This window comes from Lissotriton vulgaris, chromosome 7, assembly GCF_964263255.1.
Source record: "Lissotriton vulgaris chromosome 7, aLisVul1.2, whole genome shotgun sequence".
NCBI classification, from domain to species: Eukaryota; Metazoa; Chordata; class Amphibia; order Caudata; family Salamandridae; genus Lissotriton; species Lissotriton vulgaris.
Window position 1 is genome coordinate 1,669,772,224 of NC_141695.1, and position 144,179 is coordinate 1,669,916,402.

Genomic DNA, 144,179 nt, shown 5'->3' on the forward strand with positions numbered 1-144,179 from the left:
TACCTGCTATTGTCTTCCATTAAGGGTTAATTTACTATTTGCGCTCCAAGTGGAGGGGGTCATCAGAAAGGTTATTAGTCCTTATAGTGATGCTAACACACATCACATACACACACACACACTCCACACATAGCCATGTGTGATGAGGCTGGTGTAATAGGCCGGTGTTGCGTGCCTGCAGACACACAGCAAGGAACACTCTGGAGGAGAACCTCCAAAGGCTGGCAGCCGCCCTTACCACCAACAAGTTCCTCCAAGGCCTGCCCACACTTAGAGAAAAATCTCACACCTGTGGGCCACAGGGAGTTCTACAGGTTGCACCGTGCCAGTAGGACACCATGTTGCCAGTCTTCCCTTTAACAAATTATCGAGTGTGTTGATCGGTTTGGGTCAAGTGACACAGTCTCACTCTCCAGGTCCCAGAATACAATATGCTGGTGAATGCAAGTCCAGAACTGGCAACTTGGCACACTCCTGGGATGGATAGATAGATAGATAGATAGATAGATAGATAGATAGATAGATAGATAGATAGATAGATAGATAGATAGATAGATAGATAGATAGATAGATAGATAGATAGATAGATCTGCCTTCCCATAGCTGCGTCTACCTGTTTTTAGCTTTCAGCAGCACCCTCATGACAGCAGCAGCTGGGATTGTGCTACAAAATCAATACTGTTTCATAATATTTGTGAAGATATAAATTATCTAAAAATATTCCATGATGGGGTCCAGGGAGTAAATAGGCCAACTGGAAGATGCATTTTTGTAAATATTCTTACATTGGATTTAGAAAAGTGAATACACCTCCAAGCATCTGAAAAGCCTCTGCTGCCCTAAGACAGCAACATGAAAACAGCCCTATTTTTCAGTCAACAGCACTAAACATGCTGGGACTTTTAGTTTCAATGTTCAGCAAATTCAGGCACCCTGGTACTCTTGCCTGAAAAGCTCACGATTTCCTGATAGCACGCCCTCAATGTTGGGGGGCAGGTGAGAGCTGTGGCTAACCTATGAGCCTAGAAATTAACCCCATGCCCTCGCTTTAAGACATTTCACTATTGCACAGTCTTGATATCTTCCATGGCTCAAAGTCTGGTAAGATAAATCAGTGGGTTTATGAAAGGCGCAGAAATCTTCATGTATTCTGCAGGTCACGTGTCTGAATAACTGCACAACTCCGCTTTACTTCCGCTCCAGATTGATGAAACATGTACTATTGAATTTGTTAAAGATAGCACTTGTTTTTTTCGGATGTAGGAAGTGAGATCCTTGGTGTGCCCTAATATAACCTTTAATAAATCTGGAGCCGAATCTACGTGTTGTTGGACTCCTCCATATCGGGCGCTTTGTGAATTGATGTTGCAGCGGCCACGCCTGGGTCGCGGAGGGGTCCCGCTGCAGTGGCAGACCAGCTGAGACACCATTAGGTGTAGCGGTAATGGAACAGGAGCGGTATTAAAGGTAGCGAGATGCCAGGACAGAGAAGAGACTGTATGCCCTCCCCCACATGGGTAAATGATGATTTTTAAACTGCATGCGGCTTGCAACCCACTAGGTAGGATACAAACACCACAAGATCCACAATGCCAAGGGAGCGGCAATGCCTAAGAAAGGCGGAAACTTGACTCAATTGGGAGGTGTTTAAAATCAGCTAGCCGCAGAATGTTCACCTAAAGTCCTTGATGAAATGCATGGCATGAAACGCGTCAGACTATGGACAATGCATGAGGCAACAGCATTTTTTCTGTAATTGGCAACCTTTAATAAATCTGGAGCCGAATCTACCTGTTGCTGGACTCCTCCATATCGGGCACTTTTATGAATTTATATATATATTACCTACTGGCTGTTGCCAGTAGGTAGTTATAGTTAGAACCAAGTTTCCATTGGAAAAGCGTTTTTTGATTTCCCAACAACTTTGGAGCCGATTGACGAATCTTCTAGTGGCCCGGTCCGGTCAGCTTCGGTCTTGAAAGTTTTGGGGTGATTCACCAAGCGGGGGCAGAGAATATATACACATATATATATATACACACACAAGCATTTATGGCAGACAACTAGGAACCCGTAGTCACCTAGAGGCTTTACGCATCCTCAGGACAGACACAAGGCCATTAATAGTATGTGCCATGGCCAAATTCCTGGGGAGGTTTTGGTTCATTAGGACGCAGAAGCTAAAATGAATTGAGCATATCATCTGATTAAGTATTAATTTTTATAAAGTGTTTAGGTTGTACTTGTTGTCTTAGGACCGTGGTATTTTATGACTTATGTGCATACTACAGAGAACTGAGCTACTTTGCACTTCTAACAATTATGCACTAGCACTTTTTGTATTCTTTATGTGTTTTTAGCTTGTATGGTTTTAATACCTCGGAAGCCAGTTTTTTTAATTGAATTATTTTCCTTAATGGCTCGGGTTTTATATGCTTGTTGTATGAATAATATCTTCTATTTTGGCTTACATTTTTATCATGTAAAACTTTGTTTGATTTACCATACTTTTGTACGCCTATGCACTTTGATGGTCTCAACGACCGAATAAAGTTAATGATGATGATATTAATTATTCATCCGAAATCCAGTCCAACGGACAAAGGAATGTGGCACACCAATCCAGTACACAGTTGTGTAAAAAAACACAATGCGTTTCGGCTGGAATGGCCTTTGTTAGTTAACGTATGATGCTTAACTCAACTTAGAAATACGTTTGATTATCAGAATTTTAGATGTTTTTATCTAAAACCATTGTTTGTCACCCATAATATTAGGTCACACAAAGTAGCTATGACATTTTTGGTGATATTAGGTGAACCCCTGACATGTTACAGGGTTGCCCAGTGCATTTTGAAAGCAATTAATGTGAGCAAAATTATCAGAATATAGTAAAAAAGAACTGATTTGTTTTTATCAAACCTGTAGTTGATCTTTCCATACGCTATAATAATGCTTAGCCTATTTTTGATGCCATTAATGTCTCTTGATATAATAAATGAAATGAAATGATTTTTTAAATAACTGTGATTACATCTGCCTTTTTAACATGTTTTTTAATTTCACATGATTGTACTTTTATGGCTACCATTTTTGATAGTCGAATAAACATTTAAACCTGACAGCATAAGTCAATACATAGTGTTCTGTATAGAAAAATTGTCACCAAACTAGCTAAGAGCCTACTCTACCCTAATAGAAACCATGAAGAGTTCCTATTTTGGAAAAGAGCAAATTGAACTTCCTGTAAACAGACATCCTGGTAACTCAGCTGAGTTCCCTACAGTCGCAGTAGCAACTATAAAAGTATTAGTAAAAAAGGAATGATTGTTGCAGTGGCACTGATGAGGAAAGGGTTTGGGTAAGAAAGAGAATAAGTCACCTGTAGTAATAGCTGCCGGCAACAAGGTAAAGTCTCCTCCAAGTACTTCTTGAGTCTGAAAAAGGGAATGTCTGCGAGAATCTGGGTAAGTCTGTGTCTCTGGCTAGCTTAGAACACTCATTAATAAATAGTCACAGAATAATGTATCAAAGCTACAAGGTATTGGAAGGGAAAGAAGTAGGTGGTAGGTTGATGAAAGGATGGAAGTGAGAGGTTGGAGGGGCAGGGAGAACAAAAAACCTACCCCTAGCCACAGTAAAGCAAGATCCGATGTCAGCAGTGAATGTTTACATCATTCAATGAGAGCACTGTGAGACCAAAATGCTCCCGAGTGGGATAAACATGAGAAAAGGGAGGAAAACCATAAACCTGAAGAAAGGAAGTGAAACAGACAACAAAGCCTTTCAAGCATGAGCAAGGAGCTGGCACACAGCCCAATCTTAGTAAATATAAAGTATCAGAGAAAACAAATCTTGCCAACAGACAGATAAACTCTATACAGCCGAGACCTAAAAAGTAGCATGAATAACTTTGCAGACCATTCACCAGGTCAACCCTTCACCCCAAGATTCCTTAATAAGCTGCAATGCTTTGATGTTGTACTGCTTAATACAATTTGAGATAATTATACAATGTAATACATTTAAAAGAATGAAATCATTAATACTGAATTAGAGTTTGTTAAATGCAAAGTTGTTTAAGGCTCAGTATGAATGCATGCATAGAGACAGATTACCTAATAGTGAAAGGATTTAGAGGGGTGGCTCTATATTGTGCGATTTATTCAGATTGCGGTTCATAATGATTTATTCAGAATGGGAAGATACAGCACTGGGGTGGCAGAGTGGGCTAAAGAGCGGTGATGGATTAAACCCAGATCTCTTGACTGGGTGTGAGTGTCTGATTGATTCATAAGCTCCGTCCATCACCAACCCCTTTTGTACCGCAAGATACAGCACAGTGTCTGTACCTCTACAAGGCTGGCACAATTGAAAAGCGCAACAGATGCCTTTCTGAATGAAAGCACAATTCAATGCCTTTTCTCACATCCTATAATCCCCAAAATTCACAGACATAGCACATGGTTGAGAAATGTCAGGGTATTCCTGAAAATGGATATAATGAGCTCATGTTATTATCAAGTCCTTCGTACTTCCTATTAGGAGATGGGTATGAATCTGGAGATCAATATACTCGATTGTTGAGGTAGCTTTCCCCTCCTCCCTTTCAGGTATTCCAACAACTCTAACATTAAACTTTTTTTGAATGATTTTCTTGGTTCTTGAGCTTTTCATAGAAACAAATTTATTTTGTAAAGTAGAGTTTTTTTAGCAAGCACATGCAAGGGGACAAGCTAGTGCGGGTTTGAGTGTTGCAAGGACCAACGTCTGTAGAGTATTGTATTACACAGCTTCTAGAATTCTGTATCACACTAACAGCACAGTTCATCTTGTATTTTCATAAAGGCTCACTACTGCTATGTCTACACCTAGATGGATGCTGCGGGTGGCTGGAATAAGATAAGGACAAAGGAGAACTAAAAGTAGAACAGACTCTGGAAAATACAACTTTGATATTCCTTACATCAAAACCAAGAAAACCACACATTTGCAAAGCCAATACATCTGACTTGCTCTGTCTAGAGGTATCCAGGTAGAGCTGCCTCACCAAGTGTAGTTAGAAGATTGAACCCAAAAATATTGTAGCCAAAATATCTACTATGACAATATTTTGATGTTAACCCATTATAGGCATGTATAGATTTACTATTCTTAACTACTCATCAATGTTTCTTGGTATAAATACATTGAGCGATAGACCGTGGAATCAAAGTTTGCTAATCTATTACTTCACATGTTGCCTACTTCCAATCTCTTTTTGCCATTGAAAGTTTGCAGGTATTACCCCGTGAAATATGCACAGGGAGCTGTACAGGGGCAACTGTACAACCACAAATAATGAAATCCCAGGCTACTGTGCAAGCACTACTTCCATCCAATAGGACTTGCTGAGAATTGTGTATGGCCTGCCACCAGAATGGGCAGAGCCCCCACCTAGGATATGACACACTCATAGTGTTGGTGGCTCTAGAGGTGATGTGTTGGCCACCCCAGATGATCAATGATCAGTGTCACAGGAAAAGCACAGAACAAACCTGGCATACTCTCGGAATCTTTATCAAGTCATGTCACATCTTCAAGGGGGCCTTCGCAGGAAGGGCCACCCTAGCACTCACAGATGGAGGTGCAAAGCACATACAAAATATACAGATCCATATTGGCAGATGTCATGTGTCGCTTGTGATAAGTGCAAAAAACAGCATGGAGAACAACATTCAAACCCTGTTAAATCTTTGCAGTAGCATATATCAATATTATCTGAACCGGTGAACACTAAACTGTACAATTTTTATATATAGCAGTGATATTTTTGCAACTTGAAGCATACTCAAATTAAACAAAGGGCATGAACATTGTCTTTTTTTATTATCTGCTAAACAGCATTTGACTGTACAAAATTAGTTCTCCTAAGCAATGCTTTTGAAATACCATTATTCCGGCTGTAAGATGATTTGCGTCAGATGAGTATATTGTTTAAGCATCAAATGTGCACTACAGTGGCTGCAGGTACACGAAAAGAGCACATCCATTTGAATCCTTGATTTAATAGTTAGCTTTGTCCTGTGCCAGATCTCCTTAAAAAGCTACAATTGCAATTATGATTATTTCTATATTACAAAAATCTAAGAAAATGTCTTTATCCAGGAGCTTTCTAACAAATTCTTGAAATGGCTGACAGTCTGCAGTGAAGAAAAGGTAACAAGCATGTGCTGCTGTGGACATACTGAGAATAAGCAGGGTCTCCGCTGGAGGTAGGTCATTGATACACATGCATCTTCACATTTTCCAAGTGTCCTGGTCCCACCTGTGCTCGATTACGTCCTGCGTACTGATGTCACTTAGGAACGCTCAACGCAGCTGTGCTTTGTTTTGCTGAGTAATGCACATCTGAAGCAATGAGCACGTTACCCTGTGGACAAAACATGAGTCAGTGTAAGGGTGTTGGATTCAGCCATCAGCACAAGAGGCAACCTAAAAATATGTTCACCCTATGAGTGATAGGGAGAAAGGGGCATGCATGGTCTTGACGAGGGGAAGGTTAATGCAAGTTGGGCCTTGGACCCCCTGCTCTGCCTAAATACCCATAACTGCTCTCCCCCACCGCAATTTAGAACTCATATGACACTAACTCCCATCTCCGGGAAGGTTTCTTAAAATTGGAGCCCGGCTGAGTAGAACATTCACACCTGAGCTGGAAATGCCTTCTGTACAAGGGTTTATAGCTCACTGTGTACTTGCGCCTCTTCATCGTGTGACCGTGTGATAGGACCGTGTGTCACTAGTGCTTAATTTATAAAAGATTAAGCACCAGGGTGCAAAGTTTTGCTCAGATGCCCGCAACCAGCTCTATCAAATGTCAGGGATGATGAATACCAAGGCTGCATAGTTTTGATCCCACTTCATGCCTCTTTTATCCTCCACCGGACACTCCCTGACCATTTACCTCACTCTTTCATGCTCTTTTTCATCCCTGCTTTCTTTCTTTAACGGTTTTTCTGTCTTTCCCTTTTTCCATCTTCTCCCCTTTTTCGTTTTTCTCCCTCTTGATGTGGGTGAAAGTCTGATGAGGAAAAATACCTGCCAGACCGCAAAATATAGTGCCACTTGCTTATACCGGCTCAAATTAAGCACTGTGTGTCACACGACAGGACTTTGTGAGCTGGAAGGCCTGCATCCGGACAGGGCAGTGCACCAGGAGAAAGGGAGAGGGGTGTTAAAAGAGTGGCATTGAGATAAGGTGGGCTGCAGAGCATGGGGATGTGGGGCACCAGAATCAGGTGGCACACCCAGGCACAATGCAGGATCAAGAAAAAAGGCAGGACATCAAGAAAAAGAGGCAAGGTATACATCCAGTGACAGGCTTTGTTGGAGGGACATGGCCTAGAAACATGAAAGGCATGGATGGGGGGGGGGGCAGGTCATTAAGACAGAGGCAGACATCAGGACAACAGAAAATGGTTAGGACAGGGATTATATATTAACATCTATAAACATGGTTTCTAAAAAGAATTAAAAATATATTATCCCCCAAAGAAAAGGAGCAATATTACAAGGCAATTGTGGTAATGGTTTCTTGGTAAATGGGTCCAGGCATTGCAATCCTTGGAAATGGAATTCTTTAGTGACATGAAGCCCATGGCAGGGGCAGCAAATTAACCAGCAGTAACTAGCAGTAGCGGGACTAGGGACCGATGGGTCATACAAGGATAACTGGGACTGGTCCAGAGCAGTTGTGCAGTAAGCCCGTAGTATACATGTACATCAGTGTGAGTGCATGCAACAGGATTTGAAAGGGTAAACCCTCCAGTATGATGTGTGAATGGAAGGAATAAGCATGTGGTCTCCACTCTATAGTACTCAATGGGGATGCATTTCAAGGGCTTACTATTCAGGAGGGAAGCATGTATAGTAAGGGTGAGGGGGCACATTAAGGGCTTCATTTATCAAGGTTTCATGCAGCACGGAGCAGCAAGCCACCTTACTGCACTGCACTGAGTGAAAGGGAGGGAAAGTGTAAAAATGCTCAGTATTTAACATAATATGGCGCACTACTGTCTTTTCCTTGTGCTGGAACTCTTTGGGCTGCCTAGCGCCAACGAAGGAGGAAGGGGCACCTTCCTGCACATAAACCATCCTCTGAAGCATGTTCCTCTTTCTATGTGTGCTGCAGGATGCAGCACACATAGAGAGAGGTGAAAATCGGGAGAAATAAAGATATTTCTCCTCGTAACGCCCCACCTGAGGAGACATAGCATTTTGATGCATTCCCAGGTGTACCAGTAAGGGTAAATTTGGGACTGGGCCAAAATCCATGGGCGGGTGCGTGAGAACACCCACGCTCCACCCATGGGACCCATGTGTTGCATTACCCTGGATTTATCAAGTCATGCAGGGCCACACATGCTGGCCTTGCGTGGTGCAATGAATCTGACTTAGGTTTTACGTCATCCTTGCGCCCCCTTGCGTGACATAAGGGCGATGCAAAACCTTCATAAATATGTCCCTCAGTGAATATGCTACATGTTTGTCTGGATTTATTAAAGCCTACAGCGCCAGTACCAGGCCCAAGCAAGCTGGGTTTGTGCATGATGGGAGATCTGTCCCGCAGTGAATACTTTTCTCAGGCTGTGAGGTGTCAACAGTGCTGGCATAACAGGAAAGAGGGAGGGCTCAAAGTGGAAGTTGGCAACGCCATGTGAGTGGACAAGTGAGGGAGCCTTAGTACTGGGGTTGCAGGGGCGCTGAGGCCAGATCGGCGCCCTCTGTGTTGCATGGCCTTTCACACTCACCTGGTTCACTGTGACACTGGGGTTCACCAGTTTGAGGTTGGCGATAGTGGGCAGCGGAAACCCTTCACTCAGCTTTTCTGGAAGAGAAGCAAGGCACAGATGAAATATAGGTCCCTGCATGGAATACAAGGGTAACTACAGCAATAGAGGGTTACATTAGAATGAACCGGACCCTCACCGTTTACTTCGGGCAGCACGACCAGCCTCAGGGCCCATGACAGCAATGTCTGGAGCGTGTCAATCTGAACATATCAACAAAAGCATATATTATGACAATTTTCAGAGCGACAATCATTAGCAATCTGTGTCACAGCCAAAGACCCACGAGGGCTGTGACAGGGTTCGACTAATATGTGAGTGACTGTCTAAACCTGATTGGCTGCCCTTATCAGGTGGTCCATTGAAATAATATCTACACAGCTTCTGGGAGAAGACACTATGTGAAGTAAATTTGCTACACATTAGTGTGAGCTTGCCTTCATTCTCAGCAGTTTGACTGGTACAGCGGTTAAACACTTGGAGGTATGGGGTAGAAGAGTCTCAGACAGGGCCCAAATCACAATTGTCAACCGTCTTGGCCTAATATCACTTGATACATACTCACATCCAATCACAGACCAGGCAGGCAATCAAGAGCAAACCCTCTAGAGGAGATCATCAAACACCTCCACACTAGCAGAACTTGGGTCTCCTCTATTTCCCTGGGCCAGGCACCTTCTGACAGGGCACAAAGGGGACTCCCACCTGTAGGGTGCCATGTACATGCTACAATTCCTTGCACCCAGTCTATCTCCTTACACTTAATCCCACACCCCACAGATCAGCCTCCTTCATTTAATTTCCAGTGCTCACTAAAATCTCCTCTTCCTTCTGGACCACACATTTAGACCCAAGAGACGCTTTACCTTAAAAGGACCAACTTCAGAGTGAACCAGGGACAGGCTGAAGCTGCAGGAGAGAAGTAACAAGAATCAGTATGGCTTTTCATCTCCAAAAGTTGTAATTGTAGGACAGATTTACAAGCCCCCTGCGACACTTATACGCCGCCGTTGCGTCACTTTTGTGACGCAGCAACGGCGTAAAAAATGCACCACTATGAGACATATTTACAACGGGACGCATCTAGTTAGATGCGTCACGGTGTAAAGCCCTGCGCTACATTATACCTGCGTCAGGTATAATGTATGCAGGGTGGGTGTTCCGTCGCAAGTAAATGACGCAGTGAAATCTACAAGATTTCACGGAGTCACTTTTACGTCCCCGCTGCGTCAAATCCTTAAAGCAGGCTTAAGGAGCGATGCAGCAAATTAGGTATAAGGCATCCCATGAGCAGTGCTGGAGTTGCGTCGCACTGGCGACACAACTCCAGCACTGCGTCACCCTTACGCCAACAGATGCGTCTGTTTTTTTTGAGTCACGCACAATAACTGGTGCATTCCTGCTAATATGCAGGGATGCACCAGTTATTGTAAATCAGCCCCTGTGTTTTTTCATGAAGACACAAATGTTAATGGTGTCCCTCAATATCTAAGGTCGCAGTCTTTCAAGGTTGATATTTTCCTTTATTGCAGTCAAATAAGACGATAAAAAGGTACAATGATAAAGAGAAGCATGCACGTGATTAACATTACTTGATGTAAAAAATGTAGCCTCTGTATCTTTGTTAAAAATCAGTGTTCTGTCCTGTTGCCTAATCTGTTTACTGTGTGAGCAGTGTCTTTTGTCTATGTTTGTGTGTGGCCGCTCCCGCCCCCAATGCTTGATGCAGCTAGCGCTACCAGGTGCGGTAGATGCAGGTAAGAGCGGTGGGGCAGGGCGTGGGAGGGGAGAGTTGACAGATGACGGAATATGTAAAATAAAATAAACCGCTTACCTTGCTCTTGCGGCATCGCCGATTGCAATGTAGCGAGCGCAAGATAAGTGGGTTTATTTCTTTTTTTATTGTCCCTATTCCGTCATCTGTTGACTCCCCCCCCCCCCCGCTCTTACTTGCACAGGTCGCGCAAGAGCGTTACCTGAGGGGCGGTGGGGATGGAGGGAGACATAGAAAGAAAAAGAAAAAGAAAGAGAGAGAGAGCGAGAGAAAGTCTGTATTTGCGGAGAAGAGAAGGGGGCGGGGAGGATGGATTAAGAGCCGGCCTTTGCTAAGATACACCCTGGGGTGGTCGGGGAGAATTTGGCGCCCTTGCTGTTGGCAGTGAATTAAACCAGGCAGCAGGGAGTCCCTTTTGTTTTCACTGGTCGGTACCTATATAAGGAGGGAGTGGCCCCTGAACACAAACATCTCTGGACCTCCACCGAGCTCACCTAAATCTCCGGTAGCTTAGCTGCCTCACGCAGATGATGGTTTTGTTGATGCGTCTAAGAAGGGTCAGAGGCTGAAGGAAGGGGGCTAAACAGGTGTTAAAAAACATCAAGGTTGTAGGATAATGAAGGACTAAAGCCACTTTAAACTGGCAAATCAGACAGAAACGAACAGGCAGGGAGAAGGAAAAGGCTGAAGCAAGATGAGAAGGGCGCTGTTGTTGGCATTACCTTAATGCACACATTTCCATGCGACCCTTAGAAAATTGATGCCCTGGGCCAAGCTCGCCCATGCTGGGAAGCTTGATTCCGGTCCAGGGAAGACATGGCTTGGCAGTTCGGGCTGGACTGTTCCCATGAGGCACAGGGCCAGACTGATTTGCATATGGCCATGTCTGAACTGGGGTGGCGGAGTGAGCTAAAGAACAGTGATGGATTAAACCCAGATCAGTTGACTGGGGGTGAGTGTTTGTATTGTCAACGCTCCGTCCATCACCACCTTTGGTTTTTCTTCGCCCATGCTAAAGGCCTGCCCTGGGTGGATTGTTGCCATTGGTGTAAGCTAGTCCATCAGATGACTGAGCAGTGGACGCCTGGGCTCCTCTGGAAGTTTGTTGTATTCTGTCACAGCTTATCATCAGAGAGTAACTGCAATAAATGTTACTTCAAAATCACGGTCTCACTCCAGTCATCATTGCAAGCGGAAGGCTTTGACAGAACACCCTTTTCTTTTTAGTTACCGAGCAGCAATCTTTGCTGCTGCTTTTGGTACAGATGGTTGATATTGCAGCACTGCTGAAAACCATCCCCTGTACCAGAAACTGCCCCCACTGGTCCAAAACCAGCCCCCACCCTTCCGGCCCACTGGGAAAACGCACAGTGCCCTCTATGGCCAGTCCAGCCCTGCTTGAGTGGCAAGAGTGCAAACTCAATGGCTTCCCTTTGTTGCAGCAGACTCACCTCCAATGATCACGTCATTGTTTCATTCACCTGCAGAGGCGTTACTCTATCGCCCCAGGGTCGAAGAGTTCTTCACTGGACACTCTATAGCATGATTCCTGTTAGGATGTTGACCTCTGTGGTACCCAGTCACCTTCCCCTTTATTAGCAGAATACTAACCTCTGTTGTACACTACTACCTCAGATCTCCATTGTGCTTGATCAGTTTAGCTTTTTCCTAGAATTCATTTATTACTCCAATACTCACTTCCCAAAGATTCGGCAAAAATACTCACTTGTTCAGCGCTACAGACCCGCCGATCTTCTGTTCGGAAACAACCACCTGTGCCTTCACGCTTGCGTCCTATGAAGAGAGCAGACCTAATGTTATCAGATTCCAGAGTCTCACAGGCCCTGAGAGCACAGGATGGTGCTGGCCTTCAAGGAAGAGAGAGAGCCTTGTGTTGCCTGTTGTAGAGTGCAGATCTCAGCAAACCGCTGCTCCCTGATCTACACCCAGCCAATGCTGTCAACTGATCCAGTCTGCCCATCCTTGCATGCTGTTAACTGCTGCCTTATGGGCACCCAAAAGTATACATAAAGCGATGGATGGAACACTTGAATTGATTGCAGCCACTGGCAATTACCCGGGCCACATCCCAGTCCATCGCTATTTTACACACCATGCCACCTCAGTTCGGACCCAGCTACATGCACATCAGTCTTGACCCTGCGCCGATGGGAACAGTGCAGACTAAGTTGCCAGGCCAGGTCCTCTCTGAACCAGAACGCAAGCAATCCAGGACCAGTTCCGCCCTTTTTATGGTTCATCAGCCAGGTATGGCTTGGTTCTAGTGACACAGTGTGGACGGGACCCACGTCTGGGCATACTCGTCTCACTTAGGGCGACATAATACAAAATGGCTTAGTACATCAGGCTACCAGGGTGTTATCTACTGTTTTCTCTTGCTGCTGCTTTCTTAATCGCTAAGAGAAGGGTACCAAGGACAATGGCAGCGGTACCAAAGGGCAACGGTGGCCCTTCATTGATGCCTATGCATTTACATTAGCCACTGGTTATCTTGAATATCTAGCATGGATCCGACCATCGTCTACCTAAGTTACATACCCCTGATCTAGGCCAACCCACTTCTTAGCTGCTTCCTACTACAACACCTGCTGCACCCATTTCTCACCAGCTGCAGAAGGAAGACTGGTGCCAGGGTGGAGTTAGGGAGGATAACGAAGGCCAGGACGGATCCATAGGCTGTCACCTCCAGGGATCCTGGGAGGCAGGTCAGCATGGGCTGCTTCAGAGCGGAGAGCTGCAGCATCATTGACATATTGGGGTACCGCTTGGGAAGCTGTGGAGAAACAGGGGAGGGAGGTTGTTAGAGACAGCTTCATGCCTACGATGGTCCCAGCAGTCTCCACACTTTTCAACTTGAACAAGACAGGCTTGGCAGGCAGTGCTATGTCAATTCAATTCAATTCGACTTTATTCGGTTAAAATTAAATAACCATAAAAGTACATAAAAATTCATCATTCGAATATATAGAAAATACATTACAAATAGAACATCAAAACGACTAAAATTAATTTATATACAGTGTAGTTAAATGCGAATTGATTTACGTAATCTGAAATCAATTTAAAAAAATTCGGTAATAGAAGCCACAATTAAAATTACATCTAGTTTCTGCAGTGCTAAAAAAGCAGGGCGACATCGGTTAATTCCCATTTCCTTTAAGATGGGTACAATCAATCTGTTACGTGCTGCTTTATAAAACTTACAGAAAAATAGGAAATGGATGTCGGATTGAGCAGATAGATCATCACAGGGACATTTAATTAAGTCATGTGACCAGGAGTTCATAACGGGGAAAGTTAAAACTCTAAAAAAGATATTCAACCTTAAACGAGTTAAAATGAACCGCTCTTGTTCTTTCATCGTTAGGGTTAGGTATGGTTGGATTTTCCCCTGTACCAGTACTTGTTGGTGAGCAACAACAGATTTTTTCTTTACTTCCTCACTAGCTCTAGTAGTTTCCAAAAATTTCATACATTGCACTTTCAATGTTTTCCTAGAAATATTACACATCGAGGAAGGATCATCATAGTAATTCTGGCAGCCCAGTTTAGAAAGAAAATCTTTTACATACATGTGCTATGTCAAAAAGATGCATGAACGATGGACAGTTCAAGCAGTGCCAGGGGAGGAGATACTGTGCATGTAAGTGACGGACTGTGGAATGAGTGACTGTACATCATCTACATGGGGGCCACAACAACGAACTACTGCTACAATTATCAGGTATATATGTACTGTTCTCCAGAATTATAACAACATAACACACTCAAAAAGTCTACTATATTTACAAGCAATATATTTATTTTACCAAAATACTTGTATCCCACACTGTTTTATGTTATTTGAGAGGGAAGGGATACAGAATTATTTTAAACTGGGATTTGATTATCTTGTGCTCCATCATTGCGCGGAACTACAGCTGACACGTGTTTCGCAAATAAATTCCCACTTTATTAATGCTGTAAAAATATTTATATACATGAAATTGAAAACAACAAGCAGGCCTACACATTATCTTGATAATATGACCCAAGAAAAAATATCAAACAATACAAAAAGAAAATGAACAGTTACACATGAAAACAAAATGACTTTTAAAACCTTAAAGAACAGAACATCTCAACAGGAGTATATATGTTGGCAATCGATTGATTATCTACAACCTGAGAAGAAGAAGAATGCATGGAGTGACTATAAGGTTATCAGGTATGAGGCACTGAGGAGTGGGTAGGAGGACCAGGAAGATACTGTCAGGGTGAAGAGTGACTACAATGGATCAGGATTAATTGGGCAGTGCAAAAAGTGAAATTCGGTGATAAACTGGTTAGCATGGACACTGCAAGGGATGCCAGCCGGATCAGAAGCAGAGGGTCCAGCAGTGACTTTCAGTCATCGGTGGAGATCAACAGAGAATGACAGTGAAGGGTGTGACTATATGTGATCAAAAGTTAAAGGAGTGTGGTGGTACAAGGACTGACCCTAAGGCTCAGAAGGAGTGCAGCCCAAGGAAGAGTGGGAGAGTGTAAACAGTAATTGCATGACATTAAAAGATGAAGAAGCAAAGCAGTGAAAGGTGTGATCATTAGACTCAGTAGGAGAACAGTGCAAAGAAGAGTGGGGCGGTGCACAGAGACTACAAGTGCTTGGGTAAAAGCTAGTGCAAGGGGTGACCAAAAGCAGAAGAATGTGTTCAGTTCAAAGAGTTACTGAGAAGTGTGCATCAACCAGATAAATAGTGTTAAGAGAGACCATCATGAGGGATGGGGCAGTAAAAAAGAGTGGTCATGAGTGATTAGCAGGAGGCGACAGTGAGTGAAATGAGTGGCCATATGTCAGCTGGAAGAGAGACAGTGTAAGGAATTGGTATAATCTGCAAGATCTAAGGGTGCAAGGAAAGACCTCGATAATCAGCCAAGAGAAAGAGCCACATGATGGGGCTGCTGAGGGATTGGGAAGTGAGGACAGTGGAAGCAGTGATCAGCAGTTTATAGAGAGACACAAAAAGAGTGAAAGGGACCAGTGGTAGGAATGGGTTAGGGGGATAGATGGGTGCCCTGCGAGATGAGCACCGTGGGAGAAATCAGTGTCATCATAAGGATTTGGGGGCTCCAGGCAGGAGCATTGACATTTATTACAAATGTTTTGCTAATTCAAGCCTGTATAATCCCCAAAATATACAGAATTATATGTTACAATTTCAAAAACTAGATCACACAAAAATAATTGAAATGAGACAATAGTTCTTCATGGCACTTTGGAGAGAAGGAGGGAGAGGGAGGAAGGGAGAGAGAGAGGGAGAGAGAGAGAGAGTGGGAGAGAAAGAAAGAGAGAGAGAGGGGAGAGAGAGAGGGCGGGAGAGATAGGGAGAGCGGGAGAGATAGGGAGAGAGAGAGCGAGAGAGAGAGAGAGAAAGAAAGAAAGAAGTACAGACAGAGAGAGGGAGAATGGTTTAGACCATGAAATAGACTTAGTAGACAGAGGTTAAATAACCGAATGTTTACCTTCCTATGGGGCCTTAAGAAGGTGGAGACCCTAGGCAATGGCCCACTTTGCCCATGTCTTAAAACGTCCTGTGTGACGTGGTTGCAAACATAGTAAGGGGAATTGAGTGATGTGTGGCAACAGTGAAGGGTGCTTAGTGAGCAAGATGGTGTATAATGAGAAACAGGTGCAGTGCATTGGAGAACTCGCTATCATCTATAATGAATCCATAAAATGCACAACATCCATAGAGAACACCACCCCATTCATGAACACCTGCCCTTCAAGCTGCAAATCTGTGAAAATGTCACCCTGAACGGAACTCTCGTTTACTGACCACGTGGATCATGAACCACCTTTACCAACCTCATCACTGTCTTTTTCGCTCCACTCACCATCATCTCCAGAGCCTACATTCTCCTCTGTGAGCTCAACTTTCACCTGGAAGACTGAAACGACCCCTGCTCCACAGCACTCCTTGAAAGCTGGAGCAAGATTGAACTCACCCAACTCGTCTCGGAGCCAACGCATACCGCAGGACACACATTGTACCCTATCTTCACCACAAGCAACAACATTAAATACAACCCCACCACACTGCTCACATGGACCGACCACTCCATCATCTACTTACAATCAACAGTTCTTAAGTCAACACCCCTACCAGGTTCAGCATTCCTATCTGCAGCTGAGGCAAAAATCACAGAAACAGACTGGCCCTGCGCCCTCAGCACAGATCAACCTACTCCCACAGACAACCTTGACAAGGACATCAACAACGGGAACAAGAACTGGGCAGACCCATTTGCACCCATCAAACCCAACATACATGGTAGATAAAACAAGAAGGTAAGCTGGTACAAAGAAGACCTCAAAGACACCAAACAACTCTATAAACAGCTAGAAAGGAAATGGAGAGTCAGCCATGACACCTCTGACAGCACTACTAACAACGCTGCACTCAGATGCTATCACCAGCAAATAAAAAGCACCAAGGAAAAAGCACTATAGTGGACCGAATCGAAACAAGCTCCAACAGCTGCAAGGACATCTGCTCGATCATCAAGGATTTCGCCTCGCCCTCAGCCCCTGTCAACAACATTGCTGCCTCCAAACAACTCTGCACCAACCTATCGAACTTCTTCCACAACAAAATCGCAAACATCTACAGCAACGTTGCACACCAACCCAAACCCAGACAACTGGAGAAGTGTGGCTCACTGGTTAGAGCAGGCAGACCCTGAAGCAGAGGTCAGACCCGGGACCAGGGTTCAATTCCCGACGCGGCAGGGTCTTGAGCTCAAATGTCCACGGACTCGATAATTCTCGCTTAGGTGCCTGACCTAATCATGGGTTCACACTCTGCAACTCTGGGCATTAAGCTTGCTTAATCTCCACAACGGCCCCCCGCGGCGGGATGCCTGGCTTTCACCTTGGGGATGCCCTGTAGGGGCTATCTCACAGGGAAAAGCCAGGACGGGTTCCCAAGGCAAGCGCTTAGAGACCCCTGGGTTATAAGCGCTATATAAATCCAACATACAATACATACAATACAATACAATACAATACAACTCATTGCTAGCCAATCCACCACCAACTAAGATGGCCACCTGACCAATTGGAAGGCCCTCATCAGAAACGACACAGCAGAAGGCAAGGGGACTGTCCACTCAGGGGCCCCAATGGTCCCATGACTCCACCACATCTACAACCTAGGAACATCACCTATCAGCACCACCCCGACCTACATCATCACACGTCCATCACATCTGCCACTTTCCTAGATAAATGGAAGCTTGCAGAAATCAATGCCCTCCTCAAGAAGCCCACAGCCACCCGAATCCAATGAGCCACTTCCAGCCCATCTCCCAGCTTCCCTATACAGCCACAGTGATTAAGGTCATAAACAAGCAAAATCAGAACCCACCTCAAACTTCACCATCTTCTAGACAACACTCAATCAGGATTCAGAAAGAATCACAGCCCCGAAACAGGAGTCATCGTGGCCACCATTGACAATTCAAATCATCCTGGACTGAGGAGAAACAGCGGCCCTCGACCTGCTCGACCTTCCACAAGACGGAAGTACTGGTCTTTAGCAACAAGACCTCCGCATTGAACTCCACCTGATGGCAGTCAGAGCTAGGAACAATACTCGAACCCACAGACCACACAAGAAATCTAGGGAACAGCCAAGACGACAAGTTCAACATGATAGCGCATTGTGCCCTTCATGCTTCCACGTCCTATGCATGCTCCAAAAGATCTTCAGACGGTTGCTTAAAAACACCAGATGGACAGTCATGCAAGCGCTCATCACCAGCAGGCTGCACTATGGCAACACACTCTATGCCGGAAGCTCCAAACAACTCCTACACAGACTCCAGCTCATCCAAAACACTACCATAAGACTCCTATTTGAACTTCCCATGCTGCACCAACATCACACTGCACAGCACCTCTGGAAGCTTCAATGGCTCCCCATTCACAAGTGCATCCAATTCAAACTTCTCGCACACACATACAAGCCCATACATGAAACAGGGCTAGAATACCTGAACGGCCACATATATTTTCACGAACCCACCAGACACTTATGCTCTGCCTCACTCTCACTCGCACATACTCCTGGCATCCACAAAAGCCAAACTAGAGGTCCTCCTACATCACAACCGAGACACGGAACGACCTCCCTAAACACATCAGATCCCCTCCTCACTTCTTGAGTTCTGCAAGAATCTGAAGACCTGGATCTAAGTATTATCACATTGGGGACCATGCATCAACACACCTGCCCATGGGCACGGATACTCTCTCGGTTGATTAGTACGCTATATAAATAAACATATCATAACATAGTATAACATACAGAAGAGTGACAATTTTGTCTCCAGACTGGCTGCAACGTTGCACATCTGGAGAACCGCTCACATTGACTCCTAATACCTTCAAACTTTAAAAGGATCTCTTTTTTTTAGTGGTTGCTTGTGTGATGATTATGTGGCATTTTGTCGGTGTACTAACAATTTGCACTCCCCCATCTGTCTTTGCGCCCAAGGATTGCAGGTATTTCTATACATTCCTGGAAGTCGTTGGGAACGCATAAGAATACCTCAAGCTATTAGAGCAGAGCACGAGTTACTATTCTCAGTCCGGTCCTCGAATATTTGGGGAAAGTGTTAGTGAGCACTGCCATACTTACGGCAAATAGGGAGATTAAAGGTACATGCCAGTCAGAGCACCTGTGAAATTCCTTGCATGCACACCGAAGACTCAGTAGTATAACAGCCCTGCAGCCGCAAGGTTGCAGAGACGCCCAAGCTCCAGGTAGCCCCCTCTGGCACTGTGCACGGGCGACAGGCCCCTAGCCTAGGATCTTCTGACTGGGTCCGGAGCGTGGGCGGCCTACTCCATGTACTTTGTAGAGGAGTCCCCTCAAGTTTCATTTTGCCACTGCAAAGACTGTGGGGGCACAGACTGATGAGGAGCCTAAATGGAACACCAGACACACAGATAGCAGAAAGCCTGTGACTTGTTACATGTGTTCTGGATGGCTGTTTTCGGGAGAGTTTTCTACCAGTATACTCACCTCTGGAATAAAAGCGCCAAAGCTCTCCGTGTTGAGGCGGATCGGTGATTCCTTCGGGATCTAGAAGAAAAGACATAGATCACGGTCATCCCTGGTAAGCATTAGGCTGAAGGTGGCCTGGTAGGCCAAGCGGAGGGAGGGCAGATATTTTTTAGGTGACCCAAGCTCTGGCCAGACTTTGGTATTGTATGCATCAAAGAGGATGTAATCCAACATGCACTCTGTGCCCATTGGGATCAGGGTACTGACTGGGAAACAAATCACTCCTTCATGGGAAATGTCTGGTTCTGCCCTTTCTTTGGGTTGCCTCTGTGAAGTCAGTTTTCAGGCCCTCTTATGCTGCTTCACTGTTATGCTCAAAGCAAGGCAGATGCACACTCAACAAGACGCTGTATTCGGTTCCCTATGACCAGGGCCACTGGAATTATGCAGCATGGGAGAAGCTCTATCTGCAGCCAGGTTTATAAAATTATGTAGCAAATAAAATCCAAATTATGAGCCAAAATGTGGCACTTTTTTTTATAGTATTACATTAATTGGTAATTTTTACATATTTTAACACTGTCTGGGCAAAGCTTTTACCTCCCTAGAACCGGTCTGACTCCAAAATACAGCAATAAGCAAAAGAAAGATGAGCAGTCTAATTTTACAAAGGGCTTTCAAATGTGCAGCAACATGTGTTGCTGCGTTTTTAGTCATTTTTTGCCATTTCAGCAGGAATTTAGTTTTTGTTAAAAATCTGAAGATTATGCAGCAGATGATGGATTATGTGGCAAAAACAAAAAAAACAGCAACCACAACAATTACATAATTCCAGTAGCCCTGCCTATGACAATGATCTATTTGTTTTGCTATGCCCAGCCACAGCCACATCTGGGCCAGTGTGATGCACACTTTTGGGCAGTGTGAGGAGATGCCCCTGGTGAAAAGTGTGAGAAACTGGCACTGTTTGAGGCTGGCAAAGGTGACAGTGTGAAGAGCTGGCACTGGGGAGCAATGTGAGAAGGTGGCAATGGGAGGCAGAAAGAGAAGCTGGCATTGTGTTCAGTGTGTGAGGCCGACACTGTTGGCCCACTTGAAAAGCTGGCACAGGAAGCAGGCAGTGGTAGGCATACTGAGAAGCTGGGTCTGAAAAGCAATGTGCAAGCAGGTAAACAGAAGCAGTTTGGCAAGCTGGAACTTGTGGGCAATGTGAGAAACTGATAAATACAGGCAGTGTAAAATAACTGTCTATGGTGGGTTGTAGGAGAAGCTGCTAAAATCAGGCATTATCAGAAGCGGGTCCCGGTGAATAGTTTTAGAAGTTGTGCAGCACATCACTAGTGCTGCCAATCCAGCTTAAACTACCCGGTGATTAATTTGTAATAAGAGTAATTGCCGGGGCCCTCTTAGGAGGCCACCACAGGTTGCTCCACCCGTTACCCATGACAGGGTTGCCAATGACAGTACCAACATAACTACTAACAGAGCTTTAAGTGGGCCGGGTCCTGCCAGTGTTGAGCACTGGCAGTTCTAAAAAGCAGGTGCTGAGAAGGGTCCCTATCGAGCTCGCCATTTTTGCATTCACCCTCAGGGGTGGAAAAAAATCTGAATTCTGCAGCAGTGCCACTCTTCATTACCTTTCATGCAACTTCAAAGTGACTCGTTATAGTTCTTTCAGTATCAACATTTCAGAACTGAAGTTTTTTCAATATTATATACAACTATGTCATAATTGTTGCTTATTTATCTTATGCAACTAACAACCATTGACAAAGCCAATGGTCCTGGCTTGTTGTAGGTGTAATGTTACGTGTTGTATATATCTGGATGTAGTGACAAAAGCAGCAAAATACCAGTCGGTGGCACGCTACGCTAAAAGCACAGATTTTTAGCTTAAGTGTTTTTAAGCAAAGTCTTTAATTACATCGACCAAGCCCCTTCGAGAGACCCCCCCCCCCCCAATTTTTTCATCCCACTTAAACCTCTGACTACTAACCATCGCACTGCTGCTGCAAGAGTGAAAATTCAGAACATTCGTCGTCAACCAAAGCTACAGGAATGGTGTGGGCGGCAGATATTGTTCATTTGAATGTATACTGAATTATTAAATACCATTGTTGGGCTCATCTCACCATTAAACAGACAGCGTCACCATGTGGTGGACTGTCATTAGTGCTGTGTTGGGAATTGAGCACCAGTGCTGAGCATAGAAACCACTGGCTCAAATTAAGCAGTGAAACTACCTGTACCGAATCCGTACCTGAAATTCTTAGAGGTGATTCTATTTGCAGTGTAACATGCATCTGATACCCGACTTACACTCTCACAAAACACTATAGAATGAACACGCATGAACACGAGGCACGTGCATTGGGCGCTGTGCAAAAATATTGTGTCAGTTCTTTTTAGCTCTTCCCTCTCTAAACAGTGGCTATTGACAATCAGAATTTTCTACACCTTTGTAAACACAATAAATGTGGCTTTGTCAGGTGTCTGTCAGGCCCACCCCTGACTTCTGCATTTTCTCTGAAAAAGACGACACCTTCAGAGCTCATGACAGTTTTCTGTGATTCCCCATCATATCGCCTTTTTATATCTGACTAGAGGCAACTTTTGCTGTGCTCCTGAGCTACAGTAAACACAACAAATGTACATAAAATAAGGCACAAAAAAATATTTGTAGAAAGAGGCTTTGAGTCACCTTTTTTCGAATGTCAGTCATATTTAGACAAATCTCACAGAAGAGCCTCTGGATGGTAAAACGTGTCAGTCAATGACATATGTAGATTTGCCTGTTCATACCAGCTGCAATTGGCCATCAGCTTCATCAATTTGCATGAAGAGGGTTTCCAGCAAAACACTTTTTTTTGTCTTTCCGTTGGGCGCTAGCTTGAGTAGTTGACCCCTTCGGCAATCATTCCCATTTTTTGATCAGCAAAAGGGGAAGCACGCACAGAAATAGTAGCGATGCAAAACTGGCCAAAGGCATAGAAGAGAATTAACACTTTTTCCCATATTAAAAGTGGCGCACTAACGGCGCAAGGGGTTTGTAAATAAGCCCCTTGGCTTTATTCTGACAGGAGCACAGTCTCCTGTTTTGCTCACTCTGACCAGACCTAACTTCTCTTCTCTGTCGTCTTTTTTCATTGGATGACTCGCTGCAGGGTCATGGACTGCTTAGGAACACTAGAACGTGAGATCGTGTTATACCCACGAGCGGCTTGCGAACAGATTAGACTGTAAGGAGAATCCCTGCACCTAAGATGGGATCACGTGAGCGTGCTGGTGCAGGCACGATTCTAAACGAGAATATTCGCCTCACAATCATGTTTTGCCAGTGGGTCATTTTTAGGTCTGGCGCAGCCAAGACGTCATGAAGAACGTACAGAGTGGCTTTTAGGTCCTCCCCCATCACCCACTGTATTTTATGGGTCAGGCCTCTTCAGCCACTGGTTGGTGGAAGTGTCCTTCACATTTGGTGTCATCCTCCCGCATCATTTGTGCAGTTTTACCTTTTGTAGAAATGATTACAAAAGAAAATAACTGTTTTTGGCTATCTCCCTGGCAATCTGAACCTGTAAGTCCTCCGCTTAGGGTGTAGCTGGAGGCAGTGTCCACTGATGACAAATCACCGGTGTGCTGTTGCTGCTGTGTGCTTCTTGTGGAGCATAAGGTGGGTGGCAGGAACAGGCCACCTACCTTATTGCACCCAGGTGGTGCCAGTATGTATATTCATAATGGTGAATGGTGGCCATATTAGAATGGGGTTTTCTAGCGAAGGTAATGATAGCCTATTCTAAGATGGCTGACATTTATCCGTATAACTGTAGAAAACACACAGGGGCTTATTACAGGTGTGACGATCCTGCTGACGGTAGGCCCGCCACCACCACGATGACAGGAGGACCGCCAAGCCCGTTATGCGTCCACCCACTGGATTACGAGTGTAATCCATGGTCGGTGGGCAGTGCTGCAACGTTCTTAGGACGGGTTCTGTTAGGCTTATAGGAGAGCCTAACATGAAGACCGTTGCCTTGAGAGTGCTGACTGCACATTCCGGCATGCACCATGTCGTGCATGCCACACCGTGCAGGAACAGGGGTTCAATTCCAGGGGAGAACAATATGTGGCCCCCTGCATGCACCCCTAGGCTCAGGAGTGGCAGGGGGCCCTGTTAGGGCTCCCTTAGTTGCCTCTCTGCCACCCTTTCCATGGTAGGCTCACCACAATGAAATTTGCGGTGGACAGGCAACTCATATTGTGCTCGGCGGTGCGGCAGTGGCACCAACAGCATATTTCTGCTCTTGACCGCTGCGCCAATGCCACGGGATCCAGTATCCTGGTGGGCGCAGTGGTCGGTTGAGGGTCCGATCACCACACTCATAATACTACAGGCAGACCCGCGATGGTGGTAGGGCTGCACCGAACGTACAGCGTTCTTCTGGACTGCGGAACTCATAATAAGGCCCATAGTGTCAAAGTAACCACAAAAAAGGTGGCCCATCACTGCCAAAGAGAGAAAGGTGTACATTTTACTCTGAATGAATTGACTCCGGACTAGTGTACACCACCCCTGGTATGACATCATCCCATTTCCACCCACCACTGCTCGCATTGCTAAACATACCAACATTTAGGAACAGATAAAATGTACCACCCTGCCTTTTTCCTATAGGCTATAAAATCTATAGGTCGGTTAAAAATATTGTCAATTGGCCACCAAGTGGCTCCCAGCGATTCTCTGCAATCCATTGAGAATAACGTTTTTTAGGGCCGTATGTATCAAGATATCGTTTTGCGATTTCTAAATAGCGATTTTTTTGCGAATTGCTATTTAGAAATCGCAAAACGGTATGCATGTACAAAATCGCAATTTTTTTAGCGATTCCTTATCATTCTTTATTTGCGAATTCGCAATTTGCGAAATCGCAAATAAAGAATGATTTCCAATGCATTCCTATGGGCCAGGAGGCCCATAGGAATGATGGTGCAATAATTCTCAGATTGCGAATTCGCAATTTGCTAATCGCAATTTGAGAATTATTACAAGGGTGCAGGAGTGTCTCAAAGACACCCTGCTGCACCCCTCAAATCTACATGTGTGTGCATGTGGCACACATACATGCCCTATGGGCATGTATGTGTGTCACATACCACCCTCACGAATGCCAAATAGGGCATTATTATGAGAAATCGCAAACTACCACCAACTACAAGTTGGTGGTAAATTGCGATTCCTTAACACAAAATCGCACTTCAAAAATGTATCATACATATTATTTAAGGAATCGCCAAATTTGCGATTCCTTAAATGCTATGGCAAAATAAGGAATCGCAAATTATTGCGATTCCTTAAATTGCGATTGTATGATACATTGGAAATAATGCAAAAAGGCCGTTTGCGAATCGCAAAGGCCGAAATTCTGCGAATTTCGGCCTTTGCGATTCAAAAACGGCTTCATACATATGGCCCTAAGTCTTTTACTTCCCTATCCCAGTCATACTTGAATTATGTGCTTCATATGGAACTGACTACCAAAAATTAAGGATTCTATCAAAATGGCACCACTCCTGCTGTGGCATTCTATATGGCGTAGGAACACAGCCCCCCTTACCCAAAATGTAATAACAATTATTCTAAAATCAGATAACTACAGCAGGATCAGGTGGATAAAGTATGTGGAGTCAGAACTAACTGCAATCGGTCTAAGTCGCCTTTTTAAAGATCCATCCATCTGTAACTCCATTACAAAGCAGAAAGTAATTGAAATATTCAATCAGAGAGCCCAATATTTAAGAAGAGAGAAAAACTTCCACACTCAGTCAGCTCTTCTGTATGAATTAACCCCAGTGCTGGAGGAGGGAAGCTACTTTTATTTGGCTGTTACATTGCAACATCTCAAATATATTTTATTAAGATTTCGCCAAAATGTTGTGCCACTGATGGTAGGATATCCAGGGAAGAAATATAAACCTTCTGATCTTTCCCTGTGTCCATGTGACAAGTTATACCCACAAAATTATCTTCATCCTTTATTCTTTTGTGGTTTTTACCACCAGGAAAGACATAATTTTATTGTACAGATTTGTAAGCATTACAATTTTAAATTCTGTCGCGTAGCATTGTTTTTTTCTCAAATCCTAGCAGAATTCTTCTGTGTGTTTCTCGCTAGCATCGTTTTTATGAGCATGTTTGAAAAAGAGGAAGCAGGTTGGCTCATAAGACGATTTAGGACTGGCGTTCAAACTCCTATTGTATTTGTATATGTATATAGATTAAATGGATTTTAGCCAAATTGGATATTAGCGCATTTTTAAGTATCAGGATTTATGCTATCTTTATTTATATCTTTTCCTAAACTGTGACTGTAAATACTTTTATGATCTTACGTGTAAGATGGAATAAAGGATTCGAATGAATGACTTAATCCTGCACTAACAACACAAATCTCAAGTCCTGAAAAAAGAGCATCACTCGATCTAATCTCTGTTTTTCTTACTGTGGTTTTTTTGAACAGGACTGGTCTTGCTTATCTTTGAATCTGAAACACACACTCTCACCAGTCAGTTGACTCCCTCTTCTTGCTATGCATTATCTTGTCTTTCAATTACACTTGTTTTGAAGTGCAACTCTGACGTTTTATAGTTACTTACTGGCTCTAGGTGAACTGGAATAGCTTCAGGCGGCCCTGGCTTTTTAGTCAACATCTCTTTGCATTATAGAGTGTTCAGTTTTGTGTTTTACATTTAGTATCTGTACTAGAAGTTGGGAAGTATGGGTGTTGTTGATAAAAAGCACACTGATCTGCATAACAAAGACTCGTGACTTGGAACTAGTGAAAAACCAAGGGCATTATTTTGGGTTTGGCGGTCAGGATACTCTATCAAATTCGATGGATGTTCTGTCTGCCATATTAGAGGTGACATAGGGCCATATGTAGGTAAATGGCATTTACTGAATCGTAAATACCGAATTTTACTGATTTGGTATTTACAAATCGGTAAATGCCATGTAGGTAATTATTCTGTAACAATTACCGAATCGGTAAGATTCGGTAATTACCGAATCGGTATTTACCGATTCGGTAATTGCCATTGATTCCTATGGGCCTTGAGGCCCATAGGAATCAATGTCAATTACCGAATCGGTAAATACTGATTCAGTAATATTACTGATTTGTCAAGGGGGACAGGGTGTCACTTTGACACCATGTTGCACCCCTGATTCCAGCTTCTGTGCCATGTGGCACACATACATGCCCTAAGGGCACAGTTGAAGGCCAGTTGCAAATGTTAACAAGGTGTTTTTCAGTTGTTTATTTCTGTATTTGGGTTTTTGATTGGTTCTAATGAGGTGAAATCTTTGCCCAGACAGCATTAAACAAAATAATGAACTAATACTATTAAAAAAAATGTGCAGCATTATGCCACATAACTTTCCTTTCTAGCTGCATATTTTAGTCAACCCTGCTGCATAATTCGGTGCTCCCTTGATGCATAATTTCAATAGTCCTGGCTATAATGCACTTGGAATATTGCAGACAGGACATCAGCCATGTTTTAAAGTGCTATGATTTTTCAATATTAATACCTCTCATATCCCCCTAGTCTTGCATGATTGAAAGCTTCTAGTGGGAATGGGAAGTACATTGTTTTGTGGCAGTCAAAGTCTAATGTTGTAATAGGCATGCAGGCTGAATAGAAGAGAAGATGGTTTCTCTTATAAGTAGAGGAAGCTTTAAGTCTCTGTCAGAGCTCATCATTAAAATATAAAATTCATACATACATATGTAAGAAACTCTAAAAAAGGGGAATGGAATAGATGTTTCTTTTGTTTCTTTCGTTGTTTTGATGACGAATACAATCGCCGTGCTGACATAGAGTTCTGCTATTTCACCATTAGAATATGCCATACACTTGTCATTTGTGTTGAAAGATAGACTGCCCTCTGAATCTACACTGCTATCTCACCTAACACAGATCCAAGTCTCCCAGTTCCCCATCAAATCATGATGCAGGTTCAGGACATAGGCCTCACCTCCCGCCTCCTGACAAAAGACCTTCAGAAAATCAGATTGGTGTGCACCCTGAATATCACACCCACTATATCGGTGAGAGAAAATATCGAAAGAAAATATTGACAGGTAAGTCTAGATTTTCTATACCTAACACCCCATATATGAACCTAGGTGGTACATATATCTTCAATGTTCGTAGATGTAGAGTTAGGACCTGTTTATCTATATTTCTCTATATGCAGTTACTTTCCAATATTTTGTCCCTCGATATTCTATCCTCGATACTCTTGCGCCAAGATATATTGTTGGTGTTGACATTCAGTAGTACAACTGTCAGATTGCCTTTACTGCTCTTTCAACTCTATCTAAACTCAATAAAAGAATGCAGACAAAAACAGTTGCAAAACTTGTCCATATGGATTCAGAGGATGGGGGAGAGTATTACGAACTTCCCTGGTAGCTGGACTGCCCCATAATTCAATGGATATGTTAGGAAAAATTATGGACTGCCATGTCAAGCAGACATACCAGCGCGGGAAGACAGGCCCCCTGCTGCTGCCATGGAAGTGTCAACCCAGCCTCCTTAGAAGTGGTCCCCCATCACATAAATGCCAGCACTGCAGGGTGAGTGCTGCTTCACTATGTCTTAGCATGCTGTAACGTAACAATCAGCTGGAGGACCTGCTGGTACCATGCACTGTTCAATGGGTTTGTAAACTACAACCCTCTTATTAAACAAAATTGATCAAGAACGTAAACTAGTTTATACTGTAACGTTTTATAAGCAACTAGCTTACCCGTCGCGAGTTGCTGCAATCTCGCAATAAGTTACATGTCCTTGTCTCGAAGATTATCCTAGAACATCCTAGAAAGGTGTCCCGAAATGTTAAGTTTAGATTTATACAAGCTATGGTACTGCACAGGGCATATCTCACCCCCCAAAGACTCCATAGGATGTTTCCCCTCACTGCTGTCCCCGTTGCAGGGCGGACGATGCCGGTCTAATTCACATGTTATGGGCATGTCCACGTCTACGGAGATACTGGGGGGAGGTTTGTCATGTCCTACGTATAGTCACCGCGATGACGGTACCGGAGGAGGCGCTGTACTGCCTAATAGGTCACCGGCAACGCCCCAAACACCATAAGGCCCAGCTGAAGCTCCTTAATTTAGCCTTGCTGCTGGCAATCAGAGTTTTGACCATGAGGTGGAAGTCAGCCAGGCCCCCAGACTTAGAGGTATGGCGATCTGAGTTACTGAAATGGGGCAGGAATGAGGGAACTGCTTTGCACAGGGAGGAAGAGAAGGGACAGCGAAAATATCCAATTGCACAGGATTGGGAGCGGATACTACTGGAAGTGTAGGAAATGGAGAGGGGGCCATCACAAGAAGACTGCCCTTAGCTGTGAATGTGTGGAGAATGGGTGTGGAGGGGTTACACGGCACACAGACCCAGTGAGCACGCAGGTCAGTCAGCTGAGTAGCAACACGACAGCTGGGATGAGGCTGGTTCCATGTCAGGACAGGTTGCCAGGCACAAGACGAGTCCAGGAGAGTACGGGATGGGGTGGGATGGAAACAATGTTGAGACCAAAAGATTTTCAGGATTAATATTACCTTTCTAAGACATAATACATGAAGACGTAAGGCAGATTGTATCACAGGTAATTACTGTTCTCCAGATGTACAGCCTAGGAGCGTGCGACACTCAACATGTCTTAGAAGTATTAGGATACGCCAATGATCTTTAAGTCTGAAGTTATTTGTTGGGAGAGTAAAGAGGAAAAGACTGTACACTGTTGAAGATACCCATTTGTATACTGTAATATGACATGCAGTCGAGAATAAAGAGTTTATTAAAAAAAACATGTCCTTGTCTCACATAGTAACTGACCTATTACTAAAAACTGATTAAGTTACTGAATGTTTTAATTGTTTTGAATGATTTAAATAAAGCAACTCATATCCAGCCGGTCATTAAGACCTGAGGGCATCATTGTATTTAGAAATTTAATCCAAAATATCTCACTCTGGAGAAGTTTTTTGGTGTTATCTAACCCAGGGTGTTTCTGAACTATTTCGATAATTTGAAACCTCAATTGAGAGATAGCATGTCTCGCTTCTTCCCAGTGTTTTGCTAACGAGGATGCTTGGCTACAGTTTCTTATCTTACTCTCGTGTTCTGTAATTCTAATTTACATTTTCTGTTATCCCAATGTAAGCCAAGCCACACGGGCATTTAATGCAATATATGATGTTCTGTGTGTTACAATCACCTGTGTGTTTCAAACTGATGTTTTTACCGGTAAGAGGATGTGTAAGTACATTGCCTTGAATAACGTTATTGCAATGAATGCAATTGTTGCATTTGATGGTTCCTTTGAATTCAACGCTTGATGTGCCGATAGATGGTGATGATAACAATGTTCGTAGGTTTGAAGCTCTGGTGTATGCGTACAAGGGTTTCTTCGAGAAAATACCATTGAAATCAGTTTCTTGTTCAAGCATTTCCCATCTAGCATTGGTGATTTGTTTCACTGATTTAGAAGCTGTGGAATATTTGGAAACAAAAACAAGTCTATTTTCCTCAGGTTTAGATGAGGGACGTAGCAGGTCCTTCCGATTTTTCAATTGTGAACATCGCAGACAATCATCCAGAATATTATCAGGGTAATCCCGAGCTTTAAACCTGTTTTTTCAGATAATGCTAGTGTTCTAGAGTCATATAGTCTTCTTAATTCATGTTTTTTTTCACAGTGTTCGCGATTTCAGCACTTTTTGTAGGAATATACAGATTCTTTCCTCTATGGTGAGATAATATTTTTTATATTAAACTCTTTTGTGCACAGGAGGTTTTTCTTCAGTGGTTTCATCCATGATTGATTTTTGGCGGCACTTCCAATGCCTCTTTATTACTGGTCCTCTGAATACTAACACACTCACTCAGTGTACTTTTTCATTGGTTTCTACTCAGGCATGTCATTCCTCATTCACATTTTCAAATAATCTCAAACATGAACCTGTTGTGTATATATGTTCCACCGTCATGTCCACTTCAAATGTATAATGTAAATATATTTGTGGAAGGTTTTTCCCCTGAAGAAGGGACCCCACTGTCCCGAAAGGCATCAGGCATTAAACTCAAAATGGATGTAGAACTTCATGTATACAATGATTCACTATAGCAATGTGTTCAATTTACATGATATTTATTATTTCAGCATGACTATTGTTTAGTTTCACACAGAACATGTGATGTATGTTTTATATGTACATGATTCTTATATGCTTCAGAGAACTTAACACATTGCTTATAAAACGTTACAGTATAAACTAGTTTACGTTCTTGATCAATTTTGTTTAATAAGAGGGTTGTAGTTTACAAACCCATTGCACATTGCACATTGCATGGTACCAGCAGGTCTTCCTGCTGATTGTTACGCATTCATATCCAGGCATCCGAATTGACAGCGGAAGCAGTACCATAGCACCGGTGTAATTAGTTAAAGACAAATGTTTCGGAGTAATTGAAAATTGGTGTGCACCTTCACCCATCTTCTATTTAGCATGCTGTAGTCCACGTGTTGTGTTCAAGACCCTATCACCAGCCAAGGGAGATCCAGGAGGTTGAGGTAAAGAGTCTGGTATCAGCATAGGTAGAGTCACCATGAGACATATGAGAGGTGCTGTCTGATGGGCTACAGCAACGAACAACAAAACGATTGAAGGAATGCTTGAATGAATCTCAGCAACTAGTCATTAATTCAAGTATCTCTTCCATGTATTTATATTTGTTACAGTGGATGACCAAAGTGAGAAGGATATGCTCAGGTGCAGGTCCCATGCTTACTGTGCCACAGGACTGAAGCTGCACCTCACGAATGAGGTCTAACTAGACTGAAACCAGACTGAGGCGGCTTGCGTTCCCTTCTGGTGTGGACCTGGCCTGGCAGTTTGAGGTGGACTTTTCATACTGGAGCAGGGTGAAGACTGATTTACATATGGCTGTCTAGAGTGATGAGGTGGGAGAAAAGAGATGGTGTGGAATGCAGTTCGAGTGACTGCCAGAGGTTGAGATTAATTGAAGCATTCCTTCCATCACTTGAGAGGAGCACATAGGCATGGTCATTTCAGAGTCAGACATCAGGTCAGCCTCTCATTACTAGGACATCATTGGCTGGCACCAGCCAGTAAGCTGCTGGGAGACATCAACAAATGTGCTGGCAAATCATCTTAGGCCTGTGGTGAAAGGCACAAGGAAGACTGCCTCAGCAGTCTATGGACTGCCAAAAGTGTGAGGCACTTACTTGTCCATTTATTCATTCACTCATTGCCCAATCATCCATACACTCACTCTTCTACTCACATGTTCATCTTTCTGTGTGCTCTCGCTTACTCACCCATTCATCCATCCATTTAGCTGCTCATTAAACTATTATTTTGTCTATTCTCACACTCACTTATTCCAGCCCTGCCAATTGCAATGGATCTTGTTAGAATAACGCATTTTCGGCAATGCCCCTGCGCTACCTGAGATTGTCACGCAAAAGTGTTGCTCTCAGCAGAGCTTGCACAGCTGATCAGTATAAGTTGTATGTTGAAACGTGTCTCGAAGTGCCTTGGCACCAGCGTCGGATTGGTGACGCGGGTACTCGGGCAATGCCCAAGGGGCCGGTGTCCAATTCCAACTGTGGGCTGCTTTTTTGAGCAGTCTGCGGGCCGATCTGGGCGGTGTCTCTGTTGTTCGATGCTGCCAGCAGCCCAGTGGGTGTCTGAGTGGCCTTTCTGGAGGCAGATGGGCGCTCATTACCTCCAGTTTAGCAATAAGCAGAGGTGTCACTCCCTTTATCTCGCTGTGCCGGCCCATTAATATATGCATACTGAGCGGAGCAGGGGGCCTGAGCATAAGTGGCCTCACCTGTTTTCAGATATGTTTCACCAGTTTAAACTAATCCGTGCATTTTTTTAACCCCCCCCCCCCCTCCCCACCCTTTTTTTAATAACATTTAGCCGAAGCAGTGTTTGAGGAAAGGCAATATGCAAATGTGGGCCACTTTTTGATTGCGTGCCCGGGGTAATATTTTATCCCAATCCAACCCTGCTTAGCACAGCCTACACCAGCACCCTGTTCTCTCTCTAACTCGGTTTATAGCAAGCACAAGGCTGACAAGGTCCTTCTGCGGCAGTGTCACCGCCTCGCTGATCTTTTTAGGGAATTTATTTTTATATTTAAATGGATGAAAGAAGCTTGCTTCTTGCAGAGTAGATTTTGCTAATCATCATTTCTGCCGCTAGATGACACTCAAAGTGCATTTTTCACTCAATGGGTGCTCTCCAAATTTCATGCCAATCCCAAAACAGATATTGTAAATTGAGTACTGATATGTCTGCATTACATGAAGGGGGTACATGCACCAGAGCCCACCCTCAGCTCCAAGGAGCCTTGTACCTTCCCACTAATTTACCTATTTAACCTGGGCAGTCGTGAGTCAGGGAGTAAGGGCCTAAAGAACTTCCTGAGCACTACAGCATGCGTAGCATGAGATATCCTTCCAGTATGTGCAACAAGATTCTCACTATCTTTATTGCCAGTTTTCGGATCAAGCTTTTAGTACTGCATGTGGGGGGAATACGGTTTGCTGCACGGATGCTAAAGGTGTGCCAATTTGCGCCGGTCTTTGAAGACATATATTTGTCGGCCATGTTAAACAGAAGCAACGGATGGCACATTGCAACAAGTTTCAAATACCCTTTTCACATGTGTTATTTATGTACAGAGAAACATGGTGGTGCTGTTTGTATGAATTAAAGATGAGCAGAACAGAAATTGTTTATTAATTCAGTACGCATTAAAAACAACTAATACCTGCCACCCAAACTACTGGTATAGGCTGAATTGTCACACTTGTAGTGTGCTGGTTAGTAGTAGTTGTGTAGGTCATGTCATTGGCAACAACGGTGGTGGCAATGGATGGTGCAAGCTGCAGAAGCCTCCTGACTAGAGCCCTGGCACTTATTTTATTTTTTTACAAATCAAGCACTGGATCAACAGTGCCATCTTGTGGCCACTGTGCAAAACACGGCTCGGTTTTGCAACATTCCTGTTTCCACGGGGACAGCCTGTACCCTCAACCACTTCCGAGTCGTACCTATCGCCTGGGGCACGGAGCTCCTAGCTCCGCCCCCAGGAGAAATCTTATGTCTCTACAGTCCCTGTAGTGCTTAGTCCCGCCCTCTGTTCCATTGGCTAGCTCCATAAATGGAGGCTAGCCATTGGAACAGAGATCTGTCCGTCATGGCCGGACCAGATTCGTGGGCGTTCCCGTGATTTTTTCCCTCTCCACCCCTTTCCGATCGTCATCGCGGCGGTGGGTGTGTGCATTTTTTTTTTGGTCTCCTCATGTTTTCTCCATTTCCACCGTGTCTTTTGCAGGGGTGGGCTGTGCACTGAGGCCGCTGATCAGGTAAGCAGCATTTTTTAATATTTATCCTGTTCCCGACCCCCCCCCCCGCTCTCCGTGTGCCCGTTCCCGCCCCTGCCCCCCCTCCCGCTCTCCGTGTGCCCGTTCCCGCCCCTGCCCCCCTCCCGCTCTCCGTGTGTTCGTTCCTGCCCCTGACCCCTCCCTCTCTTCGTGTGCCCGTAACCGCCCCCACCCCCTCCCGCTCTCCGTGTGTTCGTTCCCGCCCCTGCTCCCCCCCCTCCAGCTCTCCATGTGTTCGTTCCCGCACCGCTTGTAAATCCTTGTTCAGAACCGGGACCTCTGTAGAGCTACTTCAATAGAGCTCCGTTACCAGGGCCCCTCGGAAAAGGAAAGCGCTTCCTGATAAAAGACTCGTGCTCAGACACGCTGTTTCTACGGCTTGCCCCAACGTGTCCCTAGCCGAAGCCATAATATGGGATTCTGTCGCACTGTGGCACCGAAGCGTGTCTCCTGCGCTTGGGTGGAGAAATGGGGGTTACACTGAGAACCAGCGGGTGGCCGATAGTACAGGAGCATATTTTTAAATCCTGAAGATTGGCACGGCATTGTCAAAGTTGTGGAAGTACAGGATGGGCGATGCAAAAGCAAACAACGCAGCTGCGAGGCCATCCCCTGCCCCCCCCCCTCCCGCTCTCCGTGTGCCCGTTCCCGCCCCTGCCGCCCCCTCCCGCTCTCCGTGTGTTCGTTCCCGCCCCTGCCCCCCCTCCCGCTCTCCGTGTGCCCGTTCCCGCGCTCCCCCCTCCCGCTCTCCGTGTGTTCGTTCCCGCCCCTGCCCCCCCCTCCCGCTCTCCATGTGTTCGTTCCCGCACCGCTTGTAAATCCTTGTTCAGAACCGGGACCTCTTTGAGCTACTTCAATAGAGCTCCGTTACCAGGGCCCCTCTGAAAAGGAAAGCGCTTCCTGATAAAAGACTCGTGCTCAGACACGTTTCTACGGCTTGCCCCAACGTGTCCCGAGCCAAAGCTATAATATGGGATTCTGTCGCACTGTGGCACCGAAGCGTGCCTCCTGCGCTTGGGTGGAGAAATGGGGGTTACACTGAGAACCAGCTGGTGGCCGATAGTACAGGAGCATATTTTTAAATCCTGAAGATTGGCACGGCATTGTCAAAGTTGTGGAAGTACAGGATGGGCGATGCAAAAGCAAACAACGCAGCTTTGAGGCCATATAAAGCTCAGGGGACACACACATGATGATGGTAAAAAGCAGCTGATTGACAAATGCAGAAACAGCAGTCATACCACTGAGGTTCCCTGCACGTTGACAGCTTCTCAGCGAAATCGCCTAGCATGGGCGTCGATTCACCAAATTGCCTGGACTTTGGAAGTGACATCGTATGCCCTTCGGCATGTGAGGACATCATAGGAAGTGACATCACATAACACCACCCATGGTAGCGTTACAGGAAGTGATGTCACATGACCGTAGATCCTGATAATATGGGTAGCAACATCACCAAAGTTTTTAAAAAGAAAAAATACCAGTAAAATTCAAACCAGAGTAATACAAAATGCAGAGGATATATACGTCTGTTTTAGTTACTAGGGAAATTCCAGTAGCGCTGCAGTCATATCAGAGATGAGGCCATCACATACCCAGGGGCAGCCATCATTTGCCAGATGGCCGTCCTATGCTGCCCAATTACAGTCAGAGTGCAGAGGGAGTGAGTGCAGAGTGACTAGGGAGTGCAGAGTGACTAGGGAGTGCAGAGTGACTATGGAGTGCAGAGTGCATAGGGAGTGCAGAGTGCAGAGTGCATAGGGAGTGCAGAGTGTGTAGGGAGTGCTAGAGTGCAGAGTGCATAGGGAGTGCAGAGTGCATAGGGAGTGCAGAGTGCATAGGGGGTGCAGAGTGCATAGGGGGTGCAGAGTGCATAGGGGGTGCAGAGTGCATAGGGGGTGCAGAGTGCATAGGGGGTGCAGAGTGCAGAGTGCATAGGGAGTGCAGAGTGCAGAGTGCATAGGGAGTGCAGAGTGCATAGGGAGTGCATAGTGCATAGGGAGTGCAGAATGCAGAGTGCATAGGGAGTGCATAGTGCATAGGGAGTGCAGAGTGCATGGGGAGTGCAGAGTGCATAGGGAGTGCAGAGTGCATAGGGCATAGGGAGTGCATAGGGCATAGGGAGTGCAGAGTGCATAGTGAGTGCAGAGTGCATAGGGAGTGCAGAGTGCATAGGGAGTGCAGAGTGCAGAGTGCATAGGGAGTGCAGAGTGCAGAGTGCATAGGGAGTGCAGAGTGTAGAGTGCATAGGGAGTGCAGAGTGCATAGGGAGTGCAGAGTGCATAGGGAGTGCAGAGTGCATAGGGAGTGCAGAGTGCATAGGGAGTGCAGAGTGCATATAGAGTGCAGAGTGAGTAGGGAGTACTAGGGAGTGCTAGAGAGTGCAGAGTGAGTAGGGAGTGCTAGGGAGTGCTAGAGAGTGCAGAGTGACTGCAGAGATTAAGCTAATGGCAATGTAAATGTTAGACGGACCGGGAGGGTCGGCCGAGGACAAGGGGAGAGGTCTCCGGGGAGAGCCGTCTCCAGCGATCGTACAGACAAGTAACTTCCCCCCCCCCACAGACGGACACCACACCAGGACAAGGTTCAACGATACTTTATCAGCAATTCTTTAGTTACGGTAAAATTATACAAGGAGGTCTGGACTCAGGGGTCCCCTCGATTCTGGTCTCTGGATTGGGAAAAGGGTAGCGGGAGAGTCTTGTTACCAATAGATGAAAATAGCTCTCAATCCTCGAGCTCGGCGTTCTAGATGATCGGGCCGCGGCGGAGCCAGCAGGTCCCAAGATGGATGAAGGAAGCGACGGTCCGCGGCGGAGCCAGCAGGTCCCGATGAAGATGGTGGTTACAAACGGTCCGCGGCCACGCCAGCAGGTCCCGACGACGATGATGATTACGAAGGTTTCGGCAGCGCCAACAGGCAGGACGATGGTTCGCAAGGCAGGGCTACGGCAGCGCCAGTAGTCCGTCAAGGATGAGTTCTTCACTGCGTCTCTCGACTCCAGGATACAACTGCCTTCCTGCTCTGGAGCTGCCCCAGTTATAGGGCTGATCCTCTTTGATGTCCGGACCCTCGCCCTTGGAGGTTGGGGGGTCCGGGATGAAGGGGTCCAGACACCCAGCAGGGGGGTGGAGCCAGCGCCCGGGGAGATGGTGGGCGAGCGGCACCTGGCGAGGGAGAACCATCGACACCTCTTTCTCCCATTGACCTGCCAAGTGGTCCGCTCACCTCCTGGGTGGATGATGGTGCCGGGATGTCTGAGGCCTGGCCAGGCCCAGGGTTGGGGTCGTTCGGGGGCCACGCGGCCTCGTGGCGGAGTGTCCAAGATGGCGCCCAGGCTGGGCGCGCGGGCCAGTGAGAGATCGGGCCCACAAGGTCGATATGTTCAGAGGCAAGGGTCCCGGAGGGGACGGAAAGCGTGAAGTGGTGGTGTGTGACACTGGAGGGACCGGGCTCGGGCCTGGTCGGGCAGAGGGGGAGCGGCCCTTTACGTGGCCTGTCCAACATGCGTCCCCCCCAGCTGAAGGCGGGGAGAGTCACCCATCCTCTTGGGGACTCTCCTCGTCGAGGCGGAAAAACCGGGACAGGCCATCTGCGTTGGCGTGGTCTGGCCCAGGCCGGTGTTCAACAGTGAAGTCCATCCCTTGTAGGGAGATGGACCAACGTAGTAGCTTTGGGTTTTCCCCCCGCATCTGCATCAGCCACTGCAGGGGTCGATGGTCGGTCTGCACCCGGAAGTGTGTGCCAAAGAGGTAGGGCCGGAGTTTTTTGAGGGCCCACACCACGGCGAAGGCCTCCCTCTCGATGGTGCTCCATCGTTGTTCTCGAGGCAGGAGTCGCCTGCTGATGAAGGCCACTGGCTGATCAAGGCCTTCGGTGTTCAATTGAGACAGGACCGCCCCAATGCCGTGGTGGGAGGCATCCGTCTGTACGACGAATTCCCGGCTGTAGTCGGGGGCCTGGAGCACAGGGGCGGAGCACATGGCGGCCTTCAGTTGTTCGAAGGCTGTTTGACAATCTGGGGTCCAGTTGACCTTCTTGGGTTGATTTTTGGACGTGAGCTCCGTGAGGGGCCCCACTATGGTACCATAGTCTTTCACGAACCGTCTGTAATAGCCCGTGAGTCCCAAAAAGGCGCGGACCTCGGTCTGGGTGATGGGGGGCTGCCAGGACTGGATGGCGGCAATCTTAAGCTGCAGGGGGGCCACCAGGCCGCTTCCCACCTGGTGTCCGAGGTAGGTTACGGACCCCTGACCAATTTGGCATTTGCTGGCCTTGATCGTGAGGCCGGCTTGCTGCAGGGCCTGCAGCACCGCTCGGAGGTGGTGGAGGTGGTCGGACCAGTGGTGGCTGTACACAGCGATGTCGTCTAGGTAGGCGGCGCTGAATCCTTCGAGCCCGGCCAAGACCTGGTTGACTAGCCGCTGAAATGTTGCGGGGGCATTCTTCATGCCGAAGGGCATGACCTTGAAATGATAATGGCCATCAGGAGTGGAAAATGCAGATCGTTCTTGGGCCCGGGGTGTGAGGCCGATCTGCCAGTAGCCCGCCGTCAGGTCGAAAATGCTGAGGTAGCGGGCAGCTCCTATGCGGTCGATTAGTTCATCTGCCCGAGGGATGGGATGTGCGTCTGTTCTGGTGACCGCATTCAAGCCCCGGTAGTCGACGCAGAACCGGAGTTCCGGTGTGGTGCCGGGAGCGGCTGCTTTGGGGACCAGTACTACTGGGCTGGCCCAGGGGCTGTCTGAGGGCTCAATGACCCCGAGGGTGAGCATTTTGGTCACTTCTTCCTGGATGCAAGCCCGTACCCGATCTGGTACGCGGTAGGCCCGGTGGCGGATAGGGGGGCTGTCCCCCGTGTCCACATCGTGCACACACCAGGAGGTGACACCTGGGGTGAGGGAAAACAGGTCGGTGAACTGCAACAGAAGGTCCCGACATTCCTGGCGTTGTTCCAGGGTGAGGGCCTCCGAGAGTCGGACCCCATCCACGGAACCATCTTTCTCCCGAGTCCGTAGGAGGTCAGGAAGGGGTTCAGAGTCTTCTTCGGCTCCATTGTCTGTGGCCATCAGGAGGCTGAGTTCTGAACGCACAAAGTGGGGTTTCAGCCTATTAGCGTGGAGGACCCGGAGGGGGTTTCGTGAAGATTCCATGTCGATGAGATAGGTGACAGGACCCTTACGTTCGACTACTTTGAAGGGCCCTGTCCACTTGTCTTGCAGGGCGCAGGGCTCGGTGGGGGACATCACCCATACCTGTTGTCCGGGTTCAAATTCGATGGAGGAGGCATTTTGGTCATACCACTTTTTCATGTCCTCTTGACTGACCTCCAGGTTTGCTTTTGCCAGTTCTCTGAACCGTCGGGTCTGGTTGCGGAGGGTCAGGAGGTATTTGAAGACATCCGGGGGGTTCTTTAGAGGGGGCAATTCCCAGCCTTCCTTGACTAGACTGAGAGGCCCCCGTACGGGGTGTCCATACAACAACTCAAACGGGCTGAAGCCGAGGGACTTCTGGGGGACCTCTCGATATGCGAAGAGGAGGCACGGCAGCAGCACATCCCACTGGCGACGGAGGGGCTCTTCCAACCCTCCAATCATTCCTTTGAGCGTGCGGTTGAACCGCTCAACGAGTCCGTTTCCTTGAGGGTGATAGGGGGTCGTGAATCGGTAGGTGACCCCACACTGTTGCCAGAGGGACTTCATATACTTGGAAATAAAGTTTGTGCCCCTGTCGCTGACGACTTCTCTGGGGAAGCCCACACGGGAGAAGATCCCCATCAGGGCCCGACCGACCACCGGGGCTGTCACAGTTCGCAGGGGAATAGCCTCGGGGTAGCGGGTGGCGTGGTCCACTAGTACTAGGATGAAGCGATGTCCTTGTTTTGTACGGGGGTCCAGGGGCCCCACAATGTCTATCCCGACCCTCTCGAACGGGGTGGTGACCACGGGAAATGGTTGCAGGGGGGCTTTTAGTTTGCGGCCGCTCTTTCCACTGGCTTGGCACGTGGGGCAAGATCGGCAATGCTGGAGAACATCATTCCTCATTTTGGGCCAGAAGAAGTGGGTTACTAGGCGGCTGTAGGTTTTATCCTGACCCAGGTGTCCCGCCAGGGGGACATCGTGGGCTAGGTTTAGCAAGAAGTCTCTAAAACGGAGGGGCACCACTAGCACTCGGCTGGCCCCCAACTCCGCGATCCTCTGTTCACTGTATAGCAGATCATTGTCCCAGTAGACCCAATGTGTTCCGGAGGTATCCCCTGCGCTCTGGGCGAGGGCTTGTTGGCGGAGTCCCTCTAGGGAGGGACAGGTCTTTTGCTCTTGGCGAAACTGTTCCTGTGTGGGTCCCCCTTCTTGATGCCACTGGTCAAGGCCAGCGAGGTCCGGAGGTTGAGCTGGTTCCGGGGGGACGGCACGGTCGGTGTCTTCGATTGGGGCGACCGGGGGAGGAGGTGCCGGCCATTCGGGTTCCTCTTGTCGGGGATTGGCACGGGCGGCCATGGACCGGGTGGTGACGCACGCCCAGTCCGGGACGCCCAACATCCCCAGGTGTTCTCTTCATTCTACGGCTGCCCAGGGCGAGCTTTCAAGGTCATTTCCCAGGAGACAGTCTACGGGAGCATCATCTCGGACCGTTACTTTCAACATGCCGGAGACCCCCCCCCATTCGAAAGGGACGCAGGCCATCCGACACAGACTTTCTGAGTTATCGGCTGAACGGACAGGGCAGAGAATGTTTGGTATGAACTGTTCTGGGGTCACCAGGTGACAGCGGACGGCTGTTACACTGGCCCCGGTGTCACGGAGGGCTTCGGCCCGGCGTCCATTGATGCTCACCCATTGGCTGTACTTCCGGGTGTTAGCGGGTAGGGGGACCCGCGGGACCATGTCTTTCCCCCCTAAGCATGCTAAAGTCATAGCGGCTGGCTCCCATTCTTGATGCTCTTGTTCGTATTCTTCCTGCTCCTCGGAGATCTGTTCTTCCCCTAGGGCAGCAGCGGCCATTTGGCGGGGTCTTGGGCTCTGGTACTGCGGGCAATTTGGGTCGTTTGCATAGTGGCCAACTCGTTGGCACCGGTGACACGTGACATTGGCTCTGTATCCCGTTCGCGCTGGGGTGCTGCCCCGGTTGGCCGGGGGGGGTGGAGCTGGTAGTGGGGGCGACCGGAGCGTTGTCTCTTCCTCGCCCTTGGCCCCCTCCTCCTCCTCGGGGACGGTGCTGACCGTTGTTGTTCCGGTTCTGTTCATAGGATCCATTTCGGCCCACTCTGGTGATTTCCCACCGGTCAGCCTCGGCTGCGAGCTGCCGTGGATCAGTCAATTTGCTGTCAAGGAGGTGCTGCCGGAGCTCAATGAAGCAATTGTTTGATAGATGCTCCCACACCATGAGGTTGAAGAGTTGTTCGTACGTTGTGACATTGCTTCCTTTGATCCAGCCCTCGAAGGCTCGGCTAAAATAGTTCACGTAGTCCACCCAAGTTGTACCCGGGATGCGGGTGCAGTCTCGGAACCTCTGACGGTACATCTCGGGTGTGAGCCCATAGCGGGTGAGGAGGGCAGCTTTCATGTGGTCATAGGAGGTCATCTGATGGTCCGGGAGCTGTAGCAGGGCATCGCGGCCCTCATTGAGGAATCTCCCCCAGAGACCGGCTCCCCAATCGCTTCGATCGATCCGGTGGGCGGTCATAGCGATTTCGTAGGCCTTGAACCATTGCTGGATGTCGTCCTCTCGGAAGTATTCTCGGACGACATCCTTGGGGATGTGTACCTTTTTCTCTGTTGCCCCTGGGTCGCGGGGTTGCTCGGGCACCCCTAATTCTCTGTTCTGCTTGCGTAAGTCTATCTCCGCTAGTTTGCGCTCATGTTCATACGCCAGCCTCTTTTCCTCGAGCTCCCTTTGTCTCTGTTTTTCCTCTCTTTCTTCTCGGAGACGCAGGTGCTCTAAGCTTATTTTTTGTTCGGCCAGTTTTAGTTCAATCTCCATTTTAAGCCGGGCCATTTCTAGTTCGTGTAGTCGTGTTTTCTCTCGTTCCTGGATCTCGTCTTGCGAGAGACCCGTTCTTTGCTCCTCGGGTGCCGTGGTGTTTTTTTCTACTGCTGCGATATTTTGGTCAGTGGTTTCCACGGCCCCGGTTTCTGCCCAGGACTCTAAGGACTGCTTAAAATCGTCTTTGGTACTTAGACCGGTGGTAGCGATACCTAGTTCGATGCAGAATTGTTTTAGTTCACGATGGCTGTACTCGTTCAATTTCTCCATTTGAAATTTCTCGGTGGATCCGCTTTCTTTAGTTGTCATCGTGATTTCGTCGTGGGGTGAGCTACTCTCTGTACGATTATGCGGTGATTCGGATCGCGCCGCTGGCCACCAATGTTAGACGGACCGGGAGGGTCGGCCGAGGACAAGGGGAGAGGTCTCCGGGGAGAGCCGTCTCCAGCGATCGTACAGACAAGTAACTTCCCCCCCCCCCACAGACGGACACCACACCAGGACAAGGTTCAACGATACTTTATCAGCAATTCTTTAGTTACGGTAAAATTATACAAGGAGGTCTGGACTCAGGGGTCCCCTCGATTCTGGTCTCTGGATTGGGAAAAGGGTAGCGGGACAGTCTTGTTACCAATAGATGAAAATAGCTCTCAATCCTCGAGCTCGGCGTTCTAGATGATCGGGCCGCGGCGGAGCCAGCAGGTCCCGAGATGGATGAAGGAAGCGACGGTCCGCGGCGGAGCCAGCAGGTCCCGATGAAGATGGTGGTTACAAACGGTCCGCGGCCACGCCAGCAGGTCCCGACGACGATGATGATTACGAAGGTTTCGGCAGCGCCAACAGGCAGGACGATGGTTCGCAAGGCAGGGCTACGGCAGCGCCAGTAGTCCGTCAAGGATGAGTTCTTCACTGCGTCTCTCGACTCCAGGATACAACTGCCTTCCTGCTCTGGAGCTGCCCCAGTTATAGGGCTGATCCTCTTTGATGTCCGGACCCTCGCCCTTGGAGGTTGGGGGGTCCGGGATGAAGGGGTCCAGACACCCAGCAGGGGGGTGGAGCCAGCGCCCGGGGAGATGGTGGGCGAGCGGCACCTGGCGAGGGAGAACCATCGACACCTCTTTCTCCCATTGACCTGCCAAGTGGTCCGCTCACCTCCTGGGTGGATGATGGTGCCGGGATGTCTGAGGCCTGGCCAGGCCCAGGGTTGGGGTCGTTCGGGGGCCACGCGGCCTCGTGGCGGAGTGTCCAAGATGGCGCCCAGGCTGGGCGCGCGGGCCAGTGAGAGATCGGGCCCACAAGGTCGATATGTTCAGAGGCAAGGGTCCCGGAGGGGACGGAAAGCGTGAAGTGGTGGTGTGTGACACTGGAGGGACCGGGCTCGGGCCTGGTCGGGCAGAGGGGGAGCGGCCCTTTACGTGGCCTGTCCAACAGTAAATAACAATGCCATTTATTTATCTGTTTTCAAAACCAACACATAAATACAAATTTTGTCATTTACAATGCCAATAACTCTAACTTTTCCAAAGGCGAAACCATTGCATTGTAAATGCTTGTTGTAACAAATTTATTTGAAATCTGATAGTTCCTCTTTCACTTCGTTCTGTAAGGCGAGCGTTAAGTTGTTCATGGTTCTAAAAGAGAGTAGCATTGCAGAGCTCCGAGTCAACCGCCTTGCTTATCCTACAATTTCGTTTGGTCATAGACTACTGAATTCCTGAATGTGTGTACGGGTTGGTGGCCTGACTGTTTTCTTCGGCTGGGAACGCTTGCAGAATGTAATGAGGGTGGTAGCAGAGACGTTCTAAGGCATGGGCAAAGTGTGCTCGGGCCCAGCCTTTTAAGGGGGGGAGGGGGGCTGACAGAGCTATGGGCTAGATGCATCAAGGCTTTTGCCACTCGCAAAGGCCGAAATTCGCAGAATTTCGGCCTTTGCGACTCGCAAACGGCCTTTTAGCAATATTTTGCTATGTATCAAATAATCGCAATTTAAGGAATCGCAAAAAATTGTGATTCCTTATTTTGCCATAGCATTTAAGGAATCGCAATTTGTGCGATTCCTTAAATGATATGTATGTAACTATTTGGAATTGCGAATTTGTGTTAAGAAATCGCAAATTACCACCAATTTGTAGTTGGTGGTAATTTGCGATTTCTTATTAAAAATGCCCTATTTGGCATTTGTGAGGGTGGCATGTGACACACATACATGCCCATAGGGCATGTATGTGTGCCACATGCACACACATGTCAATTTCAGGGGTGCAGCAGGGTGTCTTTGAGACACCCCTGCACCTTTGAAATAATTCTCAAATCGCGATTAGCTAATTGCGAAATCGCAATTTGAGAATTATTGCACTATCATTCCTATGGGCCTCCTGGCCCATAGGAATGCATTGCAAATTATTCATTATTTGCGAATTCGCATTTTTGCGAATTCGCAAATAAAGAATAATAAGGAATCGCTAAAAAATAGCGATTTTGTACATACATACCATTTTGCGCTTTCTAAATAGCGATTCGCAAAAAATCGCTATTTAGGAATCGCAAAATGGATGCTTGATGCATCTGGCCCTTTGTCTTGTCCCGATGAGCTTGCATAATTCTTTAACAGATTGTTTTAAATGCTGATTTCCTTTAATTTTATTTTTAATGTGAGTGATGTGTGAGAGTCTATTGTAGGCATTTTGCTTAGAAATTTTGTGTTTGTTTCATGCAACATCCATAAAAAAAGATTCTTTGAGATCAAAACAGGACCTCACATATGAGAAATGGGAGTGCGTCACAGATTATTTGGAGCAATATTAGTGATTTACTACTGTGTTACAAGATTGAAAACGCATGTCACTATCCCTGAATATTAGATGTAAATACATTTAGAATTTGGACAAGTGTGCCCGTGCACTGTCAATGACCTGGCCAAGAAGGCACGAAGGAGCTGAAATTGGATCATAAATTCAAACAACAAGGGCTCCCAAAATACATTTGGCCTAGGGCCCCCAAAATTCTTAAGATGTCTCTAGGTGGAAGCCAAGATTCGGGTGGGTAGCTGTCCCTCAGCAGTGACGGAGACATGCTAACGAACCTGCCATTGAGACAGAGAAAACCCAGTGATGGGTAGCTCTCCAAACAAAAACTGTGTACAGCCATGACATGTTTGTCCCAAGCAGGGGACAGCGATAACTCTTTCTGCTGTTTGTTTTCATCATAGATTGGACACTAACTATGTCACTCCCATATCTCTGTCCATTAAAAGAGATTTTTTATGGCTCCCACTATCCTCCTTTTTAACATGCATTGCATCTACAAACATGTCACCAGTTAACTCTTCCGATGAAGTCCGGAAACCTCCTTGATGTACTTGTTGTCTTTTTAATTCATTCTCATTTGCCTTCATGATTACTCATTTCGTTGTTATGGTTTCTGTTACAGTTAGTCTAAACAATTTGAAAGCTATTTTTCTATGCTTATAAAGTTTCAAACTCAGGTGTTATTTCTAATGTTGATGATCTAATATTTTATTGTCTTTACTTCCCTTGTTCTTTTTACCTCCCTGATCCCCCCGTTTACCTCTTCTTTCTTCCTTTTTATAAATTGTTATTGCCAATGATTATAAGCTTATTATGTTATATCTCTTTATATATGAAATGTTCTCATTTTCTTTATTTATTTTTTCAATTCTTCTCTTAATAAAGTTAAACTCAAAAAAAGAGATAACTCTTTCAGGAGAGAGGAAGTCAAGGGCCTTTTTAGATCAGGAGAACATGTATCTACATGTACAGGAGTAAATCACTTCGGATCACCTTTGTAAGCCTGGTTTCATTTCTTCTGAGGTTTCTCCAAGCAGTGGCCTCAGAGGACAACCTATTAAACATTTGCATGAAACTGAAACTTTGTATGCTTTTCCAAGATAGTCTTCCAAGAACATTTATAGTTTTTTCAATAAATGTATACGGCTATCTAATTCTTTTTGAATGATTTCTTTATTTAAGGCAAATGGAGTATGTTTAGAAGTGCAGAAAAATGCAATAAGAATCTTGTCATTTAAACATACATTCTTGTTTGGTGTAAGAGACCAGGAAATATACAACTATACACAGTAAAAGTGTCACCTGAGCAAATTTTATGAGTGAAAAGCAGTACAGAGGCGCTGTTCTTCATTCTAACATTCAATTCCAGAGAAGATTCTGCTATCACATTCTTAATACTAATGATTTGTTTTGTGTTGGAAACTCGGTGTTTCTGAAAGTACATCTTGATAGATAATTTTTTTCAAATTTCAGACTATTTTTATAATGTGAAAATAGGTGCCAGGAAATTCCACATGCCATAAACAGCTGAGAGACTGAATATGATATCACATTTCGAGTAAGAGCCATGAGTGCCAAGTGCCAGGCAGCCCTTGTGAGATGTGTGGTAGAAAGAATATGGGTCTTGGCACCCATGAGGCTGCTGTCCAAAGTAAGACAATGGGAGGCCTGGACACCAATCAACAGTGTATCCTTCAGCAGACTGTGCATTCTGTGGGGGATCTATGGAACCCATACAAGCTGTCTCACCATCAGCTAAAATTAATTGCAAAGCCACCAGTCCCTTCCCACTTGACCCATAAAATAACTATTTTACCACGCGCCCTCAGGTTGGGGACCACAAGCACATAGTTACTACTATTTCTGGTTTGTATATTTGTAATCTTATAGTGTTTTCAGATCACACCAGGGGCATAGCTACCAATGGTGCAGCAGGTGCAGAGGCACCAGGGCGAAGAGGCATCAGGGCCTACTCATTCCTGCTTATTGTTGTGTTTTGATACAGAAATAGCAGTCGGGGGTATTTCCCTTGCTTGCTCTAGGATCAATGGCACAATTGCTGGACCACTAGTTCAGATACTCAAGAAAGTTGCAGAATGTACATTTCTATTCCTTCATACCAAGCTAACTTTTGGGAGCAATAATACATACTACTGGAGAGGGTGCTCTGCCTCCTACCACCCCATTCTAACCACAGGTGCAGTGTTCTGTGGTGGGACTCAACCTAGAGATGTGCCTGTGATAGGATGTGGCACAGCCCATCTTCCTGCATCACCTCTCCCTGGTAGGGAGCATCTTCTGCCCGGCTCTACCACTCCTCACCATTCACGCCACTGCCCACAGCTTACCATGGCATCCGTGAGGTTGGTCTGGAGCACTCCCGACATGAAATAGACATATCCAGCCGAGTTAGCGAAGAACTCCGAGACTCCGATGTACAACATCTGGTTGTTCTGGTCAGGAATGGAGAAGGCCGCTGGAGGAAACGGGGGTTCACTGTGATGCCCCACTTGGTAAAATTCACCCTAGGTGAGAAACATTGAAAGAAGTGAATGGGACAAGGAGAGAATCAAGGATTGAAAAAGAAGTAGAGGAACAAGGAATGGAGAGGGAGTAAAGACAGGGCAAGAGGTGGGCACAGGTAAAATATAGAACACAACAGATTATGAGGGACTTACAGAATTCCTAGGTGTGCACTTTTTCAGTACTTCACTCGCTTCGGCCGGCTGACCTCACATTAACCTGATGATCTTACACCAACCTGAAGCCTACAACTCCAGCCTGATGATCCTACGCCAACCTCTCTAGCCTTCTACTCTAACCTCCTGATCAATCTACTGGTACCCTGACCTCCATTCCTATCTGCTAATTCCACTCTAACCTTCTCATTCCTCTCTACGCTATCAGACCCCCATTCCAACCTGCTGACTCCTCGGTCCAACATACTGGTCTGCACTTCAACCTGAGGAACCCCTCAATTCGTAAGTGTTACCTTCTTTTAGTCTACTGACCTCCAACTCCAGCCCCTTTCCAACACATTGAACTTCAAAACAATTTCCCGACTCTCACTCCCAGCCACAGACAGTCAAAATCTCTTACTCTGTTACACATCCCTGGCTCTCTGCTTCCAGGCTGAAGATTTCACATCCTGCCTAGCAGCCGCCTAGTCCTGACATTGAAAGCTTGGCCACCTTACGTTCTTCTCGCTACCCTTGTTATTTTGTTTTTGGTCCTCTGATGCTCACTTCAAATACCTGATTTAAAATTCAACAACCCAACTATCATCCACCCACCAACCCAACACCATGATCTTCAATCGGACGCTTACTCTTTGACCAAAGACCCTGAGCCCACACTCAACACCTGAAGAGAAGCAAACGTACATTAAATCCCCTGACTGCCAACCATTCTGAATTCCAAACCACAGTCTGCCTTTAATGTTTCAAAATGCTGCCCTTTGTCTTCTCCTCAACCTTTCTCCAAGTGTCTACGCCTTTCATCTTCTCCCCAGCCTTCCCTGATTTGGTGTTATGGAAAATATTGTTTTTAAAACCATCTGTTAAGGAGCCATTTGCAAAACTGGTCCTTTGTATTGTTAGCATATGCTTCGTCGCTACATCCAGGCAGACCAACTTTGCTCAGTATGTTTGAACTCCCTTGTTGTTCCCAAAGACAAAATGGTTCGCCTCCCCCCAGGAAGTCAAACACCGGAACCAACTCCCTGCTTCTGTCAGGCTTCTCGCCAACCACCTAGTGGTTGTAAAAGCCCTAAAAAGTTGTTCCTGCCATATGCTACAGTAGTGCCTAATCCGCTGCTTCTCCATCGGGACGGGCCACTCCGCCAGTCTCTGCAAGTCTCAGGTCAGACATTCAGATAACAATTTGTGCTTTACAGATATTGCAATCGATAGATAATTGCTTAAACCTCACTTTAAATTCCTAATGCCTAGTTCAGCCACAAATCTAACTCCAGCCATAAAAAAGATATCCAGGACTTCATGGTAATGCCCCAGGTCTAACTCCAAATCCCCCTAGACCTTGAATTTAAAAAAGTCTGACATTTTAGCTGGCCGCAACTGCTCATTAAAATTTCTCGACATTCCCTCACAAAACCCTTGAATCCTCAATCTCCAGAGCTTCAAACTCAAGCCACAGAACCAAATCAAAAGCATACTCATGCTCAGGCCACTTCCCAAACATTTCTATTGCTGACCAAGAGGCAGGTAGCCCAGATCAGGAGGATCCTTAGGCCAGACTCTGCAGTCTTCGTTCTTCGCCATGCTCATGTACTGGTTTTTTTCGGTGCTGACCAATCCCTGTCCCCCAAATTAGTTTTGACCTTTTCTGCTCGAACCTTTCCTATGCTGATCGGCTTCTGCTCTCCATCTCTGATGCTGACCAATCCCTGCACTCCATCTGGAATGCTAGGCAAGTTCTGCCTGACCTCCACTGGTACCCAGTACTGTGCTCTGATCATAGTTTGTTTACCTTAAAATCCAAGTCCATGTGCAGATCCGTGATCTGTGGAACGCTGATCAATGAATAATCAATTTCAGCAAATGGGTCAATCGGGGCAGAGACTGTGAAAAGAACCAGAAATGTTAGTAATAATCTGCGCGGCCCGTCTCGGTCACCACACCCCGCTCCGCCCCACCACCACACCCCGCTCCGCCCCATCACCACACCCCGCTCCATCACCACACCCCGCTCCGCCCCATCACCACACCCCGCTCCGCCCCATCACCACACCCCGCTCCGCCCCACCACCACACCCAGCTCCGCCCCATCACCACACCCCGCTCCGCCCCATCACCACACCCCGCTCCGCCCCACCACCACACTCCCAATTTCGAATCCTACTTTCTCTTCCCTATCCATTAAATCCACTATGCTGAGATCCCTGGGTTGCTGCACTTTGATCCTGTTTCACATTAACCGTTCAGTTCCTGTTTTGACTTGAGGTACAGTGCACACCACAAACAGAATTGTGTCTACTAAGTAGACTTTACAGCCCAGCTGAATATTATGCATTTTATAAACCACTAAAGATGAGAGGGTTTATCAGCTATGCCTGGGTTGATACCTTGGGTCTGCAGGACCGTAGACAGAAGGGTGCAGACTCACTGAGCAAGCACTTCAACATTAGTATTGTGGAACAGTACTTTTCTTCCTCTGGGGTTGAAGGGGAAGCCTTTGATCTACCTGGTTCTTTATGGTTTCAGAGTTCTTTGCAAAAAAAGGACAATACTGGGAGAAATTAATGTGTGAATGAATGAATTATTAAATAAATGATTTAGGTGCCAACGTGACTCGAGTCTGGTAAAATAGAGCAGAGCTTCTTTCTTAGTATTGATAACTCATGTTCGAGCAAGGGGTATCTGGTCTCGTGCCGCAGGTTTGCAGTAGGGCTGGTAGTAGAAACTGGAGCACAAATTACTCAATTATTTTGAGTCCAGGTGTTACATGCAGAGTTCTAAAACTTGCCTGGCCAATGAGCAGCCATAATGTTTTTCCTTTTATTCGTAAGGAGTAACTAAACCGCCCTAACCTGTCCAAGGGTGGCCGCCTTGTTGGAGGCAGTTTATTAAAGAGGGTCTAAAGACCTTGTGGCATGCACCTACAAAGAGGTCTACAAGCCTGACCTTAATGAAATCCATTTAGTTCCCTTGCTATAACCTGTGCGGCCCTGCATTATGCACCGCCTGAGGTCAGCCCCTCTGCCTGCTGCAACTTCTGGGTAACAGTGAACAGGCGCTACAGGGCGCAAGGATGAACAGGGAAACCAGGTGAGTTGAACTCCAAGGGTCATCTCAGACAAAGCAGGAGCCCTCCTTGTCCTCAGATTACATTACCCACAGAGCCATACACAGGCATAGTCCGAGTATCCAATGCCAGTTTGTAACCCCCTACGTTCCGAATAGGTCACTCCGATCTTCCGACCTACACCAAGTTACCTTCCCCGCAGTCAAGAGAGCTAGAGTTGGAGTAGTGTGGCTCACTGGTTAGAGGCGGCAGACCCGAGAGCAGAGGACGGCCCGGGACCAGGGTTCGATTCCCGGCGCGGCAGGTTTCTGGACCAGGGTCAGAGGACTCGATAATTCTCTCGCCTCGGTGCCCACTCTGATCAGCGATCACACTCGGCAACTCTGGGCATTAGCCTGCCTCATCTTCACTAACGGCCCCACCAGACCGCCGGGGATGCCTGGTCTCACCCTGGAGATACCCATTAAGGGACCATCTCTCAGGGAAGCCAGGAAGGGTTTCGCAGCGGTCGAAGTGCCTTGGGACCCTACGGGTAAGTAGTGCGCTATATAAATGCCTATACACACATACACATACACATACACACCGTAGTGGTGTAACAACAGACCCGCAACCCCCGCGGTGCAAGGGTGCCGGAGCTCAAGGGGGCCCCCTCAGGCAGTGTGTGAGGGTGGCAGCTGAGAGCTCCTGACTGGGTCCAGAGCGTGGGGGGGGGGGTCCCTCTATACACTTTGCAGGCGGCTCCCTTGAGTTTCGTTACGCCACTGGAAGACGGCCCTTTAGTTTCAACATGGACAAGCTCTGGAATTCTCTTCCCTTGGCTATCCGAGCCATAGACAACAAGCCGCTCTTACGAAAGCTCTTAAAACATGGCTTTTCTACATTGTACTCTTCAGGAATTTTACCTGGGTCCTCAGTGGCTTACCCTCTCCTAACTTGCCCCGGGCTGCTTCTGGGTCTCCATATGCTTTACAAATCTTTAGCATAGCAGAGTGAGCAGGAGCATTAGGGGACCGATAATGGAAATCAGCTACAGGGCCGTGTTGGGTGCCAGGAGCTACAACGCTAAGTAATGATGAGTAAATCTTTGAAGTCCTTAGGATGAGCAAGAACCCCTGAGGGTGAACAGAAGCCTCCAGACACAAGGAAGCGCATGGTTACGACTCATGGCCTGTTGGCGTAGAGGACATTTAGGGATCTGAGGGGGAGCACAGACTAAAGGACTAATGGGAGATTAACAGATTCTGGGACCCGAGTAGAAGAAATATATATATATTTATAGACCTGAAAATAAGGTGAGGGTCAGTTGCAGAGGAATAATGGGGTGTCTAGTCTTGGTCAATGTGCTCTACAAGTTTAGAAAGCTTCATTTATCTGCAATTTATCCCCAAATTACTCCCTCGATACTGACTAAGCAACATTGCACGAAAAGTGATTATCCACAAATGTGGGGACCTTTTTCTCAGGGTGCACGGGCCTACTTTTGGCCCCAGTCAGACCCTGCTGACCCAGCAATCGGCATTATCAGAAGGACATGCACAGATCTGCCACTTCTGCTCAACCCAATGAGCTATCTTATCGAGTTCCCCAGTGGTGGTTGACCTCAATGTCATAAATTGTGATAGGGGTTTCAGATCTTTAAGTTAAAGATATTACTTTAACCCTGCAAGCTATCTTGGAATACACTTAAATAGGGGAGCAGGTGCAACTGAACTTAGGGGCTGATTAGGATGGTGGGCAAACTTTCGTCCGTCCGCCAGACGATCATAAACGGGACCGCCCGACAGGCTGTCGGCAGTCCCGACAGAGGCATTACAATGCGACCGCCACCACTGCGGTCACAATGCCTATATTTTGCTTTGCGGCGGGTACTGCTGGCTTAAGAACATGCCGCATTGCAAAAATGGGATACATTACATATCCCTGCACTACTACGCGCCCCCTACCCAAGACCTTTCACGGCTGCCTTTTTATGGCGGGTTACCCGCCATGAAAAGGCGGGCGTAAAGGGAATTGTAATCCCTATGGCGGTGCCATTGTAGGGAATACAACTCTCTCCGACGCACCGGCGGGTTCAAGGAACCCGTTTGGATGTGTGGCGGTCGGTCTTTCCGACCGACTAGAACATGCCCGACATTGTAATAAGGCAGGCGGGAAACTTGCATATGATGGCGGTGAGACCGCCACCAAGGGGCTGTTGGTGGCAGTCTCACCGTCATCGCAATCAGCCCCTTAATCCCTTGTGCTGTTGAAGAGAATCATGAGCATTCTTAATAATTAATTAGTTAATTGACCTTGCATTTCAGGAGCTTTGCAGCAGTTTCAATGCCTTTTTAGAGCCTCTCACTGCTCAAAATAGAGTGATTTATGATATGTTTCTCTTTACATGGACATCAAAGCTTGGTTTTACTAACAAAAAAGTGTCTCTTAAGTGTCATATATTTGCAGTAGAACGTCGCTTATATGAAGGCTGAAACAATGGAAATGTCACACATAAGCAAGGTATGCCTGTGTGTGCGTACGTGTGTTGTGCCTGTCCTGTGTGTTTGACCCATTCCTACATCTCTTGTATGGTCCCATCTGTAAGTATTCCATATGTGGAGTTATTTTCAGATATCAGGTTTGGGACCTGAATCCATATTCAGTCCCAGTCCAAACCAGTTCCTCCTGCTTTGCCTGGGACAAAGCCCATGGCTCGACACCAGATGCTTGTAGCAAACCTCTACAATAATTGCAGTTTCACATCTGTCCAACTCCCTATAAAAAGAAAAAAGACTGAACCCCACTATGGCAATGCTATTTTTGACAATATACACAAATTCATTTTATTTTACTTTACAAGTATATTTTTCGTTTTATGATCTCTCATCACTTTTTCTTTTCTTTTCTTGTTGATCCTTTTTATTTATTTGGTAGATGAAATTGACATTTTGCGGACAAGAAAGGCAGGCGACTACTTATGGACATTGGAAACATTTTGACTACAAAGTCTTGGTGCTCTCACAAGAGTTATTAACCCACAGCTTGGAAGAGTTCACTGTTCTTTTGGACGAAAACCTTTTAGCAGCAGCCAAGCCTGATGAGTTATCGTTGAACCTTTAGAAGTCATTGTTACACGGATTTACTAGAGCTACCTAGCACGCGCGGGGTATGTTGTATTCCTCTGTTGACTCTCTGGATGTTTATAAACATAGGAGTGATGCCCAGAGACCCTACTACTTCCAAGTACTCCCAAAGAAACTCTAGGTGGTCGCCTCTAAATTTAGCTTGTTGTAATACACTACGCAAGCTGTTTTGGGTTGTACCGCACCAACAATGAGTGCAACATACTTCTGGTTTTCAACGTTGGTAAATTTTAAATGGTATATGTATATATGTGATTTGCAATCTGAAATTGCTAGTATATGCTCTACCTTTCCAAGGTATATTAACTGTGCATTCGTTTTTAAAAACATACCCTCGACTTACCCATGACATTTAGTAAGCTTGAAACCTCAGCAGATATTCAGAATCTGAGACCCATCATCACACCACATCCCCAGAGCTCACCTTAAGTTCCTCACCACATCTAATTCCTTACACTAAAGGAAATTAAGGGAGTCTTGGCTAAGATTCTGTGGCAAGATTAGCACAGTAAATGATCCAGTAGTGAGAATTAGCAGCAGCATCCGTGGACCTACCCAGGGCTTTAAGCTGAAAGCAGACACTGGCCAAAATGCCTGGCAGAGTACCCACCAGTAGATCTCCTTGTTGCCGGGACCATCTCAGCAGCTAAAAGGCAGGCTCACTGCAAGTATGCGGCAATGGAGGATCAAATTCTATGCCAGGGTGAGCAAGTTATGAGGCAATAAAAGGGAAATATTGTGGCAGAAAGCAGCACATACTATTTCACTTTATCATCATTGTAAAACAAATTGATACTGTCTGGGCAAAGATTTCACCCAAGTTGTACCAATTTATCCTCTGACTTCATCAATCAGAAAATAAAAGATGATAAGTCATCTTTTGAAAAGGGTCTCCGACCGTATCACACCAAGTGTGGACCTTTGTAATGTTTGACTCATTTGAGCTAGAAACAGTTTTCCTACTGAAATCTGCAAAATTTGCAGCAGATGGTGAGCTATGCGTGCCAAATCCACAATTATGCAGAACAACTTGCAGCCATGTGATTGCAAATTTCCAAATTTTCAGTGTCCCAGTTTATAGAGGATCGTGTGCTGGCTCCGAGGTCCAGCTTAAATGAAAAAGGTGTAAAAAGCCAGGCAACAGCTGAGCTTCGAGTAGAACATTCTGCAGCTCAGGGGAATGTAGTGCAGCTATGAGGCACTCCTGAAAAGAAAATAAGACAATATCCCCTATATAATTAAATTGGTAACTAACAGAGGGGGCCTCCACCAGCCCATCAGAAGTTCCTTGCTTGTTTCAGCATCTGTAGAAGTTCTTGGAGGTCCAACCCAGGGCGTTCTAAGGAGGAGTCCTTTTGAGGCTGTTGTTTGTAAGTCTGGACCGCATCTCCCTGATGCCTCCACCAAAAGCTCATGACTTACTACCAAGTCTACCAACTGGCGGCCATTTCAGCGTCCACCGCATTTGGGGGAGTAAGACGTAGCGAGGAAGAAGGCACCTGAGCACATACTGTACCATCACTATGCTTCAGTTGAGATACTTTTGTGAGCTCTTCTTACCTGGTATGGTCTTCAGAACCTCCTCCAGGTCTCCAAAGGCATTACCAACCTGCGGGCACAGCTGGAGAGCACAGAGGACAAGTCACTGCACCGCTGCAAGGTCGCTGAACACAGAGCATGCGCTTGGTTCTAACACTCCCATTCTAAGGACATCTTCGTACCCCTTCCTTCACACATCTCAAAGTCCAACTATAGCACTCACCACTTGTCACACATCTCTGGCTTCAGCCATCAAAGACTAGGCTCTCCTGATGGTCCACACGCCTCTCTTCCCTCGCTCCTTGTACATATCACACTATTCACCCTCCGCTTGTCACAAAGACTTTGATGCTTTCACCCCATGGCCTCTTAACCCATAGAGAACGTCAAGAGTGTTCACCCCACGATTAACTAATGAGGACATCTGCCCACTAGGAAACTGGTGGACAAGGCAGGATAAGTCAGGAGCAGGGACACAGCATTTAATAGTTCAGAAGGTGGAGTAGCATCATAGTCCAGCAGTCTGGGGGGGGGGGGTCTTATTGCACCCAAATTATAGTTCTTTTTTACCATCACACGTTGGGATAGGAGGACATTTTCCCAGTTTACATTAGGGCCCATGGCAACTTTGCTACACCATTGATCAGGAGAGGGGTAAGTCACACAGTGAAAAAACGATTTACCTACAATATAACACGCATGCCACATCATAGTTCTGATTGTTATGAAATGCTTTCTCGTAGGCTTACAATGGTGTATGGAGCGGATGAAACAACAACAACAAAAATGCAATAATATTCGGACAATAAGCAGGAAAGTTGCATGCGTGGTGACTTTTCGAGGGCCTGTTGCGGTTAGCCCACCATGCCAAATTCATGACGCCTGCTTCCCCCACACATTGGAATGGCGCATACATATGAAACTAGTACATATAATGGAGCCACAGTGATAGGTTGAGACACAAACAGAAAGGGTACTGCAAAGACAAGCAGGGCTATAGTCCCTCACACACAGAGCTCATACCGTGCAAGCAGCCAGGGCATGGTACCAGAACATCATGGACTAAATGTCATTGTTCAGAAATATTAGCTCCGAAATATCAAGGAAACAAATATGGCCCCACTGGAGCTAATAATACAAAATTTACACCCAATGGGTACAATGGTTTTGTAAATCATGTTTAGGACTGAATATTTATGTCAAACAATATTTTTGTTATGGATATTCTGACATAAACCTCCAACCAAGAGACAGAGCGTCTCTCTCCAACAGAAAACCAGTGACAGCGGCCACAATGACGAGGCGGTGGGCCGGTGCAGAGGGCATGGGGGAGCACTGGAGGGGGAGCGCGTGCAGGGGGCAGGGGTTTAATAATAAAACATGTAAAAACATAAACACTGACCTGGAGCTGCTGCCTGCCTCCTGCCTCGTCCTTCCTGGTCCCAGCAAGCACTGGGACAGCGTCGCAGACTCTCTCTGCAATCCTGCGCTACTCTCATACTATGAGAACATCACAGGGATTGGCCTGAGCAGGCTGGTTTGACACTCCGCTCAGACCAGGAAGTCTGTGGGGGTTTCTCCAGCCCAGCTGTTCAATGGAGAAAGGTAGGAGAAACCTAAGTGCGCATGTGTGTTTGGCCAGGCTGAGACGACCGGCCAAACACATATTAACACTTAGGGAGTGCACATAGCACTCCTCCTCCCCATGCCCCACCCCTCGCTGCACAAGCTGGCTCAGAGCCAGCATATGAAAAATAAAACTATGCTAGAACATCATTTTGTTTTTAATTTGCTCGCCTTGAGCCAGGCAGTGGGGCGAAGCTCCTCCGCCATTGCAGAGGAGCCGCCGCTGCGTAAACACATTTTCGGGACAGACATTTGTTCAGAGGGATCATTTCAGCGTTTTATGGAACAACCACACCTAATATAATCTAAGTGACAGTGTAGAGGGACAAGGATTAAACCCTATGAAAGGGGGTCACCTCCGAGTTTAGGGGTAGCAAAGACAGCCTCAAATGTTGCTCCAGGAGGAGTAAAGGATGCAAAACACTTGGCCCTCTCACTGTAGAACGGAGTGAAGAGCGCCCCGAGGATAGTGGCATTGCCTCACCATGAGGCAGATAATGCATGTAGCTTTGAGTGTCAAAAAGACTCCTCCACGGTGGCTGCTGGCATGTCCGGAGGGTGGTCAGACAGGTGGGGCACATGCAGGTAGTAGCACTTTAGTTTCATAAACACATGGTAGTTGGTGGACTAATCCCTGAAACATTAAAACCCTAAAAATGCATTTTTCTGGGCAGAAAGAAAGTTTTACATGAAGGCAGACACATACTACTTCCCAACAGTAACAGTTGCCATGTCTGTCGAAGGCTGGGCGCAAAGCCTTGGCCAACCTTTTATTGAGACATGCTCCTTTCTCCATTTCATCCTCAATCTCTCATAACCCTTTCTTTGAAACCCACTGCACACATTCACCTGACATCTCTCTAACATGAGTCAAGGGTCCCCACAGATGTAGAAGTATTTGATAAGGATCAACCAGGCTTACATTTGTATTGATTATGTCCCTTAGAGGTCCCTCCAGAGCCCCTGTGAACAGGTTGTACAGCCAGCTGCAAAGACAGAAGCAAACACATGAAGGATGGTTTGGAAGAAAGAGTACACACAGGGCATCGCTGGAAACATCTGCTAACAGCACAGTACCTGGATCCACCATGGAAGGTGACATGAAGCGCCCCAATACTGGAGCTGCAGGCGTCCTTCCACACCGCTGGGCGACCACCCTCATCCCGGGTCACACCAAGAACAGCCGAGATGGACAAGCCCTCCACAGTCAGGTCACAGGAACCACCGTCTTTTCTGTGGATACAAAGCATGAGTGTTAGACAGATAGGCAGACATTTAACATCTGTCGCGTAATATTTAATCACATACGGTTACAAGCTATGAAAAGCCTTCACTTGGGCTAAAATCCTCTCTCAGCAGAAACATGTAGGTAGGTCACAGAAGAGAATGCGAAGGTGTTAAGAGGTACTGAAGGTGGGGTGAATGTTAGAAAGTGACCCATGCACCCACCGAAAGGAGTGGGTCAGAGGCTACATTTGTGGTTTTCAGACTGTAGGCAAGGGTCGGAAAATAAGGGCGTGGGCTGAAGAGGGTCTGAAAGCTAGGGTGCAGGACTAAAGTTGTGTATGAAGGTTTGAAATTTGGGGTGTAGGTCTAAAACTCGGGCATGATTGAGAAAGTGGCATGATGGTCTGAAAGTGTGGTCGAAGGTCTGAAGGTGATCGTGGTCACGGTGATCATCGAACAGCATTAGTCCTTTCCCACCTGCGCTATGGGAACTCTCCGTTCATCGGTCTCCCACACTGGTTGACATTTAATTGGTACAAAAATGCTGTTGCCCGTCTTCTTCTCCTTAGTCTTCCCCTGGATTCAATTATGGCAGAGCATCTGACTACCTTAAATTGGCTTCCTATTATAAGTGATCCTTGTTCACAGCACTCTGCCTTGTCATTAGGCTAGCCACAGCCTTTGCACCTGTTACCGGCAAAATAGAATCATACTTTATCAACGCGCTCACCCCCACCCAGGGGAGACCATGTGCACTCAGAGGACTCTCGGACGGAGCGCCGAATAGATTCCTAGTCCCATGTCATTCGCATTACAATTAGAACCAGGCCGCTCATGGCCTTTCAAGAGGCACCAGAGTTGATGGAGAGGTCACCAGGAAGAGAGCTGCCGCCCTCTGCATACCACTTAGAGCATGATGGTCTCTGTGACTATCTGGATTCAGGTGACCACCTCCCTGCAGGTCATACGGATATTGCTTACAGACCTGGATTTTTGTGTGCTAGTATAATGTCTTTAGGGGGCTGTAGTCTTGTTTTGCTTCCATTGAACTAATTAGACTAACATACCTGAAATCCGTGATTTGTGGGTGAAGAGTTTATAACTAGAGACAGCGCCTGTATTGACCTTGAGTGAGCTGATCATCCTAATCTGGATAGTAAGGCCACATGTTAGTATTCTATAAAACACCTAAACAGGCAAAATAATTCACTGCAGATGTGTTTTATGGCAAATATATATACTAGTTCAGATGTTGTGGTTAATTGTAAGCCCCCGACTTACAAACATTTTGCACTGAGTTTGTGTCACAAAAATGCACTCATACTCTATTGCTGCACGTGTTCCAGCTACACATACTCCACGGCTGCACTGGTTGCACGTGGGTTGTACACACACACTTCAGAGCCACATTGGCACCTTCGTTTGTAGACACACTCCAGAGCTGTCCTGGGTCCACCTTGGGATGCAGACACACTTCAGCGTCCAACTGGTTCCACCTTGGGTTGCGCACACACTCCACAACTCCACTGGTTCCACCTTGGGTTGCACACACACTCCACAGACACACGGTTTCCACCTTACATTGTACATACACTCCAGAACCGCAGTGGATTCACATTTGTACTCACATGAACAGCACCTGCACGTGCCAGTTTGCAGTGATCATGATCTTGGCGTTACTGATCGATAACTTTATCCCGGTTCCAGGAACAAAGCCAACAGCGGACTCTGGGAGCTGAAAATCCTGAATCCGGATCCTAGGATGAGAAGAGGAGGAGAATGGGACCTCGGCGCACATCCAGCTATGGCTACCATGCGATAGATTCTTAGCAGTATCCAGCACCACCCATCAGTCTCTAGCACTAACTATCTCTTGTCACCTCCATCGATTCCTCCTCAAAACCCATCATCCTCATCCACGCCACAACCCGTCCTTCTCAAAGACCACCTACCCCTATCAAAGACCACCCATTCCCTGCTCAACACCACCCAACCCCGATCCATCATCATCAGTTACTCTTGAACACCACCCATCTCTACAACCCGGGTGTTCCTCTCCAAACACTTTCATCCCGAGTACTTTGGGCCCATGAGCCTAACCAAGTACCTAACCTTAGTGTTTCCTGGCAGAAGTGCAGGGGTCACCTGCTTCGTCCTTCGGGGAGTGGCCTTCCTCGATTATTCAGCTTGGCATCTGTCTGCTTCGTGATGGTCTACTGGAGATTTTCAAGGGTACAGCCTCTTTCCGGTACCCTAGTGAGGATGCTCTTGGAGCCTGTCGTGTTACTTGTATGAAATACCCTGGGGTCTTCCCTAATTGACCGTTTGCTATTTCTGCCCGCAGTCGAGCTAACACTGTTAGGGGCTACAGCTTTGTGTAGGCGATCCTACTTTACAGCGAGTCCTGTGGAAATACAAGATGCCTTACAAGGAGTTGTTGTTTTAAGCATGCACCAACCAATCCCGTAAGGGGGTATAACCTTTTATCTGATTATATTAACAACGTATCATTTTCTTTGAAGAGTCCATTTGAACCTGTTCTATCACTGTGGGTAAGTATTTAAACATATTCCTTTTAACACCAATGGCTTTGACCGGACTTTAACTTTATTGATTCCAATAGTGTTGTGATTGCTTTCATCTGACTCTGACTCCAAACCATTCTTCCATGAGCTAGGCATGGACCCCTCAATTACAGTTACCACTGGAGAGTCAACTAAACTGGAGTTTTGTGTCGAACGACTGTCCGCTAAGTATCCTGAATCCTGAGCAGAATCCGGGGCCACAGATCTTACTCTTCAACACCATCCATCCTTCTCCATCGCCATCTGTCCCCTCAATCTCACTCTACAATGCCTTCATCATACCTGCATCACTCCAGAATGTACCCATGGTGTTGGAAAGAAGGAGCGCCTGAGTGCAGAGGGAGCACCATTCTGTGAAGTATAGTCCCTGGAGTCCTTTGCATTCATCTACTGCACATTTGTAGGTCTGGCTTGACATCTCAGCTGTCTACCAGACCTAGTTACCAATTGTTCAAAATTTACATAGAGTGGACTTTGATTCTGCCTACTGGAGTATAACTCTCTCACCTCATGCTAGGGCTATTTGTTGTGTCATTCTTCCTCCTATGGAGTGCTTGCACTGCAATGCATGAGGGAATATTTTACATCAAAAGAAGTCTACTAAATCATCACTCTTTAAATTCTGTAACTCATAGATGCATTATTTGTTTTCAATGCAGCAGGTTTTTAGGTGCATTAGTCAAGGTTCACAATGCAAGCCAGACCTATTCATCTGCCAATGCTTGCAATCCCCTGCTACCTGCGGGCATCTCATGTGCAGCTTCATTGGATTCCTATGGTGATGTAGATTTGCACCTTATTGGTATTACTACAGATAAAACTGAATGTCATGCAAAAGCAAAGGATTGTTCTCAAGAAGGTGAAAAGTTGATTAGATCATAAAAGGATTCCCCATGTGACCGAAGTTAAAAATTGACCCATAGAGCAGTTTCTGGCCACACTGGACTATCATACTAAGTGAATTACTACCTCTGCACAGAATACTTACTCAGACACGGTGTAATGCACATCTCCGATCACTGGAACTGAGTATGTACCAGACTGGTCCGGAATTGATATTGTCTGTAGTTGTGCCTTGAGGACCTGCATGCCCACCTGACGCCCTAAAAGATGACATGAGTTCAAAGGTTACAGCAGAAGAACCAATAGCTTAAGTGGGTAGGATCAGGGCTGTAGTGAGGCACAGAAAAGGCAGTAAACACACTGGTGGACCGCAACAAAGTGAGTCAATTCTGATGCTGCAGAGGTACAACGCTTCTCTGCGCTGCCCAAGACCATGTACTAAAAATGCAGTGCGTGGCTCCTTATTTTTTCTGGCGGTGGGAGGAGCCTTTTAAGGGTCTGCTATTCTGGAGCGGTCGGATCTGCTCACTCACTATAGCGACTTTGAGCAATACAGGGCTGGGAATGAGAATTGGGAGTAGCATCCTAGTTGTATTCACCAAAGTCATTCGGGTCTCCTAAACTCTTTCTCTTTATTGCTTACGCAGTGGCTTTTTTTTAAGTGTATGTTTTCTTTTTTTAATTAAGGTATTTAACAAGACCAGGATGCAAGGGGATAAAGTTCTACAGTAAGGTAAATCGACACTGAAGAGGCTTCCTGACAATGGGAATGGAATATAGGTATTTACATTGCATGTGTTTACAACGCATGCGATTACAACTCGGTCGTTACAACGACCGCGTTGTTACATAGCAGTACCATTACAAAGCATCTTGTTACAACAACTTGCAGTAGGGGGCGCCGTGGACTTGGGAATAGCATAACTTACTATTCCAACTCCAGTGCGTGCAACAGTAGGGAAGGTGTTGGAATTGTAAATTATACTAATTCTTAGTTTACAGCACCCCCTACAGCAAGTCGTTGTAACGACTTGTGTTGCGATGGTACTGTGATGTAGCAACGCGGTCGTTGTAACAACTGTGTTGTAATGCATGCGATGTGATGGCTGTTTCCCACAGGAATGTTGTTCTTCCAAGAAATCTCATGCAACCTCCACATTGAATCCAGCAGAACTTCGCACCAGCAAAATGTAAGCAGATGACAGTCTGCAGCCCGATGGTAAATCTCTCTGCTCACTCTAACCGCCTGCCGCTTCAAGGTATAGGATCCAGCACTTACCCCTTTGGGAGGTGTTTGTGTGTTTGTCTGTGTGTGTCTTTGCTTCAGATTTACCTGATGGTGTCCAAACATTGGCCAGTTCTGATTTCTAGAGAGCTAAATCTCAATACAAACAATTACTATATTATTTCAAAAATAAAAGTGGGTATGCGTAACCAGGACAATGAGGAATGCGTTCATAGTAAGACCGGTGCTACATACCATAGTCAAGTCCCTGCTGGGTAATCCGTCCTTTCAAGCCAGCCTCTGTCGCCTCGGTGCCCAGGACAAAGAGCAGAGCAAGCACTCCCACCCAAAGCATCCTCTAATCAGAATCCAAGGTGGGTTCCTTTCCTGTGGGAAACATAGGGGTCAGGCACCATCTGGACAACACAAACAACCCTATAAATACTTACAGGCATCATCAAAAACACATAGGATGAGCATACTTGATACGTGGTCACATGCCCAATTCGCAGAAAAGTCAAACAGTCGAGAATGCTATATACTCTGCTTTCTTATATATATTTTAAAAGTATATGGACCTGGAGTGCCCTGTTTGGTGAATGCCCCATTGTTGCTTACTACTGCATTCCATGAGCCTGAAAATGGATGCAAGCTGTATAAACCAATGCAGAATCTTTGTTCATCTCAAACCAATCTTTTGTCGATCACTCATTTCTGAAAATCTCTCTCTTGTGGAAAAAACTTTCCAGTCCTGACCTCCAAACTATGGAACAAGCTCACCCCAGAGCTCCTATTACTTCCCCTCCCATTTTCTTTTCAAAGAGATTCAAAATGTATCTGTTCTCAATATACCTCTGTGCAGATGTCCAGTTCCCCGAGCTAAGCCCACCACCCGATCACGGGAGACAGTAGAGGGAAAATGGTGGATTGGAGGGAAATGTATTGTATTGCATTGTAATTGCATGTACATAGCACTTACTGCCCCTGACGAGGCTTCGTAGTGCTTTTTTGGTGAGTAGCATTCTACTCCGGAACTCATAAAGGATTAGTGTTGAATTAGTATAGTGAAATAGGATAGTAATTTGAGGGGTGGATATTAGTCAGTTATTTGGATTGAGAAGGATAGCGGAGAGATAGAAGAGGGAAAAAGGTTTGCATTTATATAGCGCTTGTTACCCCTGATGGGGTTTGGAAGCACTTTTTTAGCTAGTGGCACGCTTCTTCGGAACCCATAAAGGATTAGTGGTGAATAAGTATAGTGAAATATGAAAGTAATGTGAGTGGTGGATATTAGTCAGTTATTTGGATTGAGAAATGTGTGAAAGTGAAGGATGTGTGGAACCGATTGAGCCAAGAATTGTAACAGTTTGTGCAAACTCCCTAGCATGGGAAGAGTGTGTAGTATAAACGGATATATTGTCCAAGTGAACTAAACGACATTCCTTAGCTGAGCTCACGGCAAGACAGAGCTAGCATTTCTAAAAGAATAGAAAACAAGCATTTGCAATGCAATAGGTCTCACATTAGGAAAGTTTGAGCTATTGGTCTTGTAAATGACACATTTTTTATTTATGTGTTGGTTTTGAAAATAGCGAAATTAATAGCTTTGCATTTACAATGCCAATAGTTTTAACTTTCACAAATGTGACACCTATGGCATTTGTAATGCAATATGTGTTGTATTTATGTGACTTAGATGTATTGATATTACAAATAACAATGGCTTTTATTTTTTTTAATAATTAATACTTAAATAAAAGTTATTGTAATTTATAATGGCAATAGCTTAACATTTTGTAAATAACTTTTGTGAAGATTATGTTCTGTGTATTTTATTGTGACGAAAATCCAAGAACAGAAGTGAAATATTAATTTCTTTTTATGACATTTGTAATAAAGCTTGAAACATTGAGAGAACATATTCGAACCAGTTGTTGTTGAATGGTTGCACAGACTGATGCTGTGGTGGCGTGAGTTATGCTGTGGTATTCAGTGATGCCGTGGTAGTGCACAGTGATGTTGTAGTGCCCCTGAGTGATGCTGTAGTGGTGCTGAGTGATGCTGTGGTGATGCGATAGATAGATAGAGTGAGGGCGATAGAGTGAGGGCGATAGATAGAGTGAGTGATATAGATAGGATGATAGAAAGATAGATAGATAGATAGATAGATAGATAGATAGATAGATAGATAGATAGATAGATAGATAGATAGATAGATAGATAGATAGATAGATAGATAGAATGAGGGCGATAAGAGAGTGAGGGCGATAAGATAGCGTGAGGGCGATAAGATAGCGTGAGGGCGATAAGATAGCGTGAGGGCGATAAGATAGCGTGAGGGCGATAAGATAGCGTGAGGGCGATAGATAGAGTGAGGGCGATAGATAGAGTGAGGGCGATAGATAGAGTGAGGGCGATAGATAGAGTGAGGGCAATAAAGTGAGGGCGATAGATAGAGTGAGTGATATAGATAGATAGATAGATAGATAGATAGATAGATAGATAGATAGATAGATAGATAGATAGATAGAAAGAATGAGGGCGATAAGATAGCGTGAGGGCGATAAGATAGCGTGAGGGCGATAAGATAGCGTGAGGGCGATAAGATAGAGTGAGGGCGATAAGATAGAGTGAGGGCGATAAGATAGAGTGAGGGCGATAAGATAGAGTGAGGGCGATATAGAGTGAGGGCGATATAGAGTGAGGGCGATAGATAGATAGATAGATAGATAGATAGATAGATAGATAGATAGATAGATAGATAGATAGATAGATAGATAGATAGATAGATAGATAGATAGATAGATAGATAGATAGATAGATAGATAGATAGGAGTGAGGGCGGGTCTCGGTGCTGCTCTGTACATAGAAGCAGTGCTTACAGAGGACAGGGGCGGTCTGTGGAGCGTGACAGCCGTGCAATAAAACTGAGGTCCTTAGGCTGCTGGCGAGTGCATTGCTGCCATGCACGGAGGAGCATAGGGGGGGGTGGGGGGGGAGTCTATATGCTGTTTAGTACATAAAAGCAGAGCTCACAGAGGTCACCCTTGGGGTGTTGTGAATGCTCACAGGGTGTGGGTGTCTCTGCTGCTCTGTGCATAGAAGCCATGCATACATAGTTTGGGGGGTGGGGGTTGTAAGATGACACCTCAGAGGGCTTTACAATGCCAGTGGAAGCACTTATGCCATCCACTGAGGGCAGGGTGTGGCATGTGTGCGATAGAGACCATTGCGCAGCAGCAGAACCCAGGTGGTCTGTACAGGGTGGCAGCCATGCATAAAAGACGAATACCCTGGTATTGTGGTCAGGGGCACTGGGTAGCCTGGAGATGGTGTTGGTCATAGAGCAGAGGGCAGGGAATGAGCGGTTGGTGCGTGGTGGTACAATACAGAAACTTTGAGGGCCTTGGGTGAGGGCAGGGATGCCACGGAGCGATTGCTGGAATTGCCATGCGCAAGAATGCTGGCATGCCCAGTGGTAGAGCAGGAAGGTAAGTGGGTGGTGCCAGCCATGTAGAAGATGAGAGTGGAGGCAAAGGCGTCTTGCGCAGAGCATCGAGGGCAAGGCCGACGCCGTGGACAGGGTGCAGGCGTGCCGGGAAATTCAGGCGGAGGGTCATGGAGGCAGTGTCCGTGGACTCCCTCCTGGCTGCCGTGACCAAACCTGCTTTAATGGACGGCTGTCCTCATGGTGCTGGGGGGAGAGGCACAGCAAAACCCAGAGATCTGCGAGGGCAACCCTGCCAGGCACACACATGGCAAGAGGCACCCCGTGAAAGATTGCCACCGGGCAAAGAGTGCAGCCCTGTCGTAGCAGCATACACTTGGAGGGGGGAGGTGGTTGGTTCTAGTCCGAGGGCACGGGAGGACAGGGCAGCGAGTGCACGGAACATTTCACCATAAGCACTCCTAGCCTGAGGTCAGGCCGGGCACTTTCGCAGAGAGGGGATCAGCAGCAGTTTCACACAAAGCTGCCCCGGCGCCTGTTTTTAACCGAGGACTCAGGACTGTCCACCCGACTCTTGTCAGTGAACACTCTTAAGAAAGTGGCAGCGCATGGGCAGGAAACGTGCAGAGGGCAGATAAGAGCCAGCTTGGACAAAGAAGGCTCGACCGGTCCCAGGACGGCGAGAGGGCACCCAGATAGGGAAGTGGTGGCTCGAATGCGAGCTTTACCACCGAATTACAATACACAGCCCCACACGTGTTTCCACAAGGCAAGGGGGGCGGGTGGTGTGTTGGAGACCAACATTCTGATTTCAAAGTAAACAAAGGTAATTTTATAGTGAAACAGATGTGACTTCAACCCATGATAGGCACTCACGAAGTGGGAAGAAACACATTAAACTGTCATGTATTAATAATATTGATGGTACTGGCATACCCAAAATGCTCAATGTGAATTGACACCTCAAAAGTGACTCTCTAAACTAAAACAACACAGTTTAAAACACAAAAATCCAGCAAGTGAAAGATTACATCACGCGCAGCTATATTATCATGCATAGTCCATGATCTTTAACATTTGCTAAGCGAGCGTGGGAATATGCAGTACCCTCCCATAAGTATAAACAGATTAAAAGTGATAGGCCAAGATCGTAGAAAGGTGATCTGCAGTTGTTAGCCAAACACATTTCAAGGTAGATACAAACATGCTACCACCAAGTTATTGTGCACAGTCAGCAATAGACTTGTAACTGGGAAAATAAAATAGCATTACCATTTAATAAACAGACGATATCATATTATAAATCGGGTTTGCTGGTTATTTGCGGAGGGCACACCTCTGGAATTCTCCGGCAGCGCGGCAGCCGCAGGCAACTCTCGCAGAGCACACAAACGCGCCCAGCACTTCAGAAAGATGCATTACTTAACGAGGCCTGACACGCAAATCGGATTTCCGTCCGGGAGAAAGGAGAGGCGTGACACGCACGAAGGAAGGAAGGGGCCGAGAAACAACGAAGCAGACTGCCGAGTCTGGACACAGGGAGGAACAGGACGAGAGGAGTATAACAGACCCGGTGAGGGGGGGCGTCGGGGCACATTGACGGTGCCCGCCCTCCCCCAGTGATGGAAGCCCTGCGTGTGCCCAGTGAGTGGGGTTGGGAGGGTGTGTGTGTGCGCGTTTGTGTGTGATTGTAAGCCCTGAGTTTGTGTGTGATTGTAAGCCCTGCGTGTGTGGGTGGGTGGGTGCGGGGTGCGGGTGGGGGGGTGAGTGTGTGCGCGTGGGAATGTGTGTGCGAATGCGTGACTTTGCCTGTGTGTGATTGAGAGAGCATGTCAATGGGAGGCAGGGGATGTGCACGGCGCCGTGCACGGCCTTGAGGAGGAATCTGAGACAGCAGAGGCGCGTGCCCGAACGCTGTCTTAGATTCCCCCAAAAGCGCTGACAATAGGTCCTTCGCTGACGCTCGACCTAAAAAGCTCTTAGGTGTGTCTGCAATGTTTTAGATCCTATTGCAACATCTGACATTTTTATTTAAAGCCAAGCAGCTTTTTGTTACTTCTCACTCCTGTTCAGCACAGTTTCTGTTGAATGACTATCAGCAAGACAAGGCGGTTCGGATTTTGCAGAGATCTGGCTATTTCAGGGCACCTCTGTTTTGCCAATGTGCAGACTGTAAATCAGTCAGTGGATCTAACAAAGATGGTGGAACAGAGACAGTGCTTGTGGGCCGAGAGACCATCTCGAATTCTTAAATTCAGTAACTCCTCTAGAGACCACCAGAATGCCACGGAAATACATTACAAATACCCAAGAGCATACATGCCAACAGACCAGATTCAAATGGGAGACTCACGATTTTTAAAACCAAAGTTGTCTAATTTTAACAGTTACCATCTAAAATTGCATCTTTGTAAATGATAGTCAATAGGGAATATAAATTTCCCAAACTTTTTAGGTCGAAACCTGCGAGATAGAGCAGCAAAGCCTGGTTGCAAAGACATATTGGGGACATGTTGAAAACTTCTCCAAGAATGCATTCCTGCCCATTGTTCACCATTGCCTTTGTCTTTTAAACTCACATTGGCTTGCATTCTGTTTGCTGGCTTTATTTGTTTTAAGTTCTCCAGGAAGTCTTTGTTTCTTGGGTGGAGCATAGCCTGTTTACCACTTCTCTGACTAGCTCTTTGTATTACTTCCCGGGCCTTCACTATCAGTGATCTTTTTTACTGAGGCACTCCACACGTTTTCAGTTGTCTCCATTGTATGCTAGTTCAAAGCGGTAAACGTGCTGTATTTCTTGGAAAGGTTTCCTGCCTCCTATCTTTCTGCTAGAATTATTCTACTTATCTCTGCCGCTACCAGTTCAATCTCACATTCCTGTGAGGCACAGTGTTCTGTCTATGACCTTTTTTATTTTGGTCAGTGCTCTATAACCGCTTAACCGTGGCGGCAATTCCGCCGAGGGTGCGGCGGTTTAGCGCAGTGGGCGTAGCCGCGACGGCCAACAGATGTGCGCAGCACTACAAAGGTAGTGCCCGCGACGGTCGTTGGAGGTCAGAAGCAGCGAAGGGGTTACCAACAGCATAATTTAAACAATCCTCTTCCTCATTTTTATGCCCAAGCCATAGGCATTGGAGGTCGGCAAGTGGGGGGTGCTGAAGCCACTCCCAAAATAAACATTCTGGAGTTCAGAAGTTCAATGAGCAAGAAAGAGGCCTTTAAATTTTGTTTTTAACTGATCAAACTTGCTCTGCAGTCAAAGAAGAGGTCATGTGTCAGGCTCTGCCTTCCAACAAATTGCTGTTTATTATTGGTAATGGGAGCTTGGTGTTTATGTTTTTTTCTCTGACTTCAAAGTGAGAGGATTTATGTGACAATCTTGCTGAGCACTGCAAGTGTGAAAAGGCTGTAGGAATTTTCTTTTTTCCTAGCATAAAACAAAATTGAAATGCATGTAAATGACCTGTACAATTATTTCAGAATTTATCAGAATTAGGAAAACACAAATAAAGGGCTTTTTTGTAATTCTGGAGTGCAGTGGAAAAAAAGATTTTAATACGATCAAAACAAATCAATACAGTAGTTGCTGCCAATTTCCACTCATTACCATTTGTGTGCTGTACAGTTTTATCAATATAACTGTATGTCTGTAGAAATGTAATTGTAATTTCAATGGAAAATGTGCTGTCTGTAATGGGGAAGGTGCTACCACATTGTGCTTTAGTAATATATTTGCAATAGTGTGCTCCAAAATGTACCACCAGCTACATACTACAGCTGTACCCCTCCCCGCTGAATACATCCGCAACACTTGTTTTTGTGAAACACATGGATTTTTAACAATCCCTCCGACTTCAGGTTTATAACATTAAATGCTAGCACCCCATTCTGAAAATGATTCCAGCACCACTGGTGCATGCCAATCGCGGGTACACATCTTTTCAACTATTCTGTTTCTACGCAGGTCTAGAAGGAAGCAGCGTGCAGTGATTTACATAGCATGTGCTCAAATAAATGCACATCTCAGCTTTTCCTTCAGTACTGAGTGTTAACACACTAGTGATGAGAAAGACTAGTCTCCATCAATGGAACCCAGATGCTGTATTATTTGTAATTCACATTTCGACATCTCTTTTAACCCCTTCCATGCTGATGACAGAACGGTTCCGTCATCTGCGTCGGTTGAGCTGTGCTGATGACGGAACCGTTCCGTCATGACTCCGCCCACGCAAGGCGGAGTCAGCACAGGCGGGGAATACGCCCCGCACGCAAGGAGTTAATAGGATCAGCTGAAAACAGTGCAGGGATAAATTCAGAGGACTTTGCACAAGGAACAAAAACTACCCAGGGATATCATTAAGAGCAATAACGGAAGAATGAGCACGGGCACTGCAAACGACTGATAGAAAAACAACGCAATATCCTCCTTTAATCAGAACACTTATTATGCAACTTTTGAGAAAGCAGGGGTCTTTGTCAAAGACTTTTTATAGCACTTGCTACCTTAGCGGAGTCTGTTTCAAAGCATTCCTAGATTCCTAATGTTTACAGATGAGAGACCAAAGGAATATGGAGATTGTGAGGTCCAAGATTCAATTAAATTCAAATTCAATAACCAAGTTACTTCCTTTGCACGCTTGACTCCGTAAAGGTAGTGGTAGCAGGCAGAGAAGGCTTACCCTAGGGCGTGATAGAGGGGCAGCGATTCAGGTACAGCATAGCACAGTATCGTCAATTCTGATCTGTTTTAGAGCCTAGGAGCATAATTTAGAGGGAAGTATGGAATGAAACCTTCAAAATTACACAATGACTCACAGTCCACATCATGTACATCCTTCACTCCAACTCCACCCACCTTACACCCACCTGCACCCTGACCCCCACCCTGCTCGCATCAAGGCAGCCCTTGGCCACACCACAAACCAAACTTTTTGACCCCTGGGAAAATGTTTGCAGTACCCATAGTGTACAGCATCACTAAAAACCTGTGGCAAAGCCAATAGACCCAATGACAAAGATTTATGGCTCTGCCAAAGCTTTTTTTTACTATCTCCATCTTTCTTGTTTGGCAATGTTGGAATGTATACCCTAATCATCCCCATTATTTCCTTGCTTTCAAAATTAGTGACTGTGAAAGGCTTGATAATTCCAGGGGTGAGGAAATAATGCAGACTACAGGTTTTTGGGGAATAACATGAAAGAAGCAGGGCTTCTACACTGACTCCCACATGTTTCCCCCACGTGTTTCCCATGGACGTCGATTCACCAAAACGTTACGAGTAGCGAAGTGACATCACATGCCATTTGACCTCGGATTACATAACAGGACATCACATAACCTCACTACCAGCAGCATAAAAGGGAGTGATGTAATATGACCTTTGCCTTTCATGAAATCACAGAAAGTGACATCACCAAAACAAAAAAGTACTATAAGTGCAAAATTAAACATGTTCAGGAATAATAAAATAAAAATAAGTTGTTAGAGGAAGGTACAAGTCTATGCTACTTACTAAATATATACTAACAGGTCAGCAACAATGTCAGTGATTTAGTCAGCACACACCCAGGGTCAGCCATCATTTGCCAGAGACCCATACCATGCTGTCCAGTCAGAGCACCCCACTGTCCAATTACTGCCATACGTGACTGTAATGCTCATCTTCATACTTTTAAACACCAGTGGTAATAAACTGTCACTAAGCGTCAAATGTATGATGTTGTAACATCACACAGAGGTACAATAGAAACATGAAAATGTCACACAAGCAAGGGAAAATTGCCAGCTATTGTAGCGCTGAAGGAGCGACAAACACACACTGGTTTAAAGCCACCCTGCCAAGTGTCATAAACCTTGGGTTGGCCTATTGTGCCCACATCATCACAAGGACTGAGAGTTTCATGCAGTTCCAGCTGACGTAAACAAAGCTGAGTGTCTTACATGTATTTCCCTCTCCCCGTTTAGCAGTGGTGCAATGCTTTATTACAAACAGAGGCGTGATACATCGTGGCTGCTCGTATCATGTCCTATTTACGACACGATTCAGTGCATTTAGCCTGATGCTTAACTCAAATTGGAAAGCGACTGTGCGGTCTTACAGCCAGATTCATGAAGCCGAAATCGGCCGCAAAGGGCCAGATTCTGAGAATCTTGCACTTTGCGAGCGCTATTTTTGCATTTGGGATTCATCATCCCAAATGCAAAAATCGCAATTCTAAAAATCGCTAAATTGCGAATAATTGCATTTAAGGAATCTCAATTTGAGATTCCTTAAATGCAATTCATGAACAATTTTAAAATTGCGAATTAGCAATCTGGGGCCGCTATTTACCGTGAAGTCTAACTACGTGGTAAATAGCGAAAACGTAGAAAAATGCACTTACGTGCATTTTTCTACGTTGTATGTTACACACACACACACGTCCTTTGGACATGTGTGTGAGCAACACCAGTGTACATTACCATTTCAGGGATGCTACAGGGTTTCCTTCGGACACCCTGGCACCCTTGAAATCGCTTCCTTATTTGCGAATCGCTATTTGCTAATCGCAAATAAGGAATGACTCCACATTCATTCATTCATTCCTATAAGGAATGGCTGTCCCATTCATTCCTATGAGCCTTTAGGCCCATAGGAATGAATGGGACAGCCATTCCTTATTTGCGATTAGCAATTAGCGAATCGCAAATAAGGAAGCTGTAGAAATCGCAAAAAATATTGCGATTTCTACATGCATCCCGTTTTGCGAGTCTTTAATAGCGATTCATTAATAATCTCTATTAAGGACTCGCAAAACAGACTTTGATGAATCTGGGGGTTAGTGCCTCCTTCGGGCAATGAATAAGTGATAGTTGTTTCAAAATGGCCCACCCCGACAAGTGTAATTTATTTATTTATTTTTTCAACTTGTAGGGCGCAACAGCTACCCAAAAAGGGTTTCCCGGCGCCTAGACTCAGCTAGTAGAAAGACAGGAGAAGGAAGGTGGCTATTGAGAATTATTGATCAAATAGCCAGGTCTTGACATGCCTTCTAAACCTGGTGTAATTTTCCTCCTTTCGGATAAAGGGAGGGAGTGTGTTCCAGAGGGAAGGTCCCAGGTGTCCGAAAGATCTTCCACCTACTCTTGCCAGTTTGAATTTTGGCACACAAAAGTTGGCCGTTGATTGCGACCGAAGGTTACGCTTGGGAGTGTAAGGGTGGCCTAGAGCTAGGAGGTATTTAGGTGCCGTGCCTGCTTTAATTCTGAACATATAGTTCAGGGCTTTAAAGCGGATTCTGTTTTCAACCCTGAGCCAATGGAGTTCCCGGCGATGACTTGAGACTCCAATGTTTTTTGAAATATTGCACAATAGGCGGACTGCTGCGTTCTGGACCAATTGTAGTCGGCCGACTACTGCTTTGTTAGCGCCCAGGTACAGAATATTGCCATAGTCAAGCCGAGATGTTATAAGGGCGTTGACTACGGTCTTTTGTGTGGCAAGAGGCAGCATCCAGAGGATTTTCCTCAACCATTTGACTATGGTGAGGCATAGACCAGTAACTTTACTGGCCTGTTGATTCATGGACAAGGAGTTGTCCAGAATAAAACCCAGATTTCGAACATGGGTCACCGGAGTAGGAAAGGCCCATCTGATCAGGCCAATGTAGAGGATTCCACAATTCTCTATGCTTTCCCAGGACCAAGATCTCTGTCTTGTCCCCGTTGAGTTTTAACTGGTTTCTCGTCATCCAATTCAGGATGTTTTGGAGTCCTGCTTTGAGTAGAGAGGGGGAGTTTGGACAGGATTCAGATAGGGAAAAGATGATTTGGGAGTCGTCGGCGTAAGTCATAAGGGTGAGACCAGATTTTTCAGCAAGGTCGGCCAGGGGTCTGAGATATAAATTAAAAAATAACGGGCTCAGAATAGATCCCTGAGGCACTCCATGGGGTGCTCGCAGGGTATCCGAAGAGGCTCTTGAAGAAGTAATTTGGAAGGTTCGTTCCGTCAGGAAAGAACGGATCCATTCAAGGGCCTTTCCGCGTACACCATTTTTATGCAATTCCTTGATGAGAGTTTCGTGGGAAATGGTTTTGAAGGCCGCGCTCAGATCTAACAGCACGAGCGCGACCGTCTGACCTTGATCAAGAAGCTTTCGAATATGTTCAGTAACTCCAAGCAGGGCGGTTTCTGTGGAGAAGCCTGCCCTAAAACCTGACTGAGAGGGGTGTAGAAGTGAATTTTCCTCTGCAAAATTTGATAGAGCTGAATGCACATGTCTCTCCATACATTTGGAGAAGGCAGGAAGCAGGGATATTGGTCTGTAGTTGGCAAGGATATCCGGATTTGCTGTAGTTTTTTTTAAAAGAGGCGTAACCATGGCATGTTTCCATAGAGCTGGGACAGTGGCAAGGTCAAGAGAGGAGTTCAGAAGGTTTACAATGATTTCCAAGGCACTGTCATCAAGTTGCTTAATGATTTTGACTGGAATAGGGTCCCTAGGAGAGCCGGATTTAATGGTCTTGAGAATCAATTTCAGTTGATCTACTGAAAAGGCAGGCCAGGATTCCAATGTATTGGCACAGGAGGGAGTTAGTTCTGAGTCAGAGTAAGAGGAAGGTTCTTTGTTTTTGGCATTAATGTCTAGGATAATTTTATCAATTTTTTCGGTGAAAAAGCATGCTAAAGCCTGGCATTGTTGAGTGTTTAATGGGGGTGCTTCAGCTATAGTGTGAGCGCCAGCCAGTTCTTTCACTGTGTGGTTCTTTTTAGTAACTTTTTAGTAACCACCAAGGAATTGGACCGTCATTAGAGGAAATAACTATGGAAGGGTTGAGCGTCTGCCTTATTACCAAGGAGATCGTCCGTTTTCTGAGAAGCATGGCGAGTGGAGTCAGTTGGCAAATGGCACTGCCAGACTACCATATGTAAAAGCCCTGCAAAGTAATAAAAGATGTTGTGTGGGCAGGCGGGACCTCCAATTGACTAGCAACTGATAGCCACAACCATCGAACCTTCAAGCGCTGTTTGTGTGGGGAGAGCGGGGGACGCAGCGGGACTACCTGTCCCAGGAGGCAGAGAGTGGACCGGCAGCCCCACCCCCTGGACACCGGGGACACTTCAAATACTTCTCGCGCCTCCCGCTTCACGGGAGAAGCATCGAACCTTCAAGCGCTGTTTGTGTGGGAAGAGCGGGGGACGCAGCGGGACTACCTGTCCCAGGAGGCAGAGAGTGGACCGGCGGCCCCACCCCCTGGACACCGGGGAGGATATATTCAACGCTTCATTTCCGGCCCGCGGGACGCGCGCGGGCGGCGCCGGGCAAAGGGCGGGCCCTCTAATGCCCTCCAAGGCCTGAGGAGGACGGGACGGGCCACCTCCCTTGGCATCCTGACAAGAGAAGGTACTGTGATCCACTCTACACTACACTGTGACTTCCCATGGACACCCTATCTCCCAGTTAAAGACTTTAATATTGATTAAATTCCATCAAACTTGACACGCAACGGGGGCTTACAACAAATCTATCCCACAGCGGGGCCCGGGGCAGGGGATGGAAAAGCTAATCCCGAGTAGGAGGATGCTGCCCACTCTAAGTGAAGTTGATCCTGATGAATCTCGCCAACCCCCAGATACTACTCAACCTTTGCAATCTCCCCCATTAACCCCGGATAGTCCGCAAATCTTGTCTTACTGGGCGGAACTTAACGCTTTGTGTGGCACGAAGTTCATTCCAGTAGTAACCCCTTCCCTTGTAAAATGCTCCAGTATCGACACCCCCGTTGACAGACTGCCTTAACCATCGCTATCACCTAAGGGGGGCAACATCCAAGCTACTGTACTGCCCCAGAGGCCAAGCGCTGAAAGGAAGCATGACGGGGTTAATGACTATTGAAATCAACCTACAGTACAAAAACTATGTGTTGGTCCCTCATCGCCCGTAATTAACTCTGTCTTATCTAAGGGGGACGCTGAAAGTTTGGATGACCAAGTATCATCACCCCAGTTGCCACTACTGTTTCAGTTCGAACAAATGTTAAGAATGATAATAGCTCCCTTGGTTGAAAAAATTAATACCCTGGGGGATAGGCTGACAAGCATAGAGAGAATCATTAATGTCAACTCTTCACCTCCTATAAAGACGGTAATATCCAATTGTTCCAACCCACCCACCGCATCCGAAGTGCCTATGCCAATCATTACCAGAAAAACTGTCCCAGCTGAAAGTCCCCCTACCAAGATCAAAGGCAGTACACAAATATCTGACGGGAATGGGGACCTCGTGCTTTTACTGGTAGAAGCTCTCCTGCCCTCAATAGATTTGATTTACAGTATAAAAATTGTAATTTTTGAAGGCCCTATTACAGTGGGACTAGCTCACGTATTAACTCAGACGATAAATGCTAACTTTATGTACAGTGTGCTATAACTAAGGAAATGTTTCAAAGAGGCTGGGCCCACGTCTTTTTTTTACTTGTAGATATATTACTGTATGTATGTTCCTCTGTTTTTATTCTAAAATTTTCTTTTTTATCTGTATGCTTTTATGATTTTTAAATCAAAATCGAATAAAGCTAAGTGACTGACTGATAGCCACAACCCACCTCGAACTTCACCATCTTCTCGGCAACACTCAATCAGGATTCAGAAAGAACCACAGCACCGAACAGCACTCATCATGGACACTGATGACATTCAAATCATCCTGGAATGAGGAAAAACTGCAGCCCTCGTCCTGCTCGACCTCTTCACGACCTTCAACACTGTCTCCCACTACACCATCTTCAGAAGACTCCATGAGATTGGCATACAAGGATCCACTCTCAAATGGATCTGTTTCTTCCTCAGAGGAAGAACCCAAAGGGTCAGGTCGCCACCCTTCACATCAGAGACCAAGAAACTAATATGTAAAGTACCACATGGATCATCCCTCGGGCCCATCCATTTCAACAAATACATGACACCACTCGCCAACATCATCCGATCACAAAACATCTCATTCACTTCCTTGCCTTTGACACCGAACTCATCCCCTCCCTGACGGACAACACAATAACCTCCAGAATAGGGCTGGCTCTAGGTTGATGCTAATGGTGCAACCACACTGGGCGCGGACTTCAGGTGGGGGCGCTTGTTTGCAAGTATATTATGGTTTTATAAGTACGTGTTGCCACGTTCCTGGCCTGCAGTAGTTTTCAGCCAACTATAAAAATGTCAAAATACCTCCAGTGATTAATGTTCTTCCTAGAGAGAGATCGAGGTTTGTCTCCTGGAAGTTTTACCTCATGGTAAGGTAGCGCAGAGGGTTAATATGCCTGCTGCAAAGAGCGGCTACCATGCAGATCACAAAGTGCATATAATGTAAAGAGATCTGTGGGTTACTGATTTTGTCAGAGAGATCCTATTGTTACTTGCAGTTTATAAGTTTAAAACCTTATATAGTACAGTGAGCTGTTAACTGTCATCAAAGAGCTGCATGCAAACTGCAAGATATAGATTCGAGTGTTATGATTTTTCCCCCGTCTTTCATTATCCTAATGTTGCAAAAATGGTTCACTTGGGTAGAAATCAGTTCTGATTATTAAAGGAGACCCCAAACCATGGTGTTATGTTTTAAATTCGGAGTTTGTGCTTCTCCAGACCAAGCACTCTTAAACTATACTGTCTAGCAGTATGGATGCCATCGGACTCCTACACCTTGTGGTCCTCTGTTTTATGTAAAATTTCCTGTGCACTGATTTACACACGTATGATTGATTGTCTCTGTGTGATGTAAAGTACTCTGACACTCTACACTGGTATGAGTGGCGGTGGCGCTATAAAACAAATTAAATGCATCTGAAAGAGAGTGGTTATGGAGACTTGAGAGGCATTGTTAAAGGGTGGTAGTGAGGGAATCTGTGGCAGAGGTGATCATTGGTGGGCACCAACAAACAATGTCACACCAGGCGCCGCCAGCTTTAAAGACGGTCCTGCTCCAGAACCAACTTCAGCAATCAGATGACAATGGTAGCAGATTAGATGCGAACCAGCTGCCTGAAGCACAACTCCAAAAAGACCGAATGATCTTCGGCAACAAGAACTCTTCATGAGAATCCATCTGGTGGCTGTCAGAGCTAGGACCAATGCCCACACCCACAGACCATGCAAGAAATTTAGGGATCATCCTAGACGACGAGATCAACATGACGGCTCAAGTCAATGCAGTGTACACCTCCTGCTTCTGCATCCTACACATGCTGCAAAAGATCTTCAAATGGTTACCTCAGAACACCAGACGGACCATCACTTAAGCACTTATCACCAACAGGCTGGACTACAGCAACATTCTACACCAGAATCTCCAAACAACTCCTACACAGACTCCAGACCAATCAGAACACCACTGCAAGAGTCCTACATCACACTCACATCACACCGCACCTCAGAAAGCTTTATTGGCTCCGCATTCACAAACGCAGACAATTTAAACTTCTCATGCAACATGCAAAGTCCTACACAACACGGGACAGGACAAGAATACATGAACATCCGCATACACTTTTACCAATCCACCAGACAACTATACTCTGCTTCACTCTCACTTGCACACACTCCCCGCTTCCACAAAACTAAAACCTGAGGTCGCTCGTTCTCCCACATCCCACTGACCTCCCTCAACACATTAGGTATCCTTGAGGGTGCACAAGATCCCAGATGTGCATTGGGTGGTGGTTTGTGAATACGCAGGCCTTTCGTGGGGAGGGGCAGAGGTTAGGGCCCAAACCAGGTACACTCCCATTACAGCCATTTTGATTGCTAAGCTTGGACTGACCCCTGAAAAGTACCAGCAAAGGTTCAGGGAAAGTCAGAAGCTCCCCAACCAGTCCTGGGTAGATTTTTTGGATTACTTATTTATGGGATTTATAGCACGCACAGCTACTTAGTCGAGTGTCCCGCACTGAAGTTGAAGCCATTATTCATCACAAAGTGGAAAGGAATGTAACTGCTCATAATCTGTCACTAATGCCATTACCTTAATGCTGTATTGTTATTTTTGCTTCTTGAATGTTAACTACTTTAACGCTGACACTCTTAGGTCGACTGTTACCACCCACACGAATACTCACATGTATCTTGAGTAAACTTCTTCGCATAACATGTAAAGTGCTCTTATACCTTTGGGTCTAGCTAGCGCTACACAAAACTCCAAAATAAAAATAAATAGAGCCTCTTTCTCCTCACTTCTTGAGTTCTGCATGAAGCTGAAGTCCTGGTTCTTCGTATAAGCATCTTGGGGACCACACACCTGCCCAAGCATCTGGATACTCGGTCGGGTGATTAGTGCGCTATACAAATCAACATAACAGAACTGTCACTATTGGCCTGGCCCCATTACTAGTATCCTGTTGCCCTTCGACACATATAATTTACTGTTTGGGGCACTCACAGACTTCATAAAGCAGTCTAGCCCAGCAGTAACTGGAAAGTCAGGGACAGACCTGCAAGTGACTATGAGTCCCACTACTGACAGTGTTCTGCAATACCTGACCCTCCAACCTGACAAGTAGGCTCCTTTGACACCAAGTTGCCTGTTGGTCCATCCACCCACACTGATCCAGCAACATGAACCATCATAGATAGAAAGGCGTGCCACCAAACCTTTGACAGTGATTGCCACTCTATCTGAATGCACCAGGGAAACAACACAGCTAGACTGTGGTCCACTTCTTATCCATCATCCCAGAGAAATAGCTCCTTTTACACCACTTCTGAATTATTAAGCATACCAATGCCTGCAGCCTGCTAACTAGTTATATCATCCTCTACAGCGTGCTAAAAATGGGACGTTAACGGCACTCTAAAGCACTTTAACGTTTAACGCACTTTCCCTTTGAAAACATAAAACTCAATGGTCAGATGTATGAAAATTCCATTCACAAAAAGCGGTTGCAAATTATGCACTAACTGGAATTTGAGAACCGACCTATGTGCTAATAGGTTGGTTTGCAAAATTCCAATTCGGAGTGAGTCGCAACCCGACCTACGTCGTTACTATTCATGCGGTAGTTTGCAAATAGCGACTCGCTGCAATCGGTGTCCATCACAGGGATATTTGGCCTGCTGGGGTCAGCAAACCAACATGACTGCAATCGCTTTTTAGTAATTTTTTTAATGCAGTCTGTTTTACACAAAAAAAAAATGTTTTTGACAGGTTTGAGAGTTGGGAGTGGTCCCTTGCATCACTGTCATTGCAACTCCCTAACGTTTTTTTTTAACATGCAAGGGGATCCGTTCCCTTTTGCAAGTGGTTTACTAGGGTATCAGTAACTTTTCAATGTTTTGCTACCAGATTTGGGTCACAAAGTATGGCCACATTGCTTTGCGTATTTCAATTTCGACATGACGCCGTAAACACATTCCTTCCCAAAAAAGTATTTGTTATCTATACTACTATTATAAAGAGAGAACTTGCACCTTTGGGCAAGGTAATCTCGGGAACCACAGCGCCAATCTACACACCCAAGACATCTTAGAAAACCTCAGGGCAATCAGAAGGACATAGGCTACATAAAAATAAAAAATAAACGTTGTTTAAAATATTAATAAATTTAAAAAAGTAGTCCCTTGCAACTAGCGCCGGCCGCGACGTCTGCGTGAGGGGAGGAGCGGCGTTCACCAGAACCAGGAAGAGCGGAGGACAACAGCGCCGGTAGGAGCTGCGGAGCGGCGAGAACCAGAGGAGCAGTGGCAGGGCTGGGAGGAGCGGCAGGAAGCGGAGGAGCAGTGACAGGTGCGTGGCTGGAGATGTTGCAGGGGCGGGAGGCGGGAGGGAGTCGGCGGGTGCACCGCGCGGGCTGCATCGGATGTTGCTGGAGTCCGGGCGGGAGGCGGGGCGGGAGGGAGTCGGCGGGTGCACCGCTCGACAACATGCTGCCCCAGCCACCTTCTGCCCCGGGGTAAAAATGCAGCCCCCAGCCCCCTTCTGCCCCAGGCAACGCTGGGGCGGGCTGCTAGTGTATTTCTAAACCCATTTTACAATTCAGTAACCACTTATCGAATCGTAAAATGGGTTTACTACAAAACAAAAAGCCATTTTGAATTTGCAAACCATGTGAATTTGTAGATCGCAGGCTTTGCAACCGCAAAATGCTTTGTACATCTGATCTTGTTCTGTTTAGTTTTACTCCCACAGAAACTCCACCAAACTTTATTTTCAAGTGGTGCCATCATGCACATTATTACATTTTCCTGTAAGTATGCTAATGCAACACTGCCCGCACTCCCCTGGGAATCTCACACATTCCAATAGAACCGATTCAAGTGGGAGACTCATGATTTTTGAAGCAAAAAATTGCTTAATTTTGGCTGTCTTCCGCCTTACTTTGCCTCCACTGCAATAGTAGGCAATGGGGGAAATACATTCTCCGGATTATTTTTTTTAGAATGTCCCTCTTTCCTCTTCTAAAATCTTGGCATGTATGGAATCCTCACCGTTACTGCCTGGCCTTACAGATTATTAACAATATGATATATATGCTGAACGTGGCACACTTGCAGCAATTTCTGAGTTCTACAACTCGTGTAAAAAGAAAAACTACAAGGCCCAGAAAGCAACATGCTGTTTCAAATTACATAAAAGGGTGGGGAGGGGCAGGGGTGAACTTTAACACTTTACAACAGTTTCACTGCTTTGTGTTACTTGCATTAAAATGGCACCACACACAAGGCAATTACATCACACACCTAAAAACATTGAAAACATGAACAAGTCACATATTAGCAATATCAAAATGTAGGTAAGTGAAAAAAAAGGGATAGCACCTACCGTGCCTGTCTGCAAGGCTATTGACAGCACCGTAAGCAGGTCCAAGTGAACTGCTGGTGTTCAGCAGCACAGGGTGACTGGCACAAAGTAGGGTCAGGAGTCTAGATAATGTATTTCAGCGCCACTAGTTCAATCCAGAGCTTGCATGTGAAGTATGCTCTTGACTGGTGGTTGGCGCTTTAGGGCTAGGAGGCCTTGAAGGATATGTTGCTAGGCAACACTGTAGCAAGGCCTTTAGCTGATGGGACAAATTGAAAAAAAGTAGCGAGTGTCAACTGCCCCCAGGAAGAGAAGTGTGCAGTAACTGCTTTTCGATTTTTTTTTGTATTTCAAGTCTTTATTAAATGTTTAACAATAGTAAGCAAACTGTTGTGTGCTCACAATGATCAATAATCACTTATCTGCACAAAAATATAACATGCCAGAAATACAATAATGAAATACAAGCATGAATAACACACAAAAAGAAAGTTAAACAGCGGTATTTTCCCACGAAAATGTCCTCCTTATACTCTGTTCCTAGCCCCCACAAGCCCTGCAGTTCCGGGGGGGGGGGGGGGGGGGGGGGGGACCGGCACTGTGCACGGGTGGTGGGGCTCCTGGCCTTAAAGCTCCTATTGAGACCGGAGCATGGGGGGGGGGGGCTCCGCGAACTCTGCAGGGAGGCCCTCTCAAGTTTCATTACACCACTAGCTGCCTGAATCTAGGGGTCACAAGTGCAATGCCAGGGGGCGCGTGTCTAGGGGGTTTCATGCTAGGATGGTGGCTGTTTGCAGCAGCAGAAATCTCGTAATCCAGTTGGGTCTGGTAATTTCCGTTTATTCGGTTTATCACACGATTTCTCCTTTCTAAAATATCAGCTTCGGGTACGCAAATGTTTTACAAGTAATTTTGTTTTACACTGTTCATGTTACTACTGGCCGGGCTCAATCCGTGTGTCACGGCTTCTCCTCAGCTCCTGTCAGGAAACCCTTTCAAACATCCACTGATCTCAACGGCAATCCCACAAACACACCTACCCATGGGGCCTGAAGTGCGTCTTTACGGCGAATTTGCGACACAACTCTCCTCTTAATTGGCTAGGTTAAAACAGTTGTTCGTCTCTTTCTGTTGAGACGGCAGGCAATTGGGCCCAAAAAAATAGCAGATCTGAAGGTCGTACAGAATGGAAAATGAACCCGCCACAATTGGAAAGACAAACTCTCCAAGGGGCCACTCGGCCTCTACCCAGAGAAAGGCACCCAGGGCTTTAATTGGGGGCGGATCCCGCCAGGTCTGAGCAGCAGCAGTGTTTAACAAGCATTGGCAACGCCAATGGGTCTCACCTGTGCAAGAGCTATTGGCTTTTTGGCAATGTGTTTAAGCCATTATGTGCACCAATGTGGATGCTGTTCAGTATGCTTAAAAGTTAGTGGCATGGGGTGGGGTAGAGTGGAGTGGGGTAGATTGAAGTGAGATAGATAGGAGTGGGGTAGTTTGAGGTTAGGTATATTGGATTGGTGGGGGGTAGATTCTAGAGCGGCTCCTCCACGTGGGCGGAAGACCAACACCCCACTTCTTTCTCACAGTGCGAGAAGCAGAAACATAAACTGGTATTATGACACCCAATTGGTACTGGCTATCAAAGGGGACGGGGAGGAAGTGGCCAATCGATTCACAAGAGGAATGATGGCAATAGGTGACTGGATGGCCACGAATTGTCTGAAACTCAATTCAGAAAAAACTGAAGTGGTCATCTTCGGTCACCTCTCCCCGGGCTGGTCACCTGTCTGGTGGCCACCATCTTTCGGTCCCCCGCCAAGTCCAGCTAGCAAAGTGAGAAATCTAGGCGTCATCTTCGATGCTGGCCTCAATTTTATGGCACATGCGAATAAAACTGCGGCTTCAGCTCATATGAAATTGAGAATGATTAGGAAAATACTACCTTTCCTACCGAACACGGCCGGGAAAACACTGGTCAGCTCACTAGTCCTGTCCTCCTTGGACTATTGTAACGCTCTATTCTTAAATGCCCAAGTCCGAGTGACAAATAAGATGCAGTCAATCCAAAATGCAGCCGCACGAATGCTGGCTGGGATCCCCAAGTTCGCACCAGTTACAAACATCATTAGGGATCTCCATTGGCTCCCGATACGCAGCCGTATCAAATTCAAATCGCTGTGTATTGTTTACAAGTCACTCAATAATCAAGGTCCCCACTTTCTCAAACAGAATCTTCTCCATCATGTCCCAACCCGATCTCTTCGTTCCTCTATTCAGAACTTCTTGGCTGTGCCTTGCACTAGAACAGTTACCTGGGGCGACAGGCGTTTCCTGGTTGCCGCCCCTAGACTCTGGAACACCCTTCCTGCACATATCCGAGCAAGTCCCTCCCTGTTCACATTCCGCAAACAGCTAAAGACGTGGTTATTTGACCAATAGCCTTGTATATCTTCTTTACCCCAGTTGCTGATCCATCCCTTAACTAGCGCCGAGACGCCCACGGGTATTCGCCGCGCTCTACAAATGTCAATAAATAAATAAATAAATAAATAAATACAATTTTATGTTTCTGCCCCTTGCACTGTGAGAAAGCAGAAGGCAGGGTTTGGTTGGGAACAGGCGGGTGGGCGTTCCTGCTCCAGACGGGGGAGGAGTGGCTTGCTGTTGGCCCCAGGCAAAGGTAATTTTTTTTTTATTAACCCCCACCTTCCTGCGAGACCCCCCCACCTGTGAGTCATGCGTGTTACGACTGGGCAAATTAGAGTGGATTAGATTGGAGTGGAGTTCGATACATAGTTGTGGTGTAGATCGGGATGGGGTACATTGGTATAGGGTGGTGTAGATAGGAGTGGATTGAATGGGATAAATTGGAGTAGGGTAGTTTGGGTGGAGTGGGTAGGGTAGATTGGTGTGGGATGGAGTGGGGCGGGGTGGGTTGGGGTGGAGTGGGTCAGATTGAACTAGAGTGGGGTAGATTGGGTGCTAGACTGGAGTGAATTGGAGTGGGGTAGATTGGGTAGAGTGGAATAGAGTGTGGTAAATTGGGGTACAAAGGAGTGGGGGATATTCAGTGGACTGGAGTAGGTAGATTGGAGTGGGGTAGACTGGGGTAGAGTAGGGTGGAGCGAGATAGATTGGGGAAGAGTGGAGTGGATTGTGATAGATAGGAGTAGAGCGGAGTGGCGTGATTGGGCGGAATGGTTTGAGGTAGATTGGAGGAGAGTGGAGTGAAGTTGGATAGATTGGAGTGGAGTCGAGAATGGAGTGGAATGAGATAGATTAGGGAAGAGTGGAGTGGGGTAATTTAGTCTGGAATGTGGTAGATTGGGTGGATTAGAGTAGGATAGATTGGAATGGTGTGGGGTAGATTGAACAGGGATGATTGGAGTGGGGTAGTTTGGAGTGGGATGAAGTGGGTAGAGTGGGGTAAATTGGAGTAGATTAGATTGGGGTGGAGTGGATTGGGGTGGAGTGCATTAGATTGGAGTGGAGTGGGGTGGGGTGGATTTGAGTAAAGTGTGGTAGATTGAAGTGGAGTGTGGTAGATTGGAGTGGGTTAGATTGGGTGGACTGCGCCTGTTCCTTAAACTGTACCAGGATTAGCACTTGTCGACTATTTTAAGTACAACTATCTTTTCTCTCCTGCTACCTGCCCCCCACTTTATCTCACTCTCTTACTTCCCACAGCTCTCCACTTTTGTTCTAACCCCCTTTTTTCACTTCCCCCTTACTAAAGTATATCTTCCTCCCTCCCTCAATATCAACTGTTACTATTTTGCCTCCCCTCACCTCTTGATTCTTGACTATCACTCACATGGACTCATTTGCCTCTCCTGCCCCACTCACATCTACTTAATTGTCCCTTTCATGTTCACAGCATTCGACTCTACGCTTCATTTCTCATTTTGACATTCTTTATACGGTTTCGCTACTCTTACCTTACCCTTAACCCCTTCCAAGCTGATGACGAGCTGGGCTCGTCATGGCGTAGCCTCCTCGCACGCTGATGACGAGCCCAGCTCGTCATAAAATAATGTCAAATAGCAATTCCCAGCACAGGAGGGGAATTGCCTTAGCAGCCATGGAGTTAAATTGTAATTTCTTGACATCTATCACACCTTAGTCGTGATAAAGTTTTTGTTAAACTCTTCTTCCGTCACAGTTGAATGTACATTTACCATACTACATATTAGTGATTTGTAAGAGATGTGTCGCCATACTGTTTCTACATACAGCAGGCTAGCATCTCTCTGGCTAAGTAGCTCTTTATGTTTAAAATTGATATGACGTGTACAGTCCTTGGCATTCAAATATTATTGTATGCAGATGACACACAACTTATTGTTACAATTAGTGAGAGGAACGTCAAGCTGCAAAACAGCTTTGAATATTGTCTTACTTAAGAACCCAAATGGCCCCAAGCTGATAATATTCTCTTCAGTAAGGCCACCGTGTCATGGACTCTGGCATCACAGCCGGATGACCTATAAATGTTACCGAAGCTTAAGTTGGCAGGAAGAAACTTGCTTCATCCACTTGAGTCACACCACTTCAAAACAATCAGATTAACCTTTGCTTATATCCCCCCGACACCTGTAAAACCAGGGTCCTTGAATGTATCACCTCCAGGTTGGATTACGGTAATGTTCCGCTGATGGTGACTCTAAATTCCTGACGCATCCCGTCCAGAATGTCCAGAACTTGGACACTAGACTTATTCAGAAAATGCCTACACATCAGTCAGTATCCTCTGCCTTGGAACATTTATGTTGGGTGTCTTTATGTAAGAGAAATACATTTAAAGCTCTTACTCTCACATCTTAAGCTTCCATGTGCAGAGGACCGGATTGAAAGTTGTTCCTTTCAAAAACAAGGCTTATGAGCTCTGGATTACTCTTCTTCCACCTCATATTTGCTTCATTTCTTCAGAGCCCTCTTTCCGGAAATCCATTAAAACTTGGCATTTCTCAATTTATAAGCTAACATTAGGTTTTCATGCTTCCACCATGGATGTCAATTTGGGGTCAAACAAAGCAAACATAAGGAGATGATGGACGGAGCACTGAAACTTTTTAGACACTCACCCCTAGTCACATATCTGGGTTGAATCCATCATCGTTTTTTAACTCACTTCGCTACCCCAGTTCAGACCCAGCTCTATGCAAATTAGTCTTGAGCCTGTGCCTAATGGGAACAGCCCTGCCCGAATTGCCAAGCCAGGTCTTCCCTGGACCGGAAACAAGCATCCTGGGGCCGGTTTCGTGGTAACACCCCTCATCAGCCAGGCTAGCTTGAATATAGTGGCAAAGTGAGCAAGGGACCATGTCTGGGCATGACATGCCAACTTAGGGCAAACAAAGCAAACACAAGGTGATGATGGACGGAGCACGGAAACTTTTCAGACACTCACCATCAGTCACAGATGTGGGTTGAATCCATCATAGTTGGGGTCGCCAGGGGTTGCAACTGCAACCCCTAAGCCACTTGCTGTGACCCCTACCACCTTACTTGCAACCCCTGGCAGGAAATCACTCAGCCAGTGTGAACAGAACTTGATTACACTGCTGAAGGAAGCTCTGAGTGACTGCATCTTGAGTGCAGATTGCCTGAAAGCAGGCAGGACTCACTGGCTTGGGCCTGTGCAGAAGTTGTCCTCTCTATCGTTACTATGGTGACCCTGGCCGGGCCGGTGCACAGTTCTAGACTTTTAGATTCTTGTGTATGTAACTGCTGTGCTGCGTGCCTGGCCCTCGCCTTAGTCACTTGCAAGGTGGTAAATCTAGTAGTATGCGAAAGCGCTGCTAACTATGACGAATCTGGCAAGATTTATTGATCAGCCTCTGATAGGTCTCTCTCTTGGAGTCGGGCTTGTGTGACGATACGCGTGTCAGACTCCAAAGAGTGACAAAAAGTGATCAAGTTACAACCAGGCATGTAACCTCTCTAATTACATAGGGCCTCCACCTTTTCCTGTTTTATGATATGCTAAATGATCGGTTAGAAAGCAATTTTCCAAAGGATGAATTGGTGTGTGTTTCAATACATTGGAATCAAGGAAATTCCAGCTTTAATTTCCTACATTTGAGGAGACACTTCACATTTGAAACTTTCCGGGCCTCAAAACAAATGCAATTCAATGGACATGAAAAAGTACACTCACACCATTGTTTGATGCACACAATAGAATGTACAGATGCATTATTCACGTAATGCTTTTTTCCTAACCAAGAATCAATGTTGTCAATGGCATGTTGCGACAGCCTTTCACGTTTTCCCAGAACCGTAGAGAGTAACATCCTCTTCGTCATTGTGGTAAATGAAGATGAAGGGCAGTCAATAGTAAGGTGAAACATGATAAGGATTATTCTTAAGATAGGAGTCTAAAGTTACTGGTAAAGAAGGAAGGAAGCCCAACCGAGATCAGCATCCTTGCTGCTCGGCCCACGCATTCAACTGACACTCTCTGAAACCATGCACACACCGGCATTCTAAGTACATCAGTCACTCTGGCTGAGCAGCAGGGGACATAACACTAAGAGGAGAATGCATGGCAAAAATCAAGATACCACACAATGCTCATTTTTAAAGATCAGTCTGGAGCAAGCAACGAATCGAGTTGGAAAGCCTCAGGGTAAAGCTAGTTTTAAACTTAGTTTAAAAGTCCTCCTGTTGGCGCCAATGCAAGATGTTGTGGCTCACTGTTGTTTGAGTCTTGTCCAACAACTTGATAGTTCTGTAAACTGTGCCAAGTTCCCCCAAATCTGGTTATTTAAGATTTTGCAAACTAGTAAATAGTTCTATGCTCAGTTTCCCAGCTTCAAAGCTCTTGCCGTTACCGACATCCTGCGTGGCAAACACAAGCCACCAATCAGAGCCGGCCTTTGCTATGATAGCACCTTAGGCAGAGGGAAATTTGGCTCCCTTGCTGGTGCTATTGAATTGAATAAGGCAGCAGGGGCCCGTTTTGTGCTCACTGGTCAGGCCCTGGCTGAGCTGAGCAGTGACTGGCCCCTGAACACAAACATCTCAGGACCTCCCCCAGCTCACCTAAATCACCGATAGGTTTGCTGCATCACGCTGATGAAGGTGTAGTTGGTATGTGTCAGCAGGGGTAAGAGGATGAAGGGAGGGAAAGGAAGGGAGCTAATTGGATGTTAAAAACATCGCCCATACTATAATGAAGGATTAAAACCACTTTCAGCCTGCAAACGCCTTTAAACTTGCAAATTAGACAGCCACGAGCCCGTAGGAGTACATACAAGACTTTTCGATTGTATAGTTTTAAAACGATGCAACGTCAATCCTTTTTTTAAATGGTCTGCTTGCTGTGTTAATAAATATTATGGGCCAGACCCAGTGCTGATCTGAAATGATGACAGGGGTGCTGCTGTTGAAATAACCTTAATGCACCTAGCTCTGTGCACCCCTCAGAATATTGGCACCCTGAGCCTGGGCCCAGCTGCTCGCCCATTCTAAAGGCTGGCCCGGCCGCTAATCCAGCATATAGCGCTGTTCAGCTTTGTTGTTTGCCTGCTGCTTGATAAACTGCTTGATAAACTATTTTAACTACATTCAATTCATACATAAAAACTGCAGGTGCTTTGTGGTGGTATAGAATTGGAAAGAGCTTGTTGCTCTAATATTGAATGATTCCCACTGGCACGGTATTTGGATATTTCAATATGCCCTATGAGCCAATAACACACCTTTGAACCTGTACACTACTTGTCTAGAGCATGTGTGCTACTACTAACCCAACCAACACCTCTGTGCTATTTCATCATCCTCAAGCCTGTGTGCTACTTGCCTCAAGCCTGTGTGCTACTTGCCATTGTGGAACCAGGGTGCGGCTTGCCCCCGAGAACTTGTAAACCATCAACCCACCCTTAAACCAGGTGCTCCTTGCCCACACTCGAGTCTGTTGCCTTCCTGCCTGGAGCCCAGGGGCGTAACACAGGCTCCCGCGGTGCGGGGGCCCCAGAGCTGCAGGGGGCCCCCTCAGCACTGTACTCAGACCTGAGAGCTCTGGATTAAATCTGGAGCGGGGGGTCCTCTGTGTACCTTTCAGGGGGACCCTTCAATGTTTGTTATGCCACTGCTGGAGCCTGGGTACTACATGCCTCCACTCCAAACCTGAGGACTACTTGCCCACCCCTGAGCCTGTGAACTATCCACCCACCCTTGAGTTTGTGGGTTATTGCTCACCTGTGAATCCAATGCCAGTGTTGAAAAAATCCAGCGATAATCAGGGTTCAGTGAGCCCCTCAGGCATCTTGGCCCTAGTGCCACTGCACCTGCTGCACCAATGGAAGCTAGGCCCACTGATATTTGCTGTATTTTTTCATTCAAACAGCCATGGGGCCATTTCTTGTCTTGCACTAGGGAGCATGACTGGTGCTTCAAATGGGCCGGTGCTGTCAGGTTATTTCGAGAGGCCGAGTACCTGCACTTATCAGCAGTGGTGTGATCTTTTTAATTGGAGAGTAATGGCATTTCTGAGGAACAAGCAGGCACTCTGGCATAGGGTACCTGCCACTGCCAGTGCTTAATTTGAGCCACTGGTTGCATTTTTATTCATCAGATTTAGACCCAGAACAAGAGAGTGAAATTCACACAAGGGGGAAGAAGCAGGAAGAGAAAGATAGAAAACAAATGTGGCAGTGAGAGAAAGCAGGGGTTAAAAAGACCACGGAAGAGTGATATAATGGGGCAGGGAGTGTCTGGCGTTAAATTAAAGAGGCCTGAGATTTGGAATCAAAACTAGGCAGACTTAGTATTCGGCACACCGACATGCAATAGCACTGGCTGCGGGCTTCTCAGCAAACGTTTGGGCCCACCGCTTATTCTTTTACAAATTAAGCACTGGTACTTCCACTTCAATGTTTCCATTTCAAGCACTGCCAATGACACACTGGCTACGCTACTAAGTGACTGCGCACCCGTGAATAGGATTTTAATTTCTGTTAATAAGGTACTTCTTTTGTATCTGTAGACATTTTCCAGCCTGAGTGTGTGATGTAAGTAACCAAAATTACATGCATCACTTCCTATGATAGAACCACGTCAAAGGTCATGCAATGTCGCTTCCTTTGATTTCATGGGGGTCCGAAGGGCAGGTGATGCCACTTCCTGTGACATCATCAGAGTGGGTCACATGGCATGTGATGTCACTTCAGCTACTCCTGGCATTTTGGTGAATCGACGTCCATGGTCAACACCCTAATGGTTTCAGTGCTGGGATAGTCAGGTCTGAGTAGCTATTGCACTTTACAATAATATTATTAGTTCATTCATTTATGCAAATAAAATAACATTTTGTGACTTGGCGATAGACCCTGTCCAATGGCAGGTTTGAGTTGTTGATTTGTTTCTCTTTTTCCCTTAACATTCTGATACAGAAACCTCTGTGTTTTTTGTATACATTTTTAGTAGTTATTGGAAATTATGTTTTTTGCTTTAACTTTTTGTATTTAGATGACATGTGTAGAGCACACATGTTCAAATGCAAATACCTGATAACTGGAAGTTAGTCTTAGACACATGGACGCCGTGGACTTTTTGTTTGTGGTCAATGACAAGTGTTCATGTTTATTTTGGCGACTGGACAGGTCGATCTGTTCGCGGAAGCGCATGCCCTTTAGCTGTTAGCTTACAGTACCGCAGTAGAGTTGTGGGAGAGAGGATTTTACTGTTGCTAATGCCTGATATGGAATGTGGACAGAGGCCTTCATGCAGTGTGCACTGTTCCAAGACAATAGATTCTCAGTAATTTCAACTATAGTCTTTCAATATGAATACAAAACAAACTAATCTTGTGTAAATTCAAATTCTTTTTTAGTAGTAAACATTATTACTAAGATATCACAATTCAATTATGTTCACCACAATGATTGTTCACTTTACAATCAAATAATGTGCGTATCACTATACATTAGAAATCATAACAGGATACTGTCAACATTTAAATATGTTCTGTATATTATCCACAACATAATATGTATCACATGTTCTATCTTGTATATATATCAAAATCAATTTTGGAGAAGCGCCGCCCAATGCATTTCGGGAACCGACGTTCCCTTCTTCAGGGGAAAATACCTAAAGAATACAGAAACATAAAATAACCAACTAACCTATATGCTTAGTATACATAGTAGATAGACACAGGGGGGTAAAGTCCTATATGGCTTACAAAATGACCTGCTGTTTTAGGAATGGAGGAGGTGACAATCAGTAGTGTTGCACCCCTTAGTTAAGTGTGATAAACATATTAAAGTGTTTAGATATATGAGTTCTCCTCTACTCCTCTGTATTTAGCTAATGCCTGATAAACATCTCTTTGTGCTAGATGTTTAAAATTGTATATGTGGTTCAATAAAGAAAATCTCTATTGAGAATGAGCAATGGTAGGAAATACCATGAACTGTAAGCCCTACTGGCATTACCAACACCGGCTTCAATATGAAGATGTATATATATATAATTGCGAACTTTAATAGTTTGTGCATATCCATAGTGCTCCCAGTATGCCCTTTGATTATATGCAAATACATGTAGGCAATTATTTCAGATACAGTGTACCCCAGGTAGTGTTACTCCAGTTGAAGAGTTTAGTTCCTCATTTTAAAAATACAGCAAGTAGTATCCCACAACGCCAGCATAGCAGGTTAATGCTGAGTTCACGGTACATACCACAGGCAATACCCCCACAGACTCATGCTCCAAACCAGTATGCCCCCCCACAACGACAAAGACGCCTAAGTAACTACGGCATATGTCGCTATTGCAGTAACAGTTTACTGAATGTCATGATGTAAAACCTGTATGATATGTACTCTCCAATCACACACAATGTGTGTACTGTGCGAAAATAAGTAATGCCAATAAAAAAGATTTTCCCCCAAAAAACAAATACATGTAGGCAAATGGAAGCAAGATTGGTGATTTTTTGGTTTCAATGGAGAATCAGGGTAAAAACAATACTGGCACCATTACATATTGGGGTCCCATTATAAAAGAAAGACATAAAGTGGACTCATGGGTCTCAGGCCATGCATGGGTGCAGATGTATGGCTTTCAGAAAGTCACAAGAATTTACAGATGTAAACCTAGAAACCATACCCCTAGCGAACTTAAGTGAATTAATTTTTGCAAGAGCAAATATACATCCTTATATTTGTTCATGCAAAAATCTGCCAAACAGGTGCAAATTTGTTTTCTTTTCTTTTTCCTCCAGGAGGAATTTGTTTTCTTTTCTTTTTCCTCCAGAAGGAATTTTCTTTCAAGCTGGAGAAAAAACCCCTCCTTTGCCTGCCCCTACCTTTTTTAGCGAGGAGGAGAGGTCACATCCTGCCCTGGAAAAAGTTGTAATCCTGCCGTTATCAGGAATACACTCCTGACCCTTTTTAGGTCTCGGCTAGAAACGCGCTGAAAGCGCGTTCTCGCCAGAGAACTATTGTCGGCGTCTCAGCAGTTTGAAGACGACGAAGTGAGACAAGACCTGGCCGCGCAGCGTTTTCCCATAGGATAACGTTGTGCGCGCGGCCAGGTCTCATCTCCACGGCATTGCAAGGCAGTCCGGATCGCGTCGTGCGCCTCTCTGGAATGCAGGGGGAGTCTGCAGAGCGGCGCGCGGCGCAGATAAGTGGCCAGCCACTGATGAGCACAAACGTTATTGAAAGAAAGAGTTTGAGGTCTCTTGTGTTGCTTTTAGCACTGTACGCTAACATACCTCCAGGCCATGCAGACATTTTGAATTTTCCTAGTAATCGGTCTTGACGACAATAGCTACGTGTTTAACAAAGTTTGTTACGTAGTCATGTGAAGTGCCGTCTCCCTTACCACTCCCGTGGTGATCTGCAATCAAGGGGCGAAATTGTAGCTTAAGTGGCGTCGCACTCTCGGTAGTCACTAGCAATTATTTTAAGCAAATTCAAACAAAGAGTTTCCTGTGCACCTCTTTCGGGAGAGGCGCACAACCCCCAAGACGATTCCACAAATTGTCCCTTGAAATTGCTTTAAATGAGTCCTGCAACGCAGGGGGATCGCGAAGTGCTAATTTCACAGACCTACGTTATCAACACGGACTGATTCAGAGAGAGGTAATATGAACGAGTGCAGGCAGAATGAGTCCAGCTCCGCGCGGCCAAAGTATCGCCGCCAGGACAAACTCTACACTTCCATCTCCAGTTATGTGCTCCAGGACACTACCCCGCCAGTCACATGCACCTCAGAGCCCAGGCTCACGCTCACCATCACATTCACACTGAAGGTCCCGAGCACCAATTACGTTACACAAGCACACATTCATTTTTGTTAGGCACAACGAGTTTAAGTGATTTGCCCAGCATCACAGGAAGCTGAAGGGAAGCCGAGACTCGAACCAGGTCCCCCAGCGCCAAAATCGGCAGCTCTGGCCGTTAGGCCACATTAGGTGTGCTTTGCAGTGTCACACAACCACATCCCAGCTGTCCCATAGCCAGGGTACTGTATCACAGTCGCTTACAGTCCACACTGCAGCTGCACACTGCGCAGTCACACAGCTAGGGCTCTATTTCCCCGGCCGCACTGTTCCTCTGCGTAGTAGAGGCTCGTACTGTCCTGAGGCCTGGGCACAGTACCACAGCATCAGCACAGCAGCTGCACCCTGCACACTCACAGTGCAACAGCGCTTCACTCCCGCCCTGGCCTTCCGCACGGCTGCACGGCTTAGTGTCCCACGACCCGCCTAACCACACGACCCGCCCAACCACACGACAGCTGCACCGTGCAGGGCCACAGAGACAAGGCGCTGTGCCCTACATCGCTGCCAATCTGAAGTGGAGAGGGGCACACAGTGGTGTGTGGTGGTATCGCAACCAAAGGACAGACTGCTTATAGCCTGTTTATGGCTAGAGTTGGTGTTCACGGGTTGTATTGAAGTGACAGCAGGTGATCACTGTGGGCACTAGAAACACTCAGCTGTACCGGTCTCTCTTCCCACATCACATGATGCCCCCTCCGGCCATCAGTGGCGTGCCAGGGGATTGATTCTCCAAGGTGCAGCCTGACTTGTGAAGAATGGAAGGTTGGCACAGGGAGTGTGTGCGGCCTATGACATGCGTGGCACGTTATTTCATAAAATATTCTACAGTCATCGGGACAAAAGTCTGCTTACTAAATGGTGGACACGTTCTTTTATGCACGTTTGTAAATTGCACCACGTGGTTTGGGAAATGCTTCTTGGCGCTAAGCGTCTGTTCTCTTATATTGAGTTGTCCACGGGAGGGGGGGGCCTCATCGTTTGACTGAAGTTACTTATTAAGCATTAGTGTTTATTTTATATCACTGTGTAAAATTTAACTGATTTAACTATTTAAAAATGCTTACCTGTAAAGCCAGCAGGGTCTAGCCAGCGCTATATAAAACATAGCACATATTTGGCTACCCTTGCGTATGAGCAGCCTGCTGGCTGTGTACACTGTGCGTCACTGCACATTGTTGGCTGTCCGTGAGTGTGAGCATGCTGTCTGGACTGTGTTTCGTTGCACATGGTTGGGTGTCTGTGCTTTGGAGCAGGCTGTGGGCTGTGTACACTGTGTGCCAAAGTACATTATTGGCTGTCCGAGCATGTGAGTGCACTGTGGGCTGTCTGGACTATGCTTCATCGCACATGGTTGGCTGTCAATGCGTGTGAGCAGGCTGAGGGCTGTCTGGGCTGGGGGTCACTGCATATAGTTGGCTGTCTATGCGTGTGAGCATGCTGTGGGCTGTCTACACTGTCACTGCACGTAGTTGGCTGTCAGTGAGTGTGGCTGTAGGCTGTCTGGACTATGTTCTACAGCACATTGTTGGCTATCCGTGTATGTAAGTAGGTTGTGTACTCTGTAGACTGTCACTACTCAGAGTTGACGGACTGTGCTTGTGAGCTGGTTGTACGCTGAATGGAATCTTTGCCACTGTACATTGTTGGTTGTCAGTGCTTGTAAGCAGTCCGTGGGATGTCTGGACTGCATGTTATTGCACATTTTCGTTTTTCTCGAGCTGAATTACCACAAAAAATTATGTATCCTGGACTGTGCATTGCTGTAGGTTACTGGCATTTTAACTGTGTCCGAGTGCACACTTGTGTGTGCTATTGCAGGCTTGGATTCACCAGCCACGTATTACTGAACGTTCTTGTTTATTTATTTATTAGTTTTCACTTTTATATAGTGCAAACTTTACCCGCAGGTATCAGAGCGCTTTAAATCAGCATGCTTATAACGCAGGACTAGCACTCTATATTACTGCCAACTTAGCTTCGCAAAAGCAACAGCTAACCACTCACAAACAATGTTTATATTGCAATTGCAAATTAATTTTTTTTAATGCAAAGCATTGTCATTTACAATGCCAGTAACTCAAACTTTAATGCTGCAAGACCTATTGCATTGCAAATGCTTGTTTTATGGTGGGAAGTGTTGAGAGAAAGGTTGGTGAATACCCTTAAACATGTAAGTCTGTTGGAGTGCACAAACTCACAGGGCATTCCAGTCCTGGAATGACCGGTGTACTCCAGCCCCTGCGAGAAGATTTGTTCATACAAATATCTTCATGAGAGTAAAACCTCTTATGAGTGCAGTCAGCTTTTGCACTTGTGCACCGAACTTGTAGCTTTGCGCATCGAGTCCAGAACTTTTAGATTTTTACAAGGTCTTGGAGAGATCTTCTACTTGTAAATGTGAATTAGTAATGGCTCTAGTATTTGGGGTATGCTCACAATTCGGACAAATAGAGAAATTGAGGCACAGTGAGATGAAATTATTTTACCCAAGATTTATACAACATGGTGAAGGAGAGAAGTCATGGGGTGTGTTGTCTCGTTTGCCCTCAGTTGGATACCTAGGAATAAACTAGAATATAATCTGGATTTATTTGCAGTATCATTTTGCGAAATTGAGTTAATGCATAAAAGTAAATTTGCCAAAACAATTCATAATATGCTTCCTTAATTAAGTGAAAAAGAGAGCAATCTTACATGTTGAAAAATGAAATATCCCGAACTCTTCTGCAATTTGAATTTAGGCATAACCTGGGCCATTGGAATCATGCAAATGTGCAGCTGTGGCATTTATTCCATAATTATGGACTTGCTGCATGTGCCACATAATCCATATTTAGCTGCATAATCAGCAGATTTTAACCAAAAAAATTAGTTTCGAGCTCAAACGGTCCAAAAGTTTGTAAAAGCGCAGTGACCCATGCTACTGAGTGAAAGGCCCTGTGCAAAGGTTGACTGGTCACCTTTCCGTTGCTTAGTTTTATATTATGTTAAACTGGTACTAATGAGGGGCAATCTATGTCCGGATAGTGTTAAAAAGTGTTATAATAAGAAAATAATGAAGTAATACTATCACAAATTGTGCTGCATAATTTGTCTTTTCTTGCTGCATAATTTTGGCAACATTTTCGCATAAATAGGTCCTCCCCTGCCACATAATTCCGGTGGCCCTGGGCCTAACTAAAGTGCTGGCATATTCAGAGCCCAATCGTGATCAGAAGACTGCCCTAGCCAGATCCCATTCATAAAGAGAGTCACTTCATAGCCTGTGAATATACAAAACATTTACACAAGTAGAGCCCTGGAATGTTCAAAGTCCAGCATAATCATAAAGTTGGCTAAATCAAGGCCTTGCTAGGATCCAAAGCTAGAGAAAGCATGAGCCCTGACATAGTCAGGGAGAGTGTTATCAAACTCTGCTTTAATGGCACTGGTGTCATCATTTGTTTCTTTACTGGATCATGCAAGTGTGTGTGGTTTTTTTAAAGGACAAGTAGACTTCTGAAGCATCTTGGAGAAGAAAATAGCTTATAAAATTCCACACCCCTGTTGGACATCATTGTGAGCAGCCGCCTCCAACGCCTATTTTAACATGCCTACAGGTAAGTTTACAAATGGAGGTTTCATCTTACTTCATGGATTTAACCCTTTATGGTCAGGCTGTACTACTTAGTAACCACCCACCCAAGATGGCTGACTGAGTGGTAGCTTTGTAATCTAGCTCCTCGTTTCAAGAAGAGACCTTGTACTTTTTCCCCACTCCCCACAAGCCCTCCACTGAAGTATCTGTCTGGGGTCCACTATCAAGACCGACAGCGTACTTTTACCCTGGGGATAGAATCTCTCTCCCTTCCACACTTAGATTTAATCATGAAGACCTCAAGACCGACCAAGACTGACTCTAGAGGCCGACTCTTCCTTCATCAGGCCTTCTCCACTCATTAGCTCAAACCATAATGATTCCAGAACTGGAAATTTAGGTTTGCCCTGCTGGCTAACATCACCAAAAGACCTCACTCAGTGTAACCGGTCAGTTACTTTTACAGCGCCACCGATGTGGCCATCGGTAGCATGGAAAGACCACACAGGAGAGGAGTTCATTTGTACCTTCATCAGTAAAATCAGGCACGCTCATCGTCTTCACCCTCCAAGCCATCCTAGAAAAACGCAGCCCTCCAATTTGCTCCTACCGTAAAAATTTCACTCTGGCACGGTGTTCAAGAAGCTACATCCGTTGACTGCGAAGTAGAATCATCACGGTCTGATTTTAAGACCGCTTTCGCATGCAGCCGAGGTGGAGAAGGGTTGGCGCAATTCGGTTCATAGCAGTGGGCATTTGGTGGCCCCTCCTGCAATCCATGACCAAAAACGGTTCTTGAAATGGAAACATGACCCTGAAACTCAAGCTGGCTGAATGTCAAACTCAACGTCCACTCTAACATCTGCAACACTAGACTATCAACCCCTACTTCTGGGAAGAATGTGCTGTCATGACTTAACTGCTCCCTGTTGGAAGGTCCTTGCCAAATCTGCTTTCTTCACCATAAAAAAGGGCTGTAAGCTGCCCCTCTGAAATGTTGGTCTAGCGCCTCGAAAGTGAGGGAACACAGTCTCAACAGCCGCAGACCAGCACGACCTGAATGCGCAGACAGCTATCTACAGGAAGTTTCAGCCCGATTTTGTTCTTTCACTTCCAGGGCAAACCGCTGTCATATTCCAAACAGCCAGCCTGCTGCCTCTCACCCATTGTACAATCTCTTATTTCTGATCCTAGCAAAGCAGCTTTCCGGGTTCAAGTCCTCATCATTCAGACTCCTTTCATGACCAGAAGTGTCCCTTCCTTATGAGCATATTTGGATAGCAGCAGAAACAATGTGGGCCTACAGTATTCATACTGCCTCTTGTCATAAGTTAAGAGGGCCAATCAGCCGAGCTCCAGCTGGCCTGCCCATAAGTGACCAGACAAGTCCTTAGCAACTCTCCTCCTCCAAAAGACAGCCGATCCTTTCATGGGCCGCACTGGCCAAAGAAGGACAGTGGAGGTCTTTCAGCTGCTCATTCAACCCATACCTTAGGTTAAAAGAGCATGTCACGACTGTCTTGCCTTAGGTGACCAGGGGGGTTTTTACCATCAACAGTTTACTGTTTCACACTTCTCTTGTCTTTAGTTAAAAGACCCAGTCAACCCCTTTAACTGGCCTGCCCATTAGTGATCAAAAGGTCTAGATAGTCGCTCTGACAATTCTTGACAGCCATGTGCTAATACTTCATTAATTCTTTCTTTCTTTCTTTCTTTCTTTCTTTCTTTCTTTCTTTCTTCCTTTCTTTCTTTCTTTCTTTCTTTCTTTCTTTCTTTCTTTCTTTCTTTCTTTCTTTCTGTTACAAAGCGTGTGCAGGCCTACTCCTGAATTGACAGACGTACCCATCTCAATTTCACTGGTATTCAGCTGAAAATGTCCCCAATCTGATAGAAACCTCAGACCTGCTCATATGGGACCGAGGGTCCCATCTAATACAAACTCAGCAGTCAACAATGATCCTCATATGCCTCAAAGCTCACCACAAAAAAATCTCAAATGCCACAAACCGACCTCCACAAGAAGGTTCTGCAACCTGGCGTAAAGCAACCGAATGAATGGAAAACCAACCACCTACATCCACAACTTCGCCATAAATGACAGTTAAAGCAACTTAAGATCCACTAAAGATCATCACCCACAAATTGGTGTGCTGAGAGAACAAACAAACTCATATCTATTCTGCATGTCGGAGACATGACTAAAGGACTTCTTGTAACACATCATGGACTCAACCTCACTCCTGGCTACAGGATCAAACAGACAAAGCAAAATAAGTGGTTGGGGCAATTAATTTCGGAGTCTCTAACTATTGTCGCATCTGTTATGCTTCTTTCAAATGCATGAAAATGGCACTGGATGAAAGTGCATCCTTAACTATCTACCCACGTATAATGTACTGGCCACCTAGCTCTCAAACAACTTTGTGTAGCGTTCTCCAAAATGGATGCTCCCAACCAGATATTAACTCCCACTAAGACCTACATGGGAGACGTCAATATTGACTAGGGGAACCAGCTCTCGATCCTCTTCTGAGAAGTACAGAGTGACATTAGGATGCACCACCTCAATCAACAATCTACGTGGGAGACGTCACTATTGACATGGGAACCAGCTCTCGATCCTCTACTGAGAAGTACAGAGTGACATTAGGATGCACCACCTCCATCAACAATCTACGTGGGAGACGTCAATATTGACATGGGGTGCCCAATTGAAATTAAAGGAGAACGGAGTTACCAGATCCACCACAGCCCTTTTGCATTTTTCTAAAAGATTGGGCTCGAGACCTATGGAACTATGGCATGTATTTATAGAGCCAAATGTGTGGCAATTGCATCCTATGGGGCAGACATCTGGGGCTACGTTTCAGCCCCAGGCATCCAAATTGCAGAAAATAATTTTATACGAACCTTGTTACCACTCCCGAAATCATCTCCTACATACTCAATCCATAACGAAATAGGCTTGGGTTATGTCACCGATCTCCTAAAAATGTCCACTCTGTTATGTTGGATTAAAACCTGGACAAATGAGGAGATCACATTGAACCATTGCATCCTCAAAGACTGTATGTCCCTGGACAAATCAGACAATATACCTTGGCTGGCGTATGTTAGAGCGGCATGCGTGAAGCTAGGGCGCCCGGAGATGTACTCTCTCCCACAGAATCTTAAAAAAGAGGACGTAAGGTGGGCCAAGCAGCATTTTCGAAACTTGTTGGAGAGTGAGAGGGAAACGGTTGAACTTTGTAAGCCAACGGTAAGAACACTTTTTCAACTTTCGTCGACCATGGCTATGGAACCTTATCTAAAATATGTAACCAAACCTTACCATCGTTTTTTACTCATAAGGTTCAGGTTCAACCTGATACATCTTGTTCTTGGCTCGTATACAAAGTGGGGTATCCCAGAAAACTCCCCACCCTGCACCTGCAATTGTTTTTCCACACAGGACACTTTGCACCTAGTTATGCTCTGTGAACATTACTCGGCGGCCCGTAAAAAATTTCTTGTCCCTATCCTGAAAGACTTAAACTTTGTCCAGGTACGGCCAGCTCTATTATACCTTCAGATGCTGAACTCAGTCCAAGTCACATATGGTGTAGCTTGTTTTTTGGTAGCAGCCGCTAGACTAAACAAATCAAGAATCGCCTCAATAATTAACCACCAAACTTGATACCCGCAAAAGAACTCGGTGGGAATGTCCTACATATACTGTAATGGGTACCCCACACTTCTATCTATTTTTTAAAGAAAACTGTTTTGTAGAACTTTTTTAATATGCAATCACTTTCATACTTGTTTAATTGCTTTTTAACTTTGCTTTCTGAATTATATTGTGCTTTTATGGTTTTAATTAACCGAATAAAGTTCTTTGACATGGGGAACCAGCTCTCGATCCTCTACTGAGAAGTACAAAGTGACATTAGGATGCACCACCTCAATCAACAATCTACGTGGGAGACGTCAATATTGACTAGGGGAACCAGCTCTCGATCCTCTTCTGCGAAGGACAGAGTGACATTAGGATGCACCACCTCAAACAACAATCCACCCTCTCGACTCACAACAAAGGAAGAATCTTGCACCTGATGTTCTCTTCTTTTGAGGGCTGCTCTTGCCTCACCCCTGTGAAGATGACTGGAATGACCAATACCCCCTACAGATCAATTTTTGCTTGGTAAACTTTTTACACATGAAAGCTCAAAGTTCCAAAAACTGGGTTCAAAACCACAAATTATTCACTACAGAGGCCTTAAACTAACGTCCGTTAACTATAAGAAATGTATCAAAATAACTTAAATCTCATTTGCTACCATTACATAAAACCTATTGACAAATTTGCCAACTGCCTCCCTGCAAAACTAAAAGCTCCAAAACGCACACCCAGCAAAACCATGGTTCAATGAGGCCTTGCACAGGCATAAAAAGCAATTCAAAGAGCTTGAAAGACTACGGCAAGTTGGGCAGATCAAATCTAAACGGAAGAAAACCAGAAAGCAATTTAAACAAGAAATTAGAAATTTACATCCCACTTGCAGAAACCTTCTTGTGCCTTATTCAACATCATTAGAGAAAAAAATGAAAGTCTGGAAGGGCAAAATATCATCTCACCTCTACTAAAAAAAGCAAGTTTCCTTATTTTTTCTTCTAACCAAATTACTAAATTAAAATAAGACCTTTCTGGAAAATCTTCCCTACCACCTATCTTTACTCCTAAAACAACCAATACTTGGGAATCTTTCCAGAAGCGCAATCTATCCAAAACACTTAATGAAATCCATACTCCGGGCGAATTGGAAGCCGCAATTAAGGCTCACTTAGCTCTAACCCGTCTCTCTGACAGCACCACTGACCTAACCAACCATTATAACAATTCTATTCTTGAAACCCTCAACCAAATTGCTCCAATCAAACTCAAACAACAAAAAAACATTCCTCCTAAGTCTTGGTTAAATTCTGAACTAAATAATGAAAGACGGTCCCTTAGACATTCTGAACAGATCTGGAGAACTCATCCAAGCGTGGACAATCTGGCTATCCTTAGAACTGCTAGATCCCAGTAAAAAAAAACACATATTTAACGAAAAAGCCTCCTTCCTACATTCTCAACTGGATCAGGCTAGAAACCGCCCTAGAGAACTCTTTAACATTGTAAAAAAAACAAACCTCCACTGGCCCTCCTAAAATATTAGCCTCTTTTGACAAATGCGGGGAAATTGCCAGCTTCTTTACGAACAAAATCAACATGATCGAACTTTCCTTCTCTTCGCTCCCACTATCACTCCAACCTACCACCATCCTACACACCCTCCCCAACACCCATAACTCTCCTTCGACCACACTTTCCACACCGCTCGATACCTCTGTTCCCCTCCCTGCTCTACTCCAACAGGATACCCTTCCAAAAACAAACCCCCCTACTAAAAACAATGCCTCTTGGAGCGATTTCAGTCCAGTAACAGAATCTATGATCACTAATATCATTGTCAAACTAAAACCTTCTGCCCACTCCAAAGATCCTCTCCCCGCCCTTCTGGTTCAAAAACTTAAATCTATTGTTGCCCCCATATGGACTAAAATTGTAAATTCTTCTCTGTCCACTGGATGTGTCCCTGCCTCCCTTCAACTTGGTCAAATCTCGCCAATTCTCAAAAACACCACAGCTGACCCCAATGATCCAAACAATCTTCCTCCAATCTCTAACCTCCCATTCCTCTCCAAAGCCCTTGAAAAATGTGTCCTATTACAACTAGAGAAACATATCGTCTCCTTCAGCCTCCTTGATGTCTTCCAGTCCGGCTTTAGAAAGGGATGCAGTACAGAAACTACTATGCTTAATATCATTGATGACATTCATCGTTCCCTTGACAAAGGAGAATCCTCAGTACTAATCCTTCCAGACCTCTCAGCTGCATTTGATACCGTCCACCACCCTACCCTTCTCAACACTCTCAAAGATCGATTCGGTTTGGAAGGCACGGTATACAAATGGTTCTCCTCATTCCTACAAAATAGATCTCAACAAATCAAGCTTAGCCATTTCCTCTCTAAACCTCAACCTGCCTCACTCGGCGTCCCTCAAGGATCCATCCTCTCCCCTACCCTATTCAATCTGTTAATGGAACCACTCACCCTCATCCTCAAACATTCTAATATCAACTACCACCTCTATGCTGACGACACCCAGTTATATTACAAAATCAAATCTCACAAAGACATCATATCCTTCACCTCAATGAGACCCTGAAAAAAATTCAAACCTGGTTCCATCTGAACCATCTCAAACTGAACCCCAAAAAAGCAGAAATCATAATTTTCTCCCCCAAAAATAATTCTCTTCCCATTCAACTTTGGTTAAATGACATCAAAGCTCTAAACTGCCCTCTCTCCACCTCTAATTCTGTCAAATCCCTAGGCATCAGTATTGACCAGAATCTTAATCTCATCCCCCACATTAAAAATGCATCCAAAAGCCCTCTTTTCACCCTTCTCCACCTTAAGAAACTTAAACCTTTTACTCCTGCAGAAGATTTCAAACTTGTTGTCCAATCGCTGGTCCTTTCCAGGATTGACTATGGCAACGCCACTTTGGCTGGCACCCCTAAAATCCACCTTGCTCCAATTAAATCTGTCCTCAGCCTTGCTGCTAGACTCATCTCTGATTGTAGAAAATATGACCACATCTCCCCCGTCCTCAAAAATCTCAAGTGGCTCCCAATAGAAGGTAGATCCATCTATAAGATTGCCTGCATCACTCACAAAGCTCTCCACCAAAACTCCCCTTCCTACCTTGCAGCAAAACTACACAAAGCAGGTTGCTCGAGATCCCTGAGGAGCACAAACTCCCTTGTCCTGATCCCACCTAGACTAAAATGTCAAAAGACCCAATCCCGTGTGTTCTCTGGTAACGCCCCCACAATCTGGAACTCTCTCCCAAAAGATATCCGTTGCAAGCCCTCTTACCTTCTCTTCAAAAAAGAACTAAAATACTTTTTCTCAACAAATATTGGGGTATCTAATGTTACTGACACTGTACATGTTCCAAGTATTGGGGTTTCTGATGTTAATGACACCTTACATGTTCACTCCTCTCTCCTCTATTATGAACTCCTCTTTACTCCCCCTCTCTATGCCCTCATACTCTTACTCCCCCTCTCTTCACCCCCTCTCTCTCCTAACTTTCATTATTCATTTCCATCTTAATTTCTATCTCTATTATTTTTGCCCCATTAGACATGCTGATTAGCTATCATTTTGTAACTCGTTCTTGCTAATTTTTTAGTTTATTTCATTGTTTGTTTTCACCTGCCTTGTAAAGCGCTCTGATACTCTTGGGTCCAGTAGCGCTATATAAAACCTTTGAAATAAATAAATAAAAATAAATACATTTCAGCAAAAACAATCATAGAGAACTGTCAACTATTCACACCTTTCAGCTCACACCAGTCAATACATTGCAATCCCAAGGTCTGTTCCCCAACAATCTAAAGTAAAATCAGATCTCAGCCATAAACAAGAAATCTAATGCGGACCATGAAAACCTGGAACATTTCAGACCCATCAACAACCTCTCGTGTTACAATAATCCACTGAAAAATGTGTTGCACTCCAACGAAACAAGCACATAAGCCACATGGACTTATTTGTCTACATCCATTCAGGCTTCAGAGACTTTCACAACTCCAAAATTGCAACCCTGAAGATCTAAGAAAATGTATCACATCCTTGACAAGGGTGTAGTTTGCCTACTCATCTTCTCGGATCTGTCAACGGCATTTGACATTTTAGACCGCAATCTCCACCTCAAGACCTTGGAACTTAGAATGAGCCTCAGAGGGACAGCTCTAAGCTGGTACCACTTTTTCTTGAATGGCTGGGCCCAGCTCGTAACATTGGGGAACTTCACATCAGAAACCGAAAGAATTACTTGTAGTGTTCCGTAAAGCTCAACACTCTTCCCAATCTTGCCCAACCTTCATGTGGAACCATATGAGCTATTACTCAACAATATCGCCATAAACCTACATCAATGCGCCCATGACACGCAGTTGTACCTAAAATTAGATCTTGTGCAAGACTTACATTTGCTACAAAAGCAAATAAAAATAATACATGACTGGGGGGGACTCTCATTACTTAAAACTGAACACATAAAAAACAGAGCTCCTCCTAATCAACCACAAATCCTCAAACAAAATCGATCCACAGCTGTTCACTGGACTATCTAAGATGAGGCTCAATCAAACACAGAGCAGCACAGTCAGATCCCTGGGTTCACGCTGGACTCCTCTCTTACTCTGACAGCGAGCACAATGGCGCCATCTGCCAACCTCCATGTCCATCAACTGATGAAATGAGACTTCTTCTCTTCCAAGTAAGCTTCACAGCCCACACTCTCATCATTTCAAGAAATAACACCAGCAATACCATTCTAGCAAGTTTTCTCACATCAACTCAGACTACCCGCAAAGTCATCTTCCATTGCAGAGCTAGACTTATTGCTGAGAAACAAGACTTGACCATATCTCCCCCATTTCTGAAAGACCGCCATTGGCTTCTACTGGAGGCGTAGATCAAGTTCAAGATCAGATGCATCACTCGCAAAGCATTACACTATGACCCGGGTCGTAGTCATGATGACATCTTTCACCCTTTGGTTTCACAGCTTTTAAAATTTATTTTTCCTGCACAATGGATTCATAACACTTGGTGGTCTTCTGTCTTTTGCTATTTGCTCTCTCTATTACTTTCTGTATATATAGATTCTTGCTTTTGCAACCACAGAGGTTATAATATGGGCTTCCTTGTTTAAATTCTAGCCCTGAAGAAGTCAGTGGATAGTTCTACGTAGACAAAACACGCATTGGCTAAGAGTCCTTTTGCTGTTGGTTGGAGCCACAGGTTATGTACTGCTATGCTGGTGGCCAGAAGTGACTACTTGAGAACAAAGCTTGGAATAAATAAAGAACAGAAGAAGAATTCTGTGAAGTGTTTTGTGTGGACTTTTCTAATTACTATGGAATTTCTTTGCTCAGGATATTAATTCCTTGTTTCATTTCATGTGTGGACAATTGTCTACACAGCTGGTAACGGTGGGTGATCATTACGCAATATCTTTGAGTATTCCTTTTTGACTATATGTACCTTGCATGACTTCGCGCATTCCATACCCTTCCACCTTTCTTTTTATATTCTTCGTCTATTATTGTTAGTTCTCCCTTTTTTCACTCTCCCTCTGCCCTCATCCCACCTTCCCTGCCTACAAGGCCCCCATCCAATTTTCCCCACCCTATTAGCTTATGTAGGTTAAGGTGGGTAAATCACTTTAATACATGTTCTGGTGACAAGGCCCTTCTTTAAAAACTTAAAATAAATAAGTCAATAACCATTCAGGAGTGCTGTTGTTGCCCTGGATGTGTTGTCCCAATCAGTGCTGGAATAGAGTGGCAACCGGCGAGATCCCGGTACTGGGAGCTATTCTCGAGCTAGACCAGGTTGACCGCAGAGAACCATCCCAAATAAACCCAAATCACCATGTGACACTATAGTCTGCTGACCCAGGAACACCTGCAGTGGCTTTACTGCACCTTAGGTGGGTCCCTCTTTGTTGAGCTGCAACAGTCTTGTTTTCCTTTCCATCCTGACCAGCTGCATTTGCCCACTTCGCAGCCAATCCAGTCCGTTTTGTTGAAGCAGTGGCTGGGGCAGCTGGCGGTCACATCTGATTCTCATACTGACCCTCACATACAGCAGCCCATCAGGACCCTCGACGCATGCTGTGGGGTCACTTCGCAAGCTGCCACTCGATAGAGATTTCAACCCGTTTGTGACTTTCTCAGGATCTGTGTCTAATATGTCTATGCATTTGGTATAAGATTTGTTTTCATTTTTATTATCTGTGTAAAAATGTTAGGAGTTATTACATTTTTTTGTTCTAATTTAGCATTTTTAGTTCCATAGTGGGATGTGGGTTTATAGAGGAATAGCGTGGGAAGTTATTTAATTGCTTAAAATTGTAAAGCGCTCTGATGTCCTTCTGGATCAAGTTTGCGCTATATAAAACTTTATATATAAATAAATAAATGATCAACAAGTGCACATCGATCATGTCAGGATACGTGTATTTGATGAAACTGACACAAAGGGGCAGATTTACAATAACTGGTGCATCCCTGCATATTAGCAGGGATGCGCCAGTTATTGTGCGTCAAGGCTCCGCCACTATGGATGCCCCGCATTTACAATTCGTCGCACCATGGTGCAAAAATGGACAGATGCGAGACGCATCTGATGCCGTAAAGGCGTCGCATTGCTTGAGTTGCGTCATAAGCGCGACACAGCTCTAGCAAGGCTCGGGGGTGCCCTATCTGTAAAATGCTGCGTCAATCCTTACGCCTGCTTCAAGCAGGCGCAGGGTTTTGACGTAGCATGGCCTTAAAAGTGGCTGAGTAAAATCTTGTAGATTTCACTTAGCCACTTTTAGGAGGCGTTCCTGCGCCGGAACGCCCACCCCCTGTGCCGGAACGCCTACATGTGGCGCAGGGCTTTACAACGTGACACATCTCCCAGATGCGTCACGTTGTAAGTACCCTGCACCATGGCGCTGGCTTTGCGCCGCCGCTGCGTCACAAAAGGGACGCAACGGCGCGTAAAAGAGGTGCAAGGGGCTTGTAAATCTGCCCCTTAGTACATAATATAATGCAGAACGGAATACACAAAGAGACAAGATGGAATTGGTAGGTCAGCTTATTCAGTTATGGCTGAAGTAAAAAAAAAAGTTCTGAGACTAATAAACAAGGAGAACACAATTTTTTAATATCCAGTAAGCGCATTTTTGGATTGATATAGGAAACTAATAAACAGAGAGAGACAGAGTATGTCAGGGAATGTTGACCAAGGAGATTGTGTTAAAATGTAGATTTAAAACAGAATACCAGGTATGCTTGTCTAGGTTTGTATTTTAACTAACAATGATATGACTTTAAATAGTACATAATATACATTTAATTGCTTGGCACTTAATAAGTATGTATTTCTACTTATCAGTACACATTTTAGCAACCTCAAAATACCAAAAATGTAGATAGTACCTGCAAGTTGTTTAACGTATGCCTTGAGGCTTGCATAGAACTGTCAGAAGTGGACATGTATTTCACCCAGCTATTTTACCAGAACGGCTACATGTGATAACCTGCAAGCAACACAAGGATGTTTGGAACAAAAGCAGTAACCCATTGAGATATTGTTTTCTAAAATGCAAATCTGTGAACTACACAGCAATCGCAGCAAGCACATTACCCACTGAGCTGTATTTATAGAAAATTACAAGCCTGCGACTCGATGATTGAAACAGGCCTCGTCGCCAGTAAATGTACAAACCACTAGAGTTTTGCTGACGATTCTGCTGGGTGCACATTGACCTGTGCAGCAGGTGCAGTAACAGTCTACGCTATCTTACAATACAACTTGTATGTAACTGATTGGGGATGCCTGTGTAGCTTTTCTGTGGCATGCTGTCTTGCTGCTAATTCTTTAGGGCAGAGTTTGTAAAAAAGTAAAGCGTAGCCTGACTGCCATGGGCTCTGCTCCCGAGGCCTTTGCCCATTTCTGTTGCTGTACACCCCTCTGATTTTTTTTACATTTCCTGCACTGGTCACATTATAACTGCTTAATTTGAGCCGGTGGTGAGTGGGCATCGTGCTTATTTTTGGAGATCTTGGTTTGTTTGAGCTAGAGCCAGAGGGAAGCCTAGAACCGATAAAGGAAGAGGAAATGAAAAGTTGAAAATGGTGACACGGGTGAATGGTACCTGCAAGAGTTTAAGTCAAAATATCTCAGTGGGTTATTGCTTTTGTTGCATACATCCTTGTGTTACCTGCCTTATAAAGTAGCCATGGGTTGTAGGCTGGCATACTGGAAAAGACTGGAAGTGTAGGGAGGCACATTTACCAACAGTCCCGATTCAGGTGAAATACTAGGATATTTTTAAGTAAAAATTGATTTTTTATGACATTCTGCATTTATTTGCGAATTAATGGGAGAATTAGATCCCTCTAATTTTGTTTTCTTGACCCTCTTCATCTCTGCTCCCTGCTGTTAGCATGTATGGGAGGGTGGAAGAAAGAAGCAATGGGGTCGAATCCAGATTAGACAGCCTTAGCGTTCTAAAAATCGGCTCCGGAGACGAGCGCCTAAAAACAACTTTAGCCTTTGCTAGGCGCTAGTCAGAATTGCTTTTAAAGTTAGATTTTGCTATTTTCCTTGTACAATGTGCGCCTACAAGCTCTAGCATGAAAAGCGCTGTTGGCTAGAACGGTAAGGGTATCACGTGTCATCATGTGACGTCAGAGACACCTGACAACTTGCTTACCTCTCTCTGGGATGGCTGGAGGGGAGCTCCTGTTTCTTGGAGAACGAAAGGAAAAATAATCAGCCCCGCCTCAATGGAATGCAGAGATGGCGCAGCGCCAAGATGAGCGCCTGTGGGTCGAGGCGCACTACAGCTGGACTGGATCGGCCCGCGCGCTCCTCAAGAACTGAGAAGGAAATCTCAAAATACCCTTCGTCGCATAGTGAAAGAGCACAGATGAGGAAGTGCTGCCCACCGGAGGAGGGTGTGGCGTGTGGGCGAGAATGGGCAGCGTCTCGCGCACGCCCCTCCTGCCTGGTCCCACGGGGCTGTGTGTCACCCTGGCCTGCCACACAAGACCCGTTCTTCCGGTCGGCAGCTCAGCACTTCGTATTCTTTAGTAAGCAGGCTTGCACAACCGCACCCCCTTGCAGAGACTGCCCCGAGGTTACTACTGTATGATTGATATATATGTATTGTAATTGTATTTATATAGCGCTTACCACCCCTGACCAGGCGTCGAAGCGTTTTTTCGGCGAGTAGCACGCTACTCCGGGACCCATAGAGGATTAGTGTTGAATTCGTTTAGTGAAATATGAAAGTAATTTAAAGTGGTGGATATGTTAGTCAGTTATTTGGATTCAGTATATATATACATATATATATATATATATATATATATATATATATATATATATATATATATACATATATATATATATATATATATATATATATACATATATACATATATATATATATATATATATATATATATATATATATATATATATATATATATATATATATATATATATATATATATACATATGTAAACTTCTACACAGGGCCTCTCTTGTGCCTCACACCAGTTTTAGAATCCGGAAGCTGCCCAATATCTTGAGTTGAGATCTCAGGGCCTCTTAGATGGTGACGCTGTCCAGATAACCCGGCCTGGGCTTCCAGTTCCTGTTGTCCAGCCAATCACTCTGCATATTGTAAGAGAAAGATCAATACATGCTGCCCTGGTGCAGCTCAGCTCATGGTTCCTCCATGGAGGCCACGAGGCCAAGGGTGAAGCTGCGCAAACAGAGGAACTGCAAAGTGCCTTCAGTGTGGAAAACTGCGCCCACAACAGCCTCAAGCGCTACTCCAGGGTTCATTTCTCCCCTCGAGGCACTCTTGGCCCTCAGGGTGCAGTTGCAACAATTATATCATAGAAAACAAACTTTAGCAGTCTAAATAGTCTCGGAGCAACTGGCTCTGTGCTGGATTGGGGCGAAGACCACACTTCTGGCTCCGAATGCCATCTTCTCTCCCACCATCTGGTGGGGCGACCAAAGTGGTCGACCCAGGGGTGGCGTCCGGGTACCGATGAGCACTGGTGGGAACAGGCTGGATAGCTAACTACTGGCATGTTCTGGTATTTTATACCTCACAAAATGAAGGGGAAAGCGGTACATCTCCTACACCACCCTTCTAACTAGACAGCCAAACCAGGGGTGGCTCTAAGCTCATGGCGGCCCTGGGCAGGGAGCGTAGGTAGGGGGCCCGGAAGAGGGGGTTCGGGTGGGGCCCCGAAGAGGGGGGGGGGTGGAGGTGGAACAGACCCGGAGGCCGCCAAATCCCTGCCAGGGGCCACCACGCAAATATGTATCCATCCTCAGAGGATTATTATATTAAGAATATATATTGGCGTGGCGGCCCCTGGGGTTTGGCGGCCCTGTGCAGGTGCACAGCTTGCACATGCCTAAGGCTGCCCCTGGCCAAACACATAAATGAGTTGGAGGAATGAGAAGATAACAAAAGATGAACATGGCACACACAAAGCTTGTTAAAAATGCCTACACCCACTAGTAGTGACATGCTTTATCATTGGGCTTGCTAACAACATCCCTGCACAGACCAACGCCTGGGAGGGAGCATATGGGTGGGGAAGACACTGCAAACAAACAATTTCAGGGATTATTCATGTACAGAAGTTAAGCTTAAATCAGGCTCAGGAATATCCTCTGTATATTTAATTCATTGATTTCCTTGTCAGGATAAACAAAAATATAGAACATGGGATGGTGGTGTTAAGGAGAGTAATTACCCCTACACCCCTCCTATCTGCAAGATTGTCAACATGTTTCAGCCGTTCTTAGTAGCGCATAATGTTCATCCGGCCTTCGTCAGGACTATAGATCCTGTATAACACCTACTCTCCTACCTTACTTAGTCGGTAGACAAAGGTCTGACCAAATCTGGTCTGTTACAGTCTAGTCACCCTGCACTAATTCAGAGTTTATTGTATCACTTGAATTGGTGTGTTAGCGGGAGCTTCTCCCTATTGTCACACATTCATCAAGGAAGTGACGCCGCATCACAGAGCCTCTCTTTACACAGCGTTCTGTTAGGTGCCAGGGTGGCCTTGGGCACCATAGTCTCCTGGGCTACCTGCCACAGCCTCCTCAGACAACATCTTACCCTGCTCCACCTGGTCGTCACTCAGCTCCTCGAGCCCGGGGACACTCACTTGAACCACAACACATTCCTGGCTACAGTGGTGCGGTCTTGCTGGACAGAGACCATAGTCCCCTAGATGTCTACGATCTTCCTGATTACCTTCTAAAATGGCGCTCGGAATTTCTACCCAGGGTGGCGATCCCGCATGACCTCTAGGTCACCCATGGACAGTGCCCGGGCAGTAGCCCACTGGGCCCAGCTGGCATGGTTGTTGTCCCTGTTTCTCCTGAGCCTCTTGCACATTAAGGGTCACTGGCTGCCAGGTGGGCCCTGCTGGGATGCGGTCTCTGGTAGACCTATGTAACCGCAGATACATGGTGTCACAGTTCGTAGTGCTATGCAGGGCTTGCCGATACACCAGCAGGAATCGGTGGAGGCAGCACTTTGTGTCTTCACCCTGCTCCACTCCAATGCAGAGTGCACGATTCAAAGTGCGCATAAAGTGCTCCACTTACGCGTTCGCATGGGACAAATTTGGGGTCACTTTTTGATGGCTGATGTTGAATGATGATAGGTAATCCAGGAAGTCCTCCCTTGGAACGGGGAACGGTTGTCGGTCTTTACTTAGTCTGGGATGCCTACCATGGTGACAACTTGCTCCAGAACCGGATTCACCTTCGAGAAGGTGGTGGACTGTACCATCTCTAACACCGGATACTTTGTATTACTATCCATGATCACCTATATAAGCCGCCCATCAGGAAAACTTCCTAAGTACATACTAAATCGGGACCAGGGTCTTAAGCAGGGATCCTCAGTGGTAACCGTGGCAGGCTGTGGTTCCCACTAAAGATCACGCAGGAGTGGCAACCATGCGCCTTTTCAGCAACCATGGTGTCTGGTCCCGGGATTCAGACTGTGTCTTGTAGTCGTGCCTTGGTCTTCACCGCTCCTTGGTGACATTATTAAGCCATGTCAATGACCCTGGCCCTCAGGCATTGGGCATTAAGATGCATCTCCCTCATAACATCAGTCCTTCAGGACTGGTGCTCAGTTCATCCCTGACCCTCCAGAGCTAGGCCATTGTTGACTGTTCAATCAAAGTTAGCAGCGCAGCACTGTCCAGGAAGTTCTGCCACTGCTTTAGGAGGAGCGCCACTTCGACTTTGGACAACCTCGTGGTGGCCTCCATGACTTCTTTGATCGACAGGGCCCGGGGGACATACCTCCTGCACGAAAATCCATAAAACCCCTTCAGCCCCTTTGTCCTCCTTAGTCTATCCGTTGCCAGGCTGCTCCTGGTGGTGGTGCGACAGGTAGTTAGCTGGGTTGTTCACTCCAGAGCAGTACACTATTTCAAAGGAATAGGGGTGCAGCTGCACTGCCCACCGCTCAATGTGAGTGGGGGCATGTTGAAATGTTCCTGCGAAGAGCGGGACCATCGGCTTGTGATCTGTGATGACTTTGAATTGATGTCCACATAAGTGCAGATGGGAGTGGTGGCAGGCCCACCAGAGCATCAGCACCTCTTGCTCTATTTGAGCATATCGAGCATCAGTACCTCACAGCGCTCTGCTGGCATATGCTATTGGGACCCATGACCCTTCACCTTTCTCCTACAAGAGGAATACAAGATGACTGCACCCAGCCTACAATGGCCTACTTCGACCCAAGATGTAAGTTGCATCTTACGTCGAAGTAGGCCAATGTGGAGTCTGCCAGCAGCGCATCCCTCACCTAGCGAAATGCCGTGGCAGTGCGTTCCATCCACTCAGCAGTGCGTTCCATCCACTCACAGGTGGAATTCAACTTTGTCAGTGTTCTCTGGGGTTTGGAAAACTGGGCAGGTTCGGAATGAATCAGCCACAGTAGGACGCCATACCCAGGAAGCGTCTCACCTGCGTGGCATTCCAGGGAATTGAAGCCTTCTGTGTCACTTCCACCTCCGTGGGGTCCACCCTTAGCCCCTCTCTCTCAAGATAACATATCCCAAAAATGTGATTGAATTCTCATTGAGAGAACACTTCTTCCAATGGAGTTTCAGGCCACAGTCTTCCATCCTCTCTAGCGTTGCTCTCAGCCTTACATGATGTTTCTCCAGGGTCTCGGAACAGATCAGGATAGCATCACTGATGTTTAAAACACCAACATGGCCAGAGAGGCTCTCACGGATAGTGTTATAAAAACAGCTCTGCCGCTGAGGATATGCCAGAATTTCGACGCTGTTATCTCCTGAGGCCCATATATGTCGAGAACGTTGTTATAAAGCAACTGGTTGGATCCATCTCCAGCTGGTTGTAGCCGGTATTGAGGTTAAGTTTTGAAAACCACTGTGTGCAATTTAGGTCCGCCACAACGCCATCCATTGTAGCAGTGCTATGCCGTTCATGGTGATTGGCCTTATTGGGGAATCGCATATCCACACAAAGCCAAACAGCCCCAGGAAGCTTTGGTTTGGGCTTGATTACAAGGGATGAGACCCAGGGTGTGGGCCTGGTGACTTTGACAATCACCCCTTACTGTTTCATCTTCCGCAGTTCCTCCACCACCAATGGTTGCAGGTGGAAGAGCACTCTCTAATGGCAGAGCACCGTGGGCCTCAAGTAGTCATCAAAGTGCAGCCAGACTTTATGCACACATTGACTCGTGCTCAAGGGAGGACTTCCATGAGTACCTATCATCATTCAACATCAGCCATCGAAAAATGACCCCAAAATTGTCCCTGGCTAATGCAGAAGTGTAGCACTTTATGCGCACATTGAATCATGCTCAAGACCAGTTGGTGGTCTTGAACCGTCCCAATCCTTCAAGCTGCTGGGGGGACTTTTACATAATAGCTGTAGCCTGCGACTCAGGGATGTGCCTTTTGAAAGATATCAGTCCAAGGTCTTCAGCCATGCGACAGCCCAGGAGGGTGCCAATGTCACCTTAAGTGACATAGAAGTGGGCCCTTGTTGACCTCCCTTCCCTTACCATCACAACATCCACCACTCCTACCAGGGGCAGCAGTTCTGTGCCTCCATAGGTATATATCCTTGCTCTGGTGGGAGCCAGCTTAGGGCATGGGGTTATCCTGTCGAGCTGGCTGCTGTCCATGACATCAACCAATGCTCCCATTTCTATTACAGCCCTCATGAATGAGCCTCTAATTTCCACAGTGCACAAGGGCGGTGGGCGTAGCCTTCTTTACCCACACAGGAGATGGCGAACATCTCCTAAGGAGATTACAGGTAGTCCAGAACGCAGCTGCCAGATTAGTGTTGGGCCTACCACGTAGGGCATCGGCCACAGTGGCATTGAATACCCTCCATTGGCTACCGGTGTGGAAGAGAATCCTGTTTAAACTGTTACTAACAACCTTCAGAGCCTTTCATCAACTTGGGCCAGGTTATCTCTCAGCAAGATTTAAGCCATACACAACGACGAGAACACTAAGGTCAACCACGGCTAATCTGATCAGAGTCCCAGCATTCAGGCTAGTCACCAGAGGCGGAAGGTCAGCAACCGTTCTGGGAGCTAAAGCTTAGAACAGTATGCCCAACACACTTAGGTCCATCAAACAAGAGGGGCCGTTCAGAAAGCAGTTAAAAACATGGATTTTCGGGTTGTCAGTGGATTGCTGCCAAAAGCTTATTTAGACTCTTATCACCTTCTGACTAGTTGTTGTTCAGCGCCAGGAGACTTTGTTAGGAGTGACAGTTAGCACTTTATAAATTTTCATTTCATTTCATTCATTTCACTTCATTGTCATCATCTTTGTCGAGCACAGGACAGGGTTCTTGGACTGCTCTATGATAGCTGGCCCTGGGCTCCTTCTCCTCGATCAACAGCTGCCACAGGGCTGCCCTAAGCTTGCCCCAGTTTGCCGCTCTTTGCCCACTCCCTTCGCTCCGGCACACTTTGGCAGAATGGTTCATCCGCCCACAACTGTAGCACAAGTTCACTGGAGCAGAGCAGAGACCCGACGTTTGGTGCTCAAGGCCAGTTTCCACATCTGCCCACCGGTTGTCACAGAGGATTGGAGGTGCACAAGTGAGTGGGCCGTCTCTGGATAGCATCAACCTGCTCCTCTTTTACCTTCACAGCTCTAGGTGGGGACAGCCCTCTCGCTAGAGCCACCTCCATGTCGTCAGCTCAGCTGTTCGCCAGCTCATGAGACCTTGCTAGAAGTAGGATGGCATCCTGGCTGATTCCCAGCTGGTGTACAATGATCCTTCGCAGGACCGCCGCCCTATAGCCCTGTATTAGCTGCATCCTTATCTCTTTGGGTTGTTCAATGTTGGCGCACATACTCACCTGTTTCCTGAGGTGTGTGTAGTAGACATCGACGGACTCATCCTCCGTATGTCTAGCCTGTCGCAGCTTAAATCACTCGTAGTTTGGGTTTAGGTGAGGGTTGAAGCGCTGGTCCGAGTTGCAACGGCAGCATCTAAGTCTGCACTGTCACCTGTGTTGGACAAGTTTTCAAACAGTTCATACAGCTCTGCCCCTCCAAAGTGAAACAACAGCAATCTCTTCCCCACCCCATCTGTTTCGCGTGTGGTGCAGAAGTAGTTTTGCATTCTCCCACCCCATGTGCGCCTTAGCGGACGGCCGTTGCTGGATCCACTAGTTCGCTGAATGGTGGCAGCCCTGAGACAGATGAGTAGGTATATGGGGTGGGTGGCAGGGGTGATGCCTGTTGCTGCTCAGACATTGCGTGAGGAACACCATGGAGACAGAAGGCCTCCAACTGCCTTCTGGACCTGGGTGAATGTACAGTTGGTCACAATGCGAGGGTTGACTTCAGTGTTTCACATGACTGTCCCCCCCAACTGAGTGCTTCTTTGCTGGAGATTGAAGGGCGCATGGCTGGTTGCTGCATGCCCTACACGTGGGATGTGTGGGCTGCTGTTTCCGAGACCTCAGTCCAGAAAATACCCTTAGGCAGGCAAGGCAACTGTGGGTGCTCCCCTTGCACATCAAAATGTTCCCTCCCCAGCTCAGGAGATTACTCCATGAGGGTTTAATCCTCATTATGGCCCAGGACACACACTCACCTGGAAATCATCCAGGCGGTGAGGTGAATGCAACACGCCATCAGATAGCGCTGCACACTCTCCCTCAGAGTGGGCCACCAGCCGCATGAACCCCACTCACGACAGAACAGACCCGATAGGCATCAGACACCCCAGGGCCTCAGCAGGCAGCAGGGGAAGGCCCAGGTGTGTAAGCCCAACAGGAGCAGCAGAATGAGGCGATGCAGAGACCTAACCACAAGCCTCATGAGCATCACCCCCTATGCCACAAGCGGCATACAAACTCTCGTACCACTGGAGGTGGGGCTGCATCGACAGCACCAGTGTGGCCGCAACCAGCCTCGTCACCAATGTGGAGCCACAGCAGTGCAGTGATACAGGTAGGTCGGGGTAGATTCTGGCTTCATAATAGAAAGCACTCACATACTTAATATGGGCATAGCTGGAGTGCCACGAGCGGCCGTTGCAACGTGTATTTATCCTCTCTGGCTGTGCCCGCCCTAGGGGTGCAGTTGCAACTGTATCGTAGACGTGGTTGCACTCTACACCTGGCTATATGCCTCACAAGCTAAATAATGGGTCTCACTACATATCAATTTAGATATAGCCCTGAACAATCCCCAAATGAAAAAAATCTAATTGCACTTCCCTGCGGACCCCCCTCCCCAGTCACAAACAACCACATCTTGAGTTGCCACCTGGCTGGATTCTTTTAGGTCGAAGCCTACCAGAGAGCGCACCGGTCTGGTTTGCTAACAACATCTTGGGGACATTCGGAAAGCATCCCTGGGAATGCATTGCACCCATTGCTTACCATTGGCTTTGTAACTCACATTTGCTTTCTTTCGATTTGTAGGGTTTATTCGTTTTAGACTGTCCAGCTTGAGCTTGTCGCCCTTGCCCAAACCCTATTTTGTGTATTCTTCCAGTAGTACTGAATTTCCGTAAACAGGCCTTTAAATCTTCTTGCTGTGCATTCAAAGACAGAGGGAAAATGTCAGACTCTGTCTTGCAGGGAGGCTGGTGTTTACTTTTCTTTCTCTGACTTCAAGTTGAGAGGATTTTTGTGACAATCCTGCTGGGTACCCATGCGAGACAGAAAGGCTGAATGATTTTTTTTTCTAGCTGGCTACTCGGGGTGTGCTGTACGATGTTATTTTTTTTCTAGTACAAACAGATATTTCAGAACATGGAAAACACAAATGAAGCACATTTTTGGGTAACTCTGAAGCGTAGTGGAAACAAACATTTTAATTTGACCAAAACAAGTCAATACACTAGGAGATGACATTTCCACACATTGTCTGTACTCTATATACTTTTATCAGTAAAACTGTATGTTTGTACAAACATAATGTCATTTCAATTGAAGATGTGTTGTCTGTAATAGCAGTGTGCTACCACATCATGCATACTCCACAACACTGTATGACACTGCACTCTACCCTGCACCACTCCACACTGTCAATTCACTCGATGCCTCTCTACACCACGCTATTCTACTATGCACTGCTGCACTCTTTGCCACTGCACTCTAAGCTAGTCCACTCTAATCTACACTGCACTCTACAGCAATGCACTCTATGTCACTTCCCTCAAACCTGAAACAATCTACTCAATGCCGAGCCATTCCACTCGATGCCACTGCAATCTACCTAGCTCCACTCCACTGCACTCTAGGACACTCTACTCTCTTGCACTCTAAATCAATGCACTCTATGTCAATCTACTCTGCACCACACACCACTATACTGTACTCTGCAACAGACTACTATATGCCACTCCTCTCTACACCATTTCACTCTCCGTCACTTTACTCTGGATCCATTCTACACCACTGCACTCTACATCACTTTACTCTGCACCATTCTACCCCATTGCACTCCACGACACTCTCCTCTGAGCCACTAAACTCTGCACCTCTAAACTCTACTCTGCACGACTCTACTCTACTGCAATGCACTCTGCACCACTATAATCTATGACAGTCCACTCTACGCCACTCTAATCTATTTTGCACGACTGCACTCTATGACACTACACTATATGCCACTTCACTCTACACCTCTCCTCTGCACTCTCTGCCACTGGACTCAATGACACTCTATGCCATGGCACTCTACTCTGCACCACTCCACTCTTCGCCAATGTAGTATATGCCTTTACACTCTACTCTATGAAATGAAAAGCGTTCTTATAAAGCGCATGGCAACCCAGAGGCATTCCAGCGCTGTAGCAGTAACCAAAGAGAGAGCACGCTTCTACAGGAAAAGCCAGGTCTTTAAGTGTTTTTGAAACGTGAGGTGGTTGGGTTCTTTGTGGAGATTCAGAGAAAGGGCATTCCAAAGTTGAGGGGCGTTGTTGGACCCGGCCTCGTGGCGTGGTCCTCACTGATCTCCGCAGCTCCAGAACTACGGGTGGAACTGATTCCCGTCCACCCAGAACTGTACATGACACTCCTACCCCGGACCTGAGACGATCCCCAGACCGCGTGCCTGCACCCGTGCACGTGACCATCAGACTCCATGTTTGGCCACCCCGGCCGGCCGGCCGGCCGCCTTCTTTCCTTTCGGCAGCCCCTGGCCACTCCTGGCTACAGCTAAGCGTGCGCGTCCGGCACGCCCAGATCCGCCCGGGGGGTGAACGACTCACCAAGTACCCGAAACCAAGACTTCCATCACACCTCTGGCCCCCTTCCGAGGAACTGGTTCCCCTCACACCTCTGAACTATCCCTGGGGGCTGGTCTCGATTGCACCTTGGGCCTCCTAGTGAGCTGGCTCCAGGCCTTGATGGGCGCGGCTCCCTCTCGAAGCACAAGACCTGAACCATCGGAGCCCTGCTGACGCTGTCGCGGCTCCACCTGCCCACGAGTATGACGGAGTACTCCTGACCAAGCCCTGCTGACCTCGTCGCGGCTTGAGGAACTCTCTGGTCCGGCTGGACCATCGACGCTACCCTCACGATCATCTTGAACTAGAAGTGAGTAGGACAGCAAGTCCCATCGCCAGCCCCCGTACCCCCCAGTTCGAGGATTGAGAACTGGGCGCAGGGTGCGTGGCGTGCCATCTGGCATCCTAAGACCCGCTTCCCCGATCCCTCGTTACGAGACTTTCGCGATCCCTCGATCGCTGTGTATTGCTCCCTACTTTTAATCTTGATAAAGTCTTTCTTGATAAAGAATCACGGTGTGGTGTCCGTTCATAAGTGTGGTGTGTCGACAGTGTGTACGATCAGTCCTCCCCGGCGGGGACTCCCCCTCGATAAGACTCGGCAGTAATTGTGGGAGAGGAGGTTCCAGGTGGTTAGGAGAGTCCTCTTGGCCCCTGGGGTCACCGCCTTCCAACAGGTGTTGTAGGAAAAAAGTCGTCCCCCGCTTCTGGCTTTCTTGATCTTGGATGTTACTGCTAAGTGGAGCTCATCTGAGCGTAGTCTTCTGTTGGATCTGTAGGGGCAGATCAGATTTTTGATAATAGGTGGTCCGATTCCTCTCAGAGACTTATGAGCTACACACGGCTTTGAAATGTACTCTATGCCAGGGAAATCTCTGCAACTCTCCTCAACACCTCTGCACTCTACCCTACAGCACTCTACTCTACCCTGCACCACTCTCCACCACTTTATTCCACTCTGAAACAGTCTATGTTACTGCACTCTATGTCACTGCAATCCACTGTGCACCCCTCTTCTACATCTCTGTACTCTATACCAATGGTCTCTACACCACTTTACTCAAAGCCAGTGCACTCTACGCCCATCCACTCTGCACCACTGTACTTTATGCCTCTTCCCTATAGTCAACTCTATGGCATTCCATTCCATGATACTCCACTCTATGATACTCTACTCCACTCTAGGACACTCCACAACACTACTCCACAATGCTCTATGCAACTCCCTCAACGCCACTATACCCCACTCTTTTCTACAGCATACTACTCCACTTTACTGCTCCACTCTACACTACTCCCATTCAATGCACTCCACTCTATGCCACTCCACTCTGACCCACTGTACACTAACCGACTCTGAAACACTCCACTCCACTCAATGTCATTCCAGTCTCCTACACTACTCCACTCTATAACACACCTCCACTCCGCTCTACGACACACTTTGCCACTCCACAACACTCTACTCTGCGCCACTCACCTCCTCTCTATGCCCTTCCACTCTATGACACTTTACTCCCTCCACAACAATCCACACCGCTCCACTCTATGCCATTCCGAACCACTCCACTTCACTCATCTCAACACCACACCACTATGCACCACTCCACGATTCTCTACGCCACTCCATAACACTCCACTCTACTACACTTCATTCTCCTTTACCTCACTTCCATTTAGCTATGATGAACCGCAGCCACGCTGATGTACAACATGGCTAAAACATATCGGCAAAACCAATAGCTCTTGCATAGGCGAGACTTTTTGGCTTTGCCAATGCCCGTTTTTACTAGCCGGTCCTACGTTTTTAAGTTTAGGGCAGTAAATATATTGTGAAAACTTGTGAAATGAGATATTTTTTTCCTTGTGAAACATAAGCCTAAAACAGAAAACACAAAGAAATCAATGTAAACGTAATTGGAAACTGTCCACATCATTTCACAACGATTATCAGAGCAAACAGAGGGGTAAATGCGATGTTACAAAAGAATCTTGACAATTTTATATGAACTCCTTTTCATCTTCTAGCTCTTGATTGTACTGATCAGCCAAATGTAAACAAACTACTGGTATTTTTGTTTTCTAAAATGGCAACCGTGGGCGCGCAGCCAAGATGGCTGGCGGTTGAGACGGGCTTCCGAGGCTCTCCGTCCCCACCACCAGGATTTCTCACCTTGGAGCCTACATGCTGAGGTTTCTGACCCAGTTTGAGGGGGTCCAGCATTGACAGCCAACGGGGCACCAGTAGAGCGGCTTTTTACAGCCTGCTGCGCTGTGGCCACGGTGAACATGTGAAGTGCGAGTGGGGCCTCGGCTGCACATGATGGCAGTCTGACTGCGCCAGGGTTGACTGTTGCCCCGGCTTTGAGACCCTGTAACACCACCAGGGCCAAGCCCAGACCGCTGTCACATGACCTCCTCCTAGAGGGCATTCCACGGTCCCTGGCCAGGCAGCGACACTCCGGCCCAGGTAGCTGACGAGGCTTTGGTGGAGTGGCCTTTCACTTGGACTGCAGTCCAACTACTGCTGCAGACATGGAGGAGGCCTGACACTCCTGGGAGCAACTACAGGCTAATCCCCGTGCCTGGTCCCTGTCGTGCCACTGGAGCTGTCCGAAGGACCAGCACAGAGGGTCCAGACGGATTCCCGATACCGGGGCTCCAGAGCATCTGGCGGAGGGCTGTACTGAGCCTCCTGCTTAGCAAGCCCCCTACTAGGTTGGGATGAGAACCTGTGGGACATACATACCAGCAACAGCAAGACATCCCAGGCCTCCGGATAGCAGTGAGAAGAGCACCCCCCCCCCTACCCATCTTGTTAGCCCCTAGACCCTTGCACAGAAGATTGGTGGCCCTCCTTGCGGTGGCTCCACAGCTGAATACGCTTCAGTGAGGGCGGCAGCCGCACGGCCTTTTGATCTTCTGCTGCCGCGTGGCGCTTCAGCCCCTACCGTTCACCTGGTGTGGAACACCTAATGGTTGTACTCAAAAATAAATAACACAATTCTTCTATTCACACAGTTATATTTCCAACCTTAATTGACACATTCAAATAATTGTTCTTCCAAAATATTATACATGACATTCAATTTGGCAAAAATAAATCATCATTGTCAATGGTACAAATATACATCAATCACAATTCATCTTGTGTTGATCTGATGAACAATTTCAATAACGGTGCCCAATGCATTTAGGAACCATGCTGGTTCCTTCTTCAGGGGATGATCTGCAAATGAGATATGTGGTGTGGAATGTTAGTGCCCATGGTACTCATGTAAAGAAATGTGTCTAGAAGAAGTGTATGTTGCGGTGGCCTACCTTCTGGGTGTTATATAAGATGAATCAATTATCTCTAAAAGACGCAATTTATTGAAATTATTCATCATATCAACGCAAGATGAATTGTGATTGCTGTACATTTGTACCATTGACAATGATGATTTATTTTTGCCAAACTGAATGTCATGTATAATATTTTGGAAAAACAATTATTTGAATGTATGAATTAAGGTTGGAAATATAACTGTATGAATAGAAGAATTGTGTTATTCATTTTTGAGTACAACCATTAGGTCTTTCCACACCAGGTGAACAGTGCGCGATCGATTCAAGCCACACTGGTTGTGTTTAGTGTTTAGTTTAGTTTAGTTTTGCAAGGGGTGACAGCGCTTGCCAATCGCAGCACCCTATCATAAATTTGATTTACAATGACTTAAATCATTGAAACTTCAAAAAAACAGGAGTGCACCCCATAACTACTATTTTTCTTCAGCCCCTACCGACATCAAATAAGTTCCACAATAATCCACTTTACCGTGCACCATTGAGGGTTTCTCTTGAGATTTGAGCGATCATGGACACTGGGCCTCCGCGCACCAGTTGTACTTAGAGCCCTGTATGCCGGGTTAGATGGCGTGGAGGGCAGCAGGTTGTCCTTCACCTTGGCCTATCTGAAGGGATTGCACCCTTGGGTTCAGCCCTGAGCACCGCAGTGTTATTGGGTGGATTTATGCAAACACAACAGGCGATGGACCGAATGTGGATCAATGTCACACACTCACCCCAGTCCAAAGATATAGGCCCAAATCCATCGTTTTTTTGCACTCCACACCACCCTGGGTTAGACAATGGCGATATGCAAATCAGCTCTGACCCTGTGCCCCATGGGAACAGTCCAGTCCGAACTACAAAAGCCATGTCCTTCCCAGAACGGAATCAAGCATCCGAGGACCGGACCGGTTTCGAGGTAACACCTCTCATCAGCCCGGCTAGCTTGACTCCAGTGGTGTGGAGTGCCTGGGACCCACGTCTGGGCATCCCCAGCGCACTTAGGGCGGAATATGCAAACACAACAGGTGATGGACCGAATGTGGATCAATGTCACACACTCACCCCAGTCCAAAGATCTGGGCCCAAATCCATCGTTTTTTTGCACTCCACACCACCCTGGGTTAGACAATGGCGATATGCAAATCAGCTCTGACCCTGTGCCCCATGGGAACAGTCCAGTCCGAACTACAAAAGCCATGTCCTTCCCAGAACGGAATCAAGCATCCGAGGACCGGACCGGTTTCGAGGTAACACCTCTCATCAGCCCGGCTAGCTTGACTCCAGTGGTGTGGAGTGCCTGGGACCCACGTCTGGGCATCCCCAGCGCACTTAGGGCGGAATATGCAAACACAACAGGTGATGGACCGAATGTGGATCAATGTCACACACTCACCCCAGTCCAAAGATCTGGGCCCAAATCCATCGTTTTTTTGCACTCCACACCACCCTGGGTTAGACAATGGCGATATGCAAATCAGCTCTGACCCTGTGCCCCATGGGAACAGTCCAGTCCGAACTACAAAAGCCATGTCCTTCCCAGAACGGAATCAAGCATCCGAGGACCGGACCGGTTTCGAGGTAACACCTCTCATCAGCCCGGCTAGCTTGACTCCAGTGGTGTGGAGTGCCTGGGACCCACGTCTGGGCATCCCCAGCGCACTTAGGGCGGAATATGCAAACACAACAGGTGATGGACCGAATGTGGATCAATGTCACACACTCACCCCAGTCCAAAGATCTGGGCCCAAATCCATCGTTTTTTTGCACTCCACACCACCCTGGGTTAGACAATGGCGATATGCAAATCAGCTCTGACCCTGTGCCCCATGGGAACAGTCCAGTCCGAACTACAAAAGCCATGTCCTTCCCAGAACGGAATCAAGCATCCGAGGACCGGACCGGTTTCGAGGTAACACCTCTCATCAGCCCGGCTAGCTTGACTCCAGTGGTGTGGAGTGCCTGGGACCCACGTCTGGGCATCCCCAGCGCACTTAGGGCGGAATATGCAAACACAACAGGTGATGGACCGAATGTGGATCAATGTCACACACTCACCCCAGTCCAAAGATCTGGGCCCAAATCCATCGTTTTTTTGCACTCCACACCACCCTGGGTTAGACAATGGCGATATGCAAATCAGCTCTGACCCTGTGCCCCATGGGAACAGTCCAGTCCGAACTACAAAAGCCATGTCCTTCCCAGAACGGAATCAAGCATCCGAGGACCGGACCGGTTTCGAGGTAACACCTCTCATCAGCCCGGCTAGCTTGACTCCAGTGGTGTGGAGTGCCTGGGACCCACGTCTGGGCATCCCCAGCGCACTTAGAGCGGAATATGCAAACACAACAGGTGATGGACCGAATGTGGATCAATGTCACACACTCACCCCAGTCCAAAGATCTGGGCCCAAATCCATGGTTTTCTTGCACTCCACACCACCCTGGGTTAGACAATGGCGACATGCAAATCAGCTCTGACCCTGTGCCCCATGGGAACAGTCCAGTCCGAACTACAAAAGCCATGTCCTTCCCAGAACGGAATCAAGCATCCGAGGACCGGACCGGTTTCGAGGTAACACCTCTCATCAGCCCGGCTAGCTTGACTCCAGTGGTGTGGAGTGCCTGGGACCCACGTCTGGGCATCCCCAGCGCACTTAGGGCGGAATATGCAAACACAACAGGTGATGGACCGAATGTGGATCAATGTCACACACTCACCCCAGTCCAAAGATCTGGGCCCAAATCCATCGTTTTTTTGCACTCCACACCACCCTGGGTTAGACAATGGCGATATGCAAATCAGCTCTGACCCTGTGCCCCATGGGAACAGTCCAGTCCGAACTACAAAAGCCATGTCCCTCCCAGAACGGAATCAAACATCCGAGGACCGGACCGGTTTCGAGGTAACACCTCTCATCAGCCCGGCTAGCTTGACTCCAGTGGTGTGGAGTGCCTGGGATCCACGTCTGGGCATCCCCAGCGCACTTAGGGCGGAATATGCAAACACAACAGGTGATGGACCGAATGTGGATCAATGTCACACACTCACCCCAGTCCAAAGATCTGGGCCCAAATCCATCGTTTTTTTGCACTCCACACCACCCTGGGTTAGACAATGGCGATATGCAAATCAGCTCTGACCCTGTGCCCCATGGGAACAGTCCAGTCCGAACTACAAAAGCCATGTCCTTCCCAGAACGGAATCAAGCATCCGAGGACCGGACCGGTTTCGAGGTAACACCTCTCATCAGCCCGGCTAGCTTGACTCCAGTGGTGTGGAGTGCCTGGGACCCACGTCTGGGCATCCCCAGCGCACTTAGGGCGGAATATGCAAACACAACAGGTGATGGACCGAATGTGGATCAATGTCACACACTCACCCCAGTCCAAAGATCTGGGCCCAAATCCATCGTTTTTTTGCACTCCACACCACCCTGGGTTAGACAATGGCGATATGCAAATCAGCTCTGACCCTGTGCCCCATGGGAACAGTCCAGTCCGAACTACAAAAGCCATGTCCTTCCCAGAACGGAATCAAGCATCCGAGGACTGGACCGGTTTCGAGGTAACACCTCTCATCAGCCCGGCTAGCTTGACTCCAGTGGTGTGGAGTGCCTGGGACCCACGTCTGGGCATCCCCAGCGCACTTAGGGCGGAATATGCAAACACAACAGGTGATGGACCGAATGTGGATCAATGTCACACACTCACCCCAGTCCAAAGATCTGGGCCCAAATCCATCGTTTTTTTGCACTCCACACCACCCTGGGTTAGACAATGGCGATATGCAAATCAGCTCTGACCCTGTGCCCCATGGGAACAGTCCAGTCCGAACTACAAAAGCCATGTCCTTCCCAGAACGGAATCAAGCATCCGAGGACCGGACCGGTTTCGAGGTAACACCTCTCATCAGCCCGGCTAGCTTGACTCCAGTGGTGTGGAGTGCCTGGGACCCACGTCTGGGCATCCCCAGCGCACTTAGGGCGGAATATGCAAACACAACAGGTGATGGACCGAATGTGGATCAATGTCACACACTCACCCCAGTCCAAAGATCTGGGCCCAAATCCATCGTTTTTTTGCACTCCACACCACCCTGGGTTAGACAATGGCGATATGCAAATCAGCTCTGACCCTGTGCCCCATGGGAACAGTCCAGTCCGAACTACAAAAGCCAGGTCCTTCCCAGAACGGAATCAAGCATCCGAGGACCGGACCGGTTTCGAGGTAACACCTCTCATCAGCCCGGCTAGCTTGACTCCAGTGGTGTGGAGTGCCTGGGACCCAGGTCTGGGCATCCCCAGCGCACTTAGGGCGGAATATGCAAACACAACAGGTGATGGACCGAATGTGGATCAATGTCACACACTCACCCCAGTCCAAAGATCTGGGCCCAAATCCATCGTTTTTTTGCACTCCACACAACCCTGGGTTAGACAATGGCGATATGCAAATCAGCTCTGACCCTGTGCCCCATGGGAACAGTCCAGTCCGAACTACAAAAGCCATGTCCTTCCCAGAACGGAATCAAGCATCCGAGGACCGGACCGGTTTCGCGGTAACACCTCTCATCAGCCCGGCTAGCTTGACTCCAGTGGTGTGGAGTGCCTGGGACCCACGTCTGGGCATCCCCAGCGCACTTAGGGCGGAATATGCAAACACAACAGGTGATGGACCGAATGTGGATCAATGTCACACACTCACCCCAGTCAAAAGATCTGGGCCCAAATCCATGGTTTTCTTGCACTCCACACCACCCTGGGTTAGACAATGGCGATATGCAAATCAGCTCTGACCCTGTGCCCCATGGGAACAGTCCAGTCCGAACTACAAAAGCCATGTCCTTCCCAGAACGGAATCAAGCATCCGAGGACCGGACCAGTTTCGAGGTAACACCTCTCATCAGCCCGGCTAGCTTGACTCCAGTGGTGTGGAGTGCCTGGGACCCACGTCTGGGCATCCCCAGCTCACTTAGGGCGGAATATGCAAACACAACAGGTGATGGACCGAATGTGGATCAATGTCACACACTCACCCCAGTCCAAAGATCTGGGCCCAAATCCATCGTTTTTTTGCACTCCACACCACCCTGGGTTAGACAATGGCGATATGCAAATCAGCTCTGACCCTGTGCCCCATGGGAACAGTCCAGTCCGAACTACAAAAGCCATGTCCTTCCCAGAACGGAATCAAGCATCCGAGGACCGGACCGGTTTCGAGGTAACACCTCTCATCAGCCCGGCTAGCTTGACTCCAGTGGTGTGGAGTGCCTGGGACCCACGTCTGGGCATCCCCAGCGCACTTAGGGCGGAATATGCAAACACAACAGGTGATGGACCGAATGTGGATCAATGTCACACACTCACCCCAGTCCAAAGATCTGGGCCCAAATCCATCATTTTTTTGCACTCCACACCACCCTGGGTTAGACAATGGCGATATGCAAATCAGCTCTGACCCTGTGCCCCATGGGAACAGTCCAGTCCGAACTACAAAAGCCATGTCCTTCCCAGAACGGAATCAAGCATCCGAGGACCGGACCGGTTTCGAGGTAACACCTCTCATCAGCCCGGCTAGCTTGACTCCAGTGGTGTGGAATGCCTGGGACCCACGTCTGGGCATCCCCAGCGCACTTAGGGCGGAATATGCAAACACAACAGGTGATGGACCGAATGTGGATCAATGTCACACACTCACCCCAGTCCAAAGATCTGGGCCCAAATCCATCGTTTTTTTGCACTCCACACCCCCCTGGGTTAGACAATGGCGATATGCAAATCAGCTCTGACCCTGTGCCCCATGGGAACAGTCCAGTCCGAACTACAAAAGCCATGTCCTTCCCAGAACGGAATCAAGCATCCGAGGACCGGATTCGAGGTAACACCTCTCATCAGCCCGGCTAGCTTGACTCCAGTGGTGTGGAGTGCCTGGGACCCACGTCTGGGCATCCCCAGCGCACTTAGGGCGGAATATGCAAACACAACAGGTGATGGACCGAATGTGGATCAATGTCACACACTCACCCCAGTCCAAAGATCTGGGCCCAAATCCATCGTGTTTTTGCACTCCACACCACCCTGGGTTAGAGAATGGCGATATGCAAATCAGCTCTGACCCTGTGCCCCATGGGAACAGTCCAGTCCGAACTACAAAAGCCATGTCCTTCCCAGAACGGAATCAAGCATCCGAGGACCGGACCGGTTTCGAGGTAACACCTCTCATCAGCCCGGCTAGCTTGACTCCAGTGGTGTGGAGTGCCTGGGACCCACGTCTGGGCATCCCCAGCGCACTTAGGGCGGAATATGCAAACACAACAGGTGATGGACCGAATGTGGATCAATGTCACACACTCACCCCAGTCCAAAGATCTGGGCCCAAATCCATCGTTTTTTTGCACTCCACACCACCCTGGGTTAGACAATGGCGATATGCAAATCAGCTCTGACCCTGTGCCCCATGGGAACAGTCCAGTCCGAACTACAAAAGCCATGTCCTTCCCAGAACGGAATCAAGCATCCGAGGACCGGACCTGTTTCGAGGTAATACCTCTCATCAGCCGGGCTAGCTTGACTCCAGTGGTGTGGAGTGCCTGGGACCCACGTCTGGGCATCCCCAGCGCACTTAGGGCGGAATATGCAAACACAACAGGTGATGGACCGAATGTGGATCAATGTCACACACTCACCCCAGTCCAAAGATCTGGGCCCAAATCCATCGTTTTTTTGCACTCCACACCACCCTGGGTTAGACAATGGCGATATGCAAATCAGCTCTGACCCTGTGCCCCATGGGAACAGTCCAGTCCGAACTACAAAAGCCATGTCCTTCCCAGAACGGAATCAAGCATCCGAGGACCGGACCGGTTTCGAGGTAACACCTCTCATCAGCCCGGCTAGCTTGACTCCAGTGGTGTGGAGTGCCTGGGACCCACGTCTGGGCATTCCCAGCGCACTTAGGGCGGAATATGCAAACACAACAGGTGATGGACCGAATGTGGATCAATGTCACACACTCACCCCAGTCCAAAGATCTGGGCCCAAATCCATCGTTTTTTTGCACTCCACACCACCCTGGGTTAGACAATGGCGATATGCAAATCAGCTCTGACCCTGTGCCCCATGGGAACAGTCCAGTCCGAACTACAAAAGCCATGTCCTTCCCAGAACGGAATCAAGCATCCGAGGACCGGACCGGTTTCGAGGTAACACCTCTCATCAGCCCGGCTAGCTTGACTCCAGTGGTGTGGAGTGCCTGGGACCCACGTCTGGGCATCCCCAGCGCACTTAGGGCGGAATATGCAAACACAACAGGTGATGGACCGAATGTGGATCAATGTCACACACTCACCCCAGTCCAAAGATCTGGGCCCAAATCCATCATTTTTTTGCACTCCACACCACCCTGGGTTAGACAATGGCGATATGCAAATCAGCTCTGACCCTGTGCCCCATGGGAACAGTCCAGTCCGAACTACAAAAGCCATGTCCTTCCCAGAACGGAATCAAGCATCCGAGGACCGGACCGGTTTCGAGGTAACACCTCTCATCAGCCCGGCTAGCTTGACTCCAGTGGTGTGGAGTGCCTGGGACCCACGTCTGGGCATCCCCAGCGCACTTAGGGCGGAATATGCAAACACAACAGGTGATGGACCGAATGTGGATCAATGTCACACACTCACCCCAGTCCAAAGATCTGGGCCCAAATCCATCGTTTTTTTGCACCCCACACCACCCTGGGTTAGACAATGGCGATATGCAAATCAGCTCTGACCCTGTGCCCCATGGGAACAGTCCAGTCCGAACTACAAAAGCCATGTCCTTCCCAGAACGGAATCAAGCATCCGAGGACCGGACCGGTTTCGAGGTAACACCTCTCATCAGCCCGGCTAGCTTGACTCCAGTGGTGTGGAGTGCCTGGGACCCACGTCTGGGCATCCCCAGCGCACTTAGGGCGGAATATGCAAACACAACAGGTGATGGACCGAATGTGGATCAATGTCACACACTCACCCCAGTCCAAAGATCTGGGCCCAAATCCATCGTTTTTTTGCACTCCACACCACCCTGGGTTAGACAATGGCGATATGCAAATCAGCTCTGACCCTGTGCCCCATGGGAACAGTCCAGTCCGAACTACAAAAGCCATGTCCTTCCCAGAACGGAATCAAGCATCCGAGGACCGGACCGGTTTCGAGGTAACACCTCTCATCAGCCCGGCTAGCTTGACTCCAGTGGTGTGGAGTGCCTGGGACCCACGTCTGGGCATCCCCAGCGCACTTAGGGCGGAATATGCAAACACAACAGGTGATGGACCGAATGTGGATCAATGTCACACACTCACCCCAGTCCAAAGATCTGGGCCCAAATCCATCGTTTTTTTGCACTCCACACCACCCTGGGTTAGACAATGGCGATATGCAAATCAGCTCTGACCCTGTGCCCCATGGGAACAGTCCAGTCCGAACTACAAAAGCCATGTCCTTCCCAGAACGGAATCAAGCATCCGAGGACCGGACCGGTTTCGAGGTAACACCTCTCATCAGCCCGGCTAGCTTGACTCCAGTGGATTTAGTGGGTGGGTGGATTTAGGCATGCCCGGGGATCAGAGTCTACTGGCATATACCATGCAGAAGTACATCTGGAGTATATAAGTGGATACCTGAACATCGCCCTTGCGCTACACACTAGTGACGATCCCCATTGGGCTACGACCCACAAAGTCCAGGAGGCTCGTTCCAGAGCTCAAATCTAAACATCCACAGATTTTGAGCCATTTCTTTGACAGCTCCAGCTTGTCTGCTGGGGATACATAATTTCCAGGCAGTAAAATGGAGAGTTCAACTCCACTTATAGCTGTAGGAATACTATAGGTCGAAGACATCATGGCTACTGGAAGGGGGGAAAAAGGCCGCACACTGAAGGACATGCTCATCAAAATCCTCGGACCCCAATCGGATGGGTCCCCCTCAGGCTTAGGAGCAGAAACCGCACCGGGCTCTGGGGGGGTGAACATATGCTCCAGTCACTCACTCCTTTAATGAGGCCCTGTTTGCTTCTTTGCAAGATGATCTCAAAACCATTAACAAGGATTTCTCTAATGATTTTATAGCGGTACGCCGGGACATAGATACACTCAGTGATAGTGTTTCGACACCTGAGGATCACGAACCAAGCCAGGATGAAGAAATTAAACTTCTCCAACAGGAGGTCCTCCATCTCTTTGACCAACACTTAGACAAGCAGGCCCACACAGAAGATCTGGAGAATCGGTCACAGCATAATAACATCCACATTTAGTGCATCCCCTCAGGTGCAGAAGGATTGGATATTACATAATTTGTAACTGAATTTTTTCGCTTAATTGTGGAAGCCTCACCAAAGACTGTAATCCAACTGGACGGCATTTATTGTGTGGGACCCAAAAGACCTGCCTTGGCACCCCCAGCTGATATTTTGAGATGTGTCCATGAGTTCCCGCTGAAGGAACGCATCCTCCAAATGGCTCGAATCAAACACCCGCTACAATTCCAGGGACTCAATCCGATTTACTATCAGGACCTTGCAACACTTACCCTTCGAGAAACGCAGGGTCTGTCGCCCAGTTGCTACATACCTCACATCAGTTGGCATATCATATTCATGGTTCCACCCCTTTCGAATAGTTTGTCGACTAGATGGAGAACTCCATAAGATTTGTTCGTTGGAAGAGGCATGTTAACTACTGGGCATTGAGGACACTCCCCTTGAGCAGTCTCAAGAAGACCAGCGCAAACAAGGGAACTGGAGAGACCTCAGAAGGCAGAGTTTCTCATTCAGAACTGCACCCAGATCCAGAGACCATGGCTGAAGAGCGACAGGCAGTGTTGGGGACACTCACTGGGGATTCACCTGGTGCAAAGGCAACATGAAGCTGGCTGCGCCATTCCTCTCTCTTTCTATGCACTCAGCGGGAGGTCCGGGCAGAGGTGGGGGGTGGAGTATTGGTTACTGCACACCCTACTGTCTTCTATTTCATAGCGTTTCATGCCTTGGATACTATACAACGTTTCAAATTGTTGCTTGTTTGTTTATTTTTGGGGTTTATTTTCCTTTTAGGGAACCTACAGACTGATCTCACCCTCAGATTGCACCAACTCGGGTATTGGCCCTCTCCCATTAGTCTTCTCGCTTTTTACATCTAGCCGAACATTCCCCTTTGAGGCCTTTTCATAGCATTCTGTCCCTTTTACTCTGATGACACATGATCTATTGATTCTCACTTTAATATCCAGGTTCTGAATAAACCTGCCTAATGACACGCCATTCTGTCCTACCTGGAACACTCCGAAGCCCACATCTGTGTCCTCCAGAAAAAGCACCTCCTCACTAGCGACACTCATAGGCTGCGCTCCAGAGCTTTTCGAGCTTTTCCACAACAATATTTTTCATCCAATACCACTAAAACTGCAGGTGTAGCATTCTTAAATTCGAACGCCTTCCGGAGGAAGATATGCCCAAACAGACAGAAATTAGAGGTAGATTACTTGCCTGCTCAATGACAGTGGGCTCTCATACTTTCACTTTGGAGACCATTTTCACACCTAATGAAGGACAAGAAGTCTTCCTTCGATGCGCAGTGTCAGAGGTGCTCAACACTCCAGACCAGTTGATTGTACTAGGAAATTTGGCCAGATCAGCCCAGTGTCACGGTGAAACCAGGGCACTCACTCGTGAAGGGGCGCTTTGGTTGGGGGATATAGGTTTATCAGGTATCTGGTAGACCCTACACACATAAACACAGGATTATACATTTTATTCTTTTGCACACAAAACATATGCCCAATTAGATTATTTTTTGGGATCGTCCTGTATTCCTTCTATAGCCTAAGCTTCCGAGACAGAACCTCACTCTCTATTGGATCAAGCTGCAATGATGATTACACTGACCCTTCCCTGTCACGGTCCCCTCTAGAACTTGGCAGTTGCGGGGAAACCCTTTTACAACACCCTTGGGTTGTTAAGCAAATTGATAAGGTGGTGGAGGATTTTTTTAACCATCAACGACAGACCAGATGCTTTCAGTTTTATATTATGGGAAACACTGAAGTTTGTAATTGGAGGCGAGTTGATTGCGATCTCTGCTGCAGACAATAAGCTACACAAGGATAAGCAGGAGCGCCCATCCCCTCAGGTCCAGGAGTTCGAGTGCATCCACAAACGCAGGTGTGGTCCTCGGAGATAGAGCTGAATACACAGCTCTCAGTACTATATTGGTGGAGACAGATGTGGAAGCCTCTTAAACCAACAAGCTGAGGGTGCAATGCCAGGCGACGGTGGTTCAGAAGGTGTTTGACTCTAGTGGTCAGGATTGGAAAGATGACCCACATTTTGAAGAGAGTTTCAGAGATTTTTATAAAGAACTTTATGCAGAATAAAACATATCTGGAGATGGGCCGGTTACATACCTCCGGTATACTCACACCCCAAAACTAATATCAGAACAGGTGGCAGACCTGGACCGCCAAATCCGGGTAGAGGACGTCATACCAACTAAAGCCTGGCAAAAGCTACTTAATTTGCAAGGCCAGGATGGCTTTTCCACGATCTTTTATGACATTCTGCTCAACCATGGCCCCCTCCTCACTAGATTGTTCAATGCAATTGATGACCCATCTTAAATGCTAACGTATTCTATAGTCATTATTCCAAAGCGGGGTAAAGACAAACACTATTGTGTGTCCTACAGGCTGATTTCCCTTCTGAATGTGGATTTCAAACTTTTTAATCAATCAATCAAGGAATTTGTAGAGCACACTACTCACCCGTGAGGGTCTCAAGGCGCTGAGGGGGGGTGCTGCTACTGCTCAAACAGCCAGGTCTTGAGTAGCTTCCTGAAGGGTAGTAGTTCTTGGGTCTGCCACAGGAGGATGGGGAGGGTGTTCTACATCTTGGCGGCAAAGTAGGAGAATGATCAGCTGCCGGAGGTCGCTCTTCGGATGCGGGGGATGGTGCGAGGGCACGGTCGGCGGAGCAGAGCTGGTGGTTCAGGGCGTAGAAGGTTTGTCGTCTGTTGAGGTATCCTGGTCCGGTGTCCTGGAGTGTCTTGTGTGCGTGGGTGAGGAGCGTGAAGGTGATCCTCTTGTTGATGGGCAGCCAGTGCAGGTCTCTCAGGTGGGGTGTGATGTGGCTTTGTCGAGGGATGTCGAGGATCAGGCGGGCCAAGGCGTTCTGTATGTGTTGCAGTCGTTTCAGCAGTTTGGCCGGGGCTCCTGCGTAGAGGGCGTTTCCGTAGTCCAGTCTGCTGCTGACGAGGGCCTGGGTGACCGTTTTCCTTGTGTCGGTGGGGATCCACCTGTAGACCTTGCGGAGCATGCGAAGGGTGTTGAAGCAGGCGGATTAGATGGCAGTGAACTGCTTGGTCATGGAGAGTGTTGAGTCGAGGACGAACTCCAGGTTGCGTGCGTGGTCGGTGGGCATTGGTGCTGCTCCCAGTGTGGTCAGCCACCAGGAGTCATCCCAGGCTGAGGGGGTGGAGCAGAGGATGAGGACCTCAGTCTTGTCCGAGTTCAGCTTCAGACGACTGCCATTTTAGCACCTCACCTAGGCCCCTTACTACCTAGCATCATTGCTCGTGACCAAGCAGGCTTTGTATCCCATCACCATAGTAGTGACTATACAAAGAGGCTACTGCACCTCATTGATTAGGCCCAACATTCAAATCGGGAACAAATGCTTTTGGCAATAGATGCCGGAATAGCATTTGATAGGATTAACTAGCCATATCAGATGGCTACCCTTAAGCACTTCTGCCTAGGGGAACGTTTTTGCTAGTGGGTCCTCTGTAAGGAGTAGTTTCTTTTCTGTAACTCCAGTTCTGTAGTAGGGGTATCTCTGTTATAGTCATAATCTAGTGAATAGTCCCGCCCATGTGCGTGGACCCCGGAGCAATCAAAAATAATCTCTTACAGTGTCAAAAAATGCAGAAATGCATAGACACTTAAGAGAGAATTTAAAGACATATAATGCAGCCCCTAACAGGCTACACTGTCCAGTACTTCAGCTAGAAATTCCACCAAAAAAATCCACAAAACAGCAAAGCCTGTCCAGATTTTCATTTTCTTCAGTACAAACCCCTCTGGGAGATAGAGAGGAAGACCTGGACAGACAAGCCCCATAGGCTGCCATTATGTGTCTCAGAATAGGGTACTGTGCCTTTAAGAGAACTTTCCAGAACTTCACAGTATCCCAGAATGCCTTGCAGGTCTCTCTTACTTTCAGTTCTTTTTGAAGGCGTAACACGCCAGACCTGTAGCATTTCTCACATGAATATCTCTCTCCACCGGGGAGGAGGGCGGGCGCTTATGACTATAACAGAGATACCCCTACTACAGAACTGGAGTTACAGAAAAGAAACTACTCCTTCTGTAGTAGGGGATCTCTGTGTATAGTCATAATCTAGTGAATAGAATGGCAAGCCCATTCCCACACCAAAGCGGCGGTGGAGAAAAGAGAACCAACACCACTATTGTGCGAACAAATTCCGCAGCGAAGCCTGTCCCACCTGAGCATCTGCTCTGGCATCAGCATCCAGACAGTAATGCTTAGTAAAGGTATGAACTGACCTCCAAGTGGCGGCCTTGCAAACTTCTGCAATCGGCACATTACGGAGCAAGGCTGTCGTGGCAGCTTTGCCCCTGGTGGAATGAGCCTTAGGCTTACCTCCTAAGGTCTTATTAGCTTTCTGGTAACACAGTTGTATGCAGGACACAATCCACCTAGAGATGGATTGCTTAGAGGTCGCAAGACCCGTCCTGACCGATCCATAATTGATAAACAATTGGTCTGACCTACGAATACCTTTAGTCTTATCCAGGTAAAATTTCAACACCCTCCTAACATCCAGGGAATGTAAAGACCTTTCCGCTGGAGATGAAGGATCCTGAAAAAACGTAGGTAAAGTAATGGTTTGATTCCAGGACAGGTGCTGCAACGAAGCCTTATGAATGGGTTCAAAAGGCTCCTTCATCAAACTGGACAGCACCACATTCAATTCCCATGAAGGCGATGGAGGCCTGACAGGAGGGAACACTTTCTTCAAGCCTTCCAAAAAGTCTTTGATCACAGGGATCTGAAAGAAGGAAGTCTGTGAAGGGCTTTTCCTGTAGGCAGTCAATGCAGCGAGATGAACCCTAATAGAGTGAACATTAAGGCCAGATCGCGCCAAATGTAGAAGGTAGGGAAGTATGATATCTTCCTTGCATGTCGTAGGATCCAAGTTCCTGGATACACACCAGATACAAAACCTCTTCCACTTGTAAGCGTAGGACGATCGAGTGGAGGGCCTCTTAGACTCCTTCAGTATGTCCATACAATCCTCGGGTGGATTCAAATGTCCATATTGCACTACCTCAGGAGACGCCAAACTCAAGGACGAGAGGTTGGGGTGCACCATCTGCCCCCCGAACTTCGTGAGAAGGTCCGGCCTGCACGGCAACCGAATGTGCGGAAGGAGGGACCGGTGTAGAAGGTCCGTGAACCACCACTGTCTGGGCCATTCCGGGGCAATCAGGATCATCCGTGCCCTGGACCGGGACAGCTTGATGAGCACCGCTGGAATCAGGGGAATGGGCGGAAAAGCGTAAACAAAGCTGTTCGACCAGTTGATCCAGAGTGCATTCCCCAGCGTCCCTTGCTGGTAGTACCTGGAGGCGAAGTCTCGGCATTTGCTGTTTTCGGCGGTGGCGAACAGATCTATGTCTGGAGTCCCCCACCTTGCGAAGACTTCTCCTAGTACGTCGTCGTTTATGACCCACTCGTGGTTTTCCTGAATCAGCCTGCTCAGTGCGTCCGCCTGAACATTCTGCACACCTGGCAGATGGGTAGCCGTTATCGTCAATCCTCTTGCCAGAAGCCAGTGCCAGATCGTCTGCGCCTCCCGAGACAGGGTGCGCGATCTCGACCCCCCCTGCTTGTTGAGGTAATACATCGTGGTCGTATTGTCCGTCTGTACAAGCAGAGAGTTGGTCCGGAAGGACGGATGAAAAGCCTTCAGCGCCAAGTGAACAGCTCTGAGTTCCAGGAAATTGATGTGATACGTGGACTCCTTCTGAGACCACGTGCCTTGGATCTGTAAGTCCCCCGAATGCGCTCCCCAGCCCTGGAGAGAAGCATCCGTCACGATCGTCTGAGTAGGAACGTCCTTGTGGAAGGAAACCCCTCTGAGGAGATTCTCCGCTGAACACCACCACTTCAGAGACTGAAGAGCCTGCAGAGACAGTCGTATCTTGTCGTCCCAAGATCCACTCCTCTGGTCCCATTGGTCCTCCAAGCACACCTGCAGAGGTCTCATGTGTAGCCTTGCCTGAGGAGTGAGGAAGATACAGGAGGCCATCGACCCCAGTAGAGAAGACACCGTCCTCACTGTTGTAGATGGAGCGGTCATAAGAGCCTGAGCCTTCCAAAGGATCGATCTCCGTCGCTCCTCCGAAGGAGACACGCTTGCTGACAGCGTATTGATAGAGGCTCCCAAGTACTGAATGCACTGGACCGGGATCGGGACAGACTTGGACATGTTGATGTGCAACCCCAGCTTGTTCAAGAGAACGCACGTCTTCTGGAAGTCTGCCTGAGCTTCTGAGAAGGAGGAGGCCTTGATCAACCAATCGTCCAGGTACGGGTAGACAAACACCTTGCCTTTCCGTAGGTGTGCCGCTACCACTGCCATGCACTTCGAGAATGTCCTGGGTGCAGACTTCAGTCCGAAAGGCAGCACCGTGTATTGGTAATGATTGGCGCCGACTTGAAATCGCAGAAATTTCCTGTGCTTGTGCGCGATGGGCACGTGGAAGTACGCATCTTGTAGGTCTATGGCACAAAGCCAGTCCCCCTGTTGCAACTGAGGATAAATCTGATGCAACGACAGCATGCAAAACTTTTCTCTGCGAATCCACTTGTTTGCCTGCCGCAAGTCCAGAATGGGCCTGAACTCGTTCTTGTCCTTTTTGCGAACCAGAAAGAACCGGGAGTACAGACCTCTTCCTCTTTGAGACAGAGGTACATCTTCTATCGCCCTTTTCCTCAGCAGGATATCGGCCTCCGCCTGGAGCTCGCGCAGCTGATACTGCGAGCTGACCGGAGGGATCGCTGGAGGAGGGCTGATGAACCGAAGACTGTATCCATTGCAAACAATATTCAGCACCCACTTGTCCTGAGTAATTTTTCTCCACTCTGCCAGGAAAAATCGAACGCTTCCCCCCCACCGGAGTGGGTAACGGATGACGGGGAAGTAACCGCTCAGGGTCGAGACCCGGCCGGGCCCTTGTTCGCGGTAGAGGGCTGCTGTCCACCTCTACCCCTCTGACGTTTTTGGAAAGGTCTCCGGAACTGCTGCTGTTGTTGCTGCTGCTGAAGGCCCGAAGACTGTCCTCTACCTTTCCCTTGCGCACCGAACCGCCGTTGGAACTGGCGGTATGGTTTCTTGTCCTTGGGCTTTTCCAAGCCCACTGCCGTCAGGGTTTCTGCCTCGGCCTTCATCCGGGCCATCTCGTCATCTGCGTGTTTTCCGAAGAGCGTGACCCCGGAAAACGGCAGGTTGGCCACTCGCTGCTGCGCCTCGGGCTTGAGAGACGTAAGCCTGAGCCATGCATGGCGGCGCTGGTTGATACCGTGGCAGTAGCCATGTGCCGCCAACAAGGAAATATCCGCCGCGGCACTGATGGCCTGGTTCGAAACCAGCATCCCCTCCTTGACGATTTCCATAAAGTCCTCCTTCCTGTCGCGCGGCACAAGGTCCGCGAACTGTTCCATGGAATCCCAAAGCGCCCGGTCATATCGTACCAGTAATGCCGAGTCGCTGGAAGCCTTCATCGTGGTGGAAGAAGTCCCGCATGCTTTCCTTCCCGCCGAATCAATCCAGCGGCTCTCCTTGTCCGGAGGCACGGTGGAGGACAGGGAGGTAGAGTGTTGTTTTCTGGCTGCCGTAACGATCACTGAGTCGGGGACTGGGTCCATCCTCAGGAAGGCAGGGTCAGAGTCCAGTGCCCTGTATTTCTTCAAAAGCCTAGAAGGGGCGGCCCTAACCACCGCAGGCGTAAGAAATAGTTCTTGTGCCGGTTCAACCAGTCCCGGAACCAAGGGCAACAGAGGGCGAGACAGGTGCTTCTTGTGCAAAGTCTCGAATATCACGGACGTCGTAGATGTAGGAGCCGTCACCGTGATACCCAACTTCGCGGCCCCCCTCAGGAGAACATCCTGGAATGTACCGATGTCATCGATAGGAGACACCCTAGTGTCCGGGGAATCGGACAGAGTAGGGGAATAGGAGCGAGTCCTGGAAGATGTATCCGTCCTGGATCTATGCCTCCTATGGCGCCGTCTGGAACGAGTAAAGGACCTGCGCCTGCTCCTCGATCGTTCTCTCCGTCTGGAGCGAGACTTCGACCTCCTGGGCTTCGGCCGGTCCACCGGCCTGTCCGGGGTGGCCGACTTGGGCTTACGCGGTTCCTTAGACTTAGGAGTCTTCTTGGGAGGGGTCGGAAGGTGAGGCAACGAGGCCGACCGTGGTGGAACCGGTGGAGGCTTCTCTCGTAGAGGAGGCAACGGAGGAGGTGTAGTCATCCTCGTACGCGGCCCTCTAGGCAACGGAGAAGGAGGTGGAACGGACTTCTTTGGAGTATAAACCTCCGAGTGCACCGATCCCGGTGATCCACCATCCTTCCTGGGCTGAGGGGAGCCCCCCACAGCCTCAGGGCGCTTAGTACGGGCATCAGGCACCGTTGACCGGTGTTCAGGAGTCGACCGCCGGTCCCTCGACGTCGAGCGGCCCTTCGGCGTCGACCGTCTCTTCCTCTTCGGCGTCGAGCGACTCGCGTGTCTCGACGTTGACCCGGACCATCTCGACGACGATCTCCTGTGTCTTGACGGCGACCGCTTGCGCCTCGATGGCGACCGCCTCGACGTCGTCTTGGGGCGTCTCGACGTCGACCTTGACGACGATCTCCTTCGCCTCGACGGGGCACGCCTCCGTCTCGCCGGCGAGTGCTTCTGCGTCGACGGCGGGCTTGACGACGAGGATCCCCTCGACGACGATGAAGCCTTGTGTCTTGACGGCGATCGACGGTATTGCCTCGGCGGCGTGCGTCGACGCCGATCCTGTCGACGCCGGTCCTGTCGACGCCTTTCCTGTCGACACCGATCGCTCGACGTCGACGTCGAAGACAGCGACGATGACACCGTCTCCGCGTCCGACGGCGGCCTGTGTAGGTCCCTCGACGTCGACGGTCGACGTTTTCTCGACCCAGAGCCCTGGGGAGAAGGGGAGCTGGCCTTGGACTTCCCTCTCGACGTCTTGGAGGGTGCCACCGACCCAGACGGAGAATGGGGACGTGTGCTGGGCTTCCTGCCCCCGGGGAGCCCCCCAGGGGCCTCAGCATGGGCAGAAGAAGCCCCTCCAGACCCACCTTGCGTCTTCTGTCTCCTTTCTTCTAGTCCCTGAAGCCTGATTTTCTTTCTGTCTTTCAGGGTCCTGCCAGAGAAACCCTGGCAGAACTCACACTCCTCAGGGATGTGGGAAGAGGGAAGGCAGAGGATACAGACCTCATGGGGATCTGTCTTGGCCTTCTTCCTGGAGCACTCTGGGCATTTATCAAATAATGCAGGCATTATTTCGACCAAGGGGTGCCACAAGCCAAGAAGAAAGCTTTAAGGTACAGATAAAGTACACAAAAAACGATTTTAGTGCAAAAACACCAACAAAAACCCTTGAACAGGGAGAGCTCAATGCTACAGGGTCCTGCTTGCAGGAGCCGGAAAAAAGAACTGAAAGTAAGAGAGACCTGCAAGGCATTCTGGGATACTGTGAAGTTCTGGAAAGTTCTCTTAAAGGCACAGTACCCTATTCTGAGACACATAATGGCAGCCTATGGGGCTTGTCTGTCCAGGTCTTCCTCTCTATCTCCCAGAGGGGTTTGTACTGAAGAAAATGAAAATCTGGACAGGCTTTGCTGTTTTGTGGATTTTTTTGGTGGAATTTCTAGCTGAAGTACTGGACAGTGTAGCCTGTTATGGGCTGCATTATATGTCTTTAAATTCTCTCTTAAGTGTCTATGCATTTCTGCATTTTTTGACACTGTAAGAGATTATTTTTGATTGCTCCGGGGTCCACGCACATGGGCGGGACTATTCACTAGATTATGACTATACACAGAGATCCCCTACTACAGAACTATAGTCATCCAGCTGCAACAGTTAGAATGAATGGATGCGCCGCTGCTCGGTTCCCAATTTGTAGGGGCACACAACAGGGGTGCCCGCTTTTAACCCTGTTGTTTGCATTATATATGGAACCAATGGCCCACAGAAATCGAGACAATCCCGTTATCAAGGGAATCCCATTCGGATGAGAACATGTCTCTATGCAAACGATGTTATAGTGGCACTGGAGGACCCCCCCCCCCTTAAGTTCACACAAAGGCGAAACGCTATCTTACCCCTTTTGAAAAATGGCTGTCCTTCATCCCAAACCCACAGGCCGGACACTATGGACGACTGAATTGGGCCATTCGCTGACACAGAGAAAATGGGGAGACATTTACTAACGTGCACAGCATGTAACATGGCCAGTACTGAAATGGCTACCAAGATCGTCACATATTGGTACCTCACACCTACCCGTTTATACAAAGGCAACCCTGCTCGCAAGCCCGGTTGCTGGTGTAATTGTGGCTCTCCAGGTACTCTCTGCACTTATTATGGGAATGGCAAAAACTCACATTCTATTGGGCACAATTGCCTAATGACATCAATAGTCATTTCAATACACAGCTCCTCCATTTTCCAGCCTATAGCATCTTGGGATTACCCAACACACTCACCTTCCCACTTAAACCTCATTAAGAAGGACAAATTGGTTTGGCTTAGGGGGGCAGGAAAGCAGAATATTCTTTGACATTGGGGCACGGGACAGATTCCGACTTACCAGGGATGGTTACACCGAATATGGTGTATCCTAGAGATGGAGCGCCTGACCCTTTCGCTACCGAATCAGGGCACCTCCTTCCCCGGCTTATGGTGCCCTTTCCTAGTATTATTAGTTTTGGAGTTCCGAGAACTCACCTGCCCCAGGTATTTACTGATGCCCCAAACAGCTCTCCACGAGGGGGCTCTGGATGACTACTACATCTCACATGCATTCTGGTTCCGGGGGTGGGGCTTGCTAAGGGTATTTACACTGGTAACACTGCTGATGGGCCAGTGGCTCTTGTACTGCCTTTCCTTTGTTCTGACAGCAGTAAAGAGATTTAAACCATAAATATGGCAACTACACCCTTTTAACACATGTTCCCATGGTCAACCCCTTTTTCCCCAAACGTGTACTTAAA

General features: G+C 47.0%; 1 protein-coding gene across 1 annotated transcript; it reads right to left on the reverse strand.

Moving 5' to 3' along the window:
• Positions 1 to 5,851: 5,851 nt before the first annotated feature.
• On the reverse strand, positions 5,852 to 110,575 carry LOC147706261 (bactericidal permeability-increasing protein-like). Its single transcript, XM_086932705.1, has 16 exons — positions 110,377 to 110,575; positions 63,159 to 63,290; positions 61,824 to 61,938; positions 59,879 to 60,007; positions 58,101 to 58,256; positions 57,946 to 58,009; positions 55,419 to 55,479; positions 49,459 to 49,550; positions 47,319 to 47,495; positions 19,698 to 19,757; positions 13,232 to 13,399; positions 12,332 to 12,399; positions 9,698 to 9,740; positions 8,971 to 9,034; positions 8,793 to 8,869; positions 5,852 to 6,412 (listed from the first exon to the last, which is right to left on the reverse strand). Exons 2-16 carry the CDS (start codon positions 63,256 to 63,258, stop codon positions 6,338 to 6,340), a joined length of 1,449 nt encoding a protein of 482 aa, XP_086788831.1. The 5' UTR covers positions 63,259 to 63,290; positions 110,377 to 110,575; the 3' UTR covers positions 5,852 to 6,337.
• Between the last annotated feature and the right edge of the window lie 33,604 nt (positions 110,576 to 144,179).

Excerpts from the sequence above, each read along its gene's own strand:
- LOC147706261 (XM_086932705.1), bottom strand. The coding sequence starts at position 63,258 with ATGCTTTGGGTGGGAGTGCTTGCTCTGCTCTTTGTCCTGGGCACCGAG. Across the intron at positions 61,939-63,158 it reads CCAGCAGGGACTTGACTATG|GGCGTCAGGTGGGCATGCAG; the intron begins GTATGTAGCACC and ends GTCATCTTTTAG. Across the intron at positions 49,551-55,418 it reads GGTTCTGAAGACCATACCAG|TCTCTGCCCCGATTGACCCA; the intron begins GTAAGAAGAGCT and ends TTCTTTTCACAG.